This window comes from Punica granatum, chromosome 1 (assembly GCF_007655135.1).
Source record: "Punica granatum isolate Tunisia-2019 chromosome 1, ASM765513v2, whole genome shotgun sequence".
In the NCBI taxonomy this organism is placed as follows: Eukaryota; Viridiplantae; Streptophyta; class Magnoliopsida; order Myrtales; family Lythraceae; genus Punica; species Punica granatum.
In genome coordinates this window covers 1,955,569-2,078,040 of record NC_045127.1, presented here as the reverse complement: position 1 = coordinate 2,078,040, position 122,472 = coordinate 1,955,569, and the positions used below count along the sequence as shown (strand labels likewise).

The window sequence follows — 122,472 nt, the reverse complement described above, 5'->3', positions numbered from 1 at the left end:
ATAAGTCAACTCGACTCGAACTGAATTAGTTGAGACCTATCAAGTTTTCAAATATTAAAACACACACCAAAAAAATATATCCGGACAGAGTTTGATTTTTCTACTTTTGGCCGAGATGGTGGGGGTCCAGTAGGTAAATGGGCTTCGGTACATGAAATTAACCCTGTTCTCCAAATTTATTCACTCACAATTGAGGCTAATTCACCTAACTATTACTTTTCTCGTTGATATTATCAATCTTTTCAATTCTTGCAGTACATGAACATGACAATCACGAGACAGAAGATTGCTTAAATGAATACATGGAAAAGAAAGGGGAAAAAGCCAATAAGAATAATTATTGCAGTTACTCAAATGATTAACATTTAATTTTTAATTTATTATAATCCGTTGGTGCTTTCTCATATCACGTCACGAGATACTATTACCAAAGGATTTCTTAAAAAATTGGGTGATTTCCATTAGAGAAATTTCGATGCAAGCCCCTTAGTTACTCAGTCTACGAGAGACAAAACAAAATAAATTAATTAACTAATATATTATTGATCTATATATTGATTTTTTTAAGGTCTATACTGTTTGATATTTAAAAATTCAATGGATCTTGACTAATTCAAACTTCAGCTAAGTTGGCTCACTAAAAAGTAAAATTGTCTCAATAGTGATTTTTCTTTCATTCACGAGACTTAAACCTTAGAACTCATTTAAGAGAAGAAAGAGGTGTTAGACTACCCGAATCAATTCACATTGGTAATCAATCAATGCTTTCTTTTGGGCGAACCGAATCAATGCTTTTTCACAATAAGATGGTGTACGGTCAATAAATGAGGTTTTCAGTGAACCTACTTTACTTGCAATAAACAAACATAAAATCTACTGCAAGTGTATCATAGTTAATTAAGGCCAAGCTGATACTCAGGTGAATGTCATTAATTTCGGTCACAAGTTGAAGACATCTCGTGATTTACTGGGAGGAAAAAAACTAAGTGAATGCAACTTGGGATTACCTAAAGCATTAGTTATAGCATTTCAATGATTATTAGTGAAGGAGTTGGACCACCTGAAAATCTTTTCTACTCCTCAGCACTCAAAATCAGAAGCATATATAATGCATGTGCCGCTTCTATATGTTGGACCATATCGGCCGTTGAGTCCTTCAGCTTTGTCCCGTCTTGCAAGTCACCCTACACCTCGTGAACGTATTTCTCGTATAAAATGCTTATTCCCAATCGAACCCTCTTTCCGGCAAAGATAAGATATGTTTCTAAGAAAAGCAAAAGCAAGATCGGGCCGAGAATTTCTCAGGATAGGCTCATTTGGTGCGACAATCCACGACTATTTACTCTGTCTTTCTTTCTCCATTATGTAACGGCTTGATTTCTAAATAACAATTATCTTCTCACGAAGAAATAAAATATATAACGTATTATTTAAGTCTTGGTGAGTTTGATACTTGAAAATTCAAGCCGGAAAAGGAGAACAAAACGAATCTTATTAACCCTCACCATCCGTTGATTCCATTCCATCTAAGTGACAGGACACAAACAAAAGATGAATAAAGAGAACAAGACAGAAACAGAAACAAAGTAAAGGGGCTTTCCCGCTAGGGAAAAGCTTAAATTCATTCCAGGGACACAATTATGTGCATCCCATAACTTTTATTAGCTGCTTCTTTTTCCGTATATTCTGAAAGTTGCAATAATATAGGCTTTTAATTATTCTAAAGGCCGATTGCTTTTGTCCTTAACCTGCTTTGGACATTTGGTCCATGAGAAATCCTTTCTTCTTGTTCAACCGGAATATAGGATCCTGTCATAATTGTGAATGGTATTGTATGTCGAGATTCTTGTAATTGTGCAAGCTCCGATCGATCATGATATTTCGTTATTAATAGACTTTACGTTATATATTTTATTCACTGAGCACATTGTAAAGACAGGACGAATAGCTAGCTATAGCACCATCATCCTGAGATGGATAAGGACGAGAACTGAAGTAATGTCAATATATATATATATATATATGTGGTGGGGGGAAGAGAGAGAGAGAGAGTGCATGGTTTCCAATTTTCTTCATCTTAGTAATGCAGGAGTATGGTGTTTAGTTAAGAACGTAATACCCAAACTGTCCTCTTTCTCTGCGACGACAGTCATTGACTCCGTATCCAATTAATGTCCTTGTTCTTGGACCTATCCTCTCTCCATATATATATATATATATATATACGTACTTATATGTAGAAAATTAGGAGCTGTATTTAAGCTATAGCTCATGCATGCATAAGTATATGTTCAAAGCAAAAAATAGGTTCTGTCAATAATTTCCCATTTTCCTTTGATATATCAATATTATGAGATGCTTTATATATATTATATTTACATGCATTGTTTTCTTTCATGGACAATTGTTTATCCATGTCTTGTATATATAAAAAGAATCCATTCATCTTACATGAGGTTTGTATACGTATATGCGCCCGTCACAACCTGCTCAGCTCGAGTACGCTACTGTACATCAAACGATAAAAATATCGTTGGAGGTTGATGAATTGAGAGAGAGGATCTTGATTTCTGATTGTCCCAGGATTCAAATGCATGACTGGGGCAAAGGACGATATATAAATATAATGCAACAAAAACCATGACCTGAAACCAAAAAAGATGGGCCTAACAGAGAGAGAGAGAGAGAGAGAGAGGAAGACGAAAAGATCATAAAAGACAACTGTTGCATTTGATCTCGATTGATGATCGATAGAATGGTCCCCCAAAAGAAGAAGAAGAAGAAGAGGGAGGGGAAGGGCTTATTAGCTAGCTAGGGGCCCCTGCGATGTAATCAAAACGAAAGGCCTAGCCCCTACCTACGTGGTCAATCCCTATACTATATGTTCAGTTCAATTCATCACCGGGGACCAAATCAATTCTCTGCCTTTTTGCCCTGGAACCTGCATGTACGTACTACTACTTCTGCAGATGATTAGTAACCAATTTATTTCAATTCATTCCCTTTCTTACACGAAAGACAAAAATTCTAGAATTAGGCCCATCTTAAGTTTGTACGAGCTTTCGGCAGTGCCAAGCGTTAAATGGTTCCCGATTGATGCCTACAGATATGTTGAAAACTTTTTTGTCATTTGTATGCTTGGCAGCATCCCAAGGAATTTACGGCACGTGAAATATTTCTCAATTAAGTGGTAAAATATAATAATTATAAAATGTTAAGAAATATATAAATTAAATTTCATTCAAAAAATACATAATTAATTATATAACATCATTAATAATCTTATTATTGCTTTCAAAATTCCAAATCAATAAATATGAAATATAGTGTCTTTAGTTTTTGAGTTGAGTTGAGTTGAGTTTTGATTTTAATTTGTTTGTAATGATTATGACGTTGAATTATGAGAAAAAGTAAGAAAAAATAAAAAAAGTAATGATTGTATTGTTAAATTGTGGAAAAAGTAATGAATAATTGAGATAATTTATTATTAAAAATTGAATTGAATTGTTAAAAAAATTTAAGAAAAATGAAAAAGTGATAATTGTATTGTTGACTTTTGTTGTATAGTGAGTAGAGTTAAAGTTATAGTTAAAATCTTAAAATCGTATTGCGAAATCAAACGGGTCGAGGATCATTAATGCATATTGATAATTTTTTATTTAGATATAACATAATTTATATCATGAACAATTATAAATAATTATCCATGTGAGTTGATTCAAGCGTTTCGGCGCTTGTTCCTCTAAAATAAGGTCTCGTGTTTGAGTCTTGTGAATGGAGAAAATCCATGTTGTGAGAGCTTTATCCCTTAGTGGGCCGACCTAGCTCGATTGGATTAGTCGGAGCTCAGTTGGACTTTCGGATACTGTGGTGCACATATAAAAAATAATTAATTAAACTTTTTTGCTAGAATTAAGTCGATTTTCCTTTTGAAAATTAAGATTAATATAAGAAGTCAAGGTATCATCTTTTAGGATTTCACATTTCCAAACTATTATATATTTGTTGGAATTTTAAAGTAGTTAATTGAAACAAAGAAAGAAAGAAAATTTCAATTCTAATGGTTAATCGAAAAAACTGCAATAAATATTCATTTTAAGTACATTAGTAAGTAAATATTCTTGTTGTATGACACACATAATAAACTTTAAAATACGCAAAAATAAAACTTGAGCAATAATTATATAATATAAAAAACCTAAGTCGAATGCATGATTAAAATCATGATAATCAAGAGCAAAAAGAGTGAACATTGTTAAAGGAAAATGAGAGAAAAGCAAAATATAAAAAAGAAGATTGTCCAATTGCTTATAATTCTAATTCTTTATAAAAAAATTACTTCCGAAGTAATGAATAATTATTACTAATATTTTTTTCATATGTAAATCACATATAATTTTAATTTCTTCTCAATTTTCATTAGGAATAAGTACCAAAAAGAAAAAAAACATTTGAAATATTTTTCTTTCATACCAAAATATATTTTTTTGTATAAAGGGGGAATAACATTTGTTAATATTTTAATAAAGCCTTTCCAATATTTTGGATTTTTTTTTTGTTTCAAAACTTAAATCTAAAATCTGTAAATTCTAAAAAATTAGAACAATTATATATATGCACGTAAAAAGAAAACTTACAGGATTGAAAAATAAAAGAGAAAAGCATACTGGGCTGGTGGTGGTTCGTCGAAGGGCACCATCGCGCCTGGCGAGGTGGTCGGCGAGTGTGGTTGTCGGCCAAAGGCCCTGCCACTCAATTTCATACTTTTTATGAAAATATGAGCAAGAGTACGAAGAAAAAATTAGGAAGAAAACGCTCAAAAGTCAATCAAATAATATATCCAAATAGAGAGGAAAATCTATGATATCATAAAAAAGAGTAAAATCTATTAAGAACGATAGATAAAGAATTACTCAAGAATTATACGTAAATATTCTCTATAAAAAAACTCATAAAAAATCTACGAATTAGAAGCGAATAAATATTTCATTAGAGATGACATACTTTTTTAAATATAAGAACACGACTATTGAGATTTTCGGACAACAACATCGAAAATCTTTTGAGACTTCATAATGAAACTATCAAGGAGAAAAGTTTTAGAGGGAGAATGGAATGCAAATGATTGTTCATATGACTATTTGAAAACTAAATATTATATATACAAAAAATAAATGCGATTCTTTGAATAATCACATCCATTTAGCAATTACATCCTTTTATTATAAAATTATTTCGCCAAATATGAAATAGTATTTGATGATTAAATTTATCTATACTAATTTAACTAACAAATTTATCTTTTTATTAAATTATAACTTTCTCTTTATTTTTCCGGTTGGATCTTTATAGTTTTTTATTATACTAAAGAAGATATAATTTTCTAGTAAAAATAAAAAAATTAAGTGATGTATAAATTTCATTTAGTCCTAAGGAATGCAAATGTCTCTTGAAATATTATTTGAAAAATTGTTTCTCCTGTATTATTTGAATGAAGGAACTTTTATCAAAAGGTACAATGATTTCAGGAACTACTTTAGTTTTGTTAATTATGTAAAGGAGCAAATTTATACTGTCACTATTTAAGTAAGGGCAAAATAGGAAGAATAGTTAGAGAAACACCTCATATTTTTATTTTTTCCATTGAAAGCATTAAAGGGTCTAGGAAACAAAGACGGTGTGAAATCGCTGGGTAACGAACATATGATATATCAAAGTTTAGAAATTATAAAGCGATATGCAAAAAAGAATATGACAAACGTATATGCAATATGGACTAATTTTGAAATTGATGTGAGAGTAAAAAATGTCAAAATTAATGGAAAGAAAAAGAACCTGAATATAAGAATTATAAAAGTATGCGATTAAAAGAAACGAATCTAATAAGTATTTTTGGAATAACGAAAATTTAAAAAACTCATCGTACTTTTATATATACTATAGATATAAATATCAGAAATTCGAGTAAAATATACATAATCATATCATATGTATTTGGTGAAGAAATTGATGGGGGTATCGCTCGCTGCATGGAAACATATATATTTATATATACGCACGCACACGCACACGCACACACGTATATGTTAATTATATTTAAATAATATCTACCTGTTGCTTAATTAATATATTGTAGGCAAAACTAAGGAAAAGCCCATACGCACCCAAAACGGTGGTAGGAGGGAAAGACAAATTAATGACTTTCAGAGAATAATTCTTAAGAAAACAATGCGCGGCTACAGTGCCCGTACTATGATGTTCCATACTCGTACATCTTTGCTCTTCCAGTCCACATACCATATGGAATTCGGTGATCCATTACTTTCATATAATTAATTCACTATTCAGTTCGATCACGTAAATATAAGTTCAAGAGATCATCATTCAACTCATCACAATCCATCACCCAAACTTCAGATCTTCTCCAAGTCAATTAAGGTTACATATTCATAGATCTCTTCCCCTTGGCATTTATATCTTCCCTGATCCATATACTTCGATATAAATCATTTATTTCAATTTATTAACGTAAACCGTGGTCAGAAAAATATATATTAACGTAACCAATCTGCTACACATAAGGCTTTGAATCAATTTGAGATTGTAATTTACATTATACAGACCGGCCCATTTCCAGAAAAATTCACGATATCTATGTATTATATAGACGCTCAATATCTCCAGAAAAATTCACGGTATCGAATGGGGAAAAAAAAAAAAGTTTTCCTTACACCCACATAACTGAGTTTAAGAATAATTAATTTCAGTCCGTCCCCCAATCTTTCGTGTTTGCCTAGTTATAAGCTACCTAAAGTTTTGTATGTGTCATGTGATGCTTCTTTTCCATCAGTGAGACACGAGCCCAATGGCCCAAAATATTACATAGAATAGAAACGGAGAAGTCCACACCGTTGTGGGTCGTACGACAATCCTAATCAACATTTCTGGGAGCAAAAGCTATTAATCGATAGCAGACGACTTCTTCTTCTTCTTCTTCTTCTTCTTCTTCTTTTTTTATTAGTATGCACCTTGATATACAGAAGCTCAATAGACCTCCGACTAATCTAATCAAACTGGGTCGGTCTGATAACATATCTATATTGGCAAAATCTTATACTGCCTAGTTCGTAAGAAAATAAGCTCGTAGAAGAATTTAAACCGTATGCATGTAATTGAAGGAATTCTCTTACATTTTTCATCATTCAAAAGAACATTGTTGACTGGGAGCAGTCAGCTAGTATGCATGCCCTACAAATAATCTATATGACACCGCATATGTTGCTGTGTTTCTACAGTTGGAAAAACTAACAAAAAGAAATTTATCAAAGAATCGTGAAAATTAAATTGGGAAACACAAAATTAGAGGGTATGATAATTGTTTGGGGATCATCCCCATCACTAGCTAGCTAGCTTCATCATCTTCATTCATCCTCATCGATCAGTTGTTTATGCTATTGGAGCGTTTGCTGGGCCCGGACGGTGACACATTGGTTCCCTTGGGGAGGAAACCGTCCAACAGCAGCACATTCCTGTACTTATTATTCCCCTCTCCACCGCAATCCTCGGCCGATATCGACCCTCGGTTCTTGTTCCCCACGACAACTGGAGCATTGCCACCTAAACCAGGCCCAGAGACAGCGAAGGCAGCACCGTGTGAATGAGCCCCGCCGAGGACTCTGGCCCCCGAAGCTTGAGAGACTGCAACGGCAAGGAGGAAGAACGCAGAGGCAATTATGATGGCAGACAGTCTGGTCGCCAACCGCGCCATTTCTATATTTATAAGCAGTAAGATGTATATATGGTTTCGCGAAGAACAGCTAGCTAGCTGAAGTAAGTTATATATCGATCGGGAATGGGGATCTCCTTGAAGCCTCTATATGTATGTAGGTTGATGAAGAAGAATGGGTTCAAGAGGATCCATATGCGTATATATATATATATATATATATATAGAGAGAGAGAGAGAGAGAGAGAGAGAGGCGCACAGACATTTACGTACGTAAGAAATGGTCAAGACTCGGCGTAGTAGAAAGCTCTGGGAAGTTGACTAATTTGGTAAACCGTTTAATACTCTCTCTCTCTCGGACTCTAATAGAAGAAGGAGGAGAGGAGTGAGTCCTATTGGTGAGCGTTGATTCGGGACTGGTCTACTACTCCCACGTAGTTCTCCTCCGTTGAGGACTTTTCAAAATAATAACCTTAACAGCACGACGCGCAGCAACACGCGGTCGGGACTCTGATTCGAAGCGAAGACTTTGAACTTGAACTTGTCCCCTGCACAAAAATCAGACGCGTACGTACGCCCGTGTCAGTTGAAGTCTCCCAGCATGTATGGCTCTTTTGCATCTACACCAAGTTAAATAAATTATTATTGAGACGCCGATGTGAATTGGTTCAGATGATTTGGTGTCACTCGTTTCCCTTAATTTTTATATTGAATCTCGGGTTACAAAGGATTATGGAGGGATTATCATTTAAATTTATATAATAGCTCTTCACTTCGTAACTCATTTCTTCATAACCATTTTTTAACCCTTATCCGAACAAACAGTAAGTACAGTTTCGAATTCAAGTGTCATGACTGAAAAAAATCCAACTGATAGAGCTTTATCCTTAGTGGGCCGATCCAATTCGAGTGTGGACTAGCTTAGATCCACTGGGCTTCTAAATATCACGTTGTGTTACAAAAAAAAACACGTGTGCGCTTGCGCGTGCACACACCTTAGAGAGGCCAAGAGATGGGCTTTTTGAACTCAAGAATTGAGCCTAATATACAGTCTTGCCAGGCCACCCCATATTTGATGATTGGGCGGTAAACCAATTCTTGTCGGGCCGAGTGGACACCAACTTGTGGTGGGCCGAGAGTCAACAAGCTTATAATGGACCGATAGTTAACAAAGTTTATAATGGGCCAAGAATTAAGGTATCTCTCATTGTCGGATTGCCCCCTCTCTCCTCCTCTTCGAATTTTTTGGAAGGGAAATAGTAAATATCTACCTTTCTACATTCTTAGGCTGCCCAGCTTGACACTTACAATTTGTAAACGTTATTATAAGATACATCTATTTAATACATTAGGTTGGAGTTTACATAATGAGCATACGTAATTAATTTATTGTTAGGTTGTTGCGTGGGGGCCCATTTTCCTAACGGAACACTTTAGATGTCCGACACGTTTACAATATTATATGTCCTATCACTATTTTTAGTGTCTTGATTTTCCTATTATCGTGTTGTCTATTGCCAATTATGAAATCATCAACCCAATTTTTTTTTTTTAAAAGCACAAAATGATTAGTCTCACATACACCGCAAGTATCCTTCCCCGTGCTAGAATTTTCAATTTTATTAGATGACGGTGATGCGCATCTATATAAATAATAATATTTAGGGGTAATTACATTGGTGGTTCAAAAAGTTTCACTAATATATCAAGTTGATCCAAAAAGTTTTTTTTGCGACTTGATGGTACAAAATGTTTCAAAAGTGTAACATGATAGTACAAACCGTTATCTCACTATTGACGTCGTCATCTCGCCATTGACATGGGTGAACCTTTAAGTTAATTAAAGAAATATTTTATACCATTATGTTACATCTGTAAAATATTTTGGACCATTAAGTGACAATTTCAAAAGAGTTTGAACCATCATGTAACGTTCCACCAATTCCTAAAACATATCAGAGCCACGTGTCGGTCACGTTTCGGCCACGTCAGCTTCGCTTGACGGTGTCAATGATGAGATAACGGTTTGTACTATCATGTTACACTTTTGAAATATTTTGTACCATCAAGTAGCAAAAAAAACTTTTTGGACCACCAGTGTAATTACCCCTAATATTTATATATATACACATACATGGAAGGATGCTTTTGAATCTTAATAATAGCATAATTTCGGGGTGTTCTTCTACCAAAAAAAAAAGAAGAAGCATAATTTCGGTATCTTATGTCTTTTTGCGTAGTTTAATAGGTGATATATTTGATTTTGTTTTTTTTGGTGAACATATATTCGAGTTATTGCTTGCAAAGATAAATAAACTTCTGATTTTGATGCACTACGATCCTATAAATTAAGGTACATTTTGATGCATGTGCCGCGAACAGAATATGGTGTGGACACTCACCGAAAAGAACAAAAAGAATTTGGTATGGACAAAAAATGCAGATGTCATAAATATAAAAAGATCGTCTTTTCCTTGCTAAAAAAATATATATATCTCCTCCTTTTTTCCCACAGAATATGAAAAAATAAAGTGGTGATGAAATGCTACACGGCCCTACATGATGAGATAACATTAATTTCAATCGTTGCAATAATCGCATAAGCAGCTCGCTGAATTATTGTCCTTCTTTATTCATGCGTTTCGCATATTGACGACCCATGAAGCAAACTACAGTATACCTCGTCTAACCACCTTTGGTTCGAAAATTTTTGGGGATCCTATCATGCAAAGTAGTAGGAAACGTTAGAAAACGCCAACAATCGTGCGACGGTGGACTTGCGTGGTATTATGCAGATGTTCTTGTAAACTTGTATATATATATATATATAAAATCTAGTTGACATATACATTTTACGACCGAATATATAAGCCAATGAATTGAACAAAAGGAATGATACCAAATCACATGTAGATATGATCAGATATGATGATGTGAAGCTCCGCGATCCGTTGAAAAATGAGTGTTTGTGATCATCATCATCCACATATGTGAGGAATTTCCTTTTTAGACCCATTTATAACTTCATGCGCTCTGTACCATTCGAAGGTGGGGGACCTGCGATGAAATTTGTGGCAAAGACACGATGGGCCTATATCTCCTCAAATCACATCACCAAATTTGTCCACACAAAAAGAGAAAAGTGCTGAATTAAGTTAGTTCATTGAGGTGGATTATATTCCTCTCCTCTTGGCGACCCATCTTCTTAAAGACGGTTTGGTACAACACAATAACGTCGCTCTTGACCTAAAACTAAAATTTCGAATTTGAATTTTACCAGTTCGAAATTTTCCATGATATCTCTTATTACTTTCTGGATTCATGGGTTTCGTTTTTTGTTTGAAAAAAAAAAGATTCTTAATAAAAAAAAATAAAAAGTGAAGTGATAGGGAATAATAATGTTATAAACCTTGGGGCCCCATCCATGATTCCGTCATCATGGAAAAGGATATTATTGTATAATTGATTAATTTGTGTCCAAACTCCAAACAGTTGTCGGAGGCGCATTGGGGCTGGAGAGTTGAGATCCGTCACTTTCATTATGTGACAAAGACAATTAAGTTATTAATATTGTAATGATTCGTCTTATTTCTATAATTTTCAAAATAATCAGCTCAAGCGAGCATCGTTAGGTACAAGATCCATCAATCATGAACATTCGATCGATGGTCCGATGGAGCGGCTGTGTGGTCGTACGTCCTTTCTATCTATAATCCCCTGACATGTATGTGAATTAAGGATAATAAGACCGTATGTGCACGGTACATATTACACAAATGGCCCACGCATTAAAATCCGCTCCTTGTGTCCCTCGAATATAATCTCTTTTACATTTCTTGTATTTTCTCATAGACATATTAATTCAGTGAATGCATAGTCGAATTTTCAAAGAAGAGCAGCCGCACCTGTGCGCAGACATGAATGCTGGAGAAGCTTATCCAAAGATGAATGATTCCAAGAGCCTGACTGCCGACAACCTCATCTGATCAACTTTGATCATAAATGTGCCATCTATTCATATATTCTGCTCTATTGTTCTAATTGGGAAATTCTACTTTCCCCCATGCATCGATCTCGACCTCGTTATATCAATTGGCTTAACATTAATTTTATGGTAAAATGCGCTAACCTCTCTCGAGATTTGAAAAAATGACAATTAATCTCACTTATTGAGAATATATGTACTTAACTCCATTTGACTTAGTTGACCAATTATTATTTTTGAGAAAAATATAAATTGAGTTCATAACTTATGAATTTTTCTTTTCAAGTTCATACATTTAATTTTTTATTTAATAAAGTTACAATATTTCATAAAATATTTGTATAAGGCTTTTTAATATATTTTAAATGTTAGAAATATTTTTTTTAAATAATAATAATGAAAGAATTTGGTCAAATAGGGCGGAAAGATGCCTCAGGTAACGTTTGTTGGGATTGTGGTCATTAAATGAAACGTTGAGTGTAATAACGTAAAACAAATTTAGATATTTAGAAATCCTAAATTTATTTTGAAATTTAAATTTGGATAGGTCGGGTACCTATCTGATTTCTTCAAAAAATTCGAGAGCTGAATTGATGTATGAAACTTTCTAGAACTGAAATCGAGTGTTCGATTTTTTGATAAGGCCGGACCTCGATATTCGACTTTCTACTTTCATTCGTAGTGCCCTGGGATAGACCACCCCTTTCCCTCTATTTGTCCTCTAGATCGAAGCTTTCAACTATTTTTATTATTTATTTTTAATTTTTACTCCTTAAATAAAAAAATTAAAACAATAAAGACTGTATATGAACATTTTATGTAATGACAGTTATGTGAACCTTATTCAATAAAAAAAATGCATGGGCTAAAAAGGAAAAAAAAATTAAGAGTTATGATCCTAGTTAGTATTCTTTTAAAAAAAAAGAATAATTTGGTCAACTAAGTCAAATGGGGCGAAGTTCATATATTCACAATAAATGGAGTTAAGTGTCATTTCTCCAAATCTCAGGGAGGTTAGTGCATTTTACCCTTAATTTTATGGTGTAAGTTCCACCACGTAATGTTAAACTGACGAGGTGGGCGACTAAAATGATTAGGTGTATTCATTGTGTCATTTTTTTGTGTGAACTCTGTTATCCGGAAGCCCAATTGGATCCCAACTAATCTAGTCGAGCCGGTTCAGTTCTCTAAGGGATAAAGTTCTCTCAGCGTGAATTTTTTGCATTCATAAGAAGTTGAACCCGTTACCTTATTTAAGCGAAACACGCGCCGAACCGCTGGAACAAACTCGCGTTGGTTCATTCATTGTTTGATTTTATTTAGTTAATTGGGAGGAAAAAGATGGAGAACCAATAAGAGTGTGCCTAGTCATCATCGGTGCAATAGATACGAACGCAGGTGACCTAAATCTCAAACAGGAGGGGACGACAGCCTGCGTGTACGGTCATCATTTGTTATGATATTACATAAGATTAAGTTCTGACTAGTTCTTCTTTTTCATTTTGGGCAATGCTAATATTCAGTCGGCTGTTAAGTACAAAACATTTATTCTTATGTACAAGAAGAGTTTTTATTTTGTATTTGGACAGTCGACTGAGTATACAGTGACTGGTCCCAAGAATTTTCCCTTCCTTTTTGCTTAGAAATTAAGTTTTTAATAAATGATTTCGATCAATTGAGTTGATGGTTCGAAACGTCAACTTCTCCTCTTACTAATTTTGTGAAGTTCTTCGGCCATCATACTTGGTCACATTGCAGAAGAAAATACTATTAATGTTCTACTTAACTCAATCGATTGGTTAACACATGAATAATTAATAGATAAAAAGAATTTCACTGGTTCATTTTCCTCTATTACGTTATTGTAAGAGAGACCATTTAAAATTATTAATACATGAATAACATATTATAAGTTTATATATAAAAAAAATCCAGAAAAAAAGAAGTTTATACATAAACAGAAACAAAAAATTGCAGTGATTCTTCTTCACATGTTACTGCGAGAAGAGATTATTTATATATTTAGACCTTTATCGCGTGCCACTTCATTTAAAGTTTAAAAATATTTCGACTATCTCTTTTTTTCTTTTTTAGTAATGAAGGTCTGATATTTTGCCTTAATTATTTTAGGTTGCGTAATCACAAGTTATGATTCTAAGTAGATATATCAGGTGAAACAGAGGGGAGAAGAGACTTAGTCAAACAAAAATAAATATGAACAAATTGCTCCATAATACTTTTACTAAGATGTACTATATTGCAATATCACCTCATAAATAAAGGACGATAAATGTATCGCCGATTTTCCTTTATATCACCCTCTTGCACTCATTTGCAACTCAAATCCTTAAACCGATAGATTATTGGACCTTGCCACGTACAAGCCCCTCCTATTTTTATTTTGGGGCAGGTGTGAGACAATTCTTTGTCCATCACCTCTACTTCCATCAGCCTGACATATAAATACTAAGCTCGACGATAACAACGCGCAAATGTCACCACTATCACCCCGTATTTGTAACATCAGAAGTTTAAACATTACAAGATGCCCAAATTCGATAATACATTAATCATCACGAACTTCGCCACAATTAACAACATTGAATTCTGAAACACTTAGCTGGCTAGAATAAAAATTGCTTATTTCTACCATTAAGGAGGGAACTACTAAGCTTCCTTGAAGGAAGTGGTCCTACTACTGCCTTCGCAAGTTGTTAGATCAACTTTTTGTGATATGATTCATACTATAAAAAGTGGATATGATGATATACAGATATAGAGACGGTTCTATAAGGAGAGAATGGGATAATTTTCCGAAACTAAGGGAAGAAATTCCGTTGCTGAATGAAGATTTATTGTGGATAAAAAGGGTAAAACATCACCTACCGAAAAAAAGAAAATGGTAAAACATCAAAAGACTCTGTCGTCTTCAGGCGAGGGAGTTCTATGAAAAATACAAAAAACACCATACCAGACTGACTCCTATATATGGAAATGACAGAACGTCCAAAGCTGTAGAGCTAAGCTAACCGTATCTCTCGATATTATTCATTAACAAAAACAGGACGCAGTCCCCTTCCTTCCGCTTCCCCTCCTCCAATTCAAAAACCTCAATAAAATCCTCCAACCTCCGGGAGCATCTCCCTTGCACGACAAGGCTGGGATTCTTGGTGATTCCATAAAGTCGAAATCGAAACATGGGGCGAGAACGCCGCCCTCCTCGCCCCTTTATTTTTTCGTGATCGAGGGGAGGTGGATCCGGGGACGACTCGGAGATGCCGGAGATTGAGGAGTGTTCTTCCTCGGTGGGGCTGCCGGGGGAGGCGCCCGGGAACAGCCTCATGGGGAAGTACGAGGTGGGGAGGCTGCTGGGCCGGGGTGCTTTCGCCAAGGTGTACCACGCGCGGGACGTTCGGACGGGGCAGAGCGTGGCGATCAAGGCGGTGAGCAAGCAGAAGGTGATGAAGGGCGGGTTCGCGGCCCACGTGAAGAGGGAGGTCTCCATCATGAGGCGGCTCCGCCACCCCCACACCCTCCGCCTCTTCGAGGTGCTCGCCACCCGCACCAAGATATACTTCGTCATGGAGCTCGCCAAGGGCGGCGAGCTCTTCGCCAGGGTCGCCAAGGGCCGTTTCAGTGAGAACCTCTGTCGCCGATACTTCCACCAGCTCATCTCCGCCGTCGGCTACTGCCACTCCCGTGGCGTCTTCCATCGTGACCTCAAGCCCGAGAACCTCCTCCTCGATGACAACTTGGACCTCAAGGTCTCCGACTTCGGCCTCAGCGCCGTCCGCAATCAGATCCGTCCCGACGGTATGCTCCACACCCTCTGCGGGACCCCGGCCTACGTCGCCCCGGAGATCCTCGCCAAGAAGGGCTACGATGGCGCCAGGGTCGATATCTGGTCCTGCGGCGTCATCCTCTTCGTCCTCAGTGCGGGCTACTTGCCCTTCAACGATCCCAACCTCATGGTCATGTACCGGAAGATCTACAAGGGCGAGTTCCGGTGTCCGAAGTGGACCTCGCCGGAGCTCAAGCACTTCCTCTCCCGTCTCCTCGACACGAACCCCGCCACGAGGATCACCGTCGAAGAGATGCTGCATGACCCGTGGTTCCAGAAGGGGTACGACGAGGCCAAGTTCCTTCACCATGATCTCGACTTCGATCTCGACCTCCTCAAGGGCGCTGCCGCTGAAGGCGACCTGGAGGGCAAGTGCCTCAACGCATTCGACATCATCTCGTTCTCGTCTGGGTTTGACCTCTCCGGCCTGCTCGGCGACGGGTCCGGCTGCGCGGTGGAAGCCGAGCGGTTCGTGTCTGCAGAGCAGCCGGAGGCGATAGTGGAGAGGGTCAAGGAGGCTGCGGAGGAGGCGGGCATGAGGGTGGCGCAGCGGAAGGGTTGGAGTGTAAGGCTGGAGGGGCAGGGCGGTAATTTCGTGGCTGGAATGAGGATCGACCGGCTGACGGAGGAGCTGGTGGTGGTGGAGGTGAAGAGGCGGGAGGCGGAGGTGGAGCCGGAGGTTGAACCTGGCCGGAGTTTATGGAAAGATGAGCTGCGGCCGAAGCTTCTCGGTTTAATTTATCAACCGGACGAGCCGGTTCACCGTGACTAAGGAGAAACAGATACTGCCTTTGTTATGGAAAATATTTCCTCATGGAAATAATTATTATGAGGGGTAAAATATAAATAAACCCCCAGAATTCATTTTCAAGGGGAAAAAAAGAAAGATTTGGGGGTGTAAATGCAAGAAAAAGATTCCCGGGTTCTCTGTAAATTTGCAATTTTTGCCTGGGATTTTCCATTTATATATATATACAGACATATATATACTCCCAAGAAATGTATCCCATAATTAACGAATTCAAGTTTTGGCATTACCTTTTTTATTATGTTTATTTATGTTTATCATCATCGATACCATAAGGTTTAATATATGCATCATCGTTATTATATGTTGAACAACTAAAAATTATTTTGAGAATTTTCAATTTGAATAAGATAGATCTAATTGGCAAAAGAAAAAGAAAAAGAGATTTAAAAAAGGTTAACAATTAGTTTTGTTCTAAAAAATTAATTAAAAATAAAGATTAATTATGAGTTTAATTCTCATATGTAGACTTCATGTATGTCCCTTCGTTCTCATTTTTCACCCTAATTATGCACATAAACCTCCCTCTTGAGCAAAAAATTGACATGAAAATGGAAGGAATTTCATCAAGAATTACAGTGGACGTCTTTTCTCACCTCTCACATGGGAATCATGGGATCGTATTAAGCAAAATGTAGGAAAATAATTGTAAATACCGAACCGATTAATAAAGTTGGGAGATTGTCCAAACTAAATTGTTTGTGACTATTTAGTAATTTTATTAAGGATTAGGGTGAAGAGTCACATGTTCAATATTTAACAGGAATTGGCGACAACTATAAATAAATAAATAAAAAGATTATTGACGACAAAAAGGTTTGGATCTAATTTACCTGTAAGTTATGAGGTTCCCAAGTATATAGATAATTAAGTTAATAATCAATTATTGATGTGATAAGTTAGTGAAGAGTCACTATCTCTTTATCAACATAAGAAAAATAAAATAAAAAGAAAAATGTTCAAAGTCATTTTCCAGTAAGTGCTGGTACCGTCCGCTCTATGTGAACATCTATTGAGGTGCCAAGTGTTACATTATTTGGTCACGGAATCTACTTGATATATAAACAACTTATATGCTTTTTTCAAGAAAAAAAATTAATATGCTTTTTTTTGCTCTTTTTTTTCCCCCTTCCTGTTTGGGATAATAATGAACAGATCTACTGGTCTTTCTAGTGCTAGTAATATATCTTTTGATGGTGACTTTCTTGAAACAAAATAAGTAAGAAACATATCATAGATGTCAGGGAACAAAACGAGCTGCTGCAGATCGATCTCGTTGTCCAATCTAAGATTTTTACTCATTTTATCATGGTAGGTCGGATGAAAAGTACTTAACATTCAAATATTTGGTGCCACCTTGCATTTAGGAGGATCCCCTTCTATAGCAAGGCACTAGATCTCATAGCAGATGATGTTTTTTAAAGCTGAGGTTGCCCCCGTCTGATCCAACATGACCCTCATTGAGCAGGTTTTCAGACAGCAGGCCGCGACTCATCAGGAAATGCAGAGGTTTAAGACCCGGTGCTTGATATGGTTCCTGGGCGGGCGCCGTGGCATATTTTCAGCAACAATTACACAAGCATTAATTTGCTTGCTTTCAGGAATGCTGTATTTTTTTTCGCTGGGTACTTTCAGGAATGCTGTAATCTCAAAGCGTTATGCGCCCCTATATTTCTGATGAAGCCCTACTTACATTAGGCTTAATTCCAAGATGAAGCCCTACTTCTGAACCAATAACTTTAGGCTCCGATTGGGATACGGGGTTCGGTACGTAATCCCTCCTACTATTTCTTCCAATCACAGTCTTCTGCACTAAATTTTATCGACCCGAACTCTCATATTGTTCGGCGGCCCTTATAGGAGATTAGCCTCGATCCCTTTTTTACCGTCTCATCAACCATTTATATATAGGTTACTAAGACGGCTCCTATGAGGATATGTAATGAGGGGGTTCCATTCATGCGAGCGAAGAGAGTTTGCCACGTAATAACAAATCCTCGTCTCATATGGTTATCTTACTTTTTAAATCTCCATATATATTTATATAAAGTTGAGTACAAACTAATAAACAACCTAATTGTAAATATATATGCAATTAATTTACATGAACAAAATATTTATTAAAAAATAAAGTTAATCTATATATCTATATATTTATAAATAATATATATAACCACATATATACTTGACTCCGTTCTTCTAATGAAAATTTTAAAATTTAATTTCAAAAGTTTTCAATTATTAAATGACCTCACCATTTGTTTAATATATGAACCCTCGAACTTGGCCATGGGGTACAGCGTTCCTGCGGCATCGAGTATATATGTCCATGTACAGTAATGTTACTAGGGCTTCCTGGAATTGTCTTATCTCAATGTCCTTGAAGCTCGAGGCACCCGCAGTGGTCTTGATACAATTGATGTGCAAGAACTTGGAGACTTGCACGTGCTGATTGGAATGGAACAATCACATGAGTAAGGGCAAAATGGATCTAATATGTTAAGGATAGGTCCACTTATTTGTAGGAATAGTTTTATCAGCTGGTTGGTTGTTCAAAATAATCTCGCCATGCTCGATAATATTGCTGTCTGGAACATGGATGCTGATAAGACTTGTCAACTCTGCAATGGAGAGGGGCGGGCGCAAAAGTCCTGCAGGAGAGTGGTATTCATAAGCCAGTGTACATCTAATTGGGGCATCGGATATCTGAAAGGAAAGTCCTACGAAGCTTCCGACTTGCTTGGAATGCCTATGTCTAATTCGTATGGAGGGCTCAGAACTTGAAGATATTTGGTTTTGGATGAAATGAAGAGCCCAGTTCATAAACAAAAACAAAAAACAAAAAACAAAAAAAATGATGATGATGAGGGACGAGGACGAGGACAATAATGACAATAATAATAATAATAACAACAACAATAATGATAATAATAGTAAATAACATTATTATCGGCAATTTTATGTTCTTTCCCCTCCCTCTCTCTCTACACTTGAACAATTTTATCACTAATTCCCCTAATGCTATAATTGTCATTATCCTGTTTGCATCTTTTCCCAATTCCAATTCTATAATTACCCAATAATTCCATTCCCCAGTCCCAAATATGCAATACAATGTAAGTTCCAATCCCTCCAATCAATCCGTAAGCTATGGAATATGTCAATGGCATGAGAATTATTGTGATGAATGCGGGAATTGCCTGCCTCATATCATTCCACTCAATCTCAACCACAGATCTCAACATCATAACCCCGACCAAGATCAACGGTGGCCCCACCGCCCACGGAGGAATCGAGGCCAGCAACGGTGTGAAGAAGAACGCCAGAAAAAAGTACCCCGCCACGGTCAATGCGGTCAACCCGGTCCGTCCGCCCTCCTTTATCCCGGTCGACGACTCGACGAAAGCGGTCACGGGTGAAGTCCCGAGCAGGGATCCCACCACGATCGATGCAGCATCGGACATAAATGCAAAGTACTGGCCCTCGAATTCGCCATTAAGGTCCGTGAAACCAGCAAACCTGGCCATGGAGTACAACGTTCCCGTGGTATCGAGTATGTCCACGTACAGGAATGTCGCCAGGGCTTCCCAGAAGTACCTTGTCCCGATGTCCTTGAAGCTCAAGGCGCCCGCCGTGGTCTTGATCCCATGGACATCCACGATTTTTTTGAAGTAACGATAGGACGAGTTCCCGAGTTCCGTGTCTGGAAATGATGTGACTGAGGTGTCGTGGAACCATGAGATGACCGTTACAAAGACGATGCCGTATATCATGGCACCCTTAATGTTTTTCACCAGGAAGTACGCAATTATTATGAAACCAATGATCCCAAGCCAAAGCGTCGGGCTCTCCATGCGGTTATTCAAGCAGTAGATCTCCTCCGAAATGATTCCACTAGGGACGAACGCGTCGGTGCCGTTAGTAACGGGGGCTACCCTAACCCGGGAAGACCTTGGGCAGCCACCGAGCGTTACAAGCGTTGATGGGCTAAACCCAATTAACCCAATCCCCTGGTTCTTTTGCAGTCCGATGAATGCCAGGAATAACCCAATGCCTGCTGAAGACGAGACCTGGACCGGCTCGGGTACAAGATTGGCAAGCTTGGCCCGTAGCCCAACTGCTGACACGAAGAGGAAGATCAAGCCCTCAATGCATATTGCCGCGAGGGCACTCTTGTAGGGCACCTTTCCCGACCCGTGGAACCCAACCACGGTGTAGGTGAAGTAAGCATTTGTGCCCATTCCCGGCGCTAGGCCCAGTGGGAGGTTTGCGAAGAGGCCCATGATGAGACAACCAATGAGGGACGATGCCGCAGTGGCCACGATCATGTCCTTACGCGTCTTCTCGAGGCAGCTTGTGTAGCCCTGGTTCACAGGTGGGTACTTGCACGACTCATCAGGAGGTTTGATCCATAGGGAGGGACCCGTGCAGCTGGCTAAGGGAATGCTGGGGTCAGAGCAGAGGGAGGTGCAATTAGCGACGGTGCAAGTGCCGCCTGAGTCGGTGAGGATGCTTGCATTCACAGCAAGGATGTAGGCCATGGTGAGGAACGTGGCAGTCCCGGCCCGCAGCTCGGTTGTGAAGGTCGTCTTTCGCTCTGCTAGCTTGAACCATTTCCCTACTCGGCTCTTACCAACATAGGAATCGAGCCGGTTGAACACTGAGGGTTTCTGTTCGGTCGGCCCTTGTAAGTCCATGTGCAATAATATTCTGACTTCGCCAATGTTTAGGATTTTCTATGTATAAATAGTTTGTCGCGATCACTTTCTCAGCAAGTGTTCTGTACATGATGGTTAATTTTAGCATAATCTAATTAAACTTTGAACATAATGTCAATAAATGGAATTTAGTTAGTCTTATTTCTGGCAGTTATACGAGACAGGGACAGGATTCCCATGGTTGGAACATTTTGCTTGGGACTTTGCAAAAGTTCAGGAAAAAGCATTGATAGGATAACGACCAATGCTCGAGATGCTTACGAAAATTCTCTATTCAAAACAATATAGGCAAGAGCAAATACAAGACACATCCAAGGAAGTCTTTATATCTTCATCTGGTTAAAAACGGTCACCAGTCATACTTAGGCATATCCTACTGTAACAATTAACAAGCCATACGTTCATACTAACATCAAACACAAACACGATACTTTTACTGTGGATCTTGGGGTGAGGAATCGGGCAAAAGCGGCAGATTAGGACCTGGAACTGCTTCATCCCACAGCTGCTGCTCGCCTTGCCATGTCCAAACAATGTCCTTAAGAGCAGGCCTTATGTCCTCCTTCAACACCTTCTGGTACTCCAGTGTGTCCCCGCTCGCTTTCTTCATCTCTACTAGGTGCAAGCTTGGGCTGATCTCAAAGATCTCTGCCTCGATCCCCAAGACACCCTTCCTCCCAGCCTTCAGTCCCTCGAGCTTCATCATCCCAGCTTCCTTCTTCTTCACCTTCAGCCTCAGAGATTTTGCGAGGCTCTCAAGCTTCGAGATGATGGTGTTTGCTGGTTTGTTGGACATGAATCTGACTTCCTTCTTCTGGTCCTTCTTGTTTGTTTCGAACAGGCCCGATAGGTCGAAGCCTGCAGAATAGGATATGATATCGAATGCATTCAAGTTGATAAGCTTTGACGGGAGCTCTTGCTTTTGCTCGATTTCAGCGTCATTGGTGCTGCTGAAAACAGATTCGACGTCTAGAGGAGGAAGTTCTTCTCTCTCTGTTTTGGTGCAAAGATTTGAATCCAGCCCCTTCCGGAACCAAGAATTCTCCATTATCTTCGCAATTGAGATTCTGGTACTTGGGTTCGGGTCCAAGATCTTCGTGATCAGCCTCCGCACTTCAGGAGCAAACCAGTTCGGGAACTTAAAATCTGCTCTTCCAATCTTCCTATACATCTCCATCAGATTCGAGTCGTGAAATGGGAGATAACCCGCCAACAGTACGAACAATATCACCCCACAGGACCAGATATCGGCTTTGGACCCATCATATCCCTTCCTGTTGATCACCTCCGGTGCCACATATGCTGGGGTGCCACAAGTGGTGTGGAGAAGCCCATCCTGTTGTTTTGATTCTGCCAAAGCACTCAGACCAAAATCAGACACCTTCAAATTACCATTTTCATCAAGTAACAAATTCTCAGGCTTCAAGTCTCGGTGACAGACTCCCCGACTGTGACAGTAGTCGACAGCACTAATCAGCTGCTGGAAGTACTTTCTAGCTACTTCTTCTTTTAGCTTCCCTTTTGCAACTTTGTTGAAGAGCTCGCCTCCCTTCACATACTCCATCACAAAGTATATTTTGGTCTTTGTGGCCATAACCTCATAGAGCTCGACCACATTTGGGTGTCTGACAAGCCTCATGACAGAGATTTCCCGCTTGATTTGATCAATGAGACCCACTTTTAGGACCTTGTCCTTGTCGACAATCTTGATGGCGACACTAGTCCCCGTCTTAAGGTTCCTTGCATGATATACCTTCGCAAACGTTCCCTGGCCCAGCAAGCGGCCCAATTCATACCGTTGCATCAAAACGCTACCTTTGAGGTCCATTCTAACTTGACAAAAGAGCTAAACAAATAGTAACTTCTGCAATATCTACGAGAGATAATACGAAATTTTGGAAAGATTAGACTCAACCATCTTCACAGACATCAAACTTCAGGAGGAAATTTTGTCTCAGATTATAAGCAGCAGTGGGCATCTGAGCAGCAAAAGGGAGGGTGACGTCAATCAATTTTTTTCCAGTATCGTCGAGGATAAAGAATGGAGGAGCAAATGACGCCAGAGCTCGATTTGCTACAGCAGAAGAGTACTCAACTGTCAAGCACATCTTTCTGCATTCCCTGGATGTTGTTGTATCCTAGAAAACTGAAGAAGATAGAGCTTAAGCAAAGTCGAAATACTTCCGCACGAGAAGGGAGACGCAGGACAGAAACGAGCAGCCAAGGCGTCCGTTATTTCACTAGTATGAAAGATGACCTGGAGAGAAATCACAGAGAAAGAAGAGAAGCCTGTCATTTTCCTAGCCAAAAGTAATGATTATAGGAGAGACATATAGCAAGACTATTGAGTACAAAAAACTCTAAAATTCAAGACGTAACTGATCTCTCACTTCACATAAAAAAGTCCAGAGCCCTAGCCCGACACCTGAAGTACTTCATATGGCGTCTAATGCCTAATACGAGGTGATAGCCATAGCAATCTAATCTTTCTTATTCATTCTTTCCCAGTTTCATCTAATGCAAGGGCTTATTGGAAAATCAGATCTATAAAACCTCCATCCAACTCCCACCTTTGGCCCAAAATTGAATCGATCTGCCAACCCACATGAGAGAGTAGCATGAATTTCTAATTAACACACCACCACCACAGCTCCACCTACTAGCAGATAAAAAGAAAAGAAAAAAGAAAAAGAAAGCAAGTAGGGCAGCATATATCAGTCTCATCAGCTAAAAGAGATCTCATCAGCTGAAACATCAAGAATTGAGTCTGAAACAACCCAAAGCTTCAAACTTTTCCGCAGCCCAACAAATTTATCAGGTTTTAAGAGCTTTGATGGACCAAGCACGCATCAAATCGAAGTGTTCCAGCAAGCCAATAATCAACACAGACAGGAAAAAACAAGAACAGGGAGTACAACAATACATCAGATTGGATCGGAGGAATCAAGGCACAGAAGGATCTAAATGAACTACAATCCACTAGAAGACAGCAAAATACCTTCAAAAATGTAATGTTCTCAGGGAGATCCGAAAAGCTCTTGGCTGTGGGAGAAATGAAGGAATCGACGAGGAAGGACAGAAGAAACGATTTAAAAGAGCTGTTGAAGAGGAAACCTGGTAGGTTACGAGGCTTCAGGACTTATATGGGCCGCGGAAGCTGATGGTTGTCAGATTCTTTCAATTAATTATTATTTATTTATTTATTTATTAAATTATTCAGTCGTTGGGTATATTCCCTTTTATACTGTCGGATTTTGCTTTTTCTTTTTTCTTTTTTCCTTTCTATGGGCTAATTCAAAATGATAAAATTATTGGTGCACTACCGACTAAGATTGGTTTAAAATGATTATGGTGCTTCAGAGTTAAAGTAACTTGGTGTGTTTGGTTTCAGAGTTAAAGTAATTTTGATTTTGATCGTGGAAAATGATAAATGATTGTATAGTGTGTTGAGTTAAAGTTAAAGTTAAAAATTTTGACTTAGGAAATGTGTATTTTTATTGTGTAGTGTGTTGAGTTAAAGTTAAAGTTAAAATTTTTGTGATTTTAACTGCGAAACCAAACGGAGTGTTTTGATTTTGATTTTGATTTTGATTGTGGAAAAGGATAAATGAGATAGGAGTATAAATTTGACTTGACAAACGTGTGTTTTTGTTATGTAGTGTGTTGAGTTAAAGTTAAAATTAAAATTTTTGACTTTAAAAATGTGAATTTTTGTTGTGTAATGTGTTGAGTTAAAGTTAAAATTTTTTAACTTATAATCCAAATAAGACCTAATATTTATTCTTTTTAAATAAAATTTTGAATTCAGATTTTATAAATAAAAAAATTAAAATAACTTTTATCCTTGAATGGACCAACGCCATTTTAACGGAATTAATTCAAATGCTAGGATACATTTAGAAAAAATTTAAAGTGTAATTTTGCAGCAGAGGCTACTGAACGGCTCCCCGCTCTAATCCTTGCGCCACCTGTTTCTATAATTTATATTGGGGACAATGACACTGTTGGTCCTAATTGTTTAGCATTTTTTGACTTTGAGTTCTAAAAGTTTTAAAACGGGTGACCAAGTCCTATAAGTTTGAGAAAAGTGTCAACATTGGTCCTAAATCTGACCGACCGTTACCGTCAGCCTACGTGGATCTAACGCCGTTAAAGTAGCCCTTACTGTGATGACGTGGCACGTTCCTATTGGTCCGACTTAACTAATAAACTTTTTAAAATTGAATATTAATCCCTCATTTTTTTCATTTTCGAAAAATGCCCCAGGTCGGCACTGTTCATCTTCTTTTTCAGGAACCAGGTGGAGCACTGTTCATCGTCTTCTTCGGGAACCAGGTGGAGCGTCGATTCCCTCTGGATGTTATAGTCGGCGAGGGTCCGGCCGTCCTCAAGCTGTAGTCATCGTCTTGTTAGGTTCCCGATTTGGGCTGGGATCGATCTCCAGGTGGTTTGAGTTGAGGTACAGCTGCTCGAGTTTGGGCAGCGCACAGAGCTCCGCTGGGATGAGCCCGCTCAGAGCATTGTCGCTCAGGTCCAAGCAGTTCAGCTCTGCAAGCACTCCAATCTCCCTTGGGATCGACCCCGTGAGGTTCGTTCCAGTGAGGACGAGCCTATTCAATGAGGAGGACAGTGAGCTCAGATTGGTCGGGACAGTCCCTAGCAAGTCGATTTCCTGAAGGACCAATCCCTCAACCTGGCCATCAGGACTGCAACTGATCCCAAACCAACCGCAAGGAGACACGCTCGTGGGGTCCCAATCATACAGGGCCTCAAGTGATCCATTCAAGCTTCGCTTCCATAAGAGGAGCGCTTCTCCCTGTGGACTCAGGGCCGAGGCCGGGAAACAGCTTAAGGACGGCCGGACCCTCGCCGACTACAACATCCAGAGGGAATCGACGCTCCACCTGGTTCCCGAAGAAGACGATGAACAGTGCTCCACCTAGTTCCCGAAGAAGAAGATGAACAGTGCCGACCTGGGGCATTTTTCGAAAATGAAAAAAATGAGGGATTAATATTCAATTTTAAAAAGTTTATTAGTTAAGTCAGACCAATAGGAACGTGCCACGTCATCACAGTAAGGGCTACTTTAACGGCGTTAGATCCACGTAGGCTGACGGTAACGGTCGGTTAGATTTAGGACCAATGTTGACACTTTTCTCAAACTTATAGGACTTGGTCACCCGTTTTAAAACTTTTAGGACTCAAAGTCAAAAAATGCCAAACAATTAGGACCAACAGTGTCATTGTCCCATTTATATTGTATAATAAGCAAATCATTGCGACTTATAAAAAAAAAGTAAATCATTGCAATTTAAATAAAATTGATATAATAAATGCTTTACAGAATGCAAAATAATAGGAAAAAAATATCTTGCATGCAAGTATGGTAATTTTGGTTCGGGTTTCCACCAAAAAGGAAAAAAGTTTTGGTTTTGGTTTGTCAGTCGAGGGTATTTGGGATAATCAATATTCCCTTCCAATTTAATTAGTGAAGTAATTTCTTCCGATTTCAAAAAATTGTTAGTATTTGTTGCTACTAATAATCCATATTGAATTATTATATATCCTCTCTCCGTTGAATGAATTAAAATAACTATACTAAGGTTAACCCGGTACACAGAGATAACTCTGAGAAGAGGCATGCACTTTGTAATAAACGTTTTGTGGATTCAATTCAATAAGCAAATATATATATATATATATATATTTGTTATACGTATTCATCGACCTACTTAATAAAAGAAAGAGGAAAAAAATAGAGAGAAAGATAGCTAGATATCTTTCAAAGATGAAGAGAGAGTGGTAACCGACAAAGATGAAGAGAGAGTGTGGACTCTTTTTCTTATTCTCAAACAAATCGCATTTCCTAGTAAGTGGCACCAAACATTACATGACAATGGGAGAGAAAATTTGGTCCCATTTATTTCATGAAATGATGATGGAAGTAATCAGCACGGCCAAGAATTGGATCGCAGCTTATAAATAAATGATTTCACCAGGAAGGCATTTTTCATGCATGTGGTGCACGAGGAAGCCAAAGATCTTTGTAGAACCATAAATAGTGAGGTTTCTCGACAATTCCATTCATCATTCGGCTAATCAGGACATAATTGATGCATAGTACATGATAATATATGGGTGCTTTCTAGCTTCTTGGATGGGTGACTGCTAGAAGCATTAAGACACACACATATATACATCTATACACACATGTAAGTCCACGCGTTTACACAAACATTTACTTGCACATATGTATTCTCTTAATTTTTCAATAAGCAATGATGATCTGGGTGGCCTGGGTCCGATACTTACTTTGTCCATTGAGGGAGCTGCCGAATAAAGGACATAAACTGAGTGTCATTTGCATTTTCTGATTTCTCACAACATCTAATGAAAAGTTGATCAGTTTTGATACTTAAAAAACAAAAGGCAAAAAAAAAAAAAAACTCAACAAACCAGAAGTAGCTGGACTTTTCTTTTTCTAGACTAGTATGTATTTATCACGGGCTTTTTTTGTTATTGATATTATTCTATACCATAGTTCGGAATTCAATATGACAAACACTCTACGTTAAGAATGAAACAAATTTTTTGGTCGATCAAACGTGTAAAACTTATATTGCCCTATTATTTTTAAAAGGTCTCCATCATGGTACTTATTATTGAAGAGATAAGAACAAAAGAGAAATTGATGATAATTTGATCGAGGTAGTTGCATCCATAAAAAAGTCACATGGTCGATTGTAAGGACAATTCATTAATCTAGCAAAGCATAGTAGAAGTGTAATCAAATGGATGAGAGGATTTCATTTCTGAGAATTGTAAATGAAATAACCTTTTGAATCCATTTTAGTGGTTATCACTGTATTATAATTCTTTTCTGATGAAGTTAGTTTTAACGCAAAGATTTGGGGATCAATCCTTGTGAGTGTAACTCTGATGCCCATTTATTCTGCTTATTTTATTATTATTGTAACAGGCTCATAAGCCCAAAAAAAAAAACAGAGAGAGGGAGAGAGAAAATAAAAAATAAAAAAGAGTTGGCTTTCGACGTGAAGCGAGGGATGAATTGAAAATGATGAACATGAGATAGAACAAAATAGCAACTTCGTAGTTGAATCCGTGAAAGGGAAGCTTCGCGGTCCCCGAAACCCAACGGCCGATCAAAACTGACGGTCTACTTCTGCTCCTCGACTAATGAGGAGATGCCATGTGGAAGAATGTTTGGTTTTGGTGTATATGGCGTCAGACATGGGTCAACTCTACTGCTTTGTCGACCATACGCGTGGGAATTGATTACTTGTCGTCCCCACATCACCCGTTCCTGATAGTAATAAGGAAATCATACGTTTGCCCCTTTAATTTTGAATGCCTTTTCATTTTTATTTTTTCTTTTTTTTTGTCATTTAAATTATATACTTTAAATAATTTTATATTTCAATCCTTTTCCTTTTCTCTAGATTCATTTCCATCCAACACCTTTGATTACTTTTTATTTTCATCCTTTTATCATATTTTTTATTAGAAATTTTTTTAACTTTGATCCTTAACCTTTTAAAGTTATTTTTTTTTATCTCAATTCTTTTATTTTATACAATTTTACTTAGTATTAAACGTTTTGTTTCTTATACTCTATCCCTCAAATTTTCATAAATGCCCACATGGCATTTTTAAATTAAAAATTATTATTATTTTAATTTGAAAAATAAAACAAAATATACAAAATAATAAAAGAAAAATCATGAGCCTACTCGAGAGAATGAGCAGGCGCGAGGGTTTAGGTCGCACGCAATCATACCAGGGCAATGATGGTTTACATTGGAAGAATCGGTATTTAAATTTGCAAGTAAAGAAATGGAAAAATATTAGAAAAATAAAAGCAATTGTGATTCGATAGTCACGAACCACATCTATAACTATGAGGTTAGTAATGAAACACTAAGCAAGGACATGGTACACATTAATGCGGGGAATGATGTTGCAAAGTGTAATCGTGGATAAAGGTATACGCTTACAGTGACATCCCTTAGGGTAGTGGTGCCTGACTTCATCCCTTATTAGCTACTACCGCCTCTCTCCTTCTCAATTTACCGTCTTTCCTCCCAAAATATATTTTGATATATTTTGTTTTATTTTTGGAATTAAAATAATACTTTTTTATAAATTTCAAAAATGACGTGTGGACATTTTATGAGAATTTGAGAAGTAGAAGAATAAGAAACAAAATGTTTAATGCTAAGAAAAATTTGAACCAAAAAAAGAATTAGGATAAGAGAATAATTTTAAAGGTCGAGAATCAAATTTAAAATCTTCTCTAGTAAAAAATATAATAAAAGGACGAAAATAGAAAAGTGATCAAAGATATTGGATAAAAATGAACTAAGAAAAATGAAAAGAACTGAAACAGAAAAGCATTTAAAGGTATGAGATTAAAACGATAAAAAAAATTAGGAAATGTACTAAAATAGAAAAAAATCAAAACATAGAGGACCAAATATTCCTAATAATAATAATAATCATTTCTCTCCATCTATCGAAAATAATAATTTCCCTCTATTTAGTATTTACTAATAAAAATTATAATTATTTTATTTAATAAAAATATTCGTGGTCTTTAGTACATCCGGAGATTTTATAAGATATTGGACACAAATTATTGCAACAAGGCCAACATTGTCTAGACCAATTAGTCTTCTTGGCCTCATCAATTTTCTTTCATTTTTTATTTTCTTTGATTTCTCGTACTGCAAGACAAGAGGAAACAAGAAACAAGAGAGCTTATCCGGTCCAGGAACGGAACAGATTCTGATAACATAATCGACTATGACAAAATAAATATAGTCGATTGGAGCATATTACAGTCGACTATGTTATATTTTCAGCTGATTATGTTACCCTGGACCGATTCCGCCCTGGACTGGGTAAATTTCCCAAGAAACAGACAGGAATGGACGAACTCTGCATGATCTTTCATGTCATTCAAGGACTCTTTAGGCAATTTTCGAAGAGAATGTGAATAGTTATTAGGCCATGTTGACGTTGAGTGCCTTCCCAATTGATTAATTCCACATGGCTTCTAACCAAATTTGCTAGTATATAGTAGTATGCTTGTCGAACATGTTCCATCTGCTGCAACGATATTCCTATACAGTGCTAGCAAATTTCCTTTTGCTGGTACGAGATGATCGATGAATTGAATATTTATGTGGTTTGGATGAACTAAAGTCCCCCGTCTTGTCCAATTCCTAGAACCCATAAACGATTTCTTTTCAGCAAGGCAAGTCTTCGTATGTTATTTGTTCGCCAATAAATCTCCAGAGATATGTGATTCTACGTACATCTTTGTTTCTTGGATAGATCACGAGAGGTTGGTCAATGATACAAAAATATGCATAAGAACTAGGGACAAATGTATGTGTTACTTCGATTATCGGAATGATGTTATATGACACTTATAACAGAAAACCATGCTTGGAGCTGAATTAAGGAAGAAGCAAGAAATTAAAGGCCCCATAAAACACATTTATGAAAAGCAAAATGAAAATGGGTATGATGTAAGTTGCTTCCATATATCGCAATCGGTTGATATATAATCGCATGCTAATTGTTGCTCATGAAATTAAATTAAAGTCTCTTAACTCTCGAGAATTATTTCATTTGGTTTCAACCTTTCCATAAGGACACTCATCGACCTGTACATTAATCGAGTCGAATAATGCCACAACTCTTTCAGTAGTCTCAATATGTGTGAGGTGTACTCACGTTGCGTATATATTTGTTGAATACATAAATAAATATAGGAATTTGGATCATTAAAATTTCAATTTAAAATAAAAGTTTGAGAAACCAGTTCTCTTCACCAGCCATAATTAAATCACGACAGGTCCTCACATAGATTCATATATAGATATACATAACCGTAATATATATATATATATATGTAACATCTTAGCAGGTATATAACCGAGTCGTCGCTAGGTAGGGTCATTTTAGTATTTAACAATTTGGTGGTCGGTGAAATTTAATTAATATTTGACCAAATATCTTAGCATTGACATTGACTTATACAATTCGTGTATGAACACGGGCATTCTAATCGCTAACTAAATTAATTGATATCGAGAAAAGGATGGAGTTCAAGTCAGGCATTACTTTGGGCACGAGATTAATGAATCTCGCGCATTAACAATCTTTAAAATCATGATGGCTTGCATGAATAAAATTATGGTAGAAAATATGCTTCCATATGAAATTAATTGTATATATAGAAACGTTCAAACATAAATGAGACAGCCAAATACAACGTATGAAGGCCCCCACGCTAATCATCGTTGCGTGGAGAATTAATTCGATTTATTATATTTATTACTATTTCCACCTCACCTACTTCAGAATCTTAATTGTATAAGTTGCGATGAGACGACTTCAATATGGTCACGTTTAATTGGAGCTCGGGTTGCGCAGAAAATCAATCCTGTGGTGACTCAGAAAATTACATCACGGCCGACAATATTGAAACGAACTTGCATCACGGGGTCGAAGCTATCAGTTCGTCTCACGGTGAGACCAAGGACTTTCAGATTAATGTCTCTTAGAAAGGCGAAAGCCAAGCAAGAGATAATTTTAGTCCATAAAATGTATGCAACTCCACCAATCACTGTATGGTAACTCACTGTCAACCCAGTACCAATATACACCAAACAATCTTGGAGGTGACTTGCAGATCTTCCCTTTTCTCCCAGTCACCTGGATCTTAATCGTGTACATATACAACGGAAATCGAATGAAAATGCACACTGCTATTTCACATGCACATTGATCAGGTCACCTGGTTCAATCTGCCAGCTTTAAGATGTGGAAAGCCCCACTATAGTTTCCGATGAGGAATCCTGAGCGCTGATCCCATCTGATTTACAGGCATGAAGCGCAGTGCACAGATCTTTGCTCTCCAGAAACTGCTCTGCATTTGCAAGAACCAGTGGTCCATACTCGAAAACCATCCTCTTACACTGCAACCAAATTATTGTGTCAGAAAATTCCAAGTGTCAACAGTCGACTAAAGCAATTGAAAAGTCGGGCCTTCTGCATGCACGATAGTGAATAGATGCGATCGAAAAAACGATTACTAAATGAGTAACTACCCTGTTCCAACATTTTGATTGGTTAATGATAGCTCTATAGAAGAAGGTAAGCAACAGCAATGGTCTTTGAAAAATACAACGCTTCACCTTTTTCACATACTTCTTCTCCATGGAGTTGCAAGCGTTCATGAGCGCCTCAAGGATGTCCATCTGAAATTAATACAGAAGAGGAAAGGAAGGGAATAAGATTTTTGAAAGCTGCAATCCCTAGTAACATAACCGGCCTATGCGATTTGTATATAATATATTTACCAGCTGAAATCAGAGTGCTAGCAGATTTCAATGTCAGTTTCTCAAAAGGAACCGTAACATCATAGGTGCGATTAGAAATACATATGGCCAAGACAATGGTGGACAAGGTCACTGACCTGTGTGTTGGGATCCTTCAACTTTTCCAACACTTCTGAAACAGCATGGTGGCATAGTTGACAACTATCTTCCTTAACTTCGGCAGAAAGCAGAGCCATTTTTTCACAGAGATTGACCTTCTGACAGAAATCCCCAGGTTGAATTGAGGAGACTTCTAAGAAGAATAGCGGAGCATAATAGTCCACCAAAGTAATGCACTGTCATGAATAACCAGAGAAAATGTTGACAACCAGAAAACGGGATAGGAGGAATTATTTGCATCGATACCAGCACTAAGGGACAACCATGACAAACCTGCTGCTTGAAGGTAGGCATACGAGAGCAGCTCTCATGAAGCTGTTCAATTATCTCAGTCTGAGTCTTATTATCATTGAGGTAATCAAGTGCCTCGGCAGCAAACTCCTCACAGAGTGTGCAAATATTTTCATTCCTCGAAACTTCTTCTGCAACACGAGTCCCAATCATCATAAATATCAATTGAAAAATTGGTTTAGGATCTCATTTTTAGTCCCCTCTACCATCATATAAAGACTTGTAACCAAACACATGATAAAGTCGGAACATGACGGGGGTTTTAGAACTAGGCTACCAGCAACCAACTCTGAACAGAGAAAGCGTGTCTTATGAAGCTTAATAAAGTTAATGGACCATCTACAAGGAAATTTCTATGCAGAATTTACTAAGCGGTTGCTCCAGAGAAATTCAAAGCCAGTTTCTCTAAATAAAGTGCCGTTCCTTGACTCCACAACTAAAATCCAAAATCAGAGGAATTAGACCTTTAAAAAGCATTTCCGTCATTGAGAGATATTAGGAGTACCTTTTGGGTGGAGTTCAGAAAGCTGTCTTGCATCAGAGTTCCAGGTAATACTCAACATAAAGAGAAGCACAAAGGCTAATCTCACAGCCATGATACCTGAAAGACCCAACCCATTAAAAATTCACGACGAAGAAGAGGTCACATAATACAAATTCTGATATGAGAAAAAGCTTAAAATTTTTGCTTTGTTGTGTCCCTGCTCCTTTCAGCCCATAATAATCAAGTGTATTATCGAACTTCAAGTCCGTGAAATCTTTTCTCTTTTCTCCAAGTAATTTCGAGTTCATAACTTAGAGAAGGAGCAAGAAGCTCCTATATTCCATTTTAAGAAGAAACAAGAAACGATCTCGACGGCAATTGAGCTTAGTCATAAAGATTGAAGACGCTTCAATCAAAACCATTGTCAGCTCGGGCAGATTCATCATTTCCAGCCCAATTCGACAAAACAAAGATAACCCATCAAAGGGAAAGCTCAAGGGAGGACTTGCTTCCAACTTAAAGCAAACAACAAGAATCGATTGATTGAGGTCAGAAGTGATCAAGCTAAGCTCACCACTAATGCCCAAAGTTCTTCTTTATCAGAATTCCAGACTTCCTAGGGCATCCCCCGGAAATTTCGGGGCCTATCTGAAGCAAAGAAAACGAGGGGGGAAAAATCGAAAATTTCGGGCAAAAATCTAACTTCGAGATGGTCCCAAGCAATCCCAGAAGCTTAATTCGAGAGTCGATGGCAATCGCATGAGAAATTACCTGCTGCGAAGAGAAGACGAGTCCTGAGCGAATAACTTGGGAGCGCAGGATTTTGGACAGAGCCGTAGACGAAAAGAATTAATTAAGGGGGTCGAAATTCCTCCGTCTTCTTCTCTATTTATTTATTTATTTATTTTTCTTTCCCTTTAGTTTTTTGGATTTTGCTTTCCGGTAAGGAAAATAATATTCTCTGCTCTGTTTGATCCGCCGCCACCTTCCTTGACCTTTTGGGTTATAATCCTCTCTACCTCCTCCCTTACTATAAAACTTAATAATCTCGCTGGAAAAAAAAAGTGTTTATTTATAATTTTTAGAAGCATTTGAATAACTGCGGAAAAAACTAGGAAATAAACTTAATTTCGTCCAAAGATTAGTCTTTTGACGCTTATTTAATATTTAAAAAAGAAGAAGAAGGAAAATAAGAGACGTAGCTTTGCAGAAAGATGTCAAAAGCAAAGCACTTTGGTAAGGCAAGCATACTAGACAAAAAGGACCATTTGATTCAGAACTTTATAATGTTAGTGGCCCAAATTAAGGGGTCGTGCCTCAATCGTTCGGGACAATCTCGATAACGATCATTATTGATCAATGACCTCATCCTAATCAGTATATCATCAATCTCAATATTAGCAATGTTTTTGCATACAGCCGCTTTCCTTTCATCAAACGGGGACAATGCAGGCAAACAGCAAGAAGAACCCTATCAAGATACAAAAGCCATCTCCAATTTACTCAACATAGGATCAGAGGTCATCGGAGAGTCGACCTATACTAGAAATGAACAAAAGCCATCTCCGATTACTACAAAGGAACATATACAACCTCTAATACATTTTCGGACGACAATCATAAGTTTCTCCAACTCAAACAACTGGCAACATCATAATGTCACTGACCATCCAAAGAGAGGAGGATACACATAAGAGCGAGGCCCCCAGCCCAAGGAACCTTTGAAAGAGAGAAAGAATACATACCAACTGAAATCACTAATAAGACTATAGCATAAGTTAGTGCTCGGCTGAACTCGGCCACCTGCCTGTACCTCTCATCTCAAATTAAACACGGGCTTCTTCTTCTTCTTCTTCTTCTTGCTTTGCTTTGCCAACAGCAATGAGAACCGGGCGAACCCGAACTTCTTCCTCTTCGAAGGCAACTGCTGTTTGTTGTGGTTGGCATCCCCCCCCTCTGGTTTCTGAATTGAGGGACAATCGTCATTCTGCTTACCGAGCATTTGACCCAACGACACCTTGCGCCTCCCAGGGTCCTTAATTGTCAGTTTTCCAGTCTCAAAGTCTTCAGCAAGAAGCAGTTTCTGGCTCAGTATTTGTCCAATTGAAAGGGTCTGCTTCAGAACCGGGGCGGACCCATCACTGATCTGGTTCAGCACATTTAGATCAACTATATGAGAATCTCTCCTATAGTGAGATGGGCCAGAGTTCTTGAACTTGGTGGAGTTGTGCAGGGACCGCCTTTTACGGCCATGCTCAGACCTCCATTTCCGAAGGGCCTCCTCTACTGAAAGCTTTCCTCTGTTAGCAGCCTCAACTCTATTCAGAGCTTCCTCCAACTCTTTCTTGCTCGTTTTGACTTCCTCAGCAGCTTCCTCCACTTTCTTTAATATGTCCATCTTTGACATGTTTGCCTCATCAACTCGAAGCATCGCATTCACCACTCTATCGTTGGATCGCTCCTCTGCTTCCCGAGCTTTGCTGACCAGGGCAGAATACTCTTCAAACGTAAGGGTCACTCCTTCAGGCTTCCGCATGGGCTTACTCTCGGTGTTGGACAGAGCTTTAATTTCTGCAAGCGCAACAGCTTCAGTTGCTCGAGCGGCTTCCTTCATCTTCTTAGCCGCGATAAGCCTGACCTCGGCTGTTTTGATCCTCGTCTTAGTCTGTTCGATCTCAGAGATTGCCCTCTGGACTTCCAGCCTTGCAGCCTCTCCCACCTTCTTGAACTGCTCAGACTCGGAACTCAGCCTGTGCAGCTCCCTAGTAAGATCTGATGATGCAGCTGACCCATCCTGAGCTTCCACATCTTTGGCGATTTGCAGCTTAAGTCTAGTTTGGCTAAGCTCTTCTTCGAGCGAGGATATTTTTGAGGAGTTCTGGTTCAACCTCTCACGTGTTTTCTCGAGCGAGATTTTCTCTCTCTCGAGCTTCCTGTTAAATGACTCCACAGAAGCTCTAATATCGGCAAGATCGGTGGTAGTCCTCGTAAGGTTCATCTTAGCTTGCTTCAGCTCCACCAGGATTTTGCATGGAGGAGCAGAGACCACGTTTGGATTCTCGAAATGGTTCTCCTTTTCAGCTTCCTCAACAGCAGGCTTGACATGATTGTTCTCCACCGTATTCGACTCCATAGCTGCGTTAAGCTCAGATGCTTCATTCTGCAACCTCACCTTTAGCTCCTCGACAGTTTGTTTGGTCGACTCGAGCTCTTTCAGGACATCCAACGTTTCCCTCTCCTTGACGATAAGATCTTTCTCCAACTGAGAGGTCTGTTCCTCTAGTTTCTCTATGTCCACCTCTTCCAAGCCCTGCAGACATTTACATAACAAGAGAATATTCGGATCAATTGCTTCAAAAAGGTCGCAACTTTTCACCGGATTGAACCAAAATGGTCGCAAACAGTCCATCAAAAGCAGATTCAGTACCATTTTCAACGTCCTCATCAAAAGGAACCATCCGTTTCAACATTGAAGATTGAAAAATAAACAGCTTCCTATCCTAATGCAAACAAGTATCAATTAACCCCAGATCCAGCTACAACCTAAGAGGAACTCGAAATCAATCAAACCGCATCGTCAATGCGGTGACAGAATAAAAAATACCTCGGTGTCGGGAGATTTCTGGAGAGAGGGTTTCCAGAAACCGATTCCGCCGAATCGACTGACGGCCTCCTTCACGGACTCGAACGGCGCCGAGGTGTCGATCTCCGCCCTCAAGCCGCCCGCCCCTCCTCCTTCCTTTGACCCGCCATTCTCATGCCCCATTTTCGCAGCAGAATCGAGGGCTAGGGTTTCCGCCATGGAAGAAGAGCAACAAAACAGCAAAATGACAGTGAAATAAGCGCTTTTGTCTCACTCCCCAAGACCATTAAACAACCAAACAAAATCAAATGTTTCTGCTAATTTGTCGATTGCTCGTCCCACTGCAATAGAGAGAGTGCGAGAGAGAGAGAGGATCGAAACAAGCAGAAGCTGCTAAGCCATGGCTTCTCCACCTTGAATGCACTGATAATAAGAAAGAAAGGAAAGGAAAGAGAGAATAATACCAAGAAAAGGTTACTATCCGTTAGATGGAATTTGCAGGGTCATTTCCCCAAACTACCCTCACCGAGATCTGGAAATTACGATGATCTGGGCCGTGGGACGGCATAGAGTCCGATGCCCTTTGATGGAAAGTCGGAATAGGGGAGGGATCCCTGTGGGTCCCACTAGTGTTGATTGTAGGATTCTATTATATATGATGATGATTCAACGGCTAACCCTTTCTGTCAACGGCTACTGAGGAGATTTTTTAACTTTCCCACGCGCGCAGGGCGCGTGAAGAGCGGGAATTTTCTTTACGTTCCTTTCGGACGCTTTTTGGTCGCGGGCCGTTGGGGTATTTTTAGTTGGTCCGGGCCGCGTTCCAGATCTTGGGCTGGGCCCCCATCTACTCGATCGTTGTCTGCCCCATGGTTAATTAATTGACCACGTCATATTGTTTTTGGTTCATGGGCGAGACTCAAGACCCATGTACCTAATAAAAAGGAAAAAAAAGAAAAAAGAAAAAAGAAAAATAAAGACATACGAAATACCACTGCTGAGAATCAGACACAGATCATATGTGTTTCAACTTTCAGGCAAGGATTTTGCAACTCACACTTTAGGACTAATTAATTTTCGCTTCAGCGCGTAAAATTGACCCGAGAAGATTTCAATCGTCATCCTTTTGGCAATTAGTCAATGTAAATTGATAATTTGAACAAACGGGGTTTTATGGAGGTAGGAATTCCCATTAAGAGCACTTTCCTGGAACGAGCGCTTTCTTGCGGCTGATTTTGACTTGGTAACAATCCTTTTCGATAGTTCCCACAGCTAGCTACAAATTGTCTGGTGATCAGCCATTTGAAAATGTATCTCGATCGGGAGAAATTTAAGGCAAGATGATCACTTGCCATGGTTGCTTGTACGTACAACGCAACCATGTTGCATCGTAGTAAAGAAAATTGTGCCAGTGAACCATCTACGTATCAATCGTCATGTGTGCTCAACTCCGTGGTTTTCTAGCACTACATATCTTGTTACGGAAATTATTGGTAGCATATACATATCTTTGGGGGAAAATACCACCTTAACTACATGTTCCATATATGCGCTTCGCTATGGTTTAACGTATTAGCCAACTCATTACTATTTTCGATGTCCTACTTAAATTAGTCTGTGCCATTTGATTTAGGCATCGTTGCTTTAATTTGCAACATGTAAGTCTATTGGGAAGCTGTCTTGGTTGTATTATATTTGAAGGATGGCGTTCATGGGAAACTGCAAAGTGTCCTATGATGTGTCGGATCATGAGGAAGATATTAATGAAAAGATCAACTGTATGATCACAGGCCAGGGACAGGGACAGGCCTCCTGCAAATTAAGCTATCCAGTATTCACATATTCGGTCATTCATTGTAATTACAACTCTCAAGAAGAATAATATTTAGTGGAGAATATTCCTTACAAAAGAAATATCATAAAATTCATTCATCCAGATCGAGTTTCCCAGTTTAAAGCTAGTTGGATTGACGAGTCGATCCAAAACCAATAAATTCATGTTTTATGTGATAATTAATGTTTTAAAAGTATATGTGTAGCCTGTGTCACGGACAAGCTATTTAGCGCGCCCATGACACGTCCATGTTATATGCTCCTGACATGATGTAACACCGAGGCTGACAAATCGTATTTTACTACGTATGTCAATAACTTTGTCTTGATGAGGAGATACCATTCAATATATTCTAGAGTTTCATATGGCTAGCAAAATGTGTGTGATGTATATATAATTTTACATCAGACTCTTTGAAAAGATATAAGTTTTGTCCATGATACACAGACCAAATCCACCATTTTTATATAACGATCGAAGATTCTTCGCCACGTAGTAATGCATTTCGATCATGTAGGTTTTTGGACTGATAATGAGAATCAACCACTTCGTTACCTTTTATATCAGTAGCTAGGTATTGATAGTATACCAACATCAGATGGAAACATTTCCTCGAGCTACTTATTCTGTTGGTCTGTACTAGATGTACAAATTATGATCAATATTATGTTGAATTGATCCACGTGTAGCATTTCATCACCTAGATTATTATCAGCAATAAAGGGGGGTCCATTACAGAAAGCAGCAGCATACTGATTTCGTATTTTTTTTGATGATTACAGCATATTGAATTTCATGGAGCCCAAGGACCTCAACTGTGCCATTGGTATCATCATATATTCGAAGATCGCGTCCCCATCGATGTAATTAAAGGTCCACCTCTCGGGTCCATCCTTCTTTGATAGCTATCCAGGGCCGTTCGGGAGTTATTGTACCATTAGCGGACAGGAAATTGTTATAAATGCAATATATATAATAGTATGGTGACTCCATTCCTTCCGTAACGTTTTCAATATTTTTATTTACTAGACGTGATCTTAAAACAAACTGTCATGCACGCGTTAAAATGTTTTAAATTCGTACATCCTCTGTTTTCGGGCCCACTACATGTCTCTTATACAGGATGTCTGGAGCATTTATGATTAGATGAGACCTGCCCATGTCCAGTGTAAGAACTAAACCTTAATCTCCAACAGTGTTGTGGGCGTTAAGATTCAATACAATGAGCTATATGGGCAACCATTTCCTTTGTGTATAAGAAATATACGTACGTCGAGTATGTTATATAAGACTACATCAATCAGTTATATCTTTGAGATATGGTTATAATACGTTGTGTAAATTTATAGAAATTGCACAACTTCTTTCATCGTACAATTTTTAACTTATTGAATGGTAGATAATAAACTATGTGCTTTTATTAATTTAATAAAGTCAATCTTTCGGAAAAGCCGCTAGCTGTTGTCATTTGTCAGAGTTTTCCTGGAATTTTTAACCCAGCTCGTCACCTCGCATTGAGATCACTTCTATATGCATGTGAAGGAACATTAATTAATATTAAGCAATGATCAATTTGAACCTTGAACATAATAAAAATTATGAAACCATGTGGTGTAAATGGTTTTCGTCACATTATGGATCGATATATACGTGGTTAAATAATTAAAAGCATTTTTTTGCGGATCTATCTATAATTCCACGTCTTCGCATAGACTTTTAACTAGTTCTTATATTAAATTAATTCTCATAATATTAGTTTAACTAATTCTTCGATATTTAATTGCTTTCTCTATATATAAAAATGTTTATAAATCCCAATCGTCGGCACATCATATAATAAATATCATAAGTAAACTAATCATTGCATTTGATGATGTAGTAGAGTTTGATTTAATTTGATTTAGTTTGATTTCACGGGGTGAAGACAAAAGTAATTAGGAAAATTATTATTAAAATTGAAGAGGAAGATAAAAAAGTAATGATTGTATTGTTAAATTGAGAGAAAAGTAATGAATAGTTAGAAGGATTTAGTATTAAAAAATTAATTGTAATAATAGATAAAAAAAAGTATGCGAGAGAATTTATTATAGGTATTTAATTTTGTCTCCCTAATATCATGTAATGGGAGGCCTCGGTTCATGTAATAATATTCTACCACATCAGCAGTTTCACAAGTTTAGGAGACTCGCAATTGTATTTAGTTTATAGGCCCCAAAAGTAATTAATAAAAAAATTTATGAAAGGAAAGCATGAGTTTGTTACTGCTGTAACGGTAGATACACTGGTAATTACGCATATTGTCTCGTGTTTGAAACTCTCCATTTAACTTTTCTCATTTTTATTATTCTTTTTCTTATTTATATTTTATATATAGTAATTTAGAATACTCTCACGAGAATTAGCAGCTTTTTTAAAAAGGAGCTTCCCCATGAACCTTCTTGATAAACCCTTAATTTGTGGTTTATTGTCCCTTCACATTCCCGGTCAATACATTTTTCCAAAACTTTTAATATTTTTTAAGTTCGTTATAGTGATTATAATTTTAATCAATAAGTATTTCAAAAAAAAATATTCTTATAGGTTGAGTAGGTATTTTTCTTTTACATATTGATGGGATATCATTTAATCAATTCGAGCTTTTAGACCAATATCCTTTTATGTTTCATGTACTTTTATCTAATTATTTGGTCAAAATCTATTATTATATTAATATATAAGAGATTTCTCATTCAAAAAGTTCAAGGAAATTAAAAAAGAAAAAAATACAAGGCAAATTGATAAATTAAAAAATAGAGTAAAGTGCCTACAAATAAATTGAGAAATATAGAGATAAGAAGATTATATCTTATATTTTCACATTTTTTATATCATTTTCTAAGTTAATTCAACATTTTTTCTTCATATTATTTTTTAGGTTACATGGATTTTTTTTTGTATTATTTTTCAACTTTTCAAAAAGTTTCCCATAATTTGCATAGTTTTATATTTGACTATATAATATTTCATTATATATTTCAATAGTAAATGTTTTTCTATAAGCAATCAACTATTTGATGTATAACTAGCATTTGAATTATCCAATTATTATTATATATTTCGCGCCATCTACCATACCATTGAAAATGCAAATTACAAAATATTTAAGTAAAATCGTAAAAATGCAAAATTGGTTACAAATAACTTTCAAATCATCACTATCAAAATAGTTTTTTCGATTAATGGAATGAATTTACTACAAGTCATCAGTTAAATATATATATTTACAAAATATATTGCACAAAATATTAATTAAATGTATAAATATAAAAGTCCGCGCATAAGCAGGGTATTTTATAATTAAATTGAAGATAAAGATATAAAAATTAATAATTGTGTTATTAAATTAAAAAAAAGAAAGTAAAGTGAAGTAATTGAATTAAATTAAGTTAAATTCAACCCTCCCTTATAAAAGCTCACCCACTACCCTAAACTCAAAGGTGTCTTCCATTCTCTCTCCCCCATTTTTTCTTCATCTCCCAATCCCAAAAATCTCCTACAAAGAACTAAAAGATCACCAACAAGCACAAGAGCATATCAAACAATGTTCACCAGTGAAAAACATCACCGGAAGTCTTCCTTCCAATTGATCAAGCAAGACGACAAGTTCTTCTCCAAGCTCCTCTCCAAGGAACTTAATAATACCGACGACTCCTTCAGGGTCGACAATGATGGCCTCTCCGGCGGCTCAGTCCCGTTCTTCTGGGAGTCCCGGCCTGGAACCCCAAAGCACCGGTTTGATGAAACTTCCATCCCGCCCCTCACCCCCCCTCCCTCCTACTTCCTCAAGGCGAGCTGCGGTAAGAAATGGTCACCGAGCCCCGCCAAGAAGCTGCTGAGCTCCAAGTCCAACTTCTTGCGAATTCTCTTCCTCAAGGGACGCGGGAAGAAGTCTTCTAGCCCGGATATGCCACCAAGGTCACTGCCGATCCTGCCTGATGACGACGAGGATGATGCAACGGTGTTCCCCCCGCTTTCTAGTGCCGCTCGTACTACTTCAGGAATGAAGCTTTATGGGCAGCGGAGGTCACTAGCCAGGGATCTTCATCGTCCTTGTCTGACTCGAGCATGAACGACGGGGATCCCAGCTTTGATGGATCGCCTACTTCAACACTGTACCCCTGGGCCATGACATTTGGTGGCGCCACACCGCATCGTGGGCCAGTGTGGCCCCCGCTATGCAGGTAGACCAGCTGCAGGGACGATCCGTTTCGACATGAGGAATAAGTTATATGCTGTCCAGATACGTATATGTTTGTGCTGTACGCGATACATTTCCTTTTTTTTTTCCCGAGTTTATGGAGAACTAATTCGAAGCTGCGGGTGGTCCTGCATCAACCCGATGCCTTATTATCTAATCGATAATGTAAATAACTGAAGAAAATTGCCTGGTGGAGTTCGCTTTCATTAATTATCAGTTGTTATAATCCCAGCTGCTGGTGGCCAGGATTGAATGGGAGTACAATGCTTGCTTCGGTATATACATCCATCATCTTATTATAAATTCATAATAGTTAATTGATTATATGAATTACCCTTTCTTTATTTTACATATATATATATATATAGTTACGTGTGTGCTTTTTTTTTTTTTCCTGAATAATTTGTGATTTTATTCATAAACTAGAGGGCATCATTACAAGGGAAGCCTTCGAACCGGTGAAGGTCATCAAAATTTGCCATGAAGCAGAGATGACTCAGCTCATGCATGGGTTTGTTCCCGTTCAAGGAACCCAAGTACATAGTCATTCTGAGAAAAAGACTAAAGGAAGCCATAATATCTAAAATAATGTTCAAAACATCCCCCTAGATTGCAGAGGACTTCGACATATTAACTAAGAACTGGGAATCACTTTGCAATCAAAGTTTGGACCATCCATGTTGCTGAGCCAATGACAAAGCCAGTAGGATTCCGTGATCTTTGGCCTGGAGTGTTGTGGTCACAAATATCGGTGCACACAGGCCATAATGGTAGAGCCACTGCTGTCTTGTGCGATCCCTATCACGCTTGCTTTATCCGTGCTCTAAGAGGCATTTATTTGGAGCAGGATCCAATCAGTTCCAGGGAGTTCTGCAGGAACATGAGTGAGTCTTTTGCTACTAGTGCCATGCTGGTTGTGTCTCTGTTGAACATACTCGTCACGACTGCTATCTTCCCGAGCCTATTGGAGCTGAGTAGGTCTTCCTTGGGTGTGCTCCTTGAAGGCTTTCGAGATTTGAGATAAGAACTTTGGAAGATCAGCATTAGCCCCTAAGCAGATACAGTCATTTCTTAGTTTCCAAAGATAAAGTAGTAGAGTACCATACAGAGTGAAGCAAACGGGTTCGATATTATTCAAAAGTAATTGACTGGGAGGGGAGATTAGGAACTGAACAATATCGAGATTAGAAGAGTTAGGGAAATTATCAGAAAATTAGATGCGATAGTGATTCCCTCCAAACAACTCGATAAAAAATGCAGCCACCAAGAAGGTGCGCAGAATCATTGGAACAGGATTGGCAAAACGGGCAATGAGCTTCGTCTTGCCTAAACCAGGGGAGGCATTCACATATGAGACTCCGAAGATGGATTTTGAGTCTTTCATGGATTTTTAAGCCCCAAAGGCTTTTCCACGGAAAGTCAGAAGTGTTGTCAAACCCGTGCTTTTGATCTAGAACGTAGAAGGATTTTGCTGTGTGTTCTCCGAAAGCAATAGGTGTCCATACTAACTTATCCTCATAGTCCTCATTTGGCAAGTGAATTTTGAGAATGTTGCCAATAGTGGCAGCATCAAAGAGGTTGGAGATTAGTGGAGCATTCGGGTCGATTTTCTTTACTTATTTCAGTTACGGATCTCGGAGACGGGTTCTGAAATTTCCGAACCAACGAAAGCGGTGAACCTCAATTTTACCCTAAAACCGCCCCAAACCCAACCATGATCAGCCCTATGTATATGTATAATGATGCAGCCAGAGAATATAAATTTACCCTTCTTTTTCTTTGTCAATTTTGAAGTTATTTTTGTGAATCATATCACGCTGTGGTAAAAGAAAAGAAAAAATCATATCGCACTAACAACTTGAGTTAAGAAAACTGATTTATGTCATGTCAATAGAATTGATAGAATAATAGAAATTGGTTCATCTATGTTTAACCTTAATTAAAAACAGCCAAATAAATTAACATACATAACATATATATATATATATATATATGTATATCACGTGCAATTTTTTAGGTCAAACCTATATATAAATAAATAAATAAAAACTTCATAAAAGGATCTCACCAAGAGTCAATAATTTCTTTATTTGCGTCAGAAATCAATAAGTATATAATATGTACGCATGAGGTGATGCGATCTTTACATTTAAAAGAATAATAATAATAATAATAATAATAATAATAATAATAATAATAATAATAATAATAATAATAGTGATGATGATGACGACGACGTATATTTCTGAAAAAAAAAGAATAATAAAAAAAATTCACTGTTGGAAGATGCAATGGATTGCTCGAATTTCTTTCTCCAAATATATAATGCAGAGAGGAAAGACAAAGTGCAGGGTTCTCTTGTTCTCCCTGCATCGGTCTGTTTAAGCTAGAGCTTTCCAATGACCACCTTTCACTTTCCATTTTGTGCCTCCATTTTTTTTTTCTTTTTGAGACTTATAAATGACATAATTGTGTAAATTTTAAAATATTCAGAAAACAGATATAAAGGAGAGCAGCTAAGGTACAATTGGAAGGATTTAAAAAGATTACTGATATTAGATTAAATTGCAGCGTACCAAACTACAACATCCTTAAAACTTAATATTAGATGACAACGTATCCTTTCTGGCGGCCTAGCTCGTTAATAGAAATTACGTTTCACTGCGCATCCTAACAATATTCAAACTTTGAAATATAAGGAGGTTACCAAACTCTTTGATCATGCGTGGAAGGGGATGGAATTTTGATATCTTTAATTTATGGATCCTTCTTTTGGAGCTCAAAGAATAATTACATTGGCTTATCTTATGATCAAGAGACTGTAATTGGGCTATGAGTTTGATATATTCTCTCTCAAGATTTCACGAGTTAAGGATAATTGTACTTGTCCATCTATAACGGATGTCAGATCATAACCGTATTGAAATTGATACATGATTTTTTTTTTTTGAATTTCAAGCTATAAAACATGTTATGTTTATGATCTTCCCGGAACTTCGCATGCTCGAAATATTTGGAAAGATTTTTCATATCCCATTGTGGGTGCCCATCATTTGCCTTTTGCTGTTTCAATCTCATTTTAGGCAGACAAAATTTCTCAGGAGTAAAATTAAAGGACGGACCCTTACTTTCTCCTCACTAAAATTTTTGAGATGGGCCCCAAAACCACCTTTGCTGTTTCCTCACCGGCCCATTCTGCATGTCGCAATGACCGACGAAATAATTGCACCAAATGATATATATTTTTTTTCGCACATTATTCCTTATTAATTAACGTGGGGATATAGAAAGATCAAGAAATCTTTAAACGATTCAATAGTATGGACCTCCCTTATGATAAAAAAATTGATTCAATATCAAAATTATGTGGGCAAGAAAAATAAATATCAACCATATTTCAATAATTTGCTAAATTAACAAACTATAGGACATTAGCCAAAAAAAAAAAGATGTAGCATATTTCAACCAAATATATATATATATATATATTACTCATAATTAACACTGATTTATTTGTTTATTGCATTTTTATTTTATTTTTCTTTTTGGTGATGACTTTCTTCTTCATAGTTTCTTACATTATATAGCGAAATAAGATCATTGAGAATATTTAACCAGAAAATTGTATATTAAAATAAAAAAAGTGAAAAAAGAATTTCGTTGGCAGGGAAAAGCATGCATTAGAATGGAGATTTGTCTCAACCGAGGATGTTTCATGTCTTGAAAAAAATTTAAAGAAAAAGAAAGGGAAAAAAAAAAAGAAGCAAGCTAAGGAAGGCTGTACTCTACTTATTCCCAGCTTCCTTTCTTATCTCCATTGTCGGCAGTCCATTAGGCCATCCTTTCCCCACCCCAATATAGAGAAGGAAGAGATCAATTTACGTGCCCTTCCCGCTTTTTGTCGACAACACACTTCTTTGGTAAAAGTGATTACTTGTCAACAAATTTTCGAAGTCGCAAGTTGATTGTAATAAAAACCTTTCACCGATATTGGTGGTAGCCAGTTAGTCCTACGCCTATTCCGGTATACTTGCATGAAAAATTAAAATGTATATATGTAAACAATTATCGATCGAGAAAATGTGGCTAAAGTTTGACATGGCCAGAATAAGAATTCCCAAAAAAGCAAAAGCAAGTAAAATCAAACAGTTGTTTGACAATGAAGCCAGGAGAAGACGATCGATCAAATTCGTTTTCTATTCTTGCCCTGACGTGAAGGAGGCTATGAGCCTATGAATGAATTGGAGGCCTGTGATTGGAGAGTTTGGAGAACTCCCCGTCCCAGACAGTGATTTTCCTTTTTATTTTATGTTATGTGATGTTATTTGTTTTGTCTTCTCTTGCTAGCTAGCTTAATTGCTCGACGCCGACACACAAATATTGCCATTTCTTTATTTTATTTTAGGCTTCGGATGCACTATTTTAGCTAAAAAACCTCGCTCGACAGTGTGATATCATGTATTCTTCTGAAACTAAAACTAACAGGTCGAGGTTTAATTTTTATAAGTGAGATTTTTTGCACTCTTTATTTACTTTTTTATACAATTCAATTGCTAGATTCATAAGATTTCTTTATTTTAAAAAATAAAACAAAATCGCCCAATAGTGTATTTTGGAGCCCCACTCCACTCTTTGGCAAAAACGTTTTGATCTCAAATTGCTACGGATTATATATATAGACACGACATACGAACATATTGATCTGCGGATTAGATCGAATTATATATAGTCCGAATCAACTGCTTACCTGGTCTTATAATTATGCACAAAATAAATTAATATATACTTCAACTAGAAGCCGAAGGATGTAAGACGGACTAGCTTAAAGGAAATACATAATTTTATTAATAACTGACTGAAGTACTGGGACTGACTATAGGAATAAACGTTTTTTGACCGCATCAACCACAGGCTATAACACTGACATTATTGACACTTGCACAAAACACATGCCCAACTTCAACATTATCTCAAAAACTAACGACTCTCGAATAGATTTCAACCAATTCAATTCAACCGTCAGTAAGGAGAGAGTGGAGCTGGAGGGGTTGAGATTTCAGGCGTTTGCTCTCGCCTCTCTGTCAGAGAGTCTAAGCGTCAGAGACTCGGAGTGCCAGTGGATATTGGAGCCGCAGGGGTCGGAGGGACTCGGCGAAATTGGGTCGAAATCGAAGAAGAAAGAGACTTGAGAATGAGAGCCAGGAGAGGGTGAGCTAAGCTAAAGCTGCTGCTGTTGAGTCGTCACTTGAGCTAAATGGGCCAAAATTAGCATGAGCCCAGTTAAAGATTTGGGCTGCTTCTTAGACATATTGGTCCTTTTTATTCGGTCAACTTATACCAATGATTCGTTACAATTTACAAAATATTATGGTCCATCTACTAGGATTACGCTCCTCATACAAGAGCAAGAAGCCTCTCTCAAGTGTGTTTGGTTGGAGCTCATCGATATCGTGTCACCTCTAAGGTATAAATTTTTCCTGCAAATTTTTAGAATACCTATTTTTGTGCCGTTAAAACCTGCTAACTTGCATCCGGTTCAGTCAAAGGCGATGATTACAGGAAGATGACTTGAAGAGCTTCCGTCAGTGTGGGAGCAAAACTCCTAGACACCCTGAGAATATCGAGAAGCCCGGTGTTGAAGTCACAACAGGTTAATTAATCTTTGTTCCTCCAGAATTGTTCGTGATTGTCTGTTGCTTTGGCATTATGATTAAATGGAATGGTACTGACGGAAGTTTTGGATTACTGAGGAAGGATTTTATTTAGTTTCCCTGTATCTTTATTCTAGATTATTTAGTTTTTCATTCTTTCCTTTTTAGTGTTTCCTTCCTTGTAAATAATAGGTAAATTGTATTTATCTGTTTGCTGTCTAGAATAGTCTTCTTCGAGGGAATAACACGGAAAGATTATCTTTTGTCAATTGTTCTTGCTCCCATTGTTGACTTACTGCAGATTTCACATGGTATCAGAGACTTGAAAGGAAGAAGAAAGCCATGGCAGACAAGAAAGCGGTGGATGTGACTTCACCGTTTTTTGTGAGTCATTCAGACAATCCGGGCGTAGCTCTCGTCCCTGTAGTTCTCGATGGACAGAACTATCAGACCTGTGCAAAGGCCACGATTAGAGCACTCGAAGCCAAGAACAAGACCGGATTCATCGATGGATCGTTGAAGCAACCAGACCCGACGAGTCCTGAATACCGGTCGTGGAAGATTAATAATTCCATGATAAGTTCGTGGATATTCAACTCACTCGACAAAAGCTTGCAGGGGGCAGTCGTTCATGCAACTGACGCCAAGATGATGTGGGATGAAATAAAACAATAATTTGCACGAGGTAATGCTCTTCGAGTGCAACAGATCAAAACAAGCATATGCAATCTGAAGCAATCAGGACAACAGGTAATTGAGTATTATTCTAAGCTGAAGTCCCTCTGGGACGAACTGGAAGGATATCTCGAGACCACAGAATGCTCCTCTAGTGGTTGTACACGCGGAGCCGTAGATCAAATGGCAAGGAACAAGGAAGTTGAGAAGCTCCACTAGTTTTTAATGGGTCTAGATACGGATATCTTTGCAATGGTACGTTCATAAATTCTGAATATGGATCCATTGCCCATGTTAAATAGGGCTTTTGCACAAGTAGGCGATGAAGAATTGCGTTGGTCGATGACTCAAGGAGGACGCAATGAACAACTAGATTCGTCAGCATATTATGCAGGAGATTCGGCACAAATGAAAGGACCGAGAATCCAATGTGATTATTGTGGAAAGACTGGTCATCAAAGACCAAATTGCTAGAAGCTTCATGGCTATCCTACAGATAGAGATTTCATAGGAAAAGGAAGAAACGGCACGAGACAAGGAAGCTGGTCCAAGCAGTATGATGGACAGAAAACGGAAGGCAACAAAGGGCACAAAGCCCATTTTGCTTCAACTGAGACATTGCAGGAACAACCCTCGGTGAAGGCAACTAGCAACCAAGCTGGTCATGCACTGGTGCATCAAGGGAGAACTGGGGGAAATGTCACAATCACTGGAATCTCTGAGGACCAGCTCAACCAACTGGTCACGTTGTTTGGAGGACGTGCAACCATGTCGAACCAAATAGCCGGTAACGCCATTTTACTTAACTACTTGACAGATTGGGTGCTAGACACCAGGGCATCAATGCATATGACGGGAAATCTCGATTTGCTCTTGGACGTGAGGAACCTAAGACACACGATCTCGATTGGTATCCCATATGTCAACTCCGTCTTTGCTACTAAGAGTGGCAATATTCATTTGAATGATTTTGTCCTGAAGAATGTGTTATATGTTGCCGGGCTTAATTGCAATCTAATATCGGTTGGAAAGTTAACGGTAGATCATGACTGCTTATTGATGTTTTGTTCTCAATATTTGCAGGACCGAGCCATGGGGAGAGTGATTGGATCGAGTGAGCTATGGAGGGGGGTGTATTGGCTCAAGCACGAACAGTCTACATCAGCTCACTTGGCGGTTAACACGGGTGATCATCTCCTATGGCATAAACGTTTGGGTCATTCGTCTAGTAAAGTCCTACACTCTATCCTTGGTGTTGCAATAAAACCAGATAATAAATTTGTTTGCGATGCTTGTGCACGTGCAAAGATTTCTCAAAGTCCTTTTCTTGAAAGTTTGAATACTGCTGAGACTTGTTTTGACTTAATACATGGAGATGTTTGGGGCCCCTATTGTGTAGCCTCTTTATCAAGTGCTCGGTATTTCCTCACTTTGGTTGATGATCATAGTCGTTGTGTGTGGGTGTATTTGATGAAAGACAAAGCCGAAACAAATAAATGGGTGTTTAATTTCTACAATATGATAAAGAACCAGTTTGGGAAATCGATTAAGATTTTTCGTTTAGATAATGGACGGGAATTCACTTCTAAGGCAATGCGTGATTTTTATCATGCAAAAGGAGTAGTTCATCAGACGTCTTGTGTAGACACACTACAACAAAATGGGCGTGTGGAGAGAAAATATTGGCATTTGCTTGAGATGGCACGTTCTCTGCGTTTTGACGCACATTTACCGATTAAGTTGTAGGGAGAATGCATACTTACAACAGCATATTTGATCAATTATACACTTACGCCTATATTGTCCGGGCAGGCCCTAGTTGAAGTTATTTTTCAAAAACCATTGAGGCTTGATCACATCAAGGTTTTTGGTTGCTTGTGTTATGCTACCAAGAGACCTAGGCCTACTGATAAATTTGAAAGCCGAGCACGTCGTTGTATTTTTGTGGGATATCCATATGGTAAAAAAGCATGGAAGTTGTATGACCTTGAGACTGAAGAAATTTTCGTTTCACGGGATGTGGTTTTTCATGAAGAAGTGTTCCCATTCAGCAAAGAGCAAAATGCTCCAGTACAACCGATTTTGGGTTCGGGAAATCAGTTAAACTGGGGAGAATATGTGGGCGATTTTGAGCTGAATTTGTCTAGTAAAGGGGACCAGCCTAGTCCAATGTTCAGCCTAAATACAAGCCTAACTGCAAATGAGATGGCTTCAAGCCCGTCTGATTCAGGGGGAGAAACGGACCCAAGTCCATCAAATCCGAACCCGAGTTCACCGACATCAACTTTTCCACCCCACTTGACTGAGTTACGGGAGACCCCGAACGCAAATCTTCAGCCTATTTCTCCACCCGACACAGGTGAAACTCGACGATTGTTGCCAATGAGCTCAAGGTTGAAACGCACCCATCGTCCATCGGCCTGGCAAAAGGATTACGACTGTTGTATTGCGACAACAGAACCCCCTCCCCCCCCCCCCCCCACAATCTCAAGCTCTCGTCGATTCCAGAATCTCCCTAGGTTCGTCCCTAGCCCTAGAGCATTTTCTTGATTATTCCAGGTTATCGAGTGACTATCGTTGTTATATATTGGTGCTTGATCAAGATGTTGAGCCTCTAAATTATTTAGAAGCTACCCGTTATTGTCATTGGCGAGAAGCTATGCAAGCATAATTGTCTGCACTTGAGCGAAATAGGACATGGGTAGTCACTGATCTACCACCTGGAAAGCAAGCAATCGGTTGCAAATGGGTATACAAAGTCAAGCGGAAGGCTGATGGCTCGATCGAGCGTTATAAAGCCCGACTAGTAGCAAAGGGCTATACACAAATTGAAGGACTAGATTTCGATGAGACTTTTGCTCCAGTAGCGAAGTTGGTGAGTGTTCGGGTACTACTTACTGTCGCTCTTTATAAGAATTGGGAGTTATTTCAGCTAGAGGTGAATAACGCATTTTTACACGGAGATCTTGAGGAGGAAGTGTATATGAAGTTGCCTTCAGGACTTACTTCTGCAGGTTCTAAGAAAGTATGTCACCTTCAGAAATCGTTGTATGGATTGCGACAGGCATCTCGTAACTGGTTTGCGAAGTTATTTGTTGCACTGAAGTCTTATGGCTTTAATCAATCTTCGGTTGATTATTCGTTGTTTGTTTACAACAAAGCCGGAGTTATATTGGTCTTACTTGTTTATGTTGATGACTTGATCTTAACTGGCAATGATCTTACACACTGTGAAAAGTTCAAGAATTATTTGGATGATTGTTTCAGCATCAAGGATTTGGGGAAACTCAGATACTTCTTAGGAATTGAAGTTGCTCGACAACCTGATTGCTTGTTCCTCTGTCAAAGAAAATATAGTCTCGACATTTTGCAGGAGACAGGGATGCTTGGAGCTAGACCAGCATCTTTTCCGATGGAGCAGCACTTACGGCTCAACTCAGAATTGGGGGAAGATTTGCAAGATCCATCACGTTATCGTTGTCTTGTGGGACGACTCATATATCTCACTATCACACGACTCGAACTGAGTTACCCGGTTCATATTCTTTCTCAATTCATGCAGAGGTCGAAACAAACACATTGGGATGCCGTTCTACGGGTACTTCGTTATCTAAAACAAAGTCCAGGGAATGGCATATTACTCCGGAGATCATCTTCCTTATCCATTACTGCATATTATGATTCCGACTGGGCAGCTTGCCCAATGACAAGAAGGTCTCTTACAGGTTACTTCATCATGCTCGATGGATGTCCTATTTCGTGGAAAACCAAGAAACAAAGCACTGTTGCCCGTTCTTCCGCCGAAGCTGAATAGCGTTCCATGGCATCTACCACTGCAGAGCTGTTGTGGTTACGGTCTTTACTGGCTTCTATTGGTGTGCCCACTACATCAACTATGACACTGTACTGCGATAACATGGTTGCACATAGAGATCGACTGCCATTTTGTCAGGCAACATGTTCAAACGAAGTCTATTATTACTTGCTATGTTCCTTCAAAGCTCCAACTCGCAGACATTTTTGCGAAGGCCCTCGGTCGTGATCAATTTCAGTTTCTACTTGGCAAGTTAGGCATTACTAGCATCCATGCTCCAACTTGAGGGGGAGTGATGGAAGTTTTGGATTACTGAGAAAGGATTTTATTTAGTTTCCCTGTATCTTTATTCTAGATTATTTAGTTTTTCATTCTTTCCTTCTTAGTGTTTCCTTCCTTGTAAATAATAAGTAAATTGTATTTATCTGTTTGCTGTCCAGAACAGTCTTTTTCAAGGGAATAACACAGAAAGATTATCTTCTGTCAATTGTTCTCGCTCCCATTGTTGACTTGCTGCAGATTTCACAGGTACATTCACTGTGCAGGTCCTCTTGGCCGAAGAATTGCAAATGCTTTTGGTTTGGCCCTTGCCGAGCAGCACTTGACTGCCCGCTTCAACAAGCCCGATCGCGAAATTGTCGACCACTACAGGTAATACATATATGTATAAAATACATAAATACCTGTGCCTGCGCGTGTGTTATATTTATGTATAAAATACGTGTGTGTACAAAGACAAATATATATCAAGTATGGAGGGATCGATCCGGAGACTTGCATTAACAAAGCAGTCATGAAAATGAAGGCGGAGCAAAGAGGCTCCCATCCAAGCCCTCTTTCGAGACTGCAGACTTCACTGCTGACTGGATAGTCGAGAGGGCTTTAGGACATGTTTTGTCATAGAAGGTACTCGACAGCGGAGCTGAGGTTGTCCCAATAAGAAGCAAAACGAAGAACATGATGGGGGTGGAAGGTGGAACGTGATGGCTCAAGAGAGTATGGAGGAAGAAATCGGAATATATAGAGAGAGAGCTTGGGAAGTGAAACTCCAATATAAGAAGTCGAGGTTCTATTGTGTAAATGTGCAGTCGTTCTATTTTGATTTTGGATTCGAATGGGGCATTTCTAACTCGGATACATATATGTATGAAGTTATGTATATAACAAAACGGGCTTGGGGTATTACTACATTTGTCACCTTAACATAATGCATTATGATCATTAAATCCTTTGAAAAGCGCATAGCGGGGATGACGACGACTATGATATGTGACTGTGTGCAACTGACATTGAAAGAAATCGAAGGAGGAAAGTCAAACTGACATTGAAAGAAATAGAAAGAAATCAACTGACATTGACTCCGTTTGATTTTACGATTAAAATCACAAAAAAATTTAATTTTAATTTTAACTCAACACATTACACAAAAAAATATACATTTCTCAAGTCAAAATTTTTAACTTTAACTCAATACACTACACAATCATTTGTCATTTTCCACAATAAAAATTAAAGTTACTTTAACTCTGAAATCAAACGCACCATAAAAAGACTTATAGTGCGTTTGGATTGAGAGTTGAGTTGAGTTGAGTTTTGGTTTTAATTGGTTTGTAATGATTGTATTATTTAATTATGAGAAAAAGTGTAAAAAATTAATAAATAATTGAGAGAAAATAATGATTAAATAATGATTGTGTTGTTGAATTGTGAAAAAGTAATGAATAATTGAGAGAATTTAATATTAAAAATTGAATTGAATAGTTAAAAATATTTTAAAAATAAAAAAGTAATGATTGTGATGTTAAATTGAAGATAAATGAAATTGAATTGAGTTGAGTTGAATATTATTTATAAAACAAACACACCAATTTTTTTTCTGTATACATATCAAGTAACTCAAGTTGGAAGAGAGCATTTCATGACTATATAACCTTAAATACTAAATATTCTTTTCCATAATTGTCTACCCAAAACAATTTAATCATCATAAATGACAACGCCGTCTTCCTAGATAAAATTAGGAAATCGGAAACTGACAAGCTCTTTCTCATATGCCCATGAAGAACGATAGTGAAGAAAAAGAGTTGACATTGTATGCTTGTAATGTGTACATACACATGTTTTTCTCTTGGAGCATAATCACAATATTTACACATTTATACCTCTATCAGATCTATATATATATATATATATATATATGATATATCCTTCGAATTTCGCTTCCCTACATAGGAGAGAAAACATCAAAAAATATATAATAAAATGTCAAATATAGAAAAAGAAAAGATAATTTTCTCACACAAGATATTGAAAGGTATAACCGATGTTGATGAACATGGATTTAACTAGTTTCAGGACCTAGGGGAGTTGAGAAGGGCCTAAACTTTTGGCATTAGGAAGATTATATATTTTTCTTCGATTTTTGCTAGAAATACTAATGTTCCCTACTCTTAATTTGAAAACCTACCAATAAATTATATGTGTTAATATATATACCCGCTGTCTATGGCCTATGGCCCGTTTGGCTTCACAGACTTGTTACTCTCCTACTTCCTCCAATTAGATCTCCTTTGTCTTTATGTATAGCCAAACATGGCACTCTGTATGGCCTTCTCTGCATGGGTACAGATGTTTCTTGAACGTCCAGTGCAATATATCAATGCCGTCATAGTTTTCGTTAATTGGGATCAGCTTAGAAAATTCTCGTTGTTTTTTGGGTATATCATAATTAAATCGTCTATTATCAGACCGTATGCAAGTGCTGAATGTCTAGTTAGAGTTGTTGGTGCTAGAGATCAGTCTCGAACTACAATCTTCCAGTTGTTTTTCGGCTTTTTTGCACTCTTTATTTATAATTCATTTTCATACAATTCCATTGTAGATTCATAAGTGTACTTTAAATAAAAAATGGCCCGAAAATATATTTTGGGGCTCCGCTCCACTCTTTGGCAAAAACGTTTTGATCTCAAATTGCCATGGGTTATACATATAGACACGACAACATATTGTTCTGTAAATTAGAATATACATACATATATATATATATATATTCCGAATCAACTGCTCCATGGTCTAAGCACAAAAAAATAAAATTTAAAAATTAACATGTAATTCAATTAGAAGCTGATAAAAGGAAATACATAATTTTATTAATTGACTGAAGTACACGAAAGAATTCCTCATGGTTCATACATACATATATATATATATATAAAATATTTTCCGGGTAACATATACAAATAATGTATTTTTGATCAAATCAACTACCAGAGGCAATAACATTTATTGACACTTACACATGACACATGCACAATTTCAACATTATCCAAAAACGACCAATTCTCGAATTGATCTCAATCAATTCAGTTCAATGGACACCTATCTCAAGAATTAGTTAAGCTTACTGCATTTCGAGCGAATTACACCTTCCTTCCCGGTCAGCGGCTTTATATTTCCCATCTTGACCATTGACTTGGCAAACTCTGCCCAGAATAATTTCGGGTTGTACTTGTAGTTCTTCACTAGTTGATCGGTCGAGACACCGCCAAACAATGCCTGATCGGAGTGCAGGAGCCCCTTGTGACTCAGTAGGTTAGCGAAGTACGATGTGTCGAAACGGGCTGAGGTGGAGTCCAGCCCGGCAAGGTTCGTGTCCCCGTTCCCAGCAGCTGGTGGGCAGATTTTCCTGAGCTTATCCGTGAACTTAGGGTCGATGTTGGACTCGTTGTAGATCCTGTCCCTGAAGGTGAAGCACTGAGCAAAACCTAAGGTGTGCCCACCAGAGAGAGCAACGAGGTCCTTAACATTGAGCCCTTGCTTGTTGAAGGTGTTGATCAGTTGAGGGAGGTCCATGCTCGGCGCAGGAATGTCTCTGTTGGCTATATCTAAGTACGCCCTCGTCGAGTCCCTTCTGCCGAGGGGGACTTGCCACCATGGTCCTCCAAGCTGCACACAAATATTTGCAAGTTCATGGGTTAATTATTCACAATATAAAGAATGCATTTGGACATCTTCTATAATAGACGCTATAAACAAAAGCATATGATTCTTACTGCGACGACTGAATCCCGAGCTGCAACAGCCAAGATGTCCGCACAAGAGACCACAGAGCGGCCGCAAGCTTTGTCCACCTCCTCCTTAATTTGGTCGATCACTTTGAACCCTCTAGCGGATCTCAGATTAGGACGGGCATTTCTTTCACTGTTGGGGGTGGATTCGTCGAGGAGAATGGAGGCATCACAACCCTGAACATTCGAAAGAGATATGACTCATTAGTATCCACCATCACAAATGCATAATAACAGTGTGGTTAGAGTTTCAAAGTTCACAATATCATACATTTACGAAACAGTCGTGAAAATGCAAGCGGAGGATGGAGCCTCCCGTTCGGCGCTCGTTTTGCACAGCAGCCTCGATTACACGTTTTATTGTAGGCAAGGCTGCAGGGCAAACTTTTTTGTAGTAATCGTATCTTAGTGAAGCGGAGAGGGTTGTGGCTGCAGAAGTGAGGAAAAGAAGTGCGAGAAGGACATTCAAGACGCCCGAAGCCATTGATCTGCCTTAGGAATCAAGGTATTCCGACAAATTTGGGGAGCGATTTATGTAGCTATACGGACTGATAATGTTTTTCGTGGAGTATAAGATCAAGGCAGTCAGCTATATATAGTATTGCGAAGGAGGTTGAATGCTAGGGTTTTTGCGTGTGACGATATGTGGGAATTAATTTATTGGACTTGGCCAAGGGGACCATGTCTAGATGACATAAAATATACATATTAACTCAAGAAAATTTAATAATCATATATGCTAACCTTAGTAACAATTTGAATTAGTCTATATATGTATGCGGGTTAGTTAGGGTCTGGAGATTAATCTACTGCTTTTTTATTCAATGAAACTTCTTTTCAAATACATTTCTATAACTTATGATCCAAGCTAACTAAGCAAATGTAAATATATATGCTGCGATTGGTTTTAAAGTAGGATTTTAAAATAAGATTTTGATTTTGAAAAAAAGTGGTATAAATGATTATGTATGAGGTCCACTCTTTGACTTTGTATCAGTTATTTTGTTTTGTTATGGGTAGAATTAAGTTAAAGTGTGATTTTAAAATCACGTTTTTGAAACCAAACAAGTCAATAGTATCTGTACGATAATGAAAAAAACACGTCTTTCTTAATATATATATATATATATATGTATGTATGTTCCGGTAAATTTCTTCTCCCAATTTACCCCAGAAAAGAAAACTTATAGGCTATAGCACACACATATAATTTTGGAATACAATAAATTGCAAATTTTCGTACAATGAAGCAATTTAAAATGATTCAATCAATTTAAACTAAAACCTTAGGATACAAGGGAATTGGCCGATGCTACATTTGGATCTTTGACAAATGATTAATTCTCGAAGCATATATATTTTTATATGGCCTTTAAAAGCGGCTAATAGTCAATTTAATTTCCTAATAAAAAAAATTACGGTTTGAATTAGCAAATAGGAACCTGACCAGTTCTTTCTCATATGCCCATGAAGAACAATATCGAAGAAAAAGAGAACACTGTATGCTTGTAACGTGTACATATACATGTTCTTCTCTTGCAGCATAATCACAATATTTGCACATTTATATCTCTAGTAGATCTATATGATATATCCTTTGAATTTCACTTCTCTATATAGGAGAGAAAACATTAAAAAAAAAAAGAAAAGTAAGAAAAGATAGTGTTCTCACACAAGATATCGAAAGGGATAATCGATGTTGATGAACATGGATTTGACTAGTTTCAGGAATGGACCTAGGGGAACTTGAGAGAGCCTAACAAACTTTTGACATTAGGAAGATTATATATTTTTCTTCCTTTTTTTTTTTTTACAAAAAATACTATGTTCGCTCCCCTAACTTTGAGAATTTACCAATAAATAAATTTTAAAAAAAGAAAATTTACCGATAAATTATATGTGCTAATATATATTCCTGCTCTCTATGCATTATGTGGTGCATTATTTCCATCAGTCTGTCCAAATTTTCGTTAATTACTGCATTAAGAATAATTTTCAGCCAATACACTAATTACAATTCGTCCCCACATTGGACCAAGTCAGTAATATATGGGGAATTAGTACTAATTACCTCATCTTGATTATGTCAACAATCAATCATATCTCCCGAAGATTCATATATGATTGCAATATCTAATATATAAACAATAAGTAGGTATCAAATGCCAATATCTATCAGTGGAAACTTCGCATGATTTATCGATGCGATTTACTATCAAGTTAATTATATAGTTTTGTTGAAACCGTCTCTTGGATGCTAGAAGGTCAACGGATCGGTAGATTATTGTGACCTCGTGGGTTGACTTGCATTTAACCTTACTATTATAATTGTAATAATTGGGTTTATATATCAGAGAAATAGAAAATGGGCCTGCCTATAATGTGCTCCCATTATATCAGTTTGGATGCGTTTGATTGGGTTTCGGCCTGTGGCCCGTTTGGGTCTACAACTCTGTTACTCTAGTACGTCCTCCAGTTAGTTCTGCCCGTCATTCTATCCAGCCGAACATGCCGCTCTGGCCCATTTGGTCTTCTCTGCAAGGGCTGCAGACGTTGCTTTGAACGTTCAATGCTATATATCAATCAATGTTACTATTAGCTCTTTTTCTTTTTCTTTTTTTAAAGGGACCTCAATCAATGTTATTATTATTTTCATTAATTCGGATCAAATCAGAAAGTTCCCATTGTTTCTCGGCTGTATCATGAATCGAGCAGACCGGATGCAAGTGCTCAATGTCTATTCAGAGTTGTTGGTGCTAGCAATCCATCTCGAATTACACTCTTCAAGTTGAATCGGTTAAAGGTCGATGTATGTAGATTTTTTTTAGTGGAATATTTTATTGCAAAATTAGATGGAAATTTCACTCCATTATTGAAATTTCATCAAATGGTACAATTGCAAATTCAAAACCAAACCCCTACTCGGCCAAGGCCTTGTATTTCTTTAACCCGAAGGAACAAAATAGAAAGAAAAACTTTATCATCATACCTAAGAACGAAACAGGAGAAATACTAATAATGGAACGACCGTCCACGCAATTGTTGAAGCGCCGACGACTATGATCTCTTGTCAATTAATTGACCTTTCGGCAGTTCTTCCTGATTTGGCCGTTGCTGCCGGTGAGGGGGCTGATGTTGCCCATCTTCACCATCGCTTTTGCGAAGTCAGAACTGAACGTGCTCGGGTTGGAACTGTAGGTGTTGACCTGAGAGTCGGTGGATCCGCCGTTGAAGAGCTCCTGGTCGGAGTGGAGCAGCCCTTTCTGGACCTGGAGGTTCTTAAAGTAGGCATTGTCGAAGGCCGTCGGGCTGGTGGCATCGAGCGGGGACAGGTTGTTGTCTCCCCCGGAGCTCGGGCATTTGCTCTTCAAGGATGTGGCAAATGAGGCATTGATGTTGTTTTCATTGTACAGCCGATTCCTGAAGGTCGTGCACCGAGCTTGCCCGATCGTGTGTCCCCCTATATTAGCATAGTCAGACAGAATTTAGTTTACAATTGCTTGTTACATATAGGTTGGATTATTTTTAACATTCTGGTCGCCGATGACACGATCATTTACCTGAGAGTGCAACCATTTCTTTGGCACTGAGTCCTTTATTGGAAAAGGCAGAGATAAGCCCGCTAAGGCTCAATGTCGGGGCCGGAATATCACTGTTGGCTGTGCTCAGACTGGCCGTGGTTGAGTCTCTTCTTCCCAGTGGAACAGTCCAGGTCGGTCCTCCTAACTGCAAAGACAACCCTAAAATTATCAACACTGTTGAGTTCTGGTTTATTTGATCGTAATAAGATTATTTGAGGTATTATTTACGTACTGCGACAACAGAGTCTCTGGCAGCCACTGTTAGGATATCGGCACAGGAGACTATCCCAGGGCACACGTTCTCGACCTGCGTCTTGATAGTGTCGATAACATCAAATCCCCTCAAGGAGTTGACGTTCGGCCCAGCGGTCTTTTCTCCAGTGAAGTTCGCCGTGTCATCCAACAGCACCGATGCATCACATCCCTAAAATTGGCAACATCCAAAAAATAATTACAAACTTAGGAAAATAAAAATACAAAATAAAAAACGTAAATTGGTTTAAGATGTTCGGCGCTTATTTCGTTTAAGTAAGGTCTCGGGTTCGAATCCTTGTCAATGCAAAAAATCAACGTTGAGAGAGTTTTATCTCTTAATAAACCGACCCAATTCGACTGAATGAGTTGGGACTCAATTGAATTTTTGGATATTAAGTTGACATGGAAAAAAAAAAAGCCCAATCAGGAAGGAGAGCGGGTGAAAAGGCCGGTGTACATGGACAAAAAGGGAAATCATAAAATATTATACAAAGGTTGACCTATATGCCTTGCTTCGACCAGCAGGCGTACGTACTCTGGTCAATGTTCTACTGCGGGTATATAATCATAAGATATTTATTATACCAGCAGCCATCCATATTTTATCATTTTACTGTTTACTTGTATTAATTTAATTAAGCTCTTCTTTTTTAATAGTATCACAGTTAATTAAATTTATATTAACTAATAAAAATAAGAAAGAAACTTCTCAAATTATAGTGAAGAAGTCAAGGCAACTTATCGAGCTAGGACATGTAGAATGTTTATTATTATTTACCTACTACGTTCATAAAGGCAAGTAAAATAATCATTATAATTTTTTTTACGTAAAGCAAAATGCAAGAATAGATATATATATATATGTGTGTGTATGTATGTATGTATATGTGCATGCGCGTGTTATATATATATAAAATACGTGGGTGTACGAAGACAGATATATATATCAAGTATGGAGGAATCGGGAGACTTGCATTAACAAAGCAGTCATGAAAATGAAGGCGAAGCAGAGAGGCTCCCATCCGGGCCTCTTTCGAGACAGCGGACTTCACCGCTGACTGGATAGTCGAGAGGGCCTTAGGGCATGTTTTGTCATAGAAGGTACTCGACAGCTGAGCTGAGGCTGTCCCAAGAAGAAGCAAAACGAAGAACGTGATAGGGGTGGAAGGAGAAGCCATCGATTAATTTTTGTTATGCTTGGCTCAAGAGAGTATCGAAGAAGAAATCGGAATTGAGAGAGAGCTTGGGAAGTGAAACACCGATCTGTGAAGTCGAGGTTCTATATGTGGTTGTGGGTTTCACGTTCCTAAGAAGGCCTTTATTTATAGTAAAAGAGTTGGAATGTGGACAGTGCGTGCTAAATTCAAAGTTTGCTATGATTGGAATACGATATATAATAAAATATTTATCAGATTCGGCACCGAAATTAAGGATTGTTGCGTAAAAGGCAGCAAAATAATAGTCCCCGAAAAAAAAAGTAGATAGTACAGTGAAAATTTTTCTAAAAATTAAGAGATTTCAAATTTAATTTTCACTAGATAAAATATCTTTACTTCTTTATTTAGAATTTTATTTTCTTATTATACTAAGTTCATGAGTCTTTTTTTAAATTGAAAACCCAATAATTTGCATTTATTAAAATAGTCATATATTCTACAAACTTGAAATTTATGGGAGTTTTTATCGATCTTAATCATAATAATATTAGTATGCATGCATAAATAGTTGAAAATGCAAATCTAGTGCATATATATCTTGCCTTTGGTTGAGAACGAAACGTGGTCAATCTCATATAGGGGTTTCGGGTCTCTCCTCTTTCTTACTAGATTTTTTTTTTTTGAAATACGGGACTAAAAGTTTCTTGTAGATTCATAGTGATGCTTTACAAATACAATACAACCTTTGCTTACCAATGCGAAGTACTGATGCGGATTAATTTATACATCAAAATGATCTTGATCGATCTAAGTTGGAAAACATATTAATCAAATTTATTGCAATATTTCATCTTCCGCACTTCGCTCTCCTTTTTTTCTTTTCCCCCTCGATGCGTGTCGTCGCTCTCCTTATCCTCTAGGTAGCATAAAATTTGAATTTTCCCCATTTTCTACTTTTCATTCTTCTTTGGTTAAGTTCAAAAGAATTTGAATATCATTGACCATTACTGTATTTATTTATTATTCTTGACAATCATTGAGGCTGACATATATGTATAAAGCATTTACAAACCCTTCTTTTTTAAAGGGAAAAAAAGGAAAATTTCAGCAATGTGTCTTTGGGCCATAAAAGACGACCATTGTTAGAGGAGGCTTTTCTAGGTAAACAATTCTAATTAAAAAAATTTTGATGCGGAAGATTTTTTTTTTTGAAATTACTCATTAGATACAAAAGCAAATTAAACAGAATAAACACGTATAATTTTATTTTTCAAAGCGTTATGCAGACATATGGCAACTCATTGATGCATAATTTCTTCATAGTTTTCTTTATAATCGAGAAAATGAAATTAATACATAATACCCCTTTTGAGATCAAGCCCAAAGAACAATATATGGCTGGCTATGACCCTCTCCATTCTCTCCCCTGTTAAAAGAGATCGGCGCTTCGTACTAGTCAGGCAACAAGTTCTTTCGAGCTGATTAGGGAATCATCATCGACAATATATATATATATATATATATATATGTTTTCACATCAAATAGTAGTTCGGTTTGACCAGTACATAGTTTAAAGCGGCATATGAAGTGACACGAATCAATCCCAGCGGGGCAACACCGATATATAGCCGACACTATCTTTGTTGGCATGTGTCTAGTTCTTCAATACTATATTCATGTACGTAGAAACAAATGGAAAATATATAAAAACACAAAATTAGGCATGATGATCTACCATTCTCTGTGATGTTACATATGTATCTATGTTCGAAGATCATTTTGAAATGGCACATTCGGAAGACTGCTTATACGAAATATACACCGGGAAGAGCAATGTCAAAAGCCATTCCATATATAACTGTGTACAGAACTCATGTACTAGATACCTCGAAAACTTGTTCGCTCGAGTGTTCTTTTGTTGGTAAGTTAATTAGCTAGAAACCTTTGATAGTTTGTTCGGATTGCGAGTTCACTCAATTTTGTATGATTACTCCCCATAGTCTTCGAAAACCAGCGATTCAAGCAAGGTCTTATGGAGAGGTAGTATATAAATCACTTAGCGACAGCTCAGTACATATACACAATCACGGTCGTAATTCTCAAAGCCTTGATTTAGTAATTATCAAGCCATGCGCGTGTTGACGAATTGTGCATTATATACTTGAACAACCGCGGAAAAAGTAATACATGTTTTAGAATATAAGTGAAGTTGTCTGCTATGTATTAATTACGAGACCGAATAATCAACAACTTATTCAATTTTAATCGTGTATCATATTCGCCGAGCTAGCCAACATATTCAGAGTTAGCTAAAGCGACAGAGACTTTTCTTCGGCATTTTCCGGAAATTCGATGTCCAATAAAAGAATCGGAATCCCACAAAGTCCGTTATAAATAAACCTTTGTTGAATTTTAGACATCTTATTAGTCGGATTGACTATGTTTAATGTGTGCAATCTACATATATACACTTACATATATACTCATGCGCCTTTATTAGCTATTTAGAATTTTTATTTCATTATGTTAGATTTATGTGCCTTCCGTATAACTGAAGAAAAAAAAAAGCCATAACTTGTGTTTGATTTTTTAGTTGGGATTCAACTCAATTGAACTCTATTAGAAATAAGAAAAGATAAAAATAATAATTATTACAAGTGTTGATAAATTTATGAATTGGGGTGAATATATCTATATATATATATATATAGATATGAAAAATAGATGAGAAATTGATTATAAAAATTATTAGAAAAAAGTATGAGTGAGAAGTTATTATTAAATGAAAGAAAATTATAAAAAAGTGATAATTATAGTGTTGAATTTAAAGAAAGATAGAGTTGAATAAAGTATAATTCAAAACCACAGTATTTGAACAGAATATTGGCGAGGGAATCTAATCTAATTTTGCCCAACTTTTAGTACCTTTCAAGCAACGACATAGTACCAAACCCTTCTGGAATTATAAACTCCAATCACGTTCCATACCCCAGAAAAAAAAGAATTCCAATCACGTTTCCCTTGAGCGTACTTTTCTCACCGCTTTAAATTGGGCCCAACAAAAAAGTGAATTTGCTTTATTGCAAATAAAACAGATCTGCCATTCGGCCAATGGACAATCATAAAACATAATATATATATATATATATATATATATTTCTGCGTCTGTAAAGAAAAATTAGAAACCATACTCTATTCCCATTGACATTATCAATTCAATGAAGAACCGAAGAAATTTGTTTTATCCGACCAAAAGGAGAAAAACAATTATAAATCAATATGGGAAGTGATGTTAATTAAAATTGAGAGAATGGCCTAATTCTTGACAACATGTTGGATATTTACCTTGAATTCCAGAGGCACCAGTTTTCATGGCCCCTAGAAAAGAAACAAAGAAAGGTAAAAGGAAAAGACTAGCTAATTTCTACGTTATGTAAGACAGTCAGAACCCAAATTGATTTTTACCATATAGCAACCATCTAGATCTTTTGGATGGCCATAATCAATTCAATTTCTTTCATTTTTCATTATAATATATATATATATACATATACATATATACATACCTGCATTACGTACTTGCCAATTTATTTAATAAATACAATTTTATGAAATTATTGAGCTGGACCAGACTACCTCTAATAAGTGGTTTTTTTTTTGTTCTGATATAAGCAAAATAAAAGAATAAGAGAAGAAAACTATAACATAACTAATCGAACAATTTTTGTTTTTGAGAAATGGGTCTAAGACATGAGAAGTTGATTCCAATCCAAGAGGTTCAGAATTCGACTTTCACCGATGAGACTTATGTGTCATTTTAATTTAGTCTAACTTATTTATTTTTTATTCTTAAATTAGGCCCATAAACCGAAATAATAAAAAGAAAACGAAAATTTTCGAAGAAAAGCAACATTAAGTAAATGAGAGTGGGAAAAAAATAAGGAATGTGCAATGGTCGGAAAAGGGAGTTAGTATGTGATGATAATTGATACTTCACTGATGTATTCTCGATTGGATTATTGTTATAAATCCAAGAATATGAGAGCAATGATATTATTGTACGTAAAGGGGGAAGTTAAAAAAATTGCCTTTCTTCTTAATAGAGAAGATTAGCAAGAATCATTATCATTAATGCTTGCCATGTACAGATCATGTATTTTAGTCGTGTACATTGTTTCCATACTTAGAATTAGCTTTTATACTTAGATATTTGTATACCACTATTTATTTCAATGAATTTCACATCACCAAGTAAGTGAGGATTCAGTCAATTCTTCTTTAATCTTTATGATATTAGAGCTTTCAAATCGAGATAACACCCGTATTACTCTATAGCTTTTCTTGGTCCTAATCTGTGACCCTTCTCACAGTCTTTCTTGTTCCTATTTTCTTTTCTTCTATGACTGGTACTAATTCCTCACTCATTTCTTCTTCATCCTCATCTATTGTTATCCAAACACCCTCCAGTATTCCGACTATCCCTGTCAAACAGAATGGCAGAAACTATTTATACTGGAAAGGTATTATGACGCCTCTACTTGCTACCTATGGGTTTCTAGACCATGTTGAAGGTCGAGCTATTGCACCAAATAAAACAATCACAAGAGCTGATGGCGTTGTAGCTAACCTCGACTATCTCAGGTGGGAGTCCGGAGACAGTTTTGCACTCACCTGTGTAATGCAAGCAGTAACAGAGGAAATCAGAGTAACCATTCTTACTGCCAAGACATCACAGGAGGCATGGACCTCCCTTGCAACCTCATTCTTCACTCAAACCGCTGCTCAAGAAGATCTCCTCTACTAGTGGTGGCGTGAACTAAAGAAAGGCAGTCAGTCAATAGCTAAGTTCATCGGAACGGTGAAAGAACACGCCCTTCGATATGCCCAAATCGGAAAGCCAAAAACATCGCCAGACATTAATCAACGCTGTCAGCACCCAATTTTGGTCCACCGGCTTCAGAGGGGTAGAATCGTCGTTTTTTTGCCGCCCGTGAGGGAAGTATTTCCGATTAATTACCCGAGTATTCACGACTTTTCGGAGATAGCACATTTTCCTAATCTAGCACCAATTTTATGATTTTTCAAAAATAATACTATTTTGGGACGTTTTCAAATTTCGCGTACATCGACGTCAATTTTCAAAATTCGGGACAAAATTCGAGATTGAAAATAATTTTATCGCGTAATATCGATCATCAAATTTTTCGAAGCGTGATGGCGGTCTCGAATTATTTTTCCGACGTCCGATCAAGAAGATGAGATTTTTAAATTTATACGCGCGTCGATTTTGAAATTCGAAAAAAAAAAAAAAAGAAGTCAGCAACGGTCAGAAGTCACTGACTTCTGACCGCTGCTCCTCTTTCATCATTTATTTTCCTGTTCTTCTTCTTCCTCTTTTCTTCTTTTCTTTTTCTTTTCTTTCCTTCTTCTTCTCCCTCCTGGCAGGGACGGACCCGAGCCTCCCGCGCCGTTGCACCCGAGCCTGCCACACGCCAACTCCTCTGCACACGCCAACGTCTTCCTCTGCACACGCGAATGGATTTCGTGCACGCGATCTCTCTCTCTCTCTCTCTCGATTCCGGAACAAAACCGGAAGCTCACATGAAAAATGGGGGGGCGGACAGAAAAAATTCCCGGGAGCTCACAGACGAGGACACCCAAAAAAAAAACTCTCAGCTCACCGATTCTCTCCCTCAGCTCGTTCGGACGATCTGCCCTCAGCTCCCGGACTCGGACCCCTCAGCTCGGATCCTCCCTCTCTCTCGGCAGCTCGTTCTTTTGAGAGAAAGAACGATAGTTCACTGAAAAAAAGAAAGGAAGCTCGAACTTCCGGAACCCCAGCTCACACCCGAAACCACGAGCTCGCCCACGGTCCAGCTCACTCTCAAGCCCGGAAATTCCCAGCTCGTCCCTCAGCCCAGCGAACCCTTAGCTCGGCTGATTCGCCCATCTCCGGGCTCCCTCAGCTCACCTTTCTCTCGGCTTCCCGTTCGACATTAACCGGGTCGATTTTCTCTTTTCCGGGTTGAACAGGCACGCCATCCAGCAGCTCGGCCCGCGCACGCCAGCCCAGCCCAGCCATCGCGGTCCGGTCCGGCCCACTAACTGCGGTCCAGTCAGGCCCAGTCCGTCCTCATCGGCCCAATTCAGCAGCCAAAGGCCCAGTTCGGCCCGATACCCCAGTTTGGCCAAATTCAGCCCAATCCGGCCCCTCTAGCAGCCCAACCCGTCCGGCGTTTTTAAATTTTTTTAAAACTTTTTTTATTTTACAGATTCACCTCCAATCTCCCGAACTAGGTAAATCCTCGATTTAGTGGCATGTTTAGGGCTCCATTTCTGAATGTTTATGCTTGCTTGGACGAATATGATGTGAAATGAGCATTATTGGGTCGTGTGGGTGATCGGATTCGTCGCGAACTCGATTTTACGAACTTTTCATTTTGTCTCATTTCAGTCCAGAGGACGCATTTTTATTTTTCCAGATCTGCCCCAAATTTTAAAATTCTTTCCAACCAAGTTCCAGTCATTTGTACCATTTCCCATTCAATCCTTGAATTTTTTCAGAATTTTTCAAGCATTCCAAGGAACTTTTCAAGTTGTTTCAGTTTAGTCCCGGGCCCATTTTCGCCTCTTTCAGATCTGCCCCGAATTTTAAAATTATTTTCCGTTCAAGTCCCGGTCATTTTGATACTTCCAGATCAATCCTCGAAATTTTCAGAATTTTCTAAATCAGTTCCGGAACTTTTTGTGTCGTTTCAGTTCAGTCCTTGGGGCATTTTTTTTCACTTTTCAGATCAGCCCAAACTTTCAAATTCGTTTCAAGGGAGTCCTGGGACATTTTCAATAATTCTTACACAGTCCCCAATTTTCCTGAATTTCCAAATCAATCCCCGAAACTTTATCCGAATTTTCAAATCAGTCCCTGTTCTTTTAAAATTATTCAAATCAGTCCCTGGACATTTTTAAGATATCCACCCCTTTCCTACTTGGATCACCGACCGACAACGTATGTGCCCTGTTTAAATATTTTATTCCTGTAATTATATGTATACGGCATGACAACGTGTGTGCTTTGCATGATTTTCCGCTTCCATGAATCGGTGTCGTTTTATCGATTTCGTTGATATTATGTTTATGCGTATGTTTGTATGTGTTTATCATGATCATGGCGGCACCGGTTATGTAAATTTGTATGTTCGTCGCGCTTGATGTGGTAATATGCTCTTGATCCGTGCTTAAATGCTTTATTCTCGTTTTAATCGAAACCTCACATGAATCGGATTAATCCTGCAAACACGACCTAAAATTAATTTTTAAATCCTAAGGTGGTCGGGAATTAGGATTCGCACCGGACGGTCCATCAATGATCGGCTCGACAGTCCGAAACTCGAATATTTAGAGCATTTGGCAAAATATTAATTAATTTAATCAATAATTTCACTAACGGGGTAATTGGACGTTCACACGATTAATTAATTCACTTGGCCCTAATAATTTTGTACGAATTGGTAATAAACCGGTAACACGCGTCGATAGGTTGCAAACATGCGTTGGTGCCCTTCTCAAAACTTGCAAATTTTATAAAACTCAAGACACGTAGTTCGATGTGACATGGATGTCTAGCAAGGACTTGCGCGTCTTGACTCGAGGCCTCACCTGATTTCAGGAAACTCAGGTCGGGACGTGGAAGTTCTTCTTAGATCACTTCCGGATAGATTAACCGATCTTTTGGCTCTTTTAGGGTTCTTGACAACCCTGGAAGGTCCAGGGGATCGGTTAGCGCCGGTCACAGGCCGAGGTGGCCCGCACAGCGTAATCTCTCTTTCCCGAAAACAATTTTTATCTCAAGGGCAAAATCGTCTATTTGCAACCTGGCGACACCCCCCTAGGGTTAGAATAAAAGAAACATGCGGTATCAGGGTAGGGATGGGCTACCTATCTAGGCGCAGGTTCATCTGCATAGCCCGCCCTATCCGACCGATGAGTTTTTGTTATTCTAGCATAGTCTCGGGTAGTTAGTTCGGGTGGATTGGCTCAAAATACAAATATCGGATTAATTGTATACTTGGCTAAGACAAAATGGGCAATAGTGGGATAGGCACTAGGTTTTAGGATGTACGGGCGGAATCAATGTTCGGTAATAACCTGTAACAACCGTAGTGTCATAACATATAACAATTCTAAAAGCAACCCACAAACACAAGATTTGACAACAGACGTCACGTACGTCAAGTCCTTGAAAATAATGCCAAATGCGAAATACCTTCCCGAGGCGATCCTTGATCGATTCACACCTTGTACCCACTTTGTTTGCTTTAGGGTAGGATTTGTATGCCAAAATACCTCGGTTAATAATTGATTAATTAACGTAAATTCGGCAACAATAAAACCCCATTGTTTGTTTATTTATGTCCGCTTGTTAACATTCTTGCACTTGTTTGTTATGCGGATCGAGCCCGATCCTTCAGGGCACGATTCATAGGGGGTCCAACGCCCGAATCGTAGATCACGGGGTTCAATTCCCCAACACTGAGCGCGCATCTTAATTTCAATTTCGGTCTTTTCAAACCACACGGTGAGCACGAGTGGAATAATAACCGAATGCAATTCGACCGGGATTCAGTTGTTGTAACTTGTATTTTATTTATTTGAGAGGACAATGTAAGGATTTATATTGTACATTCATTCATGTAAGAATCCCGGTCGAAGAGTGGACGGTCGGAGTGTTCCTTCGAATTTACGGTGTCAAAACGCGTAAGATGAGCGGAACTTAATTAAGCGGTAATTAAATTAAAATGGCAAGCCTAGACAAGCTAGAGTACCGATAGGGCATGCAAGATATAGGCTCGCATGTAACAGAACCCCCGAATTCGGAACCTTAGGTTTCGTAGACCATATGCCTTAGCAATTAGGTGTACCATGTACCCCTAGACCCGGGTAACTTGCCGGCCCTCGACCTTCGGGTCGTAAAATGGCAAGTGGCGACTCCTTCTCACGTGCGTCCGTCGCGCGTCCCCGGGAAGGTGGACACTCCCAAGCCGCGTTGCATAGGCGCGCGCATTGCGTGCCCCGACGAGATGAAAATTCGGGTGCGCACAAACGCATATACACGTGTCTCGGTCCCGATTGAGAGCCGATCGTTCTGGCACAATCGGAACGGATGCTTACCCTTACTACTGATGAGCTTCAATCTCTCCTCGTCGGTCACGAAGAGCGTTGCCTTTACGCTCAGGGAATTGAGACGAACGCCTCATCTACGAGCGCTCCACTGTCGGGCTTGCTCGGCGCAAGACCCATAGAAGTCCTCTACACGAACGGACGGAAGGGAGGCAATGGCGGCAAGAAGAACTCCAAGAAGAGTTACGGCGGCAAGAAGAACCCCGGGAGTAAAGGAAGCTCGGGCAGTTTCGTCGATTGAAGCTATGGAGGAAACCCTAATTTTCAATTTGGGGGAGCAGATCTCGGGCAGAGGAGATACGGACAAGTCGGGCATAAGAATTTGGGTCAGTACAACTCGGGTTCAACCCGAGACCCGCGGCTGAGCTGAAGCTCCTTCGGGCCTCCAGGCAATTTTGGGCCATTCGTTTCTGAGCGGCCCAATCCAGCCCATAATACTGCTAGAAGCCTCACTGCCTTTGGCAATTCAGCATTCCGGCCCAATTCGATGATTATTTGCTAGATTTGCCATCGTCCAGGCCATACCGCTCCATTTTGTCAGTATTCTAGGGCACAAGCTCATCTAGCCCATGGTGCTTCTCCGGGAATTCATGATTCAGACTGGTACATGGACTCAGGGGCAACACACCATGTCACATCTGACCTATCCAACCTCAATTTTCATGATGACACCTCACACTTAGATCACATTTTCGTGGGTGATGGTAAATCAATTTCGGTTCTTGCTTCTGGTTCCTCCACTTTTAAACTCTCTCGGCATCCTTTACACTTAAATCATATTCTTTATGTACCGCATATTTTTAAAAATCTTATTTCTATATCTAAATTCGCTAGAGACAATACTTGCTTCTTTGAGCTTCACCCAAATTGTTTCATTGCGAATGATCGCCATACGCACCAGGAGCTTATGCGTCGCCTAGTTAGAGATGGACTCTACTGTTTCCACCCGAGAGATAGGCACATCGACCGCCCTCAAGCTCATCTCTCTGTGTTCGGGTCCAGTATCCTATGGCATCAACGCCTGGGGCATTCGTTTTTTCCCATAGTTCATCGTGCTTTACGTACTTCCTTTTCTCTTAATAATGATCATGTTGGTCATATTTGTTCTGCTTTTCAATAAGGGAAATTAATAAATAACTCTTTTCCATCTACTACTCACAAAAGCACATTTCCTTTTGAACTTGTTCATATTGATATTTGGGGTCCTGCACCAATCACTTCTCATATTGGTCATCATTATTACATTCACTTCCTTGATGATTACAGTAAATATCCTGGTTTTACGTTCTTAAATCTCGATCTAATGTACTTAGTGTTTTTTGAGCATTTCGTCTTCAAATCGATAATCTCCATGGACGTCGAATTAAGTATTTTCAATCAGATGGTGCAAAAGAGTTTCTCTCTACAGATTTCCAGTCTGAATTGCAGAACAATGGTATTTTCCACCGTATCTTATATCCTCATGTTCCTCAACAGAACGGATTTGCTGAATGTAAACACCGTCATATTGTTGACATGGGACTCACATTACTTTCTCACTCTTCCATTCCACCAAAATTTTGGGATTTTGCATTCGAAACAGCAGTGTACCTTACTAACAGATTACCTACAAAATCCCTTAATTTCAGGTCTCCTTTCGAGATGCTTCATGGTAGTCCACCTAATTACTCTAACTTACGGGTGTTTGGGTGCCTCTGCTATCCTTATTTACGACCTTACACACGCCATAAGTTAAAACCTCGATCTCAGCCCTGTGTCTTCCTCGGGTATCCTTATCATTATCAGGGGTATCGATGTTTGAATCCTATCACCGGTCGCATCTTCCTATCCACTCAAGTCATTTTCGATGAGCATTCTTTTCCTTTCAGGACAGGTGGGCCTATCTCAGTGGATGCTAGTCGATTCTCTTCTGGTCCTGCACTTGCTACTGGTACGTCTATTCCCTCCTCTTCAAGTGAAACTTCTACTTATATTCCCATTCCATCGTCTGTTTCTATGCCACTTCATGAGCCTAGTGGTCCTGCCACCCTACCTCTTGAGTTGTCTATTCGTACTCCTGAAATTCATTACCAGTCTACTGAGTCTGGAGTTTCGGCTGAGGATGTTGTGAGTAATGATTTTGCATGTGCTACTCAGAATACTCACAGGATGACGACACGGTCTAAGGATGGTACTTTGCCTCCTCATTAGTTCACCATATCTCGCCATCCTTCTATTTTCTTTGTCTTCGCTGCTTTGCAAGAACCTCAGACTTTTGCACAGGCTCGTAAACACTCTGTTTGGCGAGCAACAATGGAAGAGGAATATCTGGCCTTACTCCAGAATCATACATGGGATCTTGTCCCACCATCTCCTGCGCAGAATGTGGTTGACTGCAAATGGGTTTATCACATTAAACAGAAGGCAGATGGCACCATTGATCGCTATAAGGCTCGATTAGTGGCAAAGGGTTTCAATCAGAGAGAATGAGTCGACTATTCCGAGATGTTTAGTCCAGTCATCAAGCTAGTTACCATTCGGACAGTACTTTCTATTGTTGTTTTCTCCCAGTGGCCGATTCGACAGCTGGACGTGAATAATGCATTCCTTCATGGGCATCTCACTGAGGAGGTTTATATGTCTCAACCTCCCAGTTTCCTCGATGCTTCTCTTCCTGATTATGTTTGTTGACTCCGCCGATCTCTCTACGGGCTCAAACAAGCCCCCCGGGCCTGGTTCCAACGTCTCAATACCTATCTTCAGAGACTTGGGTTTTCAGACTCCAAAGCTGATCCCTCGTTGTTTATCCTTCGGGGACCTACTTATCTTGTCTATCTTCTCATCTATGTTGATGATATCATCCTGATGGGAACTCCAAGTGCACCATTTCATTCCATAATTACTGCCTTACAACGAGAATTTGCCATGAAGGACCTCGGTCCTCTTCACTTTTTTCTTGGGATGGAGGCTCGCACTGATGGTAATGGACTTTACCTCACACAGTCCAAGCACATTCATGATATCCTAGCTCGCATCTCTATGCTAGAGTGCAAGTCTATAAGCTCTCCAGTCTCATAAGGATCCATGCTTTCTCTTCGTGATAGGGATCTATTTCAGGATTCTTCTCTTTACAGAAGTGTCGTAGGAAGCCTCCAGTATCTCTTGCTCACCAGACCTGACATTGCCTATGGAGTAAATCAAGTCTGTCAGTTTATGCACCGTCCAACTACTACTCACTGGACGGCGGTGAAACGTATTCTACGATATCTCAAGGGTACAATTACCTATGGTCTTCATATTTGCCCAGGCCGTATCTCATCTATTCATGGCTTTTTTGATGCTGATTGGGCTGGTAATCCTGATGATCGTCGCTCTGTCAGTGGCTTCATTGTCTTTCTTGGCTCCAATCCCGTCTCTTGGAGCTCTAAAAAGTAGAGGACAGTCGCTCGGTCGAGTACTGAGTCTGAGTACAAGAGTCTCGCCAATGCCACTGCTGAGATTCTATGGCTCCAGTCTCTACTTCGGGAACTTGAGGTTTCACAATGTCACCCTCCGACTCTTTGGTGTGACAATATATCTGCGATTTATCTTACGGCAATTCTCATCTTTCATGCTCGGATCAAGCATATTGAGATCGACTATCACTTTGTGCGGGAGCGTTTCATGCGCAAGCAACTGTCTATTCGCTTCATTAACTCTGATGATCAACTAGCCGATGCACTCACCAAGGGCTTATCTTCTTCTCGCTTTGCGGACATCCGCTCCAAGCTTCGCGTGGCGAAGTCCCCGTTTGGCTTGCAGGGGAGTAATAGAGAAGATTAGCATGAATCATTATCATTAATGCTTGCCATGTACAGATCATGTATTTTAGTCATGTATATAGTTTCCATACTTAGAACTAGCTTCTATACTTAGATCTTTGTATACCATTATTTATTTCAATGAATTTCACCTCACTAAGTAAGTGAAGATTCAACCAATTCTTATCTAATCTTTACCATGTGCAATTAGTATAATTATAGAATATTAGTGTGTGTATATATATATATATATATATATAATTAATGGGGAGTATATCTATTCACAATAATTTGAGGAGTCTGAGCAACGCTCACGTGGAATAAAAAATAAGTAAAATTCTTCAAAATCTATATAATTTACTCTAATTTTAAGTAATATAATTAGTTATTAAATTTTTAAGTAATTTTCTCAATTAATTTCTTAAAATACGTGTAATTTACACAAAATATATATAACCTTTTTGATATTAAGTTACTTTACTATTGGTCACTCTAAGTATGTAATGTTAAGAGATAGTACTGAGGCCATTTTAAGAAAAGAAAAGCAGAGTAAGGAGTAGGTTGGTATGATGGCCCGATATATAATTAGTTGAAGAGTTAAGATTATTTGCTGTAAAATTAAAATTGGCTCAGACGATTTAGTTGTTGTGTTTTTAGATGAATGATTTACGTTGTTGTGTTAATGGAACGCAACTCAGCATAAATATTACTAAATTAAGGTCAAAGAGGCATAGTAGAGAACATAAATGAGGAGGCGGTCGACTTAATTAGTCTAGTCATACCGACAGATTGAAAAATCAATTATGACATGTTCAATTTATTTTAGCGCATCCCCCTATATTATTAAAATACTTTACCAAAATTTTCCAAAAATAAAAATGGAAAATGAAAACCATGTCGGTGTTGGACCGATTTGGCTATTAAAATTTCTTACAGCTACTATCACGAGGCGCCGTAATTTGAGATTTATATATTAATAGTTAATTATAATATGGATACATTACAATCCATGTATTTGTAATACACACACATATATATATATGTATGTATATCCGTGTATTTGCCGTAAATTCTGAAAAGTTTTAGTTATTATGCTACTTGGTTAATCAAAATTTAATCTTGATTTTCATTGGCTCAAAATGTATGGGAGACAATAAGAACGCGACAGACACTTAAGATATGATCGACGAAAGATTGTCATCGATATGAATAACATAATATACTAGCGTAAACGAGAAGAGAGTTGAGTCACGTACAAATTACTTTGTACAAATGTAACATGCTTTTACTTTTTATTTCAACTAAGAAAAGAAAAAGGCCGGATCAATTTTGTCGTTTGAACTTTGCCCGTTTGAGAGTATGTCATAAATATGAGACACTGAAATTACAAAATATATGTTATAATCTAAAAATAACTTAGCGACCTCGAACGAGAGAGGTGAAACTTGATAATTGTTTTATATATGTGAGTGTGTATATGTATATATTGGGCAGAATAATTGTCATATGTTAACAGTCAATGCAGTTATCGACTAGATTTGAACGATAAGAGTGCATTATAATTCATTTTCTACATGTTCAGGTATTACTATGAGTAAGAGCATATCCTTAGCTAACAGCTGGCTATTAATTAATATATACTTATAGGATTGCATTTGAAGCTGTGGGTAGAATAATTGTCATATGTTAACAGTCAATGCAATTATGGACTAGATTTGAACGATAAGAGTGCATTATAATCTATTATATACTTAGCTATTAGCTGGCTATTAATTAATATATACTTATAGGATTGCATTTGAAGCTTTGGTTTTCTACTGACATTAATGATTTTCTTTTAATATATATATATATATATATATATGTATGTATGTGTGTATACACTTGGAGCCGGAGTTGAAGCTTGCTAATTCCAATTACATGTTGAATATGTTCTAATTTGAGTCTCTTATATACGAAAAATATGTTCCGTTTCCTCAATATGCACTCAGCCCCCCATCGCATATGGCTTTAAAGCCAAACTAGATATGTAGTTTGGGTCGGAACATGATTCGGTTCAGATCCCACACTCATTTTTGGCCGATTAATATGCTGAAATTCGAGATTCTAGAAATAAGTTTATTCCTGTGTATGTTTTTCTCTTTTCTGATCGTTGGCAAAACAGCAGGGTACGATGACATAGCATTTTAACCTTATCCGGTACATAATAGTATTTGACCATAACATCACAATACAGAAAACATCGTTCTCTTTCACGATCTAATCCAATGAAGCAGTAGGTAAGTGTCACTGTATAAAAATCAATGAAAAGTCAAAGGTCAATAACTAATCGGTGATCGAAAGCAATATTTAAATGCATCAAGGCACTATACTTGGAGAAATTTCATTGATTAATTAATTGAAAGGGGACGTCTTACTCATCGTGCTTTCTTGCTATTGATTATATTTTCCATGCATGCATATTCTTAAGATAACACATTAATTTCCTTTCAGCATAATTGTATTGACATTTCCCGTGTAGACGGAAAAAGTAAAAAGTGATGGCGGAAAGGAACTCCAAGCCAATCCATGCATGCATCCAAATTGCAATAGTAATAATATATATAGTGAGGACCGATCGAAGGAGTTGATCTTTTTTCCTTATCAGACCCCACACGGTTTGCTTAGCTCATAAGCCTTTTTATTATCAGTGGACTTTTTGTATATCTTAATCTCGCTTGTCTGGATATCGATCAAGCAGTCACCTATAACAGTTAAAAATCTAGGAAGGTGGAACATATATCTCTCTTGAATTCCAGTATAAGACAAGCATTAGGCGGTCAATACACACTCGATAAACGAAACATCCATGAGTTGAATTGGGATGTAAATATCTAGGCTAGGAAGGTGGAATTTCGTGATCTGAAGAGGTGAAATGAGAGGAATGTACAGATTCTAGTAGTAGGGTTCAAGTGCAAGAGACAACTTTCCACGCCTTCCTTGTCGTACTGCTCCCTGTGAAAATCGCGTGTCGATAATAATTGTAAGAACTCCTAATGTCTTTGTCATGATAATGACGGAGGATGTATAATAGTCAAATACCCATCATGCATCTAGAGATCATTTCAAGTGGGCAAAGCTGATAAAGTGAAGAACTCAATTTGCCAATGGAGATTCCATCTAATCTAATCTTTTGCGACAGCTGAGGTAGGGCATGCAAATTTCTGGAATGCATGCATGGCTACATCCAGTGGTCGAGAAAAACTAGTGCAAGATGGAAACGTGTGAATTGACCACCAATCATCCATCAGTTTTTATGAAGCTCGGTTGCAAAAGAAGACCCAAATTATTAATTCTTTGGAAGAAATCCAAAGCCAGAAAGTTGGATATGTCGTTGGAGTTAGAGTGGAAAGTTCGCACTAGTCGAAAGCAACAACATATATGTCTTCTTTTGGTTATATTGGTATATCCACATGATATGAGTGATCACTAAACCGCGATGAATAATTACTAGGCATGGATTCGTAAGTGTACATGATTTTCCGAGGGTCACGCCACGTACGAAACACCATAAGATACATACACTGTTTGATGTATTTCACGTGTTAAAAATCTTGTAAACATTACTATGTATGTTTACGTATTGATATTATTAATGGGAAAATGATACTTGAGGTCCTATGTGTTTGTTAATTTTTTACATCGAGTCCTATATGTTTCACTTTGAAAAATCAAGTCCTATAAGTTTGGAAAATGTGTCAAATTTGGTCATATCTGTTATCCCCCTTAACGACGTGTCGACATGGCCGTTAATTGCCAAGGTGGCACGAATGGGCCGACTCCACTAGTTCGGGCCGCCCGACCACAAATGACCCGACTGAAACCAATTGCGGATGGCCCGAATTGAATTTCTCTACTCGGCTTGAACACAAAAATCCCAAATTTCCCAAAATTGTAACCCTAATTCGCCTCTCCCCTCCCGAGATCCCAAAATCGTAAACCCTATTCCCTCTCCCCTAAATCGATTGAATCCCCTCATCCCTTCGATTGGGTGTTGTTCAAATGCCACGAACCCTAAATCGAAGATCAATTATGTCCCAATCGATCCCTAAATCGAAGATCGATTCATTTTGTCCCCAATCCCTAAATCAAAGATCAATTGATTCTGTCCACTTCGATTAATTGATCCTGCCGCAATCCCATCCTGAAATCTTCGAAAGCCCCTGCCCCACCCGCGTGCTGCATTCCCAAAATCGGAACCCTAATTCTTGAGAAATCCCTTGTTGCGAGCCCCTGTCATGGAAGCGGTCATTGGTCGTGGAAAAGGACAGCAAGGTTCCAGAGGAAAGGCCCGAAGAGGGGAGACATCTGGTTCAAGGGAGTCTGCTACCTTGTCTGGGAGCTGTGCGAGCGTTTGTAACTGCGGATTGTGACTTCAAAAGAAGACTTCATGGACAACAAACAACCCAGGTAAAAGATTTGTTGGATGTCCAAGGTACCGGGATAATAGGGGTTGTGGGTATTTTAGGTGGATTGACCAGGTAGAAGCTTCGAATATGGAAGTTGTTGCTGAAGAAGAAGTTTGCTCTTCTGAATGGGAATTGAAGTACGTGAAATTAAAAATTAAGGAATTGGAGGAGGAGTTAAAGCACCGGCAGAGGCATTGTAATGATGTTAGGGTAGTTGTTTTTTGCAATTTGCATCTGTAGTTTGATTGAAATTTTGTTTGAGATATGGTTACGTAGTAAATTTTGTATTGGCAAGTAGGCTTTATGGAGTTTGTACCGAGTCATTTGACAGGTTATGAAATACAATTTCTGTTGGATATCAGTGTATTTCTATTGAATGGTAATGAAATACAATTTTCCGTTGGATATGTATTTGTTGGATTTTGTTGGTTATGAGCATTTTGCAGATGTTTGGATATCATTGTTGGATATCAGTGTTTTGGATATGTATCTGTTGGATTCTGTTGGTTATGAGCATTTTGCAGATGTTTGGATATCATTGTTTTTTGAAGATATGTTCAATATGGTGAAAGGGTGTTTGTTCTTTCTGGTGAAAGGGTATTTGTTCAATCTAGTGAAAGGGTGTTTGCTCAATCTGGTGAAATGATATCATTAAGTCTGGGTTGTTGGTTATGAGCATTTTGCAGATGTTTGGATATCATTGTTGGATATCAGTATGTTCAATATGGTGAAAGGGTATTTGTTCTTTCTGGTGAAAGGGTGTTTGTACAATCTGATGAAAGGGTGTTTGCTCAATCTGGTGAAAGGATATCATTAAGTCTGGTCCTGCCCTGTCTTTGTGCTATAGGGGTACCAGTTTTTTGTTTCGACTTTCCAGTTTGCAATTTCCAGGCTTTCACATGTCTGTTCTGCAACTTGTACCGAGGGAACATTTTGCAGTTTCCACTTTCCAGTTTCGACTTTCCTGTTTTCATTTCCAATTTCCCAACTCAGCCACTTGTCTGCTCTGCACCAATGTTATACAGTCAGTTCCAGATCTATCTGTATTATGGCCTAATTTGAAGGCTGTTCTGCAGTATGAGCAGTTCTGTCATGTAATGTTGTTATATAGTCATTGGTGAGTTCTGTCTGTATTATTGCCTTAGTTGAACAAATTGCATTTTTTCAACAGAATACATAACCTTAACCACTGTTCTGCATTGTCAAAGAACAAATTGCATTTTTTCAATAGAATACATAACCTTAACCACTGTTTTGCATTGGTAAAGAACAAATTGCATTTTTTCAACAGAATATAGAACCTTAACCACTGTTCTGCATTGGCAACATAATACATAATATTGGAGGACTTTTTCACATCTTAACAGCTGAACTACAACAAAAACTATACACGTCTTCTTCCATATATCTTTACATACATAACCTTAACCATGTTTTCTAGTCGAACTCCCTTGAGACGATTGTAATCCTATTTTTGTGCTTCCCTCTGACTTTTTCTACTTTGATCTCCTTTGTGCTTGGGCTTGAAGTTGATTGGTTGTTACTGTCTACCTTGACTCATCAGCTTCCCTAGCCACGATCAATTCTCCTACACTTTCAGGCTGCACTTACACAAAGATGTATTACACAGATATGTTTCCACTAATAATTGGTAAAAGAATGACATGCATTGCAGTAATTCACTCACATTCTCATAATGTATTCTCTATTAACAGTTGGCCTTGATGACTGAGTTGAGGTTGCACGGTCTTCATATGTACCTGCACTGATCTCTGTTGTTCTTGATTGAAGGTTTGATCTCCCCTTTTGTGTGTTGATTTTTTTCGAACTTCTTCTATTTTTAAAATTCCCAGGTCTTTTTTGCCCCTAATTATCAATGGCGAGATGACGGTTTGTACTATCATGTTACAACTTTGAAACATTTTGTACCATCAAGTAGTAAAAAATTTTTTTTGGACCAATCTGATACATTATTAAAACTTTTTGAACCACCAGTGTAATTAACCCAACAAATAAAATGATACATTGAATTATATATTTGATATCTAGTAATTATACATATTATTATTGAACATACCCTTGAACTTTCTTGCACTGTAGGAATAGGGTTTGCAGATCCACATACAGCCTGCTAACCAAAATCCAAATTTAGTTCAGTCAGACAAATAACGTACGCAAATAATGAAATCCATCATTCCGTTAAAGTTAAAATGAGATTACCGGTTCAATGTTGTCTTTGCCTCTTAGATTACACCTCCTCTTATTATGTCCAGGCTGCCTACATAGATTGCACGTATTAGTTGTGCCTTTACAAGACATTTGCTCAACCCCGTCTTTTCCAACGGTAGTCTCCAACACTGTCCTTCTCCTCAGTTTCTTGGGTCTGCATTTCTTCTTCTTTAAAACTAGTGGTATTGGAGGTTCATGCATGTTAGTTCTGTCCCAGAACTTAGGGTCCCTCACAGGCTCCATCACTTTCCCATGAGCTTCTAAAAACATCTCATTCATGTAGAAGCTATGAACACAATCACCTGCGTCAAAACCCTTATATAATAAGGCACATATAGGATGACAACAAGGAATTCCACAAAGCTGCCATGCTCTACAATCACATGATTTTTACTTGATGTCAACCACAAACTTTGTGCCCTAAGCCTCAATCTCATAACCATCTTCACCATTCCAAATAACATGACAATACCTACTGAGTTTCAGATTTTCTTGCAATTTTTTTCAATCCTATGACCAAAATCATTCCTCCACTTTTCACAGTTTGCTCTCTGAGTAGGGATCCTTTCCATCACCAACTTCCTAATGTCCTATAACATCGAATAAATGGATGTACACCTTGCTTCAACTATTCTCCCATTAAAGGTTTCACACAGATTATTATCAACAATGTCACACTTAACTATGGGATTAAAGAAAGCATTACACCAGTGCTTGGGATTTGGTCTTTCAAGCAAGTCCTCATATGCTTGGGGTGACATTTTATGGAGTAATTCCATATTTTCCTTGAAATCTGCTTCAATAGTTGATTTGGCAATATTCCAAAATTACCTCTGTATCTTTGGCCCCTTGCGACTTCCACTCCAATTAGCATATATGTATCTTGCACACATTCTATGCTCTATATGAGGGAGCAACTCAACCACTGCTTGTACCAACCCCTACGTAAAAAAATAAAAAAATTAGCACTTTTTAAAAAAACATGAGGGGAATAATGAAGCAGTATATATATTAATTACATTACCTTTTGTTGATCAGATATGATTGACCAACCCAAGCCATCACTTATGTTTAAGTCCTCCTTAAGCAGACTCAACAACTAAAATCATGTTTCTCTACTCTTAACTTGAACTATGGCCTAAGCAATAGGAAACATTTGATTGTTCCCATCCCTACCAAAGGCTGTGAGTAGTTGACCATTAATTACTGTCTTCAAGAAACAACCATCAAGACTAATTATCTGTTTGCACCCCTTCACAAATCTCGTCTTCAAAGCATCAAAGCACACATAAAATCTATCAAAAATAGGTGGCTCAGCTGGTATTGGCCTTTCAACCTTCATACAGACAGAGGATTCCCTATTTTCTCTTTTCAACTCATCAGCATAAAACCACATCAATGCATACTCTACTTTACTATCACCAACCAACAAATCATAGACCTTTTCCTTTGCCCTCCTACACTGGGATCTAGATACCTCACATCTAGTTGCTCCTTCACTAGCTTTTTGAATTCATTTAGCTTGATGGATGGAAATGATCTGATTGTGCCCATGTAATGTCTACTTAACCACTAGCTATTGACTCTACGATTCTTGTAAGTGATATTGTAAGTATGATTGTCAAACATTTTCCTCACTTGGTAAGCACCAAGGTTCTTCATGAATTTAACAACTATCTTCCAAGGACAGTTCCTCTCTTTACACCTTACTCTTATATACTCATTGCAATTTTTTTTGAAGTATACGTTCCTTTGGGTCTTCACAGAAGCCATACAAATTGCATCCTTAAACTATTTTCTATCTTCAAACAGTTGACCTACGGTAAAAGTTGGTGACTCACAAGTCGATTCATAGTGAGGAAATGTACCTAACTTTCTAAAGTAACTTCTCGGTTACTTTTATCTCACTGTGTCTTCATCCCCAAACTCATCACTTGATTCATCGGAGTTAATGCTGCAGGCCTCATTAGAAGATAGAGAATCGGTTATGTATCATTCATCTCCTGCATCAACTGCAACAACAACACCCTCTTTCTCTTTGCCCTTGTTGGCTTGCTTGTCTTGTCTTGTCTTGCTTCCGTTATACTTGTCTGTACATCCTTCTGTAGACTCAAACTCTTCAACTTTTCAGCTCTCTTCACCTTCGCAATTTGAACTTGGGATCTGATGTCTTGGAGCTCAAGATCATCTTCTTCACTTAGATCTGCAGGCACATCCCCGAAAGCAAAATCACTATCACTCCCACTACTGTTATCTTCACTTTCTTTTGCAGCTCGATCTACAACAACATCAACTCCCTTCCTTCCTAAAGCACCTCCTTCAGTAGCCTCATCACCTTCCTCAGTAGCTGCCTTAGTCGCCTTATGTTGCTGAAATGCTTTAGGGTTAGGGTGAGGGTCGGTTTTGTGTTTGACATACAGTTGGCAATGTTTATGATCCAATAGTTGCCCTATGACTTGAATGACAGAACTGTCCTTATAAACCTCAAATAATCCATCTTTTAACCCCTTCCCATGGACCCGACACAAGACTACCTCTAAATTACCTTTGTACCACATCTTTTCTAATTCTTTCACCATATGCGTAATAAACACTTTGTCTGGGTCAATATCCCAACGCAATATCTCACCCCCACTGTACAACAGTTCTCCTCCTTCTTCCTTAAACGACCTGCCATGGTGCATTTTAAGAGTGTACCCATAATAGTTTAAGTCGTGAAAACCATCCATTCTACAAGACCAATGTAACAGAACAAGCATCACAATGTTGTTTTATGGGTAAAACAATATTGACAAGCATAATAATCTTTCATTAAAAAACAGAAAGCTCAAAAAAATTAGTGAAGAGTACCAAACTGAGGAGTACCTACTGAGGAAAGCTCAGTAAATATTAATCTTCTTCTTCTTTGAGTCGACCTCACCCTCTTCTTCTCTAAAATTTAATTTGAAATTCAATCAATGAAATGTACCTAACTTTTTGTATTGAATGTCATTTAATCAGTGGTTATTTTGATTGGTGATAGTAATGGTAGTAATGCAAAGAAATTTTCTTGCTTAATTTCTGCTAAAAAAATAAAAGACAACCTTAATCGTTAATTTCTTCTCAGCTCCTATCCTCCCAAATCGTTAATTCCTTCTCAGCTTCTTCGGCAAATGGAAGATTCCTCTAATTATGATGCTTTTAACTTGCTTAATTATTAGTTTATAACCAAAATCATTTATAAAGGAAGGGATTAGATTCAAACGAAGAGCCGAGGGGTAGTTGTAAAGGGGTTCAGGAGAGGGACGAGCTGCTCATGACGGATGAAAGCGACGAGCAGGATGGATGGAGCACGGATGGAGGATCAGCAGGACGGATGGAGCACGAACGGATGAAAGGGACGAGCAGGGGTAGTTGATTTCAGGATGCTCGACTTCAAGAGGGAGGGATCGCGGAATTAGGGACCAATTTCACGATGCTCGATTTCACGATTAGGGAAGCATTTGGGAACTTGAAGTCGGGTTGGAATTTCACGATCACGAAAGGTTCTGCTCGGGTAGAACTTGAAGTCCGGTTGGGTTTCAGTCGGGTCATTTGTGGTCCGGCGGCCCAGACAGGTGGAGTCGGCCCATTCGTGCCACGTTGGCAATTAACGGCCACGTCGACACGCCGTTAAGGGGGATAACGGATAGGACCAAATTTGACACATTTTCCAAACTTATAGGACTTGATTTTTCAAAGGGAAACATATAGGACTCGATGTCAAAAATTAGCAAACATATAGGACCACAAGTGTTATTTTCCCTATTATTAACCCATGCATTTTCACCTTTATCCATTCATCATTGTTGTTCCTATATAATTGAGGCAATTTTTATTCAAATTGTCGATGTAATGCATAGATATTGTCCTGATCTGATGCAATGTAATGATGATTATAAGATAATTTTTCCAGTCTGAACCCTCGTATTCGAAAGTCCAATAAGGTCTCGACTAATCCAGTCAAGTCAAGTCGACCCATTAAGAGGTAAAACTCTCATAGCATAAATTTTCTCCATTCACAGGACTCGAATTCAAGACTTTACTTAAAGAGAATAAGTAATGAACGGTTTGAACCAATCTATATTAGTACTAAGACTTTTTTCCATGCATCAACCGGCTTGTATGCATATTTTATGTATATATATAAAAAGAGGTAACTGGAAAATGATCGTCTAAGCCAATGTGCAGCCCAAGAGTTGCTGAGGAAGGTCATTTGTCCAATCCGATGATATGGTATAGCGCATCAAATTCGTGATCCTATCAAATGCGCATGTCAGGGTGTGTTTGTGTGCAATTATGTAAGGGGAGCATAATTAATGCACGAGCTAATGATACCAGATATGGGCTTTCATTGTTGACCAAATCGAGCCACGCCGATCCACTATTAGACGGTCCAATGTGGGCTAATCTTCGTTGCTACGGGTATTCAAAATTGGGCCCCCACCAGTTGAGCCCGATTCTGGGGGCCGAACATGTCCAAGTCAAATGGACTCCGGTCCATATATGTTAAAAATTGGGCTTTTTATTTAAAACAGATCCACTTGTCTTGGGCTTCCCTTTTTTTTCCCTCGAGACGGGCCACGAGTTATGAATTAATCATTTATGCGGGAGACCAGGAGTAGTATGGCATATATGGAGGGGACAATAATATAATAATGAGAATTAAACTCAGAGATGTTTCGGACTCAAGGAGTGAGGCCACTGTACAAAGTTCTCTTTCTCAATTTTTGTGAGTACCGACTAGCAGAGTCATTCCATCAAAGACAAACGGTTCAACCATTCAATGAACTGGGACGCTGTATCATCTATCAGGCGTATAATGATTATACGAATATATAACTTTTTCTCAAGGTTACCATTATTTTCGTGACACAACCATGTGATCACTAGCTATGGTAAAGTTGCTTCTAAGCGTATCGTTGTAGCCTTTTCCTTCTGACTCATAATTTAATCGGAACAAGAAATAATGAGATGGGATGGGACTTATGAACTCCAAAAGGGGACATATAGATTGCTGGGATATCTGCTACCAAGACAATTATTGAATCATATTAATATATCTTTTGTTATATGTTATGTACAGATATTCATGGAATCCGCCGGCCACCAATGTATGAGACCTGCCAGACCAATTATGAGAGTGGTGACTTAGTTAATTAGATGTTGCAATATGGAGCCAAAGTACTTAAGGTTCCCAACAGTTCCGTACAATACCTTTTCTTCTTCATTTCCTTCGTCTATGTCATAATTAAAATGGTTCTTTAATAAACTGTACTGTTAAATCACGATCAAGTAAAAATAATATTTTAGTCCTCAGCAAATAAATAATATTTTAGTCCTTCAAGCTACTCAAAGCTAATAATGAAGCTATATATAAACACACATGACGCATCCACAATTTAATTAATAATGAGGTAAAATTATAATTAAAGAGCATCGTAGCTATAGAGAGGAAAGCGGGGTACGCAAGTTACCAACTGAAAATCAAGAGGTACCGAATTTAATTTTTACAAGTGAAATCTCCGAATCCCTTTATTTTTGTTTTCCCTGTATTATTTTATTAAGCATAACATAGCCCTCTCATATATATATATATATATAAAAGAAATCGAGCAACAAAAACATACTAATTAACGCAAGTATTCCCAATGTAGACTATATCATGTCCTCATTGCGAAGCCTGAAGTACGATGGGGTTTCATTTTCTTTCGATCATTCGGTAATTTATACTGGGAAGATCGGCATAGGCAATTGAAACTATATTTTGCGCACATCACCGATGAATATACAGTTGTTGATGCTATTCAATAAATCATCAACACTTGTATTAATTGTAGCAAATTGCATGCCTAGTTGGGGAAATTTTTTATAAGAACGAATAACCTCATTTCACTATTAATCGTGTATATGTTCTATGCGGACATTCTCATTACAAATATTAGCCAACAACTTTTGATGTCTGTCTGGTATCAGTGAAACCATGCACTGAATTCTTCTCATGCAAAACTGGCAACGGATCATATACCTGCTTTTGTCTTTTCATGGGGAATAAGGTGCCAATTTGCATGCCTCGTGCATTGCTGGCTTTAAGGGGAACATCATCATACATTGTATGTATATAGTTAATTCACTGGATCAACAGTACTAAATTATTTAATTAATCCACGAAATCATGATTTGATTATTGATATGTCATTAGCATATGCATGAACTTGTCGAGTTCTTCTCTTAATCTAATGTATTGCCAAATGACAACAACCATAAACCTTAAAATAAGCATCTATTTGCCTCGACGCTATGCTAGAGATTTTCTTTAAGAAGCTCATCTAGGGGGAAGAAAGATTAATAAGCAACTTTGCAGTATGTCCAGGATTAACATCGCCCCGTTTAGTTATACATTTTAAGTTTCACTAAATTCGAAGGGGTCATAAATTTAGCAACAACCGGAATTTTGAAATCCCAATGGTGATTGATCTCTCAATTGTTTTTCTAGTCACTTAAGCAATGCCAATCATAAATATGAGCACAAGGATTTTTACTTTGAAAGACAGGATGTGAATTTGATCGAATACATACAATTCCAAAACTCATCATTAACGAGCACAAAGGGTCATCTCGCCAGGCTGGTGAAATTCCTTTTTGTTCATTTTCTACGTCATAAACGGGTTGTCTGAGAAATGAGAATGTCATCTCTCGCCCACTTTCCGAGTCTCAACAAAATTCATATGAGTACTAAAAAAAAAATATTTATTTTTTTCAATTACAAGGAAGTTCATGTGTTTTAATACAAAAATATAGAAATTTTAATCACTAATTAAAGGGGCATGGTCACACGGTAGTTTCACAATAAGAATTGAACCTAAAGTTTCTTAGTTGACAGCCGATAATGTGCGTTACTATATTACACCCTCTTTTCGAAATTAAAGTTTCTTAGTTGACAGCCGATAATGTGCGTTACTATATTACACCCTCTTTTCGAAATTAGTGGAATTTAATTTCCACTCCAAGTGTGGAAAACTAAAGCTGACCAAACCACGTGATATGAAATTGAGGGCTCTTGATTCCTTGACTTATTTTTTGTTGGCTATTTTCATGTATTATACATCAGTATATATGTTCAAATTCATTATCATTGCTCTTTCTATGAGAATAATCAATTTAATTTCCAATTATATATAATTGGATTTGAAGTAACACCCTATGAGGAAAAATGAATTTAAAGAAAATTACTCTAATGATATCATAGTTAGAAACATAAACTGAAATATACCTAGACATATATTGTTCAAACACCTCACAGCTTTTCTTTTGTCTGGCTTGCTAATTACAAAGCAATTGAGATTTTCCCCTTCATGTCGAGCTCTTAGCCATTATGCAAAAAAGAAGAGTTCTTGCCATTTCGCAAGAACAAACAAAGGGGGACTTTTTTTTTTTTTTTGGGGGGGGGGAGTAGGAAACAAAGAGGGGAATTTAAGGAGAAGTCTTCGTGCATGACAAGTCGAAGTGTGTATATATATATATTGGTGGTCAATAATTAACTTTCACTCCAGTTCTTGATAGCTTGTAAGACTGTTTCTTTCACCATTTGAGCATCTATTCCATCCTTGTCTTGATCCTAGGGGAAAAAAATGAAAAAAGTACATCAGTAAACTAAATAAAATCTGTAAATATACATATATATGTACTTTTACGCAGTGTATGTTGGAAAATAATTCTCCGTGAGACGTTGCGAGCGATTTGACAATGGTTATTACTGGCGAAAGAAACTAAAAAGTCCACGGTAAAGTCTAGCTAAATTTTTCTTTTTTTCAATGGAGATAAGTAAAGTCTATGTAAAGTCACTTAGGGCTTTGAAAGGTCTCGACAAATTAATTGAGTGGGTTCTAAATGCTTGACTAACTCGCGACGATGAGTAGCAACAGTCAACAAAAAGTATCAGTCAACAACTGATCATTCTTCAGATTTCCACAGCTCCTAAACATTAGTCAATGAATATTTCATCAGCTTAGAGAAATTACTTCATCAATGAGAATGACGAAGAACTTCTATCCAATAATTGAAGTCAGAAACTACTACTTTTTATTCAACAATCAAGTACCTAAGAAATTTTACGTGCGTTAGGGGAAAAAAAATGCATTACGAGCTACCACAATGTCTGTATTCGCTGTCATGGATAAATTGATCGAGAAGTGACACACACAATAATGTTTTAAGATAGGTGAACTTACTTCTCCTCCCACGGCTTCTAAGTGGAAGCTATCTGTGCAAGAAACGGTAGCATCCAAAACATCAAGCCCCATCTCTTCAAAGGCTTCCAAAATCGATACCAGCAACCCTGGGCAATCCTTTTCTGAGTGTACGTTTATGCGAAATCCTCCTGTATCTAGGGTTTCGACATCGACCTCCTGACATACATATATATACACATATATATATATATATATCATTCCGGTTAATGTGTATAGGACATACTGATGAGTGGAATAATACCTAGCCATTTATACTGTTATATACATGGATAGATAGATAGATAGATAGATAGATAGATAGATAGATAGATAGGTAAGGATGATATATAAATGAACATATGTATACCATGGGTAGATTCTGATCGGATGAAGTTGTGCCTGAACTATCTATCTCTTGGTTGAGCGTTTCCACCTTCTCCTTCAACTCCTCAATGTAAGTAGCTGCATCTACTATGATTGAGGTCGTATTTACCTGCAAAACTACGCAAAAAGTTTAAAGCAGAGTCTCGATCCATAAGCAATTAATTAATCACACTTAGATGTGAATCATCCTAATTAACCAAATCGAAATTCTTTCTTCTTTTCTTTTATTTGGCGGCTCTCAGTTCTTTTCACCAAACCTCTGGATAGATATACAACGTTGCACGTTTTACGAGATGGGACAATGATTTTTCTACAGTGGATTGTCGATTTCATCGCAACTTTCGAAGTGGCTTGCGGCTAAATGTAGATATATAATTACATTAATTAAAACTCATCCAGATCTTACCTATGACGATGATCTTCATCAGCTTATCCATTCCATCGAGTAAGAACATCATATAACTATAACTAATGTTAGCGGATCTTGAATACATATTAATACGCGCGCGCGCGCACACACATATATATATAACAAACTCGATCGATATTCTAGTTCCCCTATACTTTTAATTCTACAATTGAAATCAAATTGCTACGAAAATTAATTAACTCGAAACCGAAAAGGGCCAGGAATCGCTCTACTACCTGGAGATCCTCGTATATATTTACACATATGTTCTCTCTAATTAAAATAAGATATGAGAAGAAACGTATGACTTCACAATAGAACATATATATACAAGAGAGAATCTATAATATCGCAAGGTGATCATAAATCAAAATATTACCGAAGTGGAGTGAGTTGCAGCACGGAGTTGTTGAAACTTTTCATACAGCGCTGCTCGCTTGTGGTCTCGAGAAGACATAGATTATATAGGCTAGCTCTCGAATTCTCGCTCTTCTTCTTCTTCTTTCTTCCTTCCCCGTCTGAGTGCTCTTTCTGGGTTGCTTCTCTGCTCCAATCACCTGGAGACTAAGGAGACGGCTATTTATGTAGCAGAGAGAGAGCGAGAGAGAGAGAGAGAGAGAGAGAGAGAGAGAGATGAGGGAGCTCGCAAACCTAACGCAATGTGATGGTTGGTTTGTTTTCTTGCACGAGGGGACTCAGCTTCTCTGTGCAATCACAATAATATAATACTGTCACTTCCTAATATACATATAGTGCACCTGCCGTAGTTAATTACCACTTTACCCTTGGTAACCATGGACTAAAAATGAAATTGTAATTCCGCCCCAGAATGATTGTAGGAGGCAAATTTTGCCCCATCTCCCACCCAAAAAAAAAAAAGGAAACAAAAAGAAAAGAAAAGGTAAGTGGTAAATTTTGTGGATTTTAAGGAAGGGAATATTGGAGGAGATTGAATGACGTACATATGCAAATATTTGAGTTTGTATATACCTTCCATTATTTCTATCATATATCAATGCCCCAAGGATCATTATAACTGTTATGTGTAACATAGGGTCATAATGAGGAAGGAGTGCAATGAGACAAGTGTCAACTTAGAATTTAAAGGTTCTGAATTTGATTTTCACCATTGAGACTTACAAAATAAATGTTCATCAAATGTTATTCATTCACTATAGACAAGTAACAACTAACAAAATATTTGTAAGTGAGAATCTGTGAGACGATTACTAGATTAATTTTTCACTTTAAAACATTTTGATTGAGTGCTACATATCCAAATGATGAGTAATACTCACTTAGTATTTTCTAACTTAGATTTGCGTGCCCTCTTATTTTATTTTATTTTATTTTCTATTTTCGTATTAGGCCCATGAGCTCCTTTATAATTCCCAAAAAACAAACAAACAAACAAACATAGGTCACAATCCATTGAACGTATGCCACCTATTTAATCATAAGTAGCTCGTTCATGGTAATTAATTAGTTTTTCCAGGCATATCATTGTAACATATGTAATTTGAAATGCAGTACATTCTTTTTCTTTTCTTTTCTTTTTCTGGTGTTTTTTTTGGGTAGTTAAATCAAAGGTTTTACAATTCACAACTAATTTGTTTTCTTAAGTATCTAACAGAGAAATTTTTTTTTGAAAAGAAGTTCATACATGGATTTAGTACAAAAAATAGAAATTATAATAATAATAAATAGTTTCATTATAAGAATCGAACTGTAATTTTTTTGTTGGCATACGAGAGATACACCACTATCCTATAACCTCTTTCTCTCTAATAATGTAAATTAAAATGCCGTACATTTTCTCTTTCTGGGTCCAAGGAGCTTTACTATACATGCACAATTAATTAATGAAATTGACTACACACATATATATGTATATGATGCAGAATATTCGCTGACTTAAGGACAATTCTGTTTCCTCTTCTAAATTTTAAGAGCCGTTTATGTTGTAAGAGCTTACCGGTTTTTACTCTCATTAACTCTGAAATGTTAAGTTCTTAGAATAATAAATCTGACATTATGATTGTAATCTATATGGAAATGATTACATCGCGAATCTGTCAGGGAAATAAAACAACTTGAAGGGGGAATGTCTGCAAGACAACAAGTCATGCGATCAATGTTGTTTTTGCTACATAATTCCAGTATTAGTTAGGAGCTAGCATGCATATGCATGATATATCATGAATGTCATGATCGATCTACAAATAATAATTTTCGACCCACCAACCCCGCGACTTCTTGTATTTAATTGTTTTTTTATACTATGATGTCCATGGTTTAGCTTCTCCACGCGTTATTTAATATAATCTACAAATTAACAAAAAGACCGCCAAAACTAGCTAGTGGTGTTATATATATACATAATCTAGATTATTAACATACCATTTATTTAATTTATATTATTTATAATGATTATAATTAAGTCATCCACATCAATCATTACGTGCTCTTAATCCCGTATATAAAAATATATACATCTTCTTCAACCATAAAATATGTATATATATATATATACGCGCGCGCGCAGATACACGCACTGCACACGCATCACCATAAAATTACGATTAAATCTGCTGGCACTGAGTAGGAAATTAAACATTGGATGCTAATACAGGAACACTTGGTTTCATGAAGGCATTTCTTCATGATGAGATCGCACATATACAAATATATAATATCCTATCGCCTTTTAAACTATTTCTTGACATATTGATTATAATTCTCAAAGGGCCATATTCGGAGAAGCATCTTGTTAAACTCGATTTCAAGCCATGCCCGAAAAAGTTGGAATTCTAAAATATTTTTCACAAAACCAGCCTAAAACGACCATTTACACCCTCAGCTCCGCAACTCTCATTTATTTATGAACTTCATTGGGATAATTTACGTGTGCCACAAGCTTTAAGAAATTTAATTATACCTAGACATAAGGATCAGGATCTACTTCGTGGGTTCTTATAGTATTTTCCTTTATTTTTTTTTGGGTGATATTTTTCCTTTTCTTTATCTAAAGTCCCATCATATCGGTCTGAACCGTTTCTTTTTCCCCATTTGGGTTCAAATTTAATTAGGGAGATTCATTACTCTAAATTTTAAGTTATTGACATATACCTATATATATGTGTGTGTTTATATACATATATTACGCTGGCACGAAGATATCTAGCTATCAGGATAAGTTAAGTTACTATCCAAACCTCATAATAAAATGGCTTAAAAGTAGTTATCACTTATCGCTCTCTACAAGAAAGAATTCAAATATGACCCGCCAAAAGAAAATAGAAAAGTTGAAGAATTTTAGTATATTGGTAGACAATATCACACCCCTCCTATACACGGAAACGCTTCAAGCCTACATCGTTTACATAATTTCTTCTTCTTCTTTACATTTATTTATTTTTTTCCCGATTACAAAATAGGCTCAAAACTTAATACAATGAAAGATAAATCCTAAATAATTAATAAAGGAAGCACGGGTATTTCCACTGTGTATCAAACTTACGACATTTAGGTTAACAGACGAGAGCATGTATCATTGTGCTACACTGTCTATATAGTTTATCGATGTCAAGAGCCCGCTATATATATATATATATATATATATATACACATAAAATCCTTTTCCTATATCTACAGAAAGCTACAAGATAATATAATCCCGCCTATATTAAATTGAATCGCTATATAACAAGCGGGTTGCCGTGACAACTATGACTTGCCGATACAATAAGTCGCAAATCCGGCAAAATGTACTTTTCAAGTTCAAATCAAATTAATATTTTGCATGTGATTGGCACATAAATGTAATCAATAGACTTAATATAGGAATATCTCGAGTACATTTTAGCAGATAGATTTACCCGTGATTTCTCCGACTGTAAAATCATGCATCACACGCGGTGCATTAGATTTAATGAAGGAAATGGAAGGGCATGCATGAGGATATCGATTTTTGGATGTATTGACAAACATATACATACATATATATATATGGGACGAAAAGTGACATTTTGCACGGGTTGCATCACAGAGAGAGAGAGAGAGAGAGAGAGAGAGAGAGAGAGAGAGAGAGAGGGACAGAAGAGTGAGATAATTCCCGTGAGAAGTATTTGGAGGGATTGACAGCTAAACAAAAATGCTTTTGATTCTAAGAAAAGAGTCTTAGTGTAGTGACACATGACGATACTCGAAATCAAAAAGTTTTGAATTCAATTCCTACCAATGAGACTAACTTTATTTTTTTTCTTATATTAGATTTATATGTCTCCTTTAGTTTTAAAAAAAAGCTTTTGATTCCAACCGAAAAAAGGAAAAAACAAAAAGAAAAGCTTTTGATCCATGAGAGGAAAAAAATTCATAAAAATTGATTTAAATAATTTAATATTTGTTTATTTTAAATAAAATTTTAAGTTTAAATTTTTTGAATGGAGAGTATTCTCGATTAGAAGAATTTTACCTCTCAGGAAGCCAAGCTATTCGAATTAGATTAATCGGGACCCGTTTCGAATACGAAAGTTCAAACCAAGAAAAATAATTTCTTAAAAGAATTTTTATTATTTATAATATTCGAACCAATTACTTTGCTTAAGGAAATAATAAACGAACCGATTAAATCATCATATTGATTAAAAAGTAAAAAACTTTTTGATCCCTCAATCACTCCCTCCCCTCCCTTCCTCGAAAATTTTCCGGTTCAACAGAATAATCTAAATAATTAATTACAGGTCACTGTCAAGAACTTACGTGAAATAATTCTATATATATGGTTTTTTTTTCCTTTTCTTTTGGTGTAGTGTGCAGTATAATTTCAAATCTAATATATGCCCGACATTATATTGGTTTATCTACTAAAGAGAGAAATGTGATGATCACATCGGTCCGTTTTCGGTGGCACTTTCTACACTGTGTATATATATAAATATGGACATGTGTATATATATGGTCCAAAATTATTATTACATGATGTCTCATTCTCCTTCACGAGCGGATTCTCCATTCGAAGGAAAACGCGTTTACCCCACAATATCATTTCTTCCAACGCACGTCTCTCTGGTTCTTTCTCCTCCTCCTGATCTTCTTCTTCCCATTTCTTCTTACGCAGACAATCTAAGAACTGTTTCTGTTCCTGTTCCTGTTCCTGTTCCTGTTCCTCATCACTATGCATGTCCCCATCCATCCTCATAGATAGTACGTCGTCCACTTGGTTTCAAACTCTCTCCCTCTTTCCATGTCTGTAACATCACGACGACATGCTTTGAGTCTTTGACTGGGATTCCTGCAATCAGTTAAAATGCATGCCACGCCCCCATTCTTTATTGAATAATTACAAGCTGATCTCATAAAGTCTATATATATATATACACACACACACACACACACAAAGAGAGAGAGAGAGAGAGAGAGACGTATGTGATAATAATTACGTGGAAAATTTGTCTTCGCAAAGATATAGATGTGTACACATATGATATGACCATGCTTCGATTTAAAATTTTCACGGAGTCGAGGCAAAAATGCAATTCTACTTTTGACCTATGGTTTTTGGAATTTTACTCAACCACTGTGCGCGCGGCTTTATGGAATCCGATTTTTCCTATGATATGCGGTCTGTAAAATGAGTAACTCGTTTAAGAGTAACCATTCTTCCGTATGTAGAAGGCGACTGCCATATATATGTGCTTGATTTCATTCAGAATACGCTTTGTGGTTCCATATATTGGCTGTGACCATCCATGGGTGGGGCTTCAGCATTAGGGCTACCTAGCTGGCTTCGAAGCCCTTTCTGCTCAGAGAAAATTAATATATAAAATACGTATCTATTTGATGTCACGTGTGCGCATGCCTACTTACAGCCAAATGCAGGGCTTGTATGGCTGTTATGAGGTGCGATCGATTATATATAATCAAATCAATACCCAGAGATATTAAGATTTAAAATCATACCTGCTTATCGTGTTATCATTATGTTAGACAAAATATATATACTGAGGTCTCCCTCTCAGGTCAAGATCCTGTTAACTAAGAACGATAGTATAGCTGCTACCGAAATATATATATACACGAAGAGAGTATTGCTAGCTTGGCATATATAAACAATTCTGCATTCACATCAATTGGGAGTTGCAGCACCTGACAAGCTTCATTGTTTAAGCGAGTACATATACATAAAATTACTTAATATTATATGGAAGCATATATACATATAGGGATGAAATAATAATAGAAGGCCTATCAACGTGGATTGGTTCAAGCGGTATGACGTTTATTCCGCTTAAACAAGGTCTTGGATTTGAGTTCTTGTGAATGCAGAAAATTTATGTTGGGAAAATTTTACCCCTCAGTGAGTCGACCCGACTAGACTGAATTAGTCGTGGCCCAATTAAGTTTCTGAATATCAAGTTGACACCGAAAAAAATATATTAGACGGCCCTACTTGATCGAGCGTTGAAACAGCCGCATATGCTTGTTTTATATCTGTTTTGTCGTCCTAGGGCAACAGTTTATTAGCTACGCTTGTGCATGACAACTGTATAAAATTAGTTGGTTCTTTTTTTTTCTTGGATAAGTATATGTAAAATTAGTATGTTGAGTATGCACAAATGTTTGGCATTGTTTTTGGGTTTGGTAGGCTATTTTTTTATGGATTTTTTTTTGGTTTTTTGATGGATGGTTTAGTAGTCGATATATATATATATATACGCACCATTTTTGCTTTTCGAGAAAGAGGGCAAAATTTTCATTGGAGAGTTGCCCCGTTTGAATTGTAAAAGTAATTTTAGAATCATGATTTTGATTTTAACTCAACACATTACACAATAAAAATACACGTTTCTCAAGTCAAATTTATAATACTATCTCATTTGTCTTTTTCCACAATCAAAATCAAAATCAAAATCAAAATCATGATTCTAAAATAACATTAACAATTCAAACGCAGCATAAAATTTTAAAACTTAATACGTATTGCTCGATCATCAACCGTGTCGTGTTCTTATTATAATTACAGTAAGCTAGGCATAATGTTACTTTCGGATTCCCGTGCCATTAGGGAGTCGTGTGGTGCAAGTCTGTTACTCTAAGCATAAGGAAAGATATTAAAATAATAAAATCAATTGAATTGATTCAAGTGATTAAACATTTTATTCTCTTTAAGTAAGATCTTAGGTTCGGATCTTGTGAATTGAGAATATTCATAATTGGGAGAGTCTTACCTCTAAATTGATCAATCCAGTTCGGACCTATATTAGTCGAAACTCTCTAAATTTTTCGAATACGAAGCGATGCAGACCTAGAAAAAAAAAAAGATATAACAATAATGCTTCACGAGGATCAATTAATCTGATGCTCATGAATTTAGGATACAAGGAAAGTTTTCATATATATATATATACGAGCTCTTGTGAGTTGGCAATGATTTTCCCTAATTTTGTTTCACTTGTTAGTTACTGGTTCTTATCAGCCCTAGTTTATTTTGATTCTTCATTTGTGTAATAATAACTTCTTCTTCTTCTTTTTCAATAAATTGTAATAATAACTTCTTTTATCCGTGAAATTAATTTCATGAATTGACACCTTTAGAGTTCCTACACGTCATACTTTTGGAAGATTTTTTAGGGAAGCAAATTCATGTCAAGAGAAGGTATAGCGCAGTAGCACACATCTCCTCTGGTAACCAAAAGGTCTCAGGTTTGGTAACTAGTAAGAACTATTGTATATCTTTATTAGATATTTAAGATTTCTATTTCAATGTACTAGCTCATGGGCAATCCTTATAACCGAAAAAAATTCATGTCCATTTCTGTCATTTAATTCGATCTTTATTAATTTCATGTAATCATTATTTGCTTGGCATATTTGAGGAATGTATATAAAATTATTTTTATTCTTATTCCGAACAAAAATTCCACTTTGATCAGGATGGGCTCGCGATGAAGTGATTGATGTTGGTCTGATATCTTATATGTCCAAAAAGAAAATGATGTTGGTCTATGAAACTGGAAAATAATTTTATCCGTGTATAGATGAATTTTGGCACCATACGTGTAAATTTTCCAAAAAGCACTCGGATTTTGGTATTAGGTTGCATACATATTTATATATATAGATTAATATTTATCAATGAATATGATGCATCCTTATAAAGACAGACTTAAGCTGCTGTCTTGTCTCTATAATTTTTTTAATTTTGGTGGGATCTTGTCTGGATAATTTAATTACAGCTAGCTAACGATGATTTTGGTTGTTTAATTTTGGAAGAACTCATTTGGCAATTTCTGAAAAATAATTTCACGGTATATATTTTCTTGCGTTGGAAAATGCCTTCTGTACCTTGAAGTTTCAACTTTAGTCCACTTTGCAAACTGAAATTTTGAAACCACCATATATATACGCCATGGAGTTTCCTTTTTGATGGATGGTGTGATTAGAGATGATGATTTATATTTGTGTAATAAGAAATTGTGAAAAGTGAAACTACTTACAACCAAATCCTTTTACATGGATCATCCATACATCAACTTCTAATAATGGTATATGACTGATGGTTAAAATCCTATTCGACAATTGCTAAAGAAAGAGTACAATATGCCTAGCTAGCTATATTTATATTGATTTTTACACGATCATTTCGGTCTCATGGTGCATGGCATGGATTAGTACTATAAATGGAGAGAAGCCCTCGCTATCGATGGTGGGGTCTTTTGTTCTTGTAATAATTAACAGAGACGGGGCGGATTGATGTTCATATATAAAGTGGCGACACACATATGATTCCCTGTTGTGACGTGAGACCTGTTATTTGTGACAATAGAGTTAGAAAGGTTCACGGGCTAAGTTCAAACAATGTCGTCTCCCCCCCTTAATGCATGGAGATCTTTTCGTTTTTCACTCATGAAGATGACAAAAAAACCAATTAGGAAAAAAAAAGATAGAAACTATTAAAATTGAAGGACGTACATCCTCTCTGGCTACACACTCTCTCACACACTACATGTCTATTCGTTTTACCCTAAAAAAAAAAACATAAACAAGGCATGGAATATAAAGAAATGATCATGTGCTTATCAGTGTAAGATATACATATATGTATGTATGTATGTATGTATGTATGGATTGGCGTTTCGACGGTACAAACAAGACCTATAATACCACAACAAGAGACTGATTGAGGTCCCCGCCAGCCAAGACAGCCAAAAGTTAAATATGCTCCGGCCCCCCAATAAAGTAGGAGTCTCTTGTCTCTCGAGGAAGAAAAGAATATATACAGGGGAAACAAAAAGTTTTCGAGTCGAGCCGACAGATGAAGCTTTCAGCTCTAGACGAGGGGAACCAGAACATACATAGCCATCAACCGAATTGATAGAGTCTTCTCTCTTGAGTATTCAACCCTGCACATGATGTATGTATATTATCTCACCACATGGGATGCAACGGAGGGAGCTCTAGATCCCGTATTGTATCCGGATTTAACAGCAACCATACGGATTGATTAATCAGATGAGGCAGAAGTTATTTCATAAAGGTCGGTCTTTGCATTGAGTGAATAATGATCGAAAATTAAGGAACAAGCTAGCGTGCAAGAGATGCATGCACCACGAGTGACCTCGAGAACATGGATCATAAAATTCACCAAGATTATCTATATCCGAGAACTAATAGTTGGCAATCCCTAAACTTGCTTCCATCACAGCAAATTGATCATCTCTTATTAACAATGTCTTTTGAAGGTGTAACTAAGACAGTACCCACAGTGTCCGCACTCACGTGCAATGATGAATGACCATTTCCATTATATACATATATATATAATCATTATTACACTAAACGACAGTACACTACACACAGTGGAAGGAGCTCGGAAGATCCCATAATTAACTTCTAGTTAAGATATAAAATATGTCTTATATACTAAATAAATTCACGGCAAGCTATTAATCTAGATTCTGAAGACATATATATTCAACGGAAGTCGCAAATTATAAGGGTAATATGTGTGTGTATGTATATCATTAATCATTAGCACTTACGAGTTTCGATTATAACTTCTCATATGGTTGGCAGGATTTATCTTCCCATTACGGAAAATGTTCTTTTTTTCGGTGTGAATCTCTAGTATTCGAAAACCCAACGGGTCTCGACTAATTCAGTTCGAGTCGGTTTGATCCAGAAAGTGTTCTTTTATGCAGCTAATTGTTGCACAATAAACCAAAAAAGGACTTGAGGTTTTGCCTTCTTGGCCATGGAATAGGGGGTAGTTGAGAAGAATATAATCCATGGATTATGGAATGGTAGGATGAAAATTTTGTATATTTTCGGTGTGAACCTTGGTATTCGAAAACTTAATTGAGCGCCGATTAATCCAGTCGAGGCGGGTCGACTCACTAAGGGGTAAAATTCTTATAGCATGAATTTTCATAAGAACTCGAACTCGAGACCTTACTTAAGCGGAATAAACGTCGAACCGTTGAACCAACCACGTTGGTTGAAAAATTTGTATATATTCCCTCCTAGGCCTGCCAAATGGGCCGTTAGGGAAAGATTTTTTCGTCAAGATTGCTACAAATGGAAACATTTCCTTGGGCCTCAGTTTGGTCTTGCACTCCAGTCCAGACCTACATGCGTAACGGTTGGCAATAGGACTCGCATATGGGTGCTTGCGGGACTAGGAGAAGTGGGCTTGAGGTACAAATTTGGGTTGTGAAATGGTACAATATAATACTCGGGATGTAATCGTGGGCTTCACATGAACCGAAGAAATTTGTTGTTCTTAATGGTCCGTACTGGATCATTATCGTCTCAGTTGGAACGACTCCAAACCACTGTATCAGCACTGGCTCCTATATGAAGGGGAGGCATTTGAGGGCTGCAAGTTTTTAATTCCGAAAAGCAATGACATATGTGGCATTTACCATCGACTTCTTGAACCATTTGCCTCGAGAGGATAAATATCGAGTTCAAGCTAATTGAGAATGCATGGATGGGATTTGAGTGCGATGATTAACTCAAATCAAGCCATCAATCAGAAAGAGTTTTCTCATGCAATTCCAGAAACTCGAATGCTGAGAAGTGAGAATAGATCATGGACGTTTAAGGATTAAAAAAATTGATATTTGTCCAGGTAAAATGGCACTTTCTGTGAACCCAAAAAAAAAAAATGATCCTATCCTGAAATTAAAAAAAAAGGCCATGAGAAAACATTTCATGACTGTGTCTGCATTCTATCTGTTGTCAGTAGGAGGGGTACCCATATCAGAGCTCCTCTTCCTTCTCTTCCAAATCAAGTAATAAAACAATCCTCCAAGAACCGCTAGGATAATGATCCCATCAACTACTCCGACCAAGACCAGCACCCACTTCTTTGGGTTTGACTTCCCATGACCTGACCGCGTCCCCTTCGGAACCTTAACCATGTATGCCAATCCTCGGCCGCGATCCACCTGCTTAATCCCCACCATAATTCCGTAAAAATAGCACTCAGACGTCCCCATGTTCCTAGAATCATATAACGCTGCTAGACAAGTGCAGTTTTCTAGGCAGGATCTTGTGCACTCATCTTTGCTTATATTGGCCCTCTTTGGACCGCCCTGCAGCACATCACTGACCCCGTCCAATTCAAGCATCTCGAACGGGCCTCCGCCGCTGCACGGATCAACTGAAAGCCCGTTCTCGCACCCCGAGCCTGGCCCATTATGGCTCCCAGAGCCAAGTCGGATGCAGGAACAAGCGTTCGAGAACGTACAGATCCCGTATGGCCTGCATGCCGTGGGGAGATCGCAAGTCTTGTTCAGGGCCTGAAAGTCCGCCGAGAATCTCCTGTCTTCAGGGGAATAATAGTACAGGCCCATGTTTCCACTCTCATTGTTTAGCGCCAGGAATCTTGGGGCTTCTGTTTTGGGTTTCCGGGACGGCAGTATCTGGGCAATCTTCTTGTGCGGGTAGTCAAACAACTCGAGCCCCCTCGTGCCTAACTGAAGGAACGTTATGTTCCGGTTCTTCGAGGGCGCGAAATCCCAGTAAGAGTACTTGAACTGACCGGAATTGAGGTAGAGGGCGATCTTGTCGTGCTGAATTTCGAAGGAGTAGAAGAAGGTTGAATTTCTGGGGAAAGAAGTCAACCAGGTCGCCACGTCGAGCCGTTGACCCCACAGCATTACGTCTGTTGGGAAATTGAAGCTCTGCCATTTAATGTTGTTCAGAGCGTCCGCCAGGACTAAGTTGCCAGTCCTCAGTATCTGCATCCTCTGCATCCATCCACAATTACAATTGTTTGGATTGAACAGCAATTATTATTATTTTTAAAAAAAAAATTCACAAAATTATTAACCAATAAAAAAAACGACCTGATTATGCGATGAATAATAGTATTTTGCCTACGATTATGTGCGTTGTCCAAATCTTCTGTACTTTAAAATATGAACATTTTGAAGTTGTAAAAACAGGCAGGAATTGTAGGATTTTGAGGATGTTGGGACGCACCTCAACACTCTGCCGGGAAGTTCCGGTTCGCCACCCAATCTTGTCGTTCGGGCCCTTCAACTGAAGATCTCCGTCTGCAGTCAGCTCAAGGACGCATACGTCGGACACATGGAATCTAGAATAATGTCCCGAGTTCCAGACCTTGACGTCTCCAGCAAACACCTCGACCGAACACGAGTACTTTCTCGCTGGCTCGAAAGCTTCCACGCTCAATGCAGCTCTGAAGCTCGGCTCCGTCTTGTCGCTCTCTAGCAAATAAGCCCTCCCGGTGAAGCCGGGACTGTACGTAGTAGGGACGGCCAGCGTCACCCGGTATCCAACCCGAAGGTCGGACTTGGAGCTGGAAGCATGGGCGAAGAAAAGGAGGATGTTTGCTAGGACGAGGAGGAAGGTGTCGGGGAAATCGGGAGTCATGAATTGGCAGGAGTGTTAATAGGTGGTTCCATCTTGGGCGGTGGATCGGCTAGGAATTTCTGGGCAGTGGTTGGTGGTGGTTGGTGGTCTTCTTGCAGATCGTCTTCCGCTGCTCATTTTCCGGGAAAGGAATTTGGTGGGTGGAAAGAAAGAGGGAATGATGGAGGGCAAGTGGGAAAGGCTATGGAATTCATTCGTTCGTTCGTTCGTTTGTTTGTTTGTCCCCACCTCCTCACTCCCCACTTCCTAAAAGGGGCCTTCGCATTCATTCTGCTCTGCTTAAACTTAAACAAGCTTGCTAGTGACCATGATGAAGTGGGGAAACTTATGGAACATACATATCCCTATCTAGATATATCGTGTATCATATTAGGCTCTAACCTCAGTGGTGTACGGCGGATGAACAAACGGATTTCTGATATGTCGCATTGTATCCAAACCAAGCTTCTATCATATAGATATCTATGGTGCGTTTGGCTTCAGAGTTAAATTAACTTTGATTTTGATTGTGGAAAAGAACAAATGATTGTGTAGTGTGTTGAGTTAAAGTTAAAGTTAAAATTTTTTACTTGGAAAATGTGTATTTTTGTTGTGTGGTGTGTTGAGTTAAAGTTAAAATTAAAATTTTTGTGATTTTAACTGCGAAACCAAACGGAGCACTATATTCCGAGGTGGAAAGCTTGAGGGCGAGAGCGGACTAATTAAATAGAGTTGGGTTCAAATGAGGACAGGGTGTCCCATGTGGGATTATTCAAGCGAACTTAACATGGAAATGTATCCAATTATGGAAGTAGGGAAGGGTGGAAATTTCTTTTATGTCCAGGGGTAGGGTCATTGAGGTCATGCGCGGTTGGGTTGGGTGGGTGGGTCAATATATACAATTATATTATTATTGAAGGATGCCTCATTTTAAGTTGCGCAGGGCCGTCCCTTTTGTTGAGCATATGATTATGATCGATGAAATTAATGCCCTCCCACGTGTACATCGATGAGAAAGACAAGTCCCGGGACTCCGAACTTTCTTGCCTAAACCTGAACCCACTCCGGGGCCAAATAGAAGCTTTTTACACGTACCAATCTATATTTATGAAAATCTGATAATTTAATCACCGTTAAAAACCTACGAGTCATAAAACGATTTGAATCCACGTATGTATACGATATATAAAAGACGCGGTCTAATGGATAGGAAGATGTCATGAAGGACAAGTTTGGGTTCTATTTGAGTGGATTTTCGCATCAAAATCTATATATGAGATTTCGGTAAATGACACAATAAAGATAGTGATACATCATTCATGAAATTTTAAAAACTCCATAACTTAATCTAACTCATACATCTTAGGGGTCGTTTGGATTCAGAGTTAAAATTACTTTAATTTTAATTTTAATTTTAATTGTGGAAAAAGACAAATGAGATGTGATTATAAATTTGACTTGAGAAACGTGTGTTTTTGTTGTGTAGTGTGTTGAGTTAAAGTTAAAGTTAAAATTTTTGAATTGAAAAATGTATATTTTTGTTGTGTAATATGTTGAATTAAAATTAAAATTAATTAACTCTGAATTCGAACTGGCATAATAATCGAAATTTCAAAAGCCCCAACTTTCACAAAAGTCTAACAGTTCATAATTCACTGAAATTCAAAAGTTTCCCAGCTCAAAAAAGTAAGAAAATTTTGTATAGAGAGTCCGTGTATGTTTCCAATACTATTAAATGATGTTAGATATTTTATTCTCTCTAAATTATGGACCTGAAGGTGCAAAAAATATGTTTATAAGAAAAAGTTTTCATAATTGACATTTTGTAAATATGTCACCATCACTTTTCCTAATTATGTTATACATTTAACGCTTTCAATAGTATACTTTGTGCACATCCGAATTTCGTCTCATCAGGATATGCATGCGTGCGCCTATGCAACGCGGTTTGGGAGTGTCCACCTTCCCGTGAGGACGCGAGACGGATACGCGTGAAAATGAGTCGCCACTACCTGTTTATGACACGAAAGTCGAGGGCCAGTGAGTTACCCGAGTCTAAGGGTACGGGGTACACCTAATTGCTAAGGCATATGGTCTTGCGGAACTCTAAATTTCAAATTCGGGGGTTCTGTTACGTGCGTACCTATATCCTGCACGCCCTATTGGTACTCTAACTTGTCTAGACTTGCCATTTTAATTTAATTACTGCTTAATTAAGTTCCGCTCATCTTATGCGTTTTGACACCGTAAATTCGAAGAAACACTCCGACTGTCCACTCTTCGATCGGGATTCTTACATGAATAAATGTATAACATAAACCCTTACATTGTTCTCTCAAATAAATAAAATACAAATAACAACAACTGAATCTCGGTTGGTTCGTGTTTGGTCATTATCCCACTCGTGCTCACCGTGTGGTTTAAAAAGACTGAAACTGAAATTAAAGCAACGCGGGCTCAGAGAGCTAGGGGTCGGATCCAACTGAACCAATGGATGGCGAAAGAGTCACATGACTCTTTTGATAGCCGTAGGATCGGTCGAGCTCCCGGGTTATGTCCGGCCGCGACTTACTTACCCGATCCGAGTTGTTTTCCACATAGACACTACTAAGAGCGAAGCAATAAGTCGAACGAGACCCGATTTCGTACTCGGATTGCGTGCGCTAGGTGTGTGGGGGCGTTGGACCCCGTGATTGACTAGAGAGGGTGTTGGACCCCATGTATATCGTATCTTAGGGATTCGGACTCGACCCGTAATAAATAAACAGAAAACAGACAAAACATTGAAAGTAGACAAAGTAAATGAAATCCGATGAACTTGTGAATGCAAGAGAGTTGTGTCTTTTAATGCCATGTTTACGTGATTAGCCGATTCGTGCGAGATTTCGATCAAATCAGATCCAGTTATTCACATGTGCACATAAATAAGCAAAATTAGTCATGATAGAATTTAATTTTGTCAATTTTTAAGTCCGAATAATTAATTAAACCAATTTTGATGTATTTAATCGATTTAATTCCATTAAAGCCGAGTGAACATGAGATTGATTCGTGTGAATTCGTTATTGCTTCAAACAACCAGTTTTAATGTCGAGTAATTAAAATATTCCAATTCGTACTTTTGTTGGTTTAATTAAAACAACAATTATTTTATTTTTTTGGTCATTTTTTTCTTTATTTTCAAAAAATTTTTAATTCAATTTTTCGACATGACAATCACAAATTATCATTGCAATCATCAAATTTATTCACGAATTAAGACCTACGCATACCACTAAGTCGGAATAATATACCTAATTTCGATTTAAACTAGAAAACCAGACGTTCGGACCAGACCGGGCGGTCTGAACAGTGCGGACCGGCTGGAAGGGGCGTTGGGCCGGCGAGTTGGGCCGGCGAGTTGGGCCGGGCTGGATCGCGGAGGACTAGGCCACGCACGTGGGAACTGGGCCTCGGGCGAGGAAGCTGGGCCGCAGAGGGCTTTGGACCTCAGACGGGTTGGGCCGAACGGGCTGGATCTGTGCGTTCCGGGCCGAGTTCCAAGTTAGGCGGAACAGGTCGGGCAGACTGGGTCGGATCGCCTCTGCTGGATTGGGCTGAGTCGACTCGATTGGGCTAGACCTACACAAACCGAAAAGATAGGCCGAGCCCGTGAGAGGGAGAACGTCGGAGAAGACGAAGAAGGGCGGAGAGGGGGTTCCAACGGTCAAGAGCGGCGATTCCCGCCTCTGGGAGCTGCGGCGACGGAGCAAGTGGGCGCGGGAGATGGCGGCGAGCACCGCCTGGGCTGCGTCGTGCTCGAGACGAGCATCACGAGGCTCAGGCCAGTCCGGATTTCAAGTTTTTTTCTATGGGGTTTTGAGTTTTTCCGGTGAGGGGTTTTCGAGCTTAATCGCTTGAAATCCGGGGAAATTGAGAGGAGGAAATGGAGGAGTTTTGTGCGGGGAAGTGTTGCGGATCAATTGGGGAGAAAAACCGAGAGAGAGAGAGCGAGATTGGGCGTCGATTTTGCGAGAAATCCCCTCCCCCCCCCCCCCCCCCCGATCTCGAGAGGGGGCCGTGGGTTTTTGTGAAAAAATCGAGCCGGAGAGAGAGGGAAAGCGGTAAGGGAGCGTGTCAGGGAAGCGAGCGGTGGCATGTCAAGCGAGCGTGTTAGTGGTGGCAGGCGGTCGCGGTGGGTGGGCAACCGCTGTGTGTTGGAGATGGCAGAGGGACGTCAGTGAAAGAAGAGGAGAAGATGAGGGGGGAGAAGAGAAGAGAAGGAAAAAACGGCGGGGTGGAAAGGAAGAGGAAGAAAAGAAGAGGGGGCGAAGTGGAAAGAAAGAAAGAGTATGGGCGAAAATGAAAGGGTCAGAAAGTTCTGACCCACTTTAGAAATTCTGTCGGGTGTCAGACCGGTCTGATCGCGTGAGAGAGTTTTTTTTTAACAGATTTAAGAATTTGAATTTGACGCGCGTAAAAATTAAAATTCTCGTCTTTTCAATTGGATATCGAAAAAATGATCCGAGAGCGCCATTGTGTTCAGAAAAATTTAGGGATCGATATTATGTAGAAAATTATTTTTTTTGGCCTCGATAGTGACAAATGACGATTTTGCCCGCCTTTTGTTAGGGTGGACCAAAATGGGGTGCCGACACACTTTAATTATTCGAGATTCTAATTAATGCACGGGCCTTTCGTCTACTCTTATATATAAGTTAGTATGCCGTGAAAGTTATTTGTTTAGGCCATATTTGGTCGACTAGATATAAGACATGATATGATTTCTCAAATCCTTATCCGGTGTTTGGTGACAATTAGGATGGGAACTAGAGGAGGATTGGACCGCATTATTCTTTAAGGGCCAAGTTGGGGTGAGGGGGTGGGTTGGGCCCGGATAAGGAAAATATTTTGACCAAAATGACAGAATTATCCCACTGTTAGGATCAAATTTTCAAAATTTGCCATTCGTTCAAGTGACCATGGGAGAAGGATGGTGGTTTCCTCATCCTTGTCCCCGCTCTGACGCCTTCAACTCTTCCTTCCAGCTCCAGATCCACCTCTACTCCTCCGTCATCCACTGCTGCTCCACGTTCTTTGACGCTCTCTCTCCAACAGCTGGCTCCCTCCTCGTAACCCCTCCTCCTCCCTCGGCACCACCACCACCACCTTCCCCCTCTGGCACCCCACCTCCCACCCAATCAATGCCTCCATCTTCGTCCTTCGTCCTTCGTCCCCTTTACGCCGCCGGCCTCTCCGCCTCCATTAGCTCCCCCTCCACTGCACTCGACCTCCTACCGTCACACTGGAGCTCTTCTTCTCCCGATTCCGCCATTAAAACTGCTTCGCTATCTTTTTTTTAATTTTCAAATTTTTATTATTAAAATTTTAATTTAATTTTAGAATATTAATTTATTTATATTTTTTTTGGGCTGATTAATGTATTTATTTGAAAATTTGAAAAAAATAATTTAGGCACCCATGTCATTTCACCTTGATATCCTAATTCTAGACCTTCCACGTGTACCAAACATTTGATTAGGATAATTTTAGTCATTATAATTTAAATCCTCTCCCATCCTCCTCATCCTCCTATATCCTATCATCTCCGGTTGATCAAACATAGAATTAATTTTTGTCATGCAGTACAGATTGTGGGATACACACCCGTCATGACTTAAAGGGCGAAATACTATAGGCTAAGCCTTTCCATCAGAAAGTCTGCGTATATATCAATAGGGGTGTACACGGATATCAAATATACCCGTAACTGGTCGGAACCTACCGGTTATGGTAGCGTCCGGATAGCTCGTATTGAAAATATGGTCGGGTTCATGTATTAAAATAAAAAATCGGTGAAAATCGATTACGGTTTCGGTTCTTACTTATAGAGTACTCAAAACCAAAACCGAAATCGATATCCGAAACCGGATGACACTTACTAATAAAAAAAAAAGTAAAAAAAGTAAAGTCACTGTTAGTCTTACTGAATGCATAAAGCGGATGAACTCAACTTTGTTACCCTAAATCTCCTCCTTCCTTTTCTCTCCATCTCTTCTAATCTGAGTAATCTCCATTCCCTTTCTCGATTTCTCTCAACCTAGCCGTCTCCGTGACTCTGACTCTTGAATCTCCATTTGCTCTCTCTCTCGCTCTCTGTTTTCGTGTCCGCCTCTCCAGAGGCTCCCCTCCATCTCCGACTGTTTGCCAAAGTAAAGATCAATACTCTATTCTCATGCCAGTTTAATGACAAATTTCATATCCACCCCACTGAAAATGATTTGTCGTGTGGTCGCAGGGTGCCCATGAGAGGCAAACCTTGACTTAACCTTTGAACTTAGAGAGGGGCAGCGCTACCACGCTCTTCTATGCTCGTAGGTTGACTCCCCTATGCATCCCGACTAAGGTCTCATAAACGTGCAGTAGTTTTTCTGGTGCATTATTAACTGAGCTCGAGGGCAAATTATATTCTCAAAGAATGAGCTCTTGTCCCTATTGAAGAAGAAGAGGCTGCTGTCATGTGACCAACTCAAAGGGCTCTTTTGGAAACATAAGAAAGATCTGTCCGTAGTAGCGTTTTGAGAGCCTTCTAACTGTTTCCTAGGTTTCGTGTTCTAATTTCTGCAGCTTGTGCCTGAAGGTTATGTCTTCGTGTTGGGAGACAACCGTAACAACGGTTTTGATTCCCATAACTGGTAATTATTCTTCTCAGAAGAGAATCCTTATAATGTAATGATTATTTCACCGCTTCTAATGTCTGCCTCATACATTTTGATTAAGTTTCCGTGATTTTAATTTTTCAGGGGTCCTTTGCCGGTTGTGAACATTATTGGCAGGTCAGTCTTCCGGTATTGGCCTCCCACTAAGGTCTGAATACCTTACACGAACCTCAATCTGGGAAGAAAGCGATTGCAGTTTCCTAACAAGCAGTGGGAAGACTAACACGACTTCTCGTTTAGATGGTGATTCCACCATTCTTTTTCTCTCCACTCGGATCTGGCTCTCTGATGATTGAGCAATTTGTTCCCATTGGGTCTACCTTGTTCACAGGTCGACCACATGGCAGCAATAAAAAGGTGAGTTTGTTGGCTTTTCAGGTGGCACCAGTTTAGCCTCCGTCCCTTCGTACGAAATTTATTTGCTTGAGTTGTAGCTAGGAGTTGCTAGCAGCTCGAGGTTCGAGACATTTTCAATTTTATTTAGCGAGATAAAAAAAATTTATAAATTTTAACATGGTACTCGAAATCTATAATATAATACATGTTTCGGGTAGGGTCCAGTTTCAAAATTTAACAGGGTATGATTCGGTTCTAAAATATTAAAATATGTCCCTTATAAAGTATGATAAGATCCGAACATCGTAAAAAATAAAAATAAAAAAAAAATCCGGAGCCGATCATCCTTATATATCAACCTTATAATGCTTATACGACTGTGTTTCTTCTGTGGCCGACCGCAATGATTATGGGTTTAGCCCTTTGTTTATGTCATGGGTTGCCCCGCCCATACGCTAGTTCCACCGCCGAAACTACTGAAAGTGACCAATTTTAGTTATGGTTTTTATATGTAAATATTGGTTATTCCAGATTCTAGTATTTGCTTCTTTGCTGATGCTGCTATGACGTTTCCATACGTTAGACAACCATGCAATGCCGCATGCCTTTTTTAAGAACTACCATATAAATTCCCGCATTCAACTAACCTAGATTGATTCCGGCTATCCGTCGTATATTTATTTTATATTATGTTTAAATCGCTGGAAATGAATGGAAAAGAAAGGGATGGGAGGGAGAATTTCTATAGGATTTTGCATTTTCGTACTATCCTCCCCTCTCTTTCTTTCCCTCCGTTTGAGCAACGCGCTTCGAGTTCGAATTTTTATGCATAAAAAAAAATTTGCTTTAGAACTTTATTTCTTAATGGACCGACTACACTCGAGGTTGAATTAGTTGGGATTCATCAAGTTTTTGCATACAGAGTGGTGTACACCGAAGGAAAAAAAAAATTTCATGACTCAATCTTTGGGTCGATGAATCTTCCAAGCTTGACCATGGACCATTCAGTTTGAGCCTCAATGGACCATTTATCATTCGTGACCTTTTCGTGGACCAGTATTGTAAGAAAGTTCAGGATGACCAGGGACCATTCAGTCTGAGCTTCAACGGGGCCGTATTCAGCCTAGGCTTGGGGCCGGAGGTGGCCGTGGATGACGATAGTAGTAGTACCCACAGCGACGAAGAGGTAGCCCTTCAGTTGTTAAAATTAGTTGGGCTAGCTAGTGGATGATGGGCTGCTGGGAACGTCCGAACATTAAAAAGGCCCAATTCAAGTCGTCTACCCATCATTTCATTTTCTTGTTATTGTTTTTCTTTTTCCTCCTCCTTTAATAGGCATGAGTCATGCAATTCTGCTAGATGATATAATTAATTTTCTATCACAAGGAAAGCTTGCATCATGCACAACAAGGTATGTTGAGTGTGGCCTGAATTTTGTGACCCGACTCAATATATGCACGAAAAGACCCTTCCACCATAGATTTCGATGAAACGTAAACCGTAGTTGACCTCAAATCAGATTTCTTCCTTACACGATTATTTTCAAGAGAAAAGCGAACATTTTATATATGAAAGACGATTTTTTTTTGGTAAATTCAAAGAGAAAGAATTTTAATTTTGTAACGAGTTGAGAGAGAGCTGTCGCGTATGAGGTAAAGATCTTAATTATACTCTACCAATATTTTTATAATTATAAGAGAACAACCGATCCTCCTTTTGTCGACCATGGATGCACCGACTGTAGCCTGCCCTCCCGAACCACATGCATCATGAATACAATATTCTCTTTCTCTATTTTGTTCTTCGTTATTTATGTGAATATCCGACTCCAACCTCCTATTTATTCAATATATCCAATGGCATAAGTTGGACTTAGTTGAGAAACACGTCTTTCAAATTCTCGAGGAAAATCTTGTACCATGTTTCTTTGTGGATTCCCCAATTTAGAAAGGCCAATAAATGTCCAGCCTTAATTATTATTGTTAAAAACTTAAGTTTCAGTTTGGTTTAACTAACATAGTATTTTCCAAGTATGAGAATTTCCAATGGCAAATTGAGCTCATAGAATGCGGACTTTATCTACAACCTCAACGAAACAGAATTAATCCCAATCATTATTAGAGTGAGAATACCTATAATCTTACCAAAAATATTATCTTCCATAATAGTTTGTGACTTTGTTAAGAAAATCACTCATAAGAACAAGGTTTCAATTCACTTGACAAGACGAACTAAAATTAATTGCACAAAATATTGTTAAGACTCTGAGTTGCAAAGATTTGTATTTGAAAAACAAAATGACAAAAGGAAAAGGAAAATAAATAGAAGGCAGGGCAGCTTCACGCAGAAGATCGGAAGATGTATTTTAATATTGACCAATGGGGCAGCCTAACAGTCCACCTGTTAGAAAATGTCGACATATTTCAGCTAAAGTCTTCGAAATTTAGTTGTACGGTCATTTTAATAAGCCTCATCAGTCGCTCATCAGTATCAGGATGAGCCCATAGTGTCTTCATCCCTTGTTCTCCATATTATTGAGGCCGAAATTACCACACTGCCCATCTTCGTCGATGTGAACGTATAATGTGCGCTCTTCTACGGCGTTCCGAGAAGGGACCATCTCCCCTCCCTGGAAATCTCAGCCTTTATGGCACGATATTGCTAGCTAGGGTCAATGAAGACAGACAAATCGATAGCTCCGACTTGAGCTTATCTAGTGCTTATCGCGCCATGTCACCCGACACCCCCCACGGCCCCTGAACTGTGTACCATGGTGGAAGGGCATTTCCGGAATCATACATCTTGCTGAAAATGTTTTAAAAATCAAGACAATGACACATGACTTGGAGCATAGCTATATATTTATTATGTGAAAGAACTTCAGAAGAAAAGGAATATTCAAAAATAAAAAATAAAAAGGAAAACGAAGAACAAGATATGTCGAGCAAAGTGGAGGATGCTGCTTTGATAATGGTGAATGTATTGCTGAGGAAGAGCATATCCGTCTATAAGGAATTCGCATGCATGCTCGTAGACGTTCTGTCCCTCCTGGTGTCTGCGGTCCAGTTCTCCGGCATCATTGCCCGGCGTTCCTCGACGAGCTCCGGCAGGTTCTCTTCCCCAGCTATGATGTCAATGGCAGTACGGCACTACCGGTGATCGATCTTCTGATCTCCCGATCTTATTTCAACAGGAATTCTTATTTTCTAATTTGTTTTCTTTTATCTTGTTCTATATATGAGAGTGAGTGATGATAAGATAAATCTGAATCGTATATGGTTTTGGAGAGCCAATGGCGTTTTCTCAAATAAAATCCCTCTTTCGACGAAGATCACCGGTCATGTGATTGATATTTGATGATTTCTATGCATTAAATCCATGAAGAGTAGAGTAACTTACTTGAGAATTTTGACTCATGCTAATCACTTTAATCATTACTGATGATTATATCAATTTTTTTCCTAATTAATTTTTCTCATTAAAAGCAATCATAATTTGGTGCATTTGCAAGCAGAGAATTTGTTTCATATGGAGCATGCAGAGGTAAGCATTGATACAACCTTGGTAAAATCAAACATATAATTCATTATATGTAGGGATGGAAAAAGGGATGACTGAATGTTAGTTGCTCTCCCTTAAATTTTGATCAAGTTAATGATATTTGTCCCCTAATTTGGATAATTTGCTTTCTTGTTTGTCCCAAGGAATTCATCCCCACTCAATCCAAATCCGAGATCCCTCCCGATTATATATACAATAGTATCGAGACATCGCTTCACATCCTCGACAGTGTGTAGTCCATCACATCCACTAGGAAATCTGCACATTGATAAGTGCAACAAAAATTTTATAAAACTCATATGCACTTTAAGAGAACTATCCTAATTCAAAGCTTAATTTGCTTCTTTAAGAGAATGATATATGTAATGTCAACCAACGTGGGTTGGTTCAAGCGGTTCAATGTTTGTTCTGCTTAAACATGATCTCGGATTTGAGTCGTTGTAAATACAGAAAATTCACGCCGGGAGAGCTTTATTCCTTAGTGGGCCAACCCCGACTCGACTGGATTAGTTGTGATTCAATTGGATTTCCGAATACCATGATTCTCACTGGAAAAATATATCTAATGCCATTGTCAAGAGACAGAAGGTTACCTGCATCTTCTTTGGGGAAGCACAAGGGAGGAGTAATTCTGAATACATTTCCTTGAAATCCTTTTTTTAGCTAAATAAGAAATTTCATTTTTTTTTTAAGATGAGAACCGATGACGTGCGAGTTTTCTTGGAGGTTTTCTTTCTCGATCACTGGTAGGACAGCATGCCCTGCCGCGGTGCACACGGGGTTCCCGCCAAAGGTATTGAAGTAACTGCGTCGGGTCAGGACTTCTGCAATCTGGGGAGCGGTCACTACTGCCCCAATCGGTATCCCATTCCCTAAGCCCTGCACAAGAGGCCCAACAAAACAAGATATTACTCTCAATGGACCGATCTTGATTTCCAGGAAAATTCTACAAAGGAAGTACAAATTAGCATACGACTTTAATATAGAATGTTATGTGATGGAATAAGTACCTTGGCCATGGTAACGATGTTGGGAAATAACTCCATGGGCTTGGAATCCCCAGAAATGGCTGCCAGTGCGGGCGAACGCAGACTGAACCTCATCAGCGATACAGAGCCCACCTGCTTTCCTTATGCTGCTATAAACCAGAGGCAGGTAACCAGGAGCCAGTTCTATAATTCCAACAACGCCCTGCCATAAGATTTATTAATTGCCAAAATTCGACCTGTCCGATACTTTCAATAGACAAATGGAATGCACGGACCGGGATGGAATAATTTAGCTGTATTGCTTCGGAAATAAATGCAGCCACACGGCCCGAAGTCCATTAGGCCATGAGGTCTTGCACATCCTTTGCGTACTTCTCTCCATCGGCTCCAAAGACACCTTGGTATGGATCTGGATTTAATGCATGATGAACTCCACTCTGTTTAATCATCACCACCACCAAACTTACAAAATAGAAAAAGATCGTCAGCATATTGAAGAATCTGATCATTACCCGTACAACGTTGAATTTCCAGTTAGACTGGGCGGTGGTGCCCATCGTGCCCGCTGCATTACCATGGCATGCGTTCCTGATCGATATTACGTCTTGGCACCCAGTATACAGTCTCGCCATCATCAGCGGTAGCTCGTTCGCCTCCGTTCCCTAGTTCGTGAAGAACACTACCTGCAAGATAAACTAATTAATATAAGCACCCAACTACCTGGCCATGATCATGCCAGTGTAAAACCAATTTACATATGTACGTACTTTGAGTTCGCCAGGCAGCTTCAAGGCTAGGGCCTTGGGTGAAATCTGCGATGGCATGATTCAAGTACAAGATAGTCGAGTGTTGTAGACGGTCTGTCTGGGTGACTACGGCATTGACCACATCGGGTTGGCAGTGGCCGCAGCTTACTGTGGCAATCCCTCCAAAGGCATTGAGGTACCTGCGTCCATCCTCGTCAAACAGGTACTGCATCTTCCCGTGTACCAAGTTGAGCTGGATTACAAGGAACATAAGAATGGTTCCAAGAAATTATAAGAAAGAGAGACTGCAACCGAAAAATGAGGACATTGAAAAGGGTGCTCAGTGCTCACCGGTTTCTTGTTGAAGTGGAACATGGAGCAACTGAGGAACTCCTTTCTCTTGGCCAATATTTCCGCCGCAGAAGGGCCCGTGTACGGTGGAGGAGTGTAATCAAAAGGCGGCATTTGAAGCAGAGTGGCATCATTCCCGGGTAGAACTGCCGTTTCCGTTTGGGCCACTGCAGAGTAAATATCGTTGGAAGCCACGCAAAGAAGTATGCGATACCCTTGAATATTAACCTCTCAGCAGCCATATTTTTTTTCGGTGTGTACCCTGATATCCAGAGCCTAATGGGATCTGACTAATCCAGTCGAGAGATCGAGCATTAGAGATTATTCTCCATCTCAACAAGTGCGTTTCCCGGAGTTTGAACTTGTATTCTCCTCCTTACAGGGTGAGCTGCTTACCACTCGACCAACACTTTTGTTGGTCTCGGCCACCATATTTACTTGGATCTTTTCAAGATATAAATTCTTTCGTCGGTGACTCGGGAAAGATCTCCACCCAAGAGTTGGAGAGGTCGAGTCGAGGTGGTTTTCCAGAAAAGGATCCAAAGATGGTCCAGCCACCCTTGTTACCAGAAAAGATATAGGAAGGTCCCTGTTGTTCTAGTGAAAGAAAACGTCTTATGGACAAGGGAGAGATGGCAATGTTTCAGGAATTTATAGGCATGCATTTTCTTTTTTCTTTTTTTGGCAGAATAGGCATGCATGATTCCATGCAGAAGGATGAATGCCCCGACAATGTACGTTCGTTAAATTTAACCTTGCCACGAAAATGGGGATGATTCCTTCTTCCACTTAAACCTTACCTGATTGGAAATTTTGAGGTACGTACCGGCAAATAATGTCAATCGACCAGATGTTTTTATAAACTAAGAGAGGTCCTGACAAAATGATAGGTTCCATGCAATAAATTGTGAGAGTTTTATCCCTAAGTAAGTCGATCCGGCTTGACTGGATTAGTCAGGACCCAATTGAATTTCCCGATATCATGGTTCACACCGAAAAACAAAAAATGGAAGAGGTTTCGTGCAATAAATTGATAGATTATCCTGTAAGATGATTAATTATCCGATTAATTGGGTTGCACAATAGGGAACCCCTTTTTCTGATGTTTATGCTAGCAACGATTTATATTTAATTGTGTCTCTCCCTTCGTGGGTGGTTTATCTATATTTTATTATTTATTTATGACAACCTAGGATGATAAGGTAGGATTCGCGGCACTTGTAACACACAAGCACGAGGCGTGAATCCTTGCAATGACGGTGATGAAACATTGTTTACCAATTGTATTGTCGATGTTTATATAAACATCATTAAACAAAGCCTAAATTGTGATATATTTGTTCTTATCCAATTAATCATTTATTACATATGTTTACATGTGGCAAGCAATGGAGCTGGCCTGTGGTTATTTGAATGAAAAGAAAAAAACAATGAGCCGGCGGCGAAAAAGCCACGACCTCGACCGTAATATGGACGATTGCCGTCCCAGAAGGACCATGCATGTTATATACATAATCAATGATTCCAGACACTATATACCTTCTTTCCTTGCGACAAAAAATTATTTCGTATAATTCACCCCCCCAGAAAAAAAAAAAGGAATTATTTCGTATAATCTCTAAGCATATATTTATCTTTTATATAGTATATATAAAAGGATATCGATATGCTCTTGAAATATATATGAAAATTTTCAAGTTTCAGCTATCCTTTTCACCAACTCAACAAAATTCCTACTTTCTGCTCATAATGCAATCTTAATTCGTTGATTGTCGATGCAACTAGTTAACTATTTATTAATACCAAATATGGCCGCCAGTATGTTCAAATGAGATTAGTGTTGCCGAGCTTAAGTACCTTCAAAATGAAGTTGAAATTAACGATGAACAGAACAGATGTGGATGCCATTTGAAGTGCCTATCTTGTAAGCATCCAACATGGTGGTCAACCTTGGCGCATGTTAGATTATGTTTATATAAATCACGAGATTGAGACTTGGATTATACACAAAACCAAAGGCATCTCTACACATGTATATATATATACATGAATTATATTTATTTCCAAATTGTGCGTCAAACATCGTACGTACACTTCCTAACATCCCAATTCGTATGGAATCTCTCCTTTTTCAGAAGCTTTAGGGGGAAAAAAAAAAGTTCACTGCATATATTATTTCTCCTGGGGTCTAGTAATGAGCGAGAAAAAAAAAACTATCAAAAGCTTGAAAAGCAAATATTAAGTGGGTATCACGTCACTTAGCCACTTTGTTGTGCAATATCTAATCAGAATGTAATTAAGCGATAAATTAAATTCACAATTCTCTTACATATTTACATGTACATGTATTTTAAGTGAATATTATACATTTAAAGTGAATGAATAACACTCAATTAATATTTAGTCATTTCGGATAAAAAATGATTGGAAAGGAGGCAAGAGAGCGCACTCAGCTCTCTGAACCAGGTCACAATTTTGGGTTCTACACTCAACATGACAATAGAGACATATATCGCACGAAGTTCGACTTCATCCGTAACGCTCAGTATCGGGATCATATGCTGGGTAAGGTACCTAACAACCTTTTCCCCAAAAAAAAAGGGTCATAATATAGTCATGTTTGTGCTAGTGCTATGACACTGAGGATTATGTTTTGAGGACTTCCAAAACAAGAAAATCAACCATTAAATTATTAACTCGTGGCCAAAACAAAAGTTATATAAGTGGAATTAGATATTGATATAGAAATGAATCATTCTGCCTCTATTTAAAACTTGTGGACAAGGTTGGATTCATTGTTAGAAAGTTAGCAATAATACGATGATTCGAAATTAATATTTAAGGTCCAAAGACAGAGACAAGAACAAAGTCACAAAACACAAATGTCTCCCTCGGGCAAAATTCCTCTATTTAATTTGAACAATATGGCTTTCTTGTATATGCTTTCCTCGTAGGACATCCACATTTGTTTCTTGTTCCATTATAGATCATATACACATAATTTTCAATACCTATTAAAAAAATAATATAATATCTTACGGGCGAAACTTCAATACAAGTGAATTAACAGATCACTTTCATATTCCAAATCAGCAAGAAGATCAGAGAATCAATACTGCCTCAGGAAGTCCAGTAAATCCTCAGTATGTATTGTTGACTCATTTACATTCATAAACGTCTCCCACAAGCTAAAGCAAGAAAGCTATCTGAAACAAGAAAAACAAGCAAATTCTTATTCGAAAGTTCGGAGAAGAGTTCATTACAACTATGATCAGAGCAATCAATGGGCACACCCGAACATAATGACTTTTAGCACCAACTCCGAAATAAAATGAAGTATCGTGCAACTATTCACAATCTATGGATATATATGTACTGCCCTAGCCATGTGCTTTGAAAGTCCGTATAGGCAGATACGTTCAACGCCTCCCTCCAATCATACTCTGCCCGGTGCTGCCAGACAGGCCCGAGGATGCACCGCTTGTGCCCAGGACATTGAGGTCCTCAAACAACCTGTAGGAGGGAACAAACGGCTTCGGTCCTGCTGGGGGAGCATTTCTCTGGTCCGGCCGGGGCACTGCAGAACCGTTCATCCCTCTTGCAGGAAATGAGTTGAAATGCTGCAAAGGCCTCGTCTCCTGGAAGGGTGTGGTGGAGCTGCTTGTCTCAGCTCGAGGGGTCCAGAATGTGTTGCTGGACCCAGAGTTGAGATAGCCCGGTGTGCCAGCCCATGGTGGAGGAATGTACCGTTGAGGCGAGGATTGAGCATATTGAGGTGGAACTCGTTGAGGCGAAGGTTGGGGATATTGAGGTTGGAATTGTTGGGGTCGGGGTTGGGGTTGGATTTGGGCCCGTGGTGACGGCTGCGGGGGGTTCTGGGCCTGGGCCCATGGGACGACGTAGCTATTGTACGAGACTTGTCCTTGCATCCCGGAATAAGACTGGGGAGTGTAGGGATTACTGACATCGGCTCCAGTATTCTGATTTGAAGGTGGAGCTTGAGGAGTCTCAGGGGCTGGTGTTGAGGTGGTTGTCAGGGCGAGACTCAAGAGGTCAATCATTTCTTGCTCCTTGGAGATCTTAACAGGTGCAGGAGGGTCAGGCAGAGCTAGGGCTCTACAGGTGGAAGGAGTTGAGGGTAATGATGAGGATGAAGTCGGGGCAGTGGGCTTTATGGGCCCACTACTGGCATCTCCTCCCGTAGACGACCCTGTAGAGGCAGGTTGAGATTTGGAATGCCTGCACTAAAAGAAACCATGTCATACTTTGACTCAACCAAATGAAGCTCGAGCTGGCAGTGTCTGACACATATTTTTCGATAGAAACACGAAATGGCACCAACTTACTGAATAACCAGTTAACCGAGTATAGTTAAACCCATTTTGCTATATCATCACTGTATCATTTAGTTTCGAGAACGAGTTAAGCTAGCACCAATTCAACACTGGCTACAGAGATTAGAACGCAGTTAAATATAATACGGTTAGTTAAAAGAACACTGACCTGCGAGCGAGCTGAGCGAAGTCATCTTCTTCTTCCTCTTCATCATAGATGCTCTTTTTAATAGTAACTGGTGGTGCAGAAGCACTGGTGGCACTGCCTGTTGGAGAAGGGCCATTCTCCTTTTTCACTTCTTTCTCCTTGGGGTTGAATCCACGTGTCTCTGCGGGTTGAGGGCTGAGATTCATTATTTGACTGGGCAACGGGGATCCAGAAGCTATAGCATCATGTTTCGCCAACAGATGTTGCATGCTATCATTCAACTCAAGTCCTCGAGCAAGAAGTTCTTCATCACTGCAAAGCATTACACCAAATATCTGAAAAATTTCGAACATAAGGGGACAAACATGATTCATTTGATCTTCAATAAAATTTGAGAATGTCTCAGTATTGAAAATTATATCTTACCCAGTCGTAGTAATCATCTGCATCAACTTTCTTTGGTTGGCCTGACACCTGGCAACAATATCTACTATGACCTCATCTTTAACAGCCTACAGTACGAAGTCAGGGGAGAAGAAAAAAGCTCGTAACCTTAACTTAATTCCAATATATTAATGAAAGGAGGAAAAAGAATAGAACCTACATCACGGTCTCTAGGGTTCACAGCTTGCAGCATGTCACTTAACAAGTCCATCACATCCCGCATAGAACTAATTGTCGACATGCTACAATGATATAGAATCAAAGTCAGAAAAGGAATATATAACTTAGAGACAAGATAGTTCAGAGCAGTGAACAAGAGAAACAAGAAAATGCACAGGGAAGAATTGTCATTAGCAAGAAAAGTCGAACCCTAACCTCAGACTTTCTATCTCTGCAGCCATCGCCTCATCGAGCCTTCTTGAGGAATTACTAGGCATTCCGTATCCAGCTTGAGTGTGCCTCAGGGTAGGGCGGGTAACAGGAGGAGTGAATATGGGTGCTGCATCGGGTGATCGGCTAGGAAAGTGGATTCCTGAGCGCTGGACAAGAAGGACCATAACAGTCAGACATCTATTTAAGCTACAATCATAGTTTTAATTTTAATCTGTTCATGGTGATTCTGGTGGCAACTGCAATCAAATGAAAAGCCTATGCAGTGAGTCAATACTGACCCTAAGTTCCTCATATGCGTAGTAGTATTGAGGATGTTTTCCTCCGGGCCCACCAAAAGCCTGCTGCCAATCGTTCAGCAATTCCAATATTTTGTCCCGAACACGCATATCGGACTGCATTAGACAAAATATTCATTACAACGTTCCTTGGTAATGTAGAATCTTCAACGAAATAAGGCGATCTTTATTAGTCATAAAGCGACTATGTATCGATAATAGGAGCACTTCATCTTGAGAAGAAATAGTATCAAATAGCTTTTCATGTTAAAAAGATCAATAGCAACAGTACTGGACTTCAACCAAAGCTTTCAACACATGGGTGATCAACCACATCAACAATTTCAAATAGAATATTTGCTAATTGACACAGCAGACAACAGCAATCAGATTATACAT

General features: G+C 38.4%; 11 protein-coding genes, 1 long non-coding RNA gene and 1 pseudogene across 16 annotated transcripts in view; 3 read left to right on the top strand and 10 right to left on the bottom strand.

Moving 5' to 3' along the window:
• The first annotated feature begins 14,705 nt into the window (after nucleotides 1-14,705).
• Nucleotides 14,706-16,601, top strand: LOC116193188 (CBL-interacting serine/threonine-protein kinase 14). The gene has a single exon (XM_031521982.1). The coding sequence runs from the start codon at nucleotides 14,987-14,989 to the stop codon at nucleotides 16,322-16,324; it is 1,338 nt and encodes a 445-aa protein (XP_031377842.1). The 5' UTR covers nucleotides 14,706-14,986; the 3' UTR covers nucleotides 16,325-16,601.
• Nucleotides 16,602-19,282: 2,681 nt separating this feature from the next.
• Nucleotides 19,283-21,206, bottom strand: LOC116193186 (adenine/guanine permease AZG1-like). Its single transcript, XM_031521980.1, has one exon. It carries the CDS (start codon nucleotides 21,055-21,057, stop codon nucleotides 19,345-19,347), a length of 1,713 nt encoding a protein of 570 aa, XP_031377840.1. The 5' UTR covers nucleotides 21,058-21,206; the 3' UTR covers nucleotides 19,283-19,344.
• Nucleotides 21,207-21,332: 126 nt separating this feature from the next.
• Nucleotides 21,333-24,233, bottom strand: LOC116193187 (CBL-interacting protein kinase 2-like). Its single transcript, XM_031521981.1, has 2 exons — nucleotides 24,077-24,233; nucleotides 21,333-23,335 (listed from the first exon to the last, which is right to left on the bottom strand). Exon 2 carries the CDS (start codon nucleotides 22,904-22,906, stop codon nucleotides 21,512-21,514), a length of 1,395 nt encoding a protein of 464 aa, XP_031377841.1. The 5' UTR covers nucleotides 22,907-23,335; nucleotides 24,077-24,233; the 3' UTR covers nucleotides 21,333-21,511.
• Nucleotides 24,234-31,621: 7,388 nt separating this feature from the next.
• On the bottom strand, nucleotides 31,622-34,353 carry LOC116209230 (prosaposin). Of its 2 annotated transcripts, none has more exons than XM_031542819.1 (6): nucleotides 34,156-34,353; nucleotides 33,406-33,501; nucleotides 32,883-33,031; nucleotides 32,588-32,785; nucleotides 32,307-32,369; nucleotides 31,622-32,087 (listed from the first exon to the last, which is right to left on the bottom strand). In XM_031542819.1, exons 2-6 carry the CDS (start codon nucleotides 33,494-33,496, stop codon nucleotides 31,926-31,928), a joined length of 663 nt encoding a protein of 220 aa, XP_031398679.1. In that variant the 5' UTR covers nucleotides 33,497-33,501; nucleotides 34,156-34,353; the 3' UTR covers nucleotides 31,622-31,925. The 2 variants fall into 2 exon arrangements, with proteins under 2 accessions (XP_031398679.1, XP_031398685.1); XM_031542825.1 differs by lacking the exon at nucleotides 34,156-34,353 and adding an exon at nucleotides 33,959-34,097.
• Nucleotides 34,354-34,790: 437 nt separating this feature from the next.
• LOC116209219 (WEB family protein At2g38370-like) lies at nucleotides 34,791-37,403 on the bottom strand. Its single transcript, XM_031542808.1, has 2 exons — nucleotides 36,989-37,403; nucleotides 34,791-36,694 (listed from the first exon to the last, which is right to left on the bottom strand). The coding sequence occupies exons 1-2, from the start codon at nucleotides 37,184-37,186 to the stop codon at nucleotides 35,201-35,203; spliced, it is 1,692 nt and encodes a 563-aa protein (XP_031398668.1). The 5' UTR covers nucleotides 37,187-37,403; the 3' UTR covers nucleotides 34,791-35,200.
• A 4,873-nt stretch (nucleotides 37,404-42,276) lies between these two features.
• LOC116194080 lies at nucleotides 42,277-43,269 on the top strand. Its single transcript, XM_031522802.1, has one exon. It carries the CDS (start codon nucleotides 42,382-42,384, stop codon nucleotides 42,907-42,909), a length of 528 nt encoding a protein of 175 aa, XP_031378662.1. The 5' UTR covers nucleotides 42,277-42,381; the 3' UTR covers nucleotides 42,910-43,269.
• A 13,036-nt stretch (nucleotides 43,270-56,305) lies between these two features.
• Nucleotides 56,306-57,810, bottom strand: LOC116192148 (peroxidase 2-like). The gene is made up of 3 exons (XM_031520605.1): nucleotides 57,517-57,810; nucleotides 57,231-57,422; nucleotides 56,306-57,123 (listed from the first exon to the last, which is right to left on the bottom strand). The coding sequence occupies exons 1-3, from the start codon at nucleotides 57,727-57,729 to the stop codon at nucleotides 56,569-56,571; spliced, it is 960 nt and encodes a 319-aa protein (XP_031376465.1). The 5' UTR covers nucleotides 57,730-57,810; the 3' UTR covers nucleotides 56,306-56,568.
• A 2,283-nt stretch (nucleotides 57,811-60,093) lies between these two features.
• Nucleotides 60,094-62,371, bottom strand: LOC116192559 (cationic peroxidase 1-like). The gene is made up of 4 exons (XM_031521136.1): nucleotides 62,056-62,371; nucleotides 61,059-61,250; nucleotides 60,806-60,971; nucleotides 60,094-60,705 (listed from the first exon to the last, which is right to left on the bottom strand). Exons 1-4 carry the CDS (start codon nucleotides 62,257-62,259, stop codon nucleotides 60,320-60,322), a joined length of 948 nt encoding a protein of 315 aa, XP_031376996.1. The 5' UTR covers nucleotides 62,260-62,371; the 3' UTR covers nucleotides 60,094-60,319.
• Nucleotides 62,372-89,103: 26,732 nt separating this feature from the next.
• On the bottom strand, nucleotides 89,104-91,699 carry LOC116193008 (transcription factor SCREAM2-like). 3 transcript variants are annotated; one of them, XM_031521728.1, is made up of 5 exons: nucleotides 91,565-91,699; nucleotides 91,293-91,477; nucleotides 90,488-90,613; nucleotides 90,121-90,297; nucleotides 89,104-89,507 (listed from the first exon to the last, which is right to left on the bottom strand). In XM_031521728.1, exons 2-5 carry the CDS (start codon nucleotides 91,368-91,370, stop codon nucleotides 89,427-89,429), a joined length of 462 nt encoding a protein of 153 aa, XP_031377588.1. In that variant the 5' UTR covers nucleotides 91,371-91,477; nucleotides 91,565-91,699; the 3' UTR covers nucleotides 89,104-89,426. The 3 variants fall into 3 exon arrangements, with proteins under 3 accessions (XP_031377588.1, XP_031377586.1, XP_031377589.1); XM_031521726.1 differs by adding an exon at nucleotides 90,911-90,966 and having other exon boundaries at nucleotides 90,488-90,621; nucleotides 91,293-91,617; XM_031521729.1 differs by having other exon boundaries at nucleotides 91,293-91,470; nucleotides 91,565-91,580.
• A 10,312-nt stretch (nucleotides 91,700-102,011) lies between these two features.
• Nucleotides 102,012-104,137, bottom strand: LOC116193923 (G-type lectin S-receptor-like serine/threonine-protein kinase SD2-5). 2 transcript variants are annotated; one of them, XM_031522674.1, is made up of 2 exons: nucleotides 103,406-104,137; nucleotides 102,012-103,161 (listed from the first exon to the last, which is right to left on the bottom strand). In XM_031522674.1, the coding sequence occupies exons 1-2, from the start codon at nucleotides 103,817-103,819 to the stop codon at nucleotides 102,148-102,150; spliced, it is 1,428 nt and encodes a 475-aa protein (XP_031378534.1). In that variant the 5' UTR covers nucleotides 103,820-104,137; the 3' UTR covers nucleotides 102,012-102,147. The 2 variants fall into 2 exon arrangements, with proteins under 2 accessions (XP_031378534.1, XP_031378527.1); XM_031522667.1 differs by having other exon boundaries at nucleotides 102,012-103,170; nucleotides 103,406-104,122.
• A 5,538-nt stretch (nucleotides 104,138-109,675) lies between these two features.
• Nucleotides 109,676-111,645, top strand: LOC116192265. The gene is made up of 3 exons (XR_004154034.1): nucleotides 109,676-109,989; nucleotides 110,076-110,472; nucleotides 110,581-111,645. It is a non-coding gene; the product is annotated as an uncharacterized LOC116192265 (long non-coding RNA).
• Nucleotides 111,646-114,607: 2,962 nt separating this feature from the next.
• On the bottom strand, nucleotides 114,608-116,911 carry LOC116193175 (annotated as a pseudogene).
• A 2,696-nt stretch (nucleotides 116,912-119,607) lies between these two features.
• The window catches only part of LOC116191934 (TOM1-like protein 6), a 4,401-nt gene continuing 1,536 nt past the window's right edge, over nucleotides 119,608-122,472 (bottom strand). Inside the window, exons 4-9 of the mRNA XM_031520305.1 lie at nucleotides 122,077-122,190; nucleotides 121,781-121,944; nucleotides 121,566-121,647; nucleotides 121,388-121,473; nucleotides 120,983-121,273; nucleotides 119,608-120,718 (exon numbers count right to left, since the gene is read on the bottom strand). Coding sequence (XP_031376165.1) covers nucleotides 119,899-120,718; nucleotides 120,983-121,273; nucleotides 121,388-121,473; nucleotides 121,566-121,647; nucleotides 121,781-121,944; nucleotides 122,077-122,190 — 1,557 coding nt within the window. The 3' untranslated portion in view covers nucleotides 119,608-119,898. The remainder of the gene's footprint in view (nucleotides 120,719-120,982; nucleotides 121,274-121,387; nucleotides 121,474-121,565; nucleotides 121,648-121,780; nucleotides 121,945-122,076; nucleotides 122,191-122,472) is intronic.

Coding starts and splice junctions, on each gene's coding strand:
- LOC116192148 (XM_031520605.1), bottom strand. CDS start 57,729: ATGGCTTCGGGCGTCTTGAATGTCCTTCTCGCACTTCTTTTCCTCACT. Junction 57,423..57,516: donor TTCACGACTGTTTCGTAAAT/GTATGATATTGT, acceptor TCGAATGTTCAG/GGTTGTGATGCCTCCATTCT. Junction 57,124..57,230: donor CTCGGGATTCAGTCGTCGCA/GTAAGAATCATA, acceptor ATTTGTGTGCAG/CTTGGAGGACCATGGTGGCA.
- LOC116194080 (XM_031522802.1), top strand. CDS start 42,382: ATGTTCACCAGTGAAAAACATCACCGGAAGTCTTCCTTCCAATTGATC.
- LOC116192559 (XM_031521136.1), bottom strand. CDS start 62,259: ATGGCTTCTCCTTCCACCCCTATCACGTTCTTCGTTTTGCTTCTTCTT. Junction 61,251..62,055: donor TTCATGACTGCTTTGTTAAT/GCAAGTCTCCCG, acceptor TGCCAATTTTAG/GGATGTGATGCATCGGTGCT. Junction 60,972..61,058: donor CCAGAGACTCTGTTGTCGCA/GTACGTAAATAA, acceptor TTGTCTTTGCAG/TTAGGAGGACCGACCTGGAC.
- LOC116193187 (XM_031521981.1), bottom strand. CDS start 22,906: ATGGACCTCAAAGGTAGCGTTTTGATGCAACGGTATGAATTGGGCCGC.
- LOC116193188 (XM_031521982.1), top strand. CDS start 14,987: ATGCCGGAGATTGAGGAGTGTTCTTCCTCGGTGGGGCTGCCGGGGGAG.
- LOC116209230 (XM_031542819.1), bottom strand. CDS start 33,496: ATGGCTGTGAGATTAGCCTTTGTGCTTCTCTTTATGTTGAGTATTACC. Junction 32,786..32,882: donor TGCCTACCTTCAAGCAGCAG/GTTTGTCATGGT, acceptor TATTCATGACAG/TGCATTACTTTGGTGGACTA. Junction 32,370..32,587: donor TGAAGGATCCCAACACACAG/GTCAGTGACCTT, acceptor TATTAATTTCAG/ATGGACATCCTTGAGGCGCT.
- LOC116193186 (XM_031521980.1), bottom strand. CDS start 21,057: ATGGACTTACAAGGGCCGACCGAACAGAAACCCTCAGTGTTCAACCGG.
- LOC116209219 (XM_031542808.1), bottom strand. CDS start 37,186: ATGGCGGAAACCCTAGCCCTCGATTCTGCTGCGAAAATGGGGCATGAG. Junction 36,695..36,988: donor AGAAATCTCCCGACACCGAG/GTATTTTTTATT, acceptor AAATGTCTGCAG/GGCTTGGAAGAGGTGGACAT.
- LOC116193008 (XM_031521726.1), bottom strand. CDS start 91,336: ATGAAAAGTTTCAACAACTCCGTGCTGCAACTCACTCCACTTCG. Junction 90,622..90,910: donor GATGAAGATCATCGTCATAG/GTAAGATCTGGA, acceptor CTTTTTGCGTAG/TTTTGCAGGTAAATACGACC. Junction 89,508..90,120: donor TAGAAGCCGTGGGAGGAGAA/GTAAGTTCACCT, acceptor TTTTTCCCCTAG/GATCAAGACAAGGATGGAAT.
- LOC116193923 (XM_031522667.1), bottom strand. CDS start 103,819: ATGACTCCCGATTTCCCCGACACCTTCCTCCTCGTCCTAGCAAACATC. Junction 103,171..103,405: donor CTTCCCGGCAGAGTGTTGAG/GTGCGTCCCAAC, acceptor GGATGGATGCAG/AGGATGCAGATACTGAGGAC.